Raw genomic sequence first — 144,179 nt, forward strand, 5'->3', positions numbered from 1 at the left:
ACGATTGGAACAGTGGGAAGGCACTGGAGGACTATCAGCACTAAAGTGCTTTAGCCTGCATCCTCACTGCAGAATGGGCAGGTTCCAGCCCAAGTGAAAGCCTCACTTGGGTGTTAGCCTATACCCCTGGATGGACCAACTAGCCCTGGTTAAAAACACCACAAATTTGGCTCAGAGGTTGTATATGTGGATGGGAGGGAGGTTGGAGCAACACCCAAGTAAGAGCCAGGGTTAACTCTGCTGTGAAATTCTTCCTACTGCCTGGCATTTGTTAAAGGTGGCCTCTCCTTCCTAGAGTCCCCCACGGTTTAAATTTGTAATGTAAGATTGTGCCCATTATGCTCAGCAATCTAAAAGCAGCCAGAGACTGATTCATAATCCTTTTTTGTGGTGGGGAGCTCACATACAATACAATTGATGTCACAGCTTTGAACTACATGGCTATCATCAGCAATAGGCTGAGAGATGTCAAATGTATTGTAAAAATTGTTTTCACACACATTTGACTATTTATAAATAGTGCCAACTATTCCTCTTCCTGTGACTGTTCAAGCTACTGGGTCGAGCAAGCAGTTATTTTTGGAAATGACTTATTGACTGGACTTTCAGCTGGTCCAAACATACATATTTTTTTCCACAAAAACAATTTTAACAAACATGTAAACTCACTTTAAAAACACTTTCCTCTTAAGCCAGGCGACCTTATATCAGGCAGGATAGTCGAAGGACTGCTCACATAAATCTCTGTGCATTTGATCTGCTTGGGTTTCCAAGTGTCCTTGCTAAGATCAGCTGGGCTTGCAGGATCCTGAAGTCAATCTTGTCTCTTTTTCAGCTTACGTTCCCTTTTTAACAATGACCTAGAACAATGTCCCACCAGGCAGCATACTTTAAATGAGAAAAAAAACACATCCTTTGGCGAATACAAACTGTATGACCATTATTCTGATGATACAAAAAATTGCAGTTACTATGAAATAATATGCATTAATAAAGTGATAGCTAAATAGTAACTGTATTGAAAACACAGGTTCTTCTGTTAACTCCACCATATTTTGTCCAGATATCAGTGTGCTTGTAACACCAGTGCTTTGGGGCCAGAGCCAAAGTTCATTGAAGTCAATTGGAGCCCTTCAATTGATTTGGATGAGGCCATGTATTAAAGTTGTGATCACAGTCCTTATGTGGATCTTGGAATAATGAGGCAGACCTGAGTAGGTCTATGAGTCTCAGTTTGATCTCAAATATGGCCATATAGAATGTATAAAATAATCAGATGCATCTTTTGCAAGATGGTTGCCCGCATAGCTGAAATAGGAAACAGACCTTTTGCCTTTTGTTGCAGCTAGTCATGTCAATATGATACTTTTCTCATTTTATCAGTGAGGATGTGGATGAATATGACGTCAGTGCATTTCCTATAGGAACTTCAGCATCATCTTTCTGATAATAAGAAAAAGTAGTTTGTGGCAAACATTTTAAGGGGAGTATTAATTTTTCTTCTGAATAAATTCTTGGTTTATTAAATTAGCAGACTAAAGCAGTTTAGGCTAAATGTTAGAAGACACAATATCAATATTCTTTTCTGCTGGCATGGATGACTGAAATCAGAAATATTTATTGGGAGTACTGTGAGCATACCCAATGGATGTAACAGTGGGGAAAGACATTTCTGGTCTTTAAATGTTTTAGTGCAATTTTGCTATATTTAAATGATGATACATACATAGCATATTTATCTCAGTCATGGCATTACCTGCACTTTGTCAAAACAAGTATTTCAGAGAGAGAGGCTGATCCCAGTTACGCTTATGTAACCCCATTTAAGTCATAGACTCATAGACTCATAGACTTTAAGGTCAGAAGGGACCATTATGATCATCTGGTCTGACCCCCTGCATGCTGCAGGCCACATAACCCTTCCCTGGACTCTGCCGTTGAAGTCCCCAATCCTGTGTTTTAGTGACTTCAATCGGCAGAGACCCTCCTGCTAGTGATCCCTGCCCCATGCTGCGGAGGAAGGCGAAAAACCTCCAGAGGCTCAGCCAATTTACCCTGGAGGAAAATTCCTTCCCAACCCCAAATATGGTGATCAGTAAGACCCCGAGCATGTAGGCAAGAGTCTCTAGTCTGACCCCTGTTGGCCATTATACTATTTACGTACCATTGCTTGGTTTTCCTTGGCTACTATGTTTTACCATTAAACCATTCCCTCCATAAACTTATCTAACTTAATCTTAAAACCAGACAGGTCCGTCGCCCCCACCGTTTCCCTCGGAAGGCCGTTCCAATATTTCACCCCTCTGACGGTCAGAAACCTTCGTCTAATTTCAAGCCTGAACTTCCCCACGGCCAGTTTATATCCATTCGTTCTCGTGTCCACATTAGTACTAAGCTGGAATAGTTCCTCTCCCTCCCTTGTATTTATCCCTCTGATATATTTAAAGATAGCAATCATATCCCCCCTCAGCCTTCGCTTTGTCAGACTAAACAACCCAAGCTCCTCTAGTCTCCTTTCATACGACAGGTTTTCCATTCCTCTGATCATCCTAGTCGCCCTTCTCTGCACCCGTTCCAGTTTGAGTTCATCTTTTTTAAACATGGGAGACCAGAACTGCACACAGTACTCCAAATGAGGTCTCACCAGCGCCTTATACAACGGAAGCAGGACCTCCTTATCCCTACTAGAAATCCCTCGCCTAATGCATCCCAAGACCGCATTGGCTTTTTTTACCGCCACGTCACATTGTCGACTCATAGTCAGTGGAGTATCTCTGTATTTACACGATTGTAACCAAGAACAGAATCTGTGGTTCAGCCTAGTAATTCTTTTGCATTGAATGGTGTTAAAGAAAGAGAGAGAAAGAAAAAGAGGTGGGTTTTTTGTTCTATGTTTATGTAGCAAAAGCAGCAGTAGTGTCACATTCCAGTATTCATTTATAAAATTATATAAAAAATTATTCTGTGAAACTAATTCTAATAAGGTGAACAGTGTTCCTTAGAGAAAGGATTGTCATGTCCCACTTATCTTTGACAGTACTGTTCCTGTTGCAGAATATGGCCTTTTTGTTTATTATTTGCAACCATTCACGTTAAATTCTTAAATTTACAGGAACGGACTGGCTTTCTGGTTGGTGTGAGGTCTTTTGGTTCAGTTCTAGACAGCTGTATCTAGGGATCTCTGAAAACTGGCATTGATCTGTTATTTCAGAATGGCAGACCATTGGAGTTAGTGATGGAGTCTTCTGTCTCTGATGAAATGCCAATTCAATGAAAAGATTGTGCTCAAGGGAGAAAAAAGCTACCAGATGGTCTCAAGGGCTGGCACCTAGAGTGTGAGAAATTTAGATATTAAACAAAGTTGCAAAGTTTATTTTGGACTTCTTGAAATTGGAGTCAGTGTCGGGGGAGGGAGGATTTTGGGAGAGGAAATGTGTGGTCATCGGAAATGAAGACAAAGCTACATGTTAAGGACTTTGGAGGAACCCTGGTAACAATCATCAATACACTATCCATTTCAGTACTTCGGAATAGCATTGAGCAAATTATTTGTAATTATTAATTTACAGATGATTTTAGCCCTATATCTGTTAGCAAATTGTCCATAACTTGGATTTTTACAAATCTGTTCATTATTTGAAATTGTTTGAATACTTTGTGTGAACATATTTCAGTCCCAAATATTCACTTCTGCTATTAGAGTAGTCTCTATTTTGTTTTTCCTGATTCATGGTGTGTGATAGGTCACTTTAGTCACATGGCAACATTTCCACTCCCTGACTGGATAAATAACACTTTTTATATGAATACAATTGTCTCAAGCCTTTGTGCGAATAACGTTCCACAAACAGCTTACACTTTTGCATTCTAAAAACATTCTTACAAACACAAATCACAGGCATGAATGTTCATAAAAAATAAATCTAAAACGATGCAAAGCCTGTTGATGCCAACTTATAGTCTGTAGCCAGATCAATGTTCACAAATACTTCTTTGCAATATTTGTTCAGTTCTGTTTCTGACCTGGGTACTGGCTTTTGGTTGATTAGTCTCTATCTCCATCTATAAACTATAAGAATTCCCAGAGTTAAAGCCCTATTGATGCTGCCAAATGTCTGTTGGAGGTCAGTAGAATTCATTATAAATTCCCTCTCCTTAGTCAGTGCTCTTTTCAATGAGCACTATCAGACTTTGGATCTTACTGATGTATTTTCTTTCCACATGAAAGAGTATTACTCTCCATCTTTTAAGTCAGACATGTGGGGAATTCAGTGATTCAGAATTAAAATGGGGGAGGTGTATCCTTCAGTGTAGTATGGAGTGTTGCTCATCACCAGTTAATATAGAGCTTGTCTATGCACTAAAGAGGTAAACAAAACCACCATAAGAGAGAATTATATTGCACTGGTTTAACTAAAGTTCTGTTTGCATGTTACTGGTGTGGTCCATAGAATTACTCTGGATTTTCACCAGTGTAAATGAGAGCAACACTTGGTTCAATAGCTCTTCTCTTTCCCTCAGAGGTAATCATAGAACAGTAGGGCTGGAAGGCACCTCAAGAGGTAATCAAGTCTAGCACCCTGTGCTGAGGCAGGACCAAGTAAACTTAGATCATCTCCTGCAGGTATAGAACAATAGCAATGGCAATAGAACACAGCAGCAGCTCCCAGCCAGCTAGGGAAGAGAGAGAGCCTTCTTCACAGCGGGCCATGTCAGCAGACAGGGGTATGGGAGACAGACAGCGTGGGGTGCTGGGCAAGGTCAGACAGGTGCGCATAAGGACTAGTGGGGGAGGATAGACTGGGGTAAGGGCTGAATGGGAGTGGAGGCACAGGGCCACACGGTGGAGGGAGGTGCAGGGCCACATGGTGATGGGGGAGGGGGTGCAGAGCTACATAGGGATGGGGAGTGGGTGTCTGAGTTGGGGTGGAGGGACATGTATGCCTGACTGAATGGGAGAGGCTAGGGGTCAGCCAGGGTCTGCATGGGGAAGCTCCCTAACAGTCCCTCCCCGCCACACAAAAAATCTGTTCCATACTTTTTTCCCACCCATACCCAACAGTCCTCCAAGTTCACACCCAAGCTCCTTCCCAGCAATTATTTCCCTCTCCCTTAGCTCTTCCATTACCCCTGACTCCCCCGAGCCTTTACACTGCCTCTGGTGTGTGTGTGCGGGAAATATGGTTCTATATTGTAGTTTAAATGAATTATTACTCAGTTCTGTATTAATTCTGTATGCCTAGGAAGGAATCTATTTGTCAAAAAACATTTTCTGAATCTTTTTTGTTGTCTGTATTGTTATAGACATACTTGCTGACAGGTATTTTGAAATAAATGACTCAAGATAATTGAAACTGGTGTGATTAAATTGTGTTATTTTGACAAATAAAATATGCAGAATTTTGCAGAATTTGAAAAATATTGTGCACAGAATTTTTAATTTTTTGATGCAGGAGTAATCTTATTTATCCCATGAAACTCCTTGCTCTGAGAAACCCAAATCTGTAGTTCATCCTTATGAGAAAAGCTATACCTTTTGCTTAGCCCAACGGATGGTGAAATACAATTCAAATAAGAAATAAACACCGAATTCTATTTGAGAATAAAGGTTTGATTCACCTCTGCACTGCTCCATATTTTTTTTTTTTTGCCAGGGGGACCCCATTCCACCATCTTAAAACCAGAGTAACAGTGGTGACTCAGACCCATGTTTAAATGTTTAATTACAAGTGTCATTTAGTTTATTACTTGGGGCAACCACCTTGCTAAAAAGTAATATCCCTTCTTAGAATGACAATATAGAAACCCTGTATCAGAGCTTCTAAACTAGTTACAAATATGTTTTATTACTAGTTTAACTACAGTGAAAACTATACAAAGGGCCACCCTTATTAAGCATCATCAAATACACACCTACTTTTGTTAGAAGACCACCTCCATTAATTAACCGATTTGGTCAAGCTTTGGTCAGAGGTGCAAGATTCACTATATGGTGTAAATACCTTGTTTTAAAATTAATAATTTTGTTTCACTTACTTGCCAATACCACCATTGAATGTCACTTGCTGCTTTTTCAGTTGACTTCTGAGCTTATTTTATTCCTCCACACAAAATGTGTATCTCACTGTGATATCTATCTTGCCTCCTACTCATTCAGTGATACAAGGAAGGTGAAATCTAATGATCTTTGAAATGCACACTATAAGGCTATGATATACTATTCTCTTTTATCCTCTATTAATCTTGAGGCTCGGGTGGGATACATCCTTCTACTGTTTTTGCGTATTCTAAACACATCTTCTCAGATGATCTGAAAAAATGTAACCAGACACATGCCTTTGGAAAACAGCTCTTGGGAACTAAATCTGGGACAATATTTTTCTCTGAGATTATTCAATTTGTGGAAATTTTATATCCTCCAAGTTGCAGATTTTCCAGTTTTATTTAATTTTTTTTTTTTGAGCATCATGTGTTGATTAACTTGCAGCATTGCTGCTTTTTGTTCTGGTATTTAACTGAACCGCGGAAAACATGCTTAGATAGAGTCTGGTGCTTTATGTATTTCTGTGATGACAACTGTGTGTCTAAATGTTTGTTGATGTTGCTCAGTTTCTGAATCCTCTCCCCCCCCAACACCACCCAATGTTACCTTTTTAAAGTCACTCCTTGCTGGGGATATTTTTAAAGGACCAGATTCTGCTGCTCTTACTTACATTGGGTAGTACTTTACAACTTGAGTAGTCTTATTCAAATCAGTGAGACTATTTGCAGACGAAAATACAGCACAATACCCCCTATTCAGCACAGCACTTAAGCACAAGCTTGAGAGTTTTCCTGAATAGAGGGCATAGGGAGTAAGGGTGCCAGAATCTGGCCCTATCTGTCTAGTGGCCTAATTTTCAAAGGTGTTGAGCACTCATAACTCCTGAGGAGTTCAATGGGAGCTGCAGAGCTTAGCCCTTCTATAATCAGCATACAAATTCTTGGGCATCTTACATATCCTGTAAACAAAACTATGTTTATCTATTGTGCCCTACACATACGCAGCTTTGTTTCGATTAGGAGCTACAATAAGAAATGTGCTATAAAAGAAGTCATTGCAGAGGCAAAATTAAGTTGACCTTTTAAAGATAATATGAAACGTCTCTTGAATTTTTCACTATATATATACAATAGGGTGTGTATGCTCATAGAATAATGTGCTCACAGTAAGTTATAAAATGCGTGTAAACTGCACCCTTATCACCAATTCTTTTAATTTTTTCAGTAATGTTAGTGGTGGCAAAAGGCACTGGATTTGATTGAAAGCCATTTTTTTCCCACTGAACAGGTACAGCATGATTGTAAGCTCTTTGGGACAGGAACATCTTTTTGTTCTGTGTTTGTACAGCACCTAGCGCAATGAGTCCATGACTAGGGCTTCTAGGTGCTCCACAATACAATTAATAATAACTCAATATTGGAAAAACTACAGGTTGGCAAAGTTGCAGTATGATCATTTTTCCTTTGGCCACTGCAACTTTTTCAAAGTTGGAGCCATTTTGAAAAGTTACGGAGTGGAAAAAAGGAAAATAAAAAGTGAAAAAGCAATGGAAATTAGTCACCTAGTTACCATTTGTGCCTTTGAAAATATTTCCCTAAAAATGAATAAACCTTTTGACAGAAGGTCTGTGCTGTTGAAGTCTGTATCATATGAGCACTGGAAACACTCTCGTAGTATCTTCAATATAGTAGATTAGCCCTAAAGCCTACTCTGTTAATCTGTGCCAAGAATAAAGAATTGTACATCTTTCATACACACGCTCTGACACCACAGGGATAAGTAACTTTATAAAACAGACGGACGGATACTGGAGAAAGGGGGTAAGAGGAACATACTCTTCTTGGAGAAACCACTCATCCGCCTCAATGTGCCCACTTAGTCTTTTCATTCAAGGCTTTCTTACCTTTTGCAAAGGACCAAGTAGCAATAAAAAGAAATGGTTTTAGGAATGGAGAAGATTCTCCAATGCCTACTTGTTCTTGGGGAGAGACATATTAGAAGGAGGAGGAGATTGGTACGTGAACCAAGAGGAACTGAGGGAATTTTAAAAGTCTTGAGATCTGGGAAGAGTATCTACAGTCAGCATAAAGTATGGGGAATTTGAAATAATAGTTGTGAAAATCCAACCAAAAAATCAGACAGAGAATGTGTCATATGTTCCAGAAAGTGTACGGTGACAGCTCTTTGGACTGTGAATCCATTGCTTACAGAATACCAGGAGAGCAGGTAGACAATGCCCTAGGTCAGGGATTGTCATGCTGTCATTACTTTCGACAGGTTTAATGTATGGAACTTTCCTTTAAATTCAGTGTATTTTTAGGGCTTTATATAATCAACTGACACCCATAGGAGCTGTGTGGTAGACTTCAGGGTATTATATGGCCCTTAGTGTTTGACTGTAATAACTTCTGTCAGTCTTGCTGTCACAAACACTAAAAGGGCTATATACTGCCCTTGATTTGCTCAGGCAATTTCAGTTGATGCTAACAGGAGTTGTGTGTGTGGATAGCGGGTTGTGTATGGCCATTAGTGTTTGAGTGAGAGACTGACAGCACTTGTTAAAGTCATAATTTAGAAAGAGTTGTTATTACTCTTATTCATTTCTGCCAATGAATCCAAGTCCCTCTTGTTTTAGTGTCATCTCTCCTGTGCCGAGGCCTCACAGGGTTGGGTCCACCGTCAATGACTTTCCTAGGCTAGCCCCAGTCTGAAGTCTTGCCTGCAATTGGCTCTTTTGCTTCAAATTTCTCACAAGTGCTGCCACCAGTTCAGCTCCCCCAGTGTTAGCAACCGTGGGAGTATTGGCTTAAATAAGGCCGTGGCATCCTAATGATGTAAGCATGATGTCAGATAGACATGCTGTAAGCAGGGTTAAATCACACAGGGCATAAAATGTCAGCAGCCACCTGGAACCTTGGCTGTACTAGTGCACTCACCATTGCTACCACCTGAACTGAACTGATGGCAGTAAAACTGGGGACACAAAAGGCTAGTATAAGCATGCCCTAAAATCTGTCACTTAAAGCTGGCTTGATGCAGCAGGCGCATTGTTGAAGATTAGATTGATTAACATTTCTGACTGACTGAGAAATGGGTATTGAGTTGGAATCGGTCATTAATAATCCAGCTCCATTAAATACATTCTGCTGGTAGATATTCTTCACTCTCTGCCCTGAAGTGCTGTGTAGAATTGCTGTGTGCTGTGAGAACAGTTGCTGTGTTTCACCCCAGAGGTAGGTACATATCAGTATGGCTGAATTAATTGATCTATGTATCAATTTAAGTTTGCATAGTGCTTTGGGATCATTTGGGATGAAAGGTGCTATGTAAATTTGAAAAAAATGATGTATTAAGTCCCAGTTCCAAGTAGGGACCAGAGATGGAACATAGCCCACATGCCTAGCTATTATTAGGTTGATGATGCATCAGTTATGATCAGATAGCTGTAAATTGTAATTACAGGATTTGGTGCTTAGATTCTATGCTGATGGATGCACTGGAAATACCAATGGTCCATTAAGTCTGAATCACGCTTCTGAGAATGGCCAATACCTGATGCTTCAGGGGGAAACAAATCTTTCCTCTCCTGCCCTCCCCATCTCTGCTCCCCCATAAAACACACAGCAATTGGTGCAGTACTGTACTGGAGAGGGTAAGAATTTCTTCCCATGCAGTGATCAAATCCCATGCATCAGGACATAAGGTGGTTACCTTATTTGAGACTTCATAACTACAGAGGCTATTGCTGGTCATATAGTTAACCAGTCTTTTTAGAAATCAATTCACAATATTTATCTTTGTGTTTGTATTTATTTATTTAGAATTTCTGGTTGTGCTTATCAGAATCTCAGCCATTAAAACCACAAATTCTAAACAGCATGTCAAAACGACCATAAAAATGACAGACCTCCTAAAGAAAAGAAAAAACAAAGAAAAGAAAAAAAAAAGAAAAGAAACCTTCCCAATCCCAAATCAGGCTCAATGACCTTCTGTGGAAATTAATTCCACCCTGCAAAATGTTTCTTTTTATTTGTTCACGAGGGAGAGAAATGGCAAAGGGAAAAGATCCTTCCTCCACCCCTTTATTTTTCTATAACCTAGTTTTCTCTATTGATAAAGCCTCAAAAAAAAGTAAGGTGCCACAGTCTTGTGTACGCTTTTTGCTCTGGACTGGGGACATATATTTTAGCTGAAGTAGATTTCTTGACATGGTTCAACTCATTAGATTTTTAACAGTGATGCTAAGTGTACAAGAAAAAGATTTGATTTTTGTACCCAGTTGCTACACACATTCGGATATGCTCTTTCCGCATTACTCACAACACCTACAACTGAGTCTGTAACTTAGGCAACCTGGCAGGATATTGAGTAATGTAGTCACTGCCTTGACATTCAAAAAGATGTTTGTATCTAGCAAATGCTATTTTTATGTGGGCATTTTGGTTGCTTCAAAGATAAAGAAAAACAGGAAAACTTGCTTGTATGTCATATTTTCTCTGCAATGCCAGATTTTTGTTTGTTATTTAAATACATAATTGTAAAGCCACAGATCAGTTGCAGTTAAAGTGTATTTAATTGTATGTGAAATTTTTAGCTTGTCAGGAAACCATAACATTAAATGAAAGTTGTTTTGTTTCCTATTTCCTATGCTGATTAATAACAGTTCAAATTTTGAGCCAGACTCTAAATATATAATTAAAGCAGACTAAAGGCCAGATGTTCTCTGCTGCATGAGTGGAGCAGAGGAAAGGGGGAGGGAAGCTGCAGCTCTGTGGCATAGTTACTCACCTCCCTGGGAGATCCTTATGTGAACCTGGAGCAGTTGGGGCTTCTGCAAGAGTGTCAGCTGATGGTTAGTATAAGTATTGGGATGAGACACTCTTTAGCTCCAATTCTTTGCCCAGGAGAGAATACTGCATGCGTCCTTCCCTCTCTTCTTCCTGCCAGTGCAGGAAGCTCCTTTTTATGGTTGACTTGCAGAGGAGGAGGCGGCACGGTCGGGAGCAGTAACTGCACTGCATTCTCCCCTAGCCACACAGTAGATTTTTAGGCTGAAGTCTGTCTTTCTAGGTGCTTATAAAGGGCTCATCAATATAATAATTGTCAGATGCACATGTTTATTGTAAATCTGTAAATCTTCTGCCACAGCTCCTCCTTCACAGAGGGGACAGTGCATAGCCACAGGGCTCAGAGCTAATGGCATGAAGGCTCCTGTGACAATCGTGCTACAGGGGAGGTATGGAAGACCTGGCAGCAGAAAGGAGCAGGCATGCTGCTAGGTGTCCTGCCATATGTGCGGTTTGCCTAAGGATGCTCTGTCTTCTGGGGTTTCACAAGGACCCTGCCTTCTCTGAGGGGCAGCTCATTCAGTAGAAACTCTGGGTGGAATTTTTGTAAGCATTCAGTCATTGACCTAAAGTCAGTAGGCGGAGAGATAAGCCAACGGCTAAAGTGTTTCTACAGATCCCACTCTCTAAACCCAAGGTCCGGGGACCTGTTTCTGCGTTGCCTTGCATCTTGTGTGGTCATTTATACCAGTGCCAAGTAGATGTAATTGCTGCACGATCAGAACTAGTAACATTAACACCCACTTTGGATTTACTTTCTATGGATGTGAATAACCACACAGGACACAAGGTACTGGAGGATCAGGCTAATGGAGTTTCAGGAGAACTTTTTCTTCTACTAAAAGGTTTATTTTTCATGGTAGGAAATTAGCCCTCATTTTATTTTCTTGCTTTTAAGGGACTCTTATCCAATGTTGACAACTCATGATTTTAGCATGAGGCATGAAATATTTGATGATTTTTTTGAATCCCCAGCTCACGGAGTGATGTGATTATTTGAGTTTCTTGGCTTACTTTTAGATTTTCCTAATGAAACTTTCTAGCCTTTATGGCTGTGGAGAAGAGTTTGAAGATGTCTCAAGTGCATGCTAAAGGCCTGAAAGCCCAAAAGCAAATACATTCTTTTTAAAAAAATCTCATGATGTTTGAACGTTCAGGGCTGGCAATGCTGTTTGTCACAGAAAATGCAAAGCCACATACCTAGTGCATCTTTTGCACATGACGTTTGGCCTAGCTCCAACTCCCTATTGCAGTGTTGTTGTTTTTCTGTGCACAAAGGCCAGCCCATGCTATAAGCAGCATGCTCCGGTTTCCAACCACTCAGCCATGTGCAGGGTGCTTAGGCCTTGGCTACACTTACCGGCAAGTTCGACGGCTGGAAATCGAACTTCTGGGTTCGACTTATCGCGTCTAGTCTGGACGCGATAAGTCGAACCCGGAAGTGCTCGCCGTCGACTGCGGTACTCCAGCTCGCCGAGAGGAGTACCGCGGAGTCGACGGGGGAGCCTGCCTGCCGAGTGTGGACCAAGGTAAGTTTCAACTAATTCGAAATAAGGTACTTCGAACTTCAGCTACGTTATTCACGTAGCTGAAGTTGCGTACCTTAGTTCGAATTAGGGGGGGTAGTGTAGACCAAGCCTTAGTGTAGAAGTAGCCTCATGACGCTGTCAGCTTCATTGGCGCACCGACAGCGATAGCAATGACAACGAAACACACATTCAAAGCTAGGCTGGATCCCTCCCCCGAGCGTCTCCGTCCTGTAGCAGCTCCACAAGCGATTCTGTCAGTTGCAGCCTGGGGTACCCTGTTTGAGGGGGAAGCGGAGGGCGAGCGCACGCTTGCAGGGGAGGGGCTCTGCAGCAATCTGAGCAGTCGTAGCCCTGCAGCCCGCAGGGAAGCACAGGGGTCAAACGCTGCGCCGTCCCTCTGGCTCCCTGCACCATCTGTGGGAAGGCGCTACGAGGGTGGGGGAGGGAGGGAGGAAGGAGCGAAGCCTCGTCTGGGCTCCAGCCTGCTGAGGAGGACGCAGCAGCCGGCGATGGCTCAGGCTGCAGAGTGAGGGGCGCCCCGCGTGCGGCTGCTGGGCTCTGGCTGCAGGACGGAGAGGGGCGAGAGGCGGCTCCAGCCATGTCCGAGACGGAGGGCGGCACCGCAGGTAAGAGGAGCCGCGTTCCCTTGTGCCTGCAGCGGGGAACCGGCCGGGCACGGGCCAGCCCCTCCGCAATGCAGGAAACCTCCCCGGGAATGCGCCTGGGGTTCACCTCAGCCTCGGCAGCAAGGGGCCGGGCACGAGCGTGGCTCTGGGGCAGACGTGCCCCGCCAGGGAGTGCGCTACCACCGGCTCCCTGCCGCTGAAGGACACCGGCGGCGGGAGGCGTCACAATGGCTCTGTGCGGAGCTGGCGCTAGCCCCGACCGACCCTGTCTCCTGGAGCGCCCCGGGCCGGGCCGGGCCCGCCCCGCCTAACCAGCGCTCGGACCCCGGCTGGGTGCGCGGCGCGCGCGGGCAGCTGGAGCGAGACCTCCGCGTGGCTCAGCGCAGACGTCCCCGGGACTGTGCGGGGCAGGGCTGCGCGGGCGCGCAAGCCAGTGCCGCGCTGCTGAGTCGGGAGCGCTCCGCTCCCGGCAGGGGGAGGGGATACTGGCCTGGGGCTGGATTGATGCTCACATACAGTCGCGTCGTGCAGCCGAGCGGTTTCCCCCGGGCAGCCGGGCTCTCCTGGGCGGGGTGGCCAGGCATTTCCCGAGAGTTTCAGCCTGACGTGACCCCTGGAGGGGCCGCTGCTGCTCATCCCGCGCTGTCTCCGAGGGGAATCAGTGCAGCAGTTTGGGACTCGGAGGGGGCTGATGGTGGGAGCCAGGTGACCAAACACTGCGGAGGAACGTGATGCCCCCGCTTGTCCATCTCCTCTCTGTCCCCGGGCTGCCCCCCCGGAGCCACCGCACATAGGGCTCGGTGGGGCGCGGCTGGGCCAGCGGCGATCGGACCCCGACAAAGCTGCCAATGCAGCAGCTGTTTCCCAAAGGCTAGTACAGCACCCAGCTAGCCCAGGCCTCTGTCCCCGTGTCTCCCACTGGCCAGTCTCCTCTCCCAGGACGGGGTCAGACTCGGCAAGGGCACGCTTTGTAGTTCAAGTCAGGTGCTGCTGCGATTGAAATAAAGGAAAGCAGCATCTTAGACTAATAGAGAGGCAGGCCTGTCAGTGCATCAATCTGCCCTGGGATTTGTGATAAGAATCATCTTTTCCCCCCCTTTGGATCACATCATATCTTCAGCATCCTGGAGCAGCCAGATAGCTCCGAATCTAAGGAGTCTCAGAGATGGGATAAAACCAGAGGTAGTTTTGCACAACCTTGAACATGGGGTTTTGACTTTGTAAAATCAAAAGCAGGAGCTGTTCTGGGTCTCCTTTTATCCAGCTCAGGAGGATTCTAATAATTTAAAAAAAAAATAAAGGTCCATTTGTAATTACAGTGCATAGGAATAAAACAATGATGTTTTGGGGGGCAGGAACTACAATGTGTATGCATATGTCTGTGAAGGGTGCCAGCACAGTATGGGTATTACCAGAATGCAAATAATAATTATAGAGGAATAAAATATAACCAGTGTGATGTACTTGCTTCCTCTCCATGTGGGTGCTGCAGAGGTTTGAAAACATTGTAACTTTGAATCCCAGTCTCTGCACAAATGAAATTCTAAATGATGATGTAGAAAAAAATAAAGGGCTGGGTTTATATGGGATTAGCATGTGGTTTAGAGGAGTATATTCCTGAATAAAATAGTTCATCTGCAATGCATCTTAAACGGGAATGTCCGAGAGCATCCATTTTGAAAACTCTAGAAGAGAACATTGTTTGAAAAACTAGTTGAATCTTAAAGATATCTGCTTTGCTCTTTTGTTGCTTTGCTTGCCAAGAGTTGCTGGGAACTCCAATACTCTCCTTTCCCTCAAGTAAATTATTATTTTTTTAAATAAAGGCTCTAATGATTTGTCTCTCTGGCTTGATGAAGTTAACTATAATGCTGTTATAGCAGACAGCTGACAAAGGGAAGAGTAGAAAGCAGATTCACCCATCTGTTAGATGACAGTATATTACATATTTTTTACACATAGTTAGTTGCAAATCTGGTGTATTGCAACGTTTAAATTAAATGTTCCGAGGAAGAACCTAAGCAGGAAGGATTCCACTATAAGAAGGAATATGATGTAGCAAAGTAATGATTTGTCATACCAGGAATGCTTGCATCTTTTGCAGTCTATGGAACGCTGAAACAGTTGGAGAAAAAGGAATCTGAAAAAAAATATATTGCTAAATGAGAGTATGTGTATTGGTAATGTTGGGGCTGCAAAAATTTATAGCAGTGTAGTGTGGTGCAAAAATGACACACACCTATGTAAAATAGCAAAATGCTGTATGCGCCAGCTGTTAATCATTTTTATGGCTACAAGTACCACGGCATTGCAGTATTTGCAGTTTGGCCAGCATGAGCATGACTAATTTTATTCATAGAAACTGTTGTGTTAAAGCTTTAATAATACTATCTTAAAGAAATATAAACCATTGGCTCATATTTGAATGACACCAATTTAGCAGATAAGTTTGTTTTTTGTTTAGTTTTTTTTTAACAGTACACAGTGTGATAAGCTTTTAACCTGAATGTCTAGCACATTTTAGCCCCTGAACCAGACCCTGCCCTGTGCTAGGGCGACATTTTGCTTCTCCACTGATGCAAAGTTTCCCTAAAGCCTGTCAGGCCCCAGAGGATCTGTCCTACACTGGGTTTATGAAAAATAGGTCCTGTCAAATTAACTTAAATTTTTTATGGGGTTACACGTTTGATTAATAAAGGTAATAGTGTTGATGTTATATATTTAGACTTTTTAAAGTATTTGACTTAGTACAACATTTTGATTAAAAAACTAGAATGATACAAAATTAACAAGGCACTCATTAAATGGATTAAAAACTGGCTAGCTGATAGGTCTCAATATATAATTGTAAATGTGGAATCATCATCAAGCAGGTATTTGTTTCTAATGGGGTCCCTCAGAGATCGGTTCTTGGCCCTACCCTATTAAACATTTTTTATCAATGACCTGGAAGAGAATGTAAAATCATCAGTAATAAAGTTTGCAGATGACACAAAGATTAGAGAGAAGTAAGTAATGAAGAGGACAGGTCACTGTTACAGAGCAATCAGAATCGTTTGGTAAGTTGGGCATGAGAAAACTACATGCATTTGGATACACTAAATATAAATGTATACATCTAGGAACAAAGAAGGTAAGCCATACTTACAGGATAGGGGACTCTATCCTGGGAATCAGTGACTCTGAAAATCATTTGGGGGTTGTGGTGGATAGTCCGGTGAACATGAGCTCCCAGTGTGACACTGGCCGGAAGGGCTAATGGTATCCTTGGATGCATAAATAGGGGAATCCTAAATAGGAGTAGAGGTTATTTTACTTAAATATTTGGCACTGCGGTGACCACTGCTGGAATACTGTGTCCAGTTCTGGTGTCCACAGTTCAAGAAGAATGTTGATAAATTGGAGACGGTTTGGAGAAGAGCAACAAGAATGATGAAAGGATTTGAAAACATGCCTTATAGTGATAGACCCAAGGAGCTCAACCTATTTATCTTAAAGAGAAGGTTAAGGGGGTCACTTGATCACAGCCTATAAGTACTTTTATGGGGAACAAATATTTGATAATGGGCTCTTCATGGGCAGTTTTAAAATCAAGATTGGATTTTTTTTTCCAGATATGCTGTTGTTCAAAAGAATTTTGGTGGGGAAGTTCTATGGCCTGTTATGCAGGAGGTCAGACTAGATGATCACAATGCTCCCTTCTGGCTTTGGAATCTATAAACATAGGGGCATACTCAGGTGGCATAGAGCTGATGTAACAGCTCCTATTCCCCACACTCTGAGACAATGTAGCGACTGTGGCTAAGGTATCCCTACACTACAGCTATCACCAGGAGCTGGCGTGACCTCTTTGGGACATGGACAGTCACTGCATGTTAGAGCAACCTTTATGCTGCTCAGTTTTATGCAGGAGGACAGGACTGTCGCCTCAGGTGCATCAGATCTGGCCCCATAACTGTAAAAGGTGGCATTTGAATCCATTCAGTTCTCTCACAACGTCATTTTTATTGAAATTAGGATAATACATTTTAGAAGATTTTAACGAAATGCATTACCCCCATCGTTTTCTGTTGAATGCTTGTTTTGCATGATCACCGATTTCCTCAGTTGAGGTCCTCATGTGACTTGCTTCTCTTCATTGTTTGGGCACGTTGGTGTCAATTTTGATTCCCATTATGGGCTTCACCTCTCCTGCTGCATTAGGTTCAGGCTTCTGGTCCTTTCCTTCAAAGCTGTGCACAACTCCTTTCCTGGCCACATGCCAGATTTTGTTGTCCCCAGTTCCCTATTCCAGGGGTTCTCAACTTTTTTCTTTCTGAGGTCCCTCCCAACATGCTATAAAAACTCCACAGCCCACCTGTGCCACAACAACGCTTTCTCTGCATATCCAGTAGATTCAAAGCCAGGGCTGGTCTTAGGGGGTAGTTGCTGGGGGCCCCTGCCACAGGAGGCCCCGCAAAGCGAAGTTGCTTGGGCTTCAGTTTCAGCCCAGGGCGATGGGGCTCGGGCTTTGGCTTCATCCCTGGGCCCCAGTTAGTCTAACGCTGGCCCTGCTCTCTGGCTTATTTTGGCGGACCCACTGAAACCTGCTCGCGGCCCCCCAACGGGTGGTAGTTAGTCTACTATTATTAAGTGTTTTTGAAAATCCCTCTCTGTCTATACTAGATTGTATGCTCTGTAGAACAGGATCCATGAATATTTGTATGTTTACACTGTGCTAAGGTCACTCTTGGTCTCAATAAATAATTATGGAAAGCATGAACAGAAGAAAGCAGTTTCATGTAAGTGCACAGTTTCGAGATTAGGAGAGGAAAGATCTTAATCCATTGACCTACTGTTCTGTAAACTCTTAGCAAATTTTGTGAGGAAACTGTTGGGCTGTATTCCGTTTTTTTTTTTTTTAATGTCAATTTAATTTGACAATTGCCACAAGTTTGCAGGTAAGTACCTTACACCTCTTCGTTAAATGCTAAGTTTTAACCTATTTGTCTCTTCATAATTATTTTATTTACTTATTTATTAGGCATTTGTTTAGCATTCGTCAGCTTTCCATCTAACAGCTTCATTTAAGTGTTTGAAGCACTAGGAAAGAATCGAGGTGACTGACTGACACTCAGGTCTGTTCAGCTTGAATTCACCAACGGAAAAGAGGGTAGAGTGTCATGCAGAACTAATAGGAGAGAGTTCTAAAGCTCTTAAATATACAGGCCCCAATCCTGGAGTGCACTATGCAGCCACTTTGCACAAGCACACTGGTGCACCCTAAATAATGTGGATCTGGCCCTTGAGGGAGAGGTGTCACCATCGCATAGGGGAAATTCTTGTCATTCTTCCGCTCTGCTCTGCACTGGTTAGGCCTCAACTGGAGTATTGTGTCCAGTTCTGGGCACCACATTTCAAGAAAGATGTGGAGAAATTGGAGAGGGTCCAGAGAAGAGCAACAAGAATGATTAAAGGTCTTGAGAACATGATCTATCAAGGAAGGCTGAAAGAATTGGGTTTGTTTAGTTTGGAAAAGAGAAGACTGAGAGGGGATATGATAGCAGGTTTCAGGTATCTAAAAGGGTGTCATAAGGAGGAGGGAGAAAACTTGTTCACCTTAGCCTCTAAGGCTAGAACAAGAAGCAGTGGGCTTAAACTGCAGCAAGGGAGGTTTAGGTTGGACATTAGGAAAAAGTTCCTAACTGTCAGGGTTGTTAAAATTGCCTAGGGAGGTTGTGGAATCTCCATCTCTGGAGATATTTAAGAGTAGGTTAGATAAATGTCTATCCGGGATGGTCTAGACAGTATTTGGTCCTGCCATGAGGGCAGGGGACTGGACTCGATGACCTCTCGAGGTCCCTCCCAGTCCTAGAATCTATGAATCTGTATGAAATCTGAAGTGGTATTGGGCCTCTGTAGCATTCCTGTGGCTGGTGTCTCTATGTCCTGGTGACTATCAGCTGCCATAAGTGCTCCTGGGAGCCTTGGATCTGCTCTACACTGTGTCAGGGCAGCCTCAGGATGGGAATACAATGGGTACTTTTGAGTCTGTGCCTCAGATGTGCCGAGCACTTCTCTGCCGTAGCTGAGGATCAGACCCACAGAGTCTGACCACATTATACTCAGTCCCACTGAAGTGAGCTGGACTATTCACCTAATTAAGATTTACGCTCAAGAGCAAAATCAATGAGTAGATCAGACTCTTACTTTGGTTAATAAGGAATGATATTATGTGTCTTAATGACAAGATATGAGTGCTGATAAATATGCACATTTGCTATGGTGATGAGTGGCATAGTAATGCATATATGTAAGACAGGTAAAATACATGGAAGCTTTTCATTATACCACAAGGTATTTTTAAAACAGAGAATGCAGTGTTTTAAAAGTAGGATTGCCACAGTGAACTGGTAATGGTTGATAAATAGATATTGTAACAGGAAATTCCTCCCAAGTCAGGTTCAGAGGGTTTTTAAAATTTTTTATCACATAACAGAAAAGTAAAATGCAGTCAGTCTAAAAATAGAATGCACTAAAATACTCTTTACAAAATGAATCTAAAGGACAGGAGAGAGACCTCTCAGCACAGAGGGCCTTTGATCTTGTCTCCCGAGTAGCACTATTTAGGACTGCATAAGGTTGGGTTAAGGACATATGAGAATTGCTTTTGGAAGTTGCTGGGTCTGATTTTCCACTGCCTTGCCCCCTGTGTACCATTTGAATCTGGCAGTGTGTTACATTAGCCACTTCACACTCACTGGCCCAGATCCTTGGCTTCGTTATGGCTGATTTGCACTGCTGTGGTGTCACAGCAGCTTTAAAGCCAGTTAACTGAGATTATAACTTTGAGCCATTTTGAGGCTGTGATAAATTACACCAGGGTCTAGATTGACTCTCTGCAGCTCCAGGATCCCGTAGCCATAAAAGTCCCTCCCCTAGCTCTCACCCCTGTGCCCCCAGCATTGAGCACAACTTGGTCACTGCAGAGGACCTGACACTTTGCACAGATGAAAATGACTATATATAGCATGCAAGACAGTGAAGAATTGGGACCGAGGCCAGGAAGACAGCCGTTAGAGCCACTGGGACAGCTCAAAGGCTCTGGATTTGGGGCCAGAATCTGATTTCAAGACTATACAAAGCAGAGCTTACCCAACACTACTGGAAATTCCCTACTCACAGCTATATTTAAAAGAGAATCCTTAACAGTAACACTCCACACGTTAAGGGTCAACTCTGTTCCTTTTCTCTCTTCCATAGTTGCCCACACAAATTTTTTCCAGCAGCAATTCTCCAAAGACCCAGGAGCCAAGGCCCACAGACTCTAAAGCAGTGGCGGGTAACCTGTAGGCCGCATACAGCCCATCAAGGTAATCGGATTGCGGGCTGTGAGACATCTTGCTGACGACCATCCGCAGGCACGGCCCCCCGCAGCTCTCAGTGGCTGTGGTTTGCCGTTTCCGGCCAATGGGGGCTGCTGGAAGCGGCAGGCTGCAGGTTGCCCACCACTGCTGTAAAAGGTTGTTCTGTATATCTTGATGAACTTTTAAGTTATTTTAAAATTGCTATGAGGACCTTTAAAAGGTTTGGCATTCAGATAAGCACACAGAACCGTACATGCTTATCTGACCGTGTGGATGCCATCATCCCACCCATGAAGACCCATATTCCTCCATCCCCCAAACTCCCTCAATGAACTGTCCTACCTGCAGTTGCCTTTTTGGAAGAGGAAACCTAGAGGCCCACTATTTATTACCTTTCAGTGGAGGATCAATGTGGGCAAATCTGTATCATGCCCCATACTCCACAGCATCTTCTGAACATACATAAGAACGGCCGTACAGCGTCAGACCAAAGGTCCATCTAGCCCAGTATCCTGTCTACTGACAGTGGCCAATGCCAGGTGCTCCAGAGGGAGTGGATCAACAGGCAGTGATCAAGTGATCTCTCTCTTGCCATCCATCTCCATCCTCTGACAAACAGAGGCTAGGGACACCATTCCTTACCCATCCTGGCTAATAGCCATTAATGGACTTAACCACCATGAATTTATCCAGTTCTCTTTTAAATGCTGTTATAGTCCTAGCCTTCACAACCTCCTCAGGTAAGGAGTTCCACAAGTTGACTGTGCGCTGCGTAAAGAAGAACTTCCTTGTATTTGTTTTAAACCTGCTGCCTATTCATTTCATTTGGTGACCCCTAGTTCTTGTATTATGGGAATAAGTAATAACTTTTCCTTATCCACTTTCTCCACATCACTCATGATTTTATATACCTCTATCATATCCCCCCTTAGTCTCCTCTTTTTCAAGCTGAAGAGTCCTAGCCTCTTTAATCTCTCCTCATATGGGATCCGTTCCAAACCCCTAATCATTTTAGTTGCCCTTTTCTGAACCTTTTCTAGTGCCAGTATATCTTTTTTGAGATGAGGAGACCACATCTGTATGCAGTATTCGAGATGTGGGCATACCATCAATTTATATAAGGTCAATAATATATTCTTAGTCTTATTCTCTATCTATCCCCTTTTTAATGATCTCTAACATCCTGTTTGCTTTTTTGACCGCCTCTGCACACTGGGCGGACATCTTCAGAGAACTATCCATGATGATTCCAAGATCTTCTTGTAGCTAAATTAGCCCCCATCATATTGTATGTATAGTTGGGGTTATTTTTTCCAATATGCATTACTTTACATTTATCCATTCTGGGAGCATCGCCTGCATTCTCTCACCTTCTGTGGGTTTAGATCATCTATCCCACACTCCTACTCTCTCTGCAGGGGTTTGGATGCCACTCACCCACACCCTCTCTCCACTGGAAGATGGGGATGTGTAGAGCATGTCATTCACCTACTCTCTCTCCACTGGGAGGATCTTCAATTCCTTGTACCATCCAGTGTTCCCTATGCTGCCCTCTCCTTCATGGCCTTATGTCAGGTGACACCAGGTATTGGCATCCTTTATCTGGGGAGCGGGTGGAGAATTAGACCTATCCCTGTTCGCTGTAGGGACTGGGCTGGTTGCCTGTAACACCAAGTATGAGAGCTTAAATATCACAATTCCTTTAAAATGTTCTTGATGTCCTATACTACTGGGTTAAGTGGGAAATGCATTCCTGGTCTATCTGCTAACTGTTTGATCTGTTGGATTTCATCTTAGCTGTCTCCACTCTTAAAGATTTAAATAGCCGTGGTTGTACCAGACAGACTGGCAATTAGCCCCATTTCCCTGTGCCAAATAGATCTAACAAATCTAACACCTCTTTCTTAAGTTTCCATGGATACCTTCGAAGAGCGCACACACTGTAATCAAAACAGTAGGGAGTACAGTTTACAAAAGCTTCCAGTATTGTCCTCATGGAACTGTTACGTTCAAGAAATAGTTCTTTTTAATAGCTCTCCCACTTACTCAGCTCAGTTCCCCTTATGTTTTTAGTCTTATCAAGTCCTTTGCATCTCCCAACTGTAGAGATGTAACTTTCATCTGAGTACTTGATGTTTAGTTGATAACTTTTGCCTGATTCAAAACTTGGTGCCTAATATAGCTAAGGCACTTGGATATTACAGTGATGGCGCAATACAAGAACTACATAGGCATGTCTTGGGCCTTGTCTACACTACCATTTAAGTCGATTGTAAGCTACGTTGCTCAGGAGTATGAAAAAGCCACCCCCCTGAGCGACATAACTTACATTGACTTAATGTGGTGTCTACACTGCGCTATGTCAGCAGGAGATGCTCTCCTGCCAGCATAGCTTCCGCTGAGGTGGATTAATTACATCAACTGGAGAACTTGCTCCCGTCAACATAGCGTGTCTCAATCCAACATGCTAAATTGAGGCCACTGCATCAATCGCAGCAGTGCCAATTTAGCGTGGTAGTGAAGACAAGCCCTTGGTTTGTAATATACAACTGCTTGGAGTTGCAACAATTTCATGGAGTATTCTTCCATGTGTCTTAAGGGTCTGCTGTCTTCTGCCATTGCATCATACTTTCAAATGTAGTCCCTTTTCTTCTGGGATCTAGAGCTATTAATACCACTTGTTACCAAAAAATCCATTTGCTGAAATATTTTCATTATCATAAACAGGCAATAAAGATAATATAGGTTAGTTCTTGTTTTTGCTATGAGATGTCACTTAGATACTAACCCACTAATCCTAGTCTAAAGACTCACTGTTGGCTCTGCCAATGAATGTTGAAATTTGACAACATCCTGGTTGTTCTGCAACTGCTGACATTCTCTTATTTCCCCATCTGTGAGCAAATGTAGGACTTTTAGCCTTGTAGAATGTCAAGGGCTTTTCTGATAACACTCATTACCATGTGACCATCTGCTTATTTATTTATTGCTTTTCACGGTCAGACTTTTCCATACTAGCCTGTTCTACCTTCCTCCTATAATCTTTTTGCTTTTGTCTGGATCCAAGAGCATCTTTGGTATTCCTAAAAATTGTGAAAGGTAAAATGCTTCCCAATATAATGCACATTTAAAGAAACCAAACTCATTGGGGTCATCCTGTTTAGTGAATGACAAGAGTTTTTGTGTGAATCCAACAATCATGGTAAAAGCTGAGTAAGTGACTAATCAACCAAAGATAGTAAACAATACATCCAGAGTAGTTTCCTGTTTGTTCACATTAGATGTATTTTCTATATCTAATCTCTTGCTTAATATGTAATGCCTCAGATCAGGAAGAGCTCTGTGTAGCTCAAAAGCTTGTCTCACCGACAGAAGTTGGTCCAATAAAATATATTACCTCACTCATCTTGTGTCTCTAATATCTTTGGACCAACATGGCTACAGTAACACTGTATATATTTATCTAGCAGCCCAGATTTGCATGGCACTTTATAGATATGGAAAAAACCAAGGTATTTGTCCTGAAAAGCTTGTAATCTAAGCCATTTGGATGATATGATGAGAGATGGAATGAGGAGAATGAACATCAGGAAACTGCACTTAGGAGAGGATAGTTTTACACAGAATCTGGATTCAGTTTCTTTGTGCTTTCTATTTTCTGGGAGGAAAGAGGAGGTTGCTTGTTTTTTATGAAGATGTGGGCAAAGGTAATGCCTGATTGGAGATCATTAGTGCAGGGACACCAGAAGGAAGCAAGTTTGAGGAAGGAGTTTTCAGGAGGAAAAGGAGGTTGCTTGGTGTGCAGAAAAGGTGCCAGGCATAGGGTACAGTATGACAATAGGTGTGAGTGGGAGATGGCAAAGGAGGAGCATGATTGTTCTTTTTCATCAGCCTCCAAGGTATCACTGGGCTGAATTCTGTGTTCCTTCAAGAAGACAAGATCTCAGAGAGGGTGAAATTCACCTCTGAGCAGCGTGCCAACGCAAACCCAGTGGTCCACTTAAACTTTTATTAAGTTAGCTATCTGCACAGGGTTATCACCCATAGCAAATAATTGAGGTTGTACAAATCCAGAGTTCTTTCTGGTAATGACAATGTAAAACTGAAAAGATCTCGAGAATACTTGATGAAAGATTACAGATGTGTCTCCTGGGTTGAGTCATAAAAATGATCCGAAGCAGAGTAGTTATAATAAACCGTAAAAGGTATTGGTTCTGGTGAGACAAATTTTATTTGTAGACGTTTACTTCAACTGTACAGATATCTTTGCCTTTAACACACTATTACTGTGCTCTAAATGCTATCAGTGAGATTGCACAGCAGCATTCTGGATGATTGATTACTATGAAAAGTTAACAGAAAACCTAGATTTGGAATGGTCATTAGCTGGGGCAGTCTCCATGGAAGGGAAAGGTATTGCCCGCTTCAAGAAATAAGGTGGGAAACCTGCTGATGTTTAAAATAAAGTACCTTACCCTATTTTCATTGAAGTTAATAGCAACACTCTCGTTGATTGCACTCAGAGCAGGAAGTATTTATTTTTTATGCTGAATATGTTCTTTTCATTTATATATTGAAATGTTTTAAATGTGTTTTTAATTTTTGTATTTCTGTTTCTTTTTGATTTTCCTTTTTTCCTTTCAAAGCATTTTTGTATCTGCACTAAAACCCTCCAGGCTGTAGATTGTGCCAGGTTGTTGTGACGCTTTTGTAAGCTCTGACATTTTGCTTTCAATCTTGTATTTAAGGTGAGGTAGTATCCCAGCAATACTTTACTTCATTGTAACCAAATAATACTGTCTGCCTCAATACAGTTTTTGCCAGCTGTGTTGCTTCCCAAACAGCTCTCTGTGAGCTGAGGGGTGAAAACATTATCTACAATCCTGCATTTCCTGTTGTGCAAACATCACTGACAATGTGAAATATGCAGACCACCAAGATTTGCTTCCAGGAAAATTCTCTAGATAGTTAAAATGAGTCTAAAGAATTTTGAATTGCACTTTGTACTTACTTTACTGTGCGACCCTATGGTCTAGAGGATTGAGCACTGGACTTGGGAGTTCGGGGCGACCGAGGTTCTGTTCCTGGCAACTTCATTGACCTGCTGTGTGATCATTTGAACTCTCTGGGCTTCTGCTCCCACTTTTTAATCTATTTTGTCTTTTTATATCTGTCGTTTTTTGGAACAATTTAATTCCATCACCTGAAGCCTTTGAATAAGATAGGATGTCTTTCTAGAAATACACCTCTACCTCGATATACACTGCCCTCGGGAGCCAAAAAATCTTACCGCGTTATAGGTGAAACCGTGTTATATCGAACTTGCTTTGATCCACCGGAGTGCGCAGCCCCTCCCGCCCCCGGAGCACTGCTTTACCGTATTATATCCGAATTCGTGTTATATTGGGTCGCGTTATATCGGGGTAGAGGTGTATTCTCTAGCTCAGCCAGATATGGGTTTCATGCAGAAGCTACTGGGTCAAATTCTATGGCCTGCGTTATGAAGGAAGTCGCACAAGAGGATCATAATGATCCCTTCAGGTTTTAAAATCCACGAAATCTATTTAGATGGTAAATTTTTCAGGCCAAGGCTGGTCTCTCATTATATGTTTGTACAGAACCTCTCATAATGGGGCCTCTCAGCTCTAAGGCAATGCTAATAATAATAATTGTTTAAAAATCTTTCTGTGTTTATTCCAGATAAAACCATAGCAGGAATACAGAGGACATTGTTAAAATTCATATGGAATCAGAAAAGATCAAGAGTGAGTGCAGATACTTTGTACAAACCTATTAAACAGGTTGGACTAATTGTTCCAAATATTCTGTCAAGCCGGCCGGTTCAAAGTGGAATGGGGCTTTTTAACCCAGCCAAACACTGGGCCCTTATTGAATAAGAAAATTGGGGCAGTGTAAACATTGCTAGGCTAACATAGATTAATAAAAATCATGCCATCCAGAAATTGATATACCTCCTTTAGCAAAAGCTACTCTATGTGTTTGTGATTGAACTAGGGTTAAGTTCTTTTTCCTCACCAATGACACTCTTGCAAATAATCCAGATCTTAAACCAAATCATGACCCAGAGAGCTTCAAAGATTGAATACACATGGAATCAGGGGCGGCTCTAGGCACCAGCAAAGCAAGCAGGTGCTTGGGGCAGCCCATTTGCAGGGGCGGCAGCCAGCAGGGATCCAGCCTGGGAGCTGAGAACCAACAGGGGGCCCTGGGAGCTGTAGTTCCTTGGTTAGCTCCCTGCCTATAGAGCCAGCCCTGGAGCAGGGAAAGAACTACATTTCCCAGCATTCCCTTGGCTGCTATCAACAGGAAAGGGAGGGGGAGGGAGTATGGTAGCTGAAACCTCATGCTGCAGCTTGCTGTGAATGGAGAGCTCACTGCTAGAGTGGGTGTCACTGTGAATGGGGAACAAGTATGCCCAAGGAGTAAAAGGCTTTGCCCCAGATATCCCATTCAGAAGACATCCCCAGACTGGATTAGGGATACTGGTGTGACCTCACCTTGTAGCCCCCAAAGAAGGAATTGGGTGGACTAAATGGACAGTGCACCTCTCTATCAGAAGCCTAGCAAGGGAGGTACGTGGATCCCACTAGAATTTCAAAAGAAAAGTAAGGGAGGGGAGGCTCTGCTGGGCCTGGGCAGCTTTAGATACAGTACCAGGCACATAGGAGGATTTCCACTTTTAAGCCATGGAAGCAGAAATTGACTTTTCCTTTCCAGATATAGCTAATATTCAGAAAGGGAATCTAGCATCTGCCTTCCAGATTTGAACACCTCAAAATTCAGGAGTGCTCAAGCTCAATTTGGGCAGCTGTTACTTCATTTCTCCCAAATCAAATATACTGATCCTCTGTAACTTGTTATAGAAAAAGTAGGATAAAATTGAGCAAGAAATGCTTCCCAGTGGTTTTTAGGACTGGAATTGCTATTTTCAACAGCCATTGCCTTTTTTTTTTTTTTTTTTTTTTTTTTTTTAGTTTTATTTGTTTAAAAGGAAGACAGTGATGTTGCATTGGCAAATTCCCCATAGAAACAAAGAGTGGAACAAAAGAATAATAAAGGCACCTCAACTTTTCCTCATTTATGGAGCACAGTCTTATAATATGCATCCAGATATCCTCCAATCACACAAGCTGAAAATTGTTCCACTTTACTGCAGTTCTGTAACCATATGGGAACCAATCCTGTCGGTGTTCTGTGCACATCCAAAATTCCTGCTGAATGACCCATCCTGGGAGCAAGCTACCAGTGACCCAGGTCTGGGGTGACAGGGGGTGCAGGTGGAGGGGGCAGAGCCCAGGGCTGGGGAGGCAGGGTGTGTGTGGGTGAGGGACACTGGTGGGGGGAAAGAGGGGAGCCCAGAGCTGGGGCAGCATGGGGTGGGGGGTAGAGCCCAGGGCTGGGGTGGCAGGGGTTGCAGATGGGGGGAGGCCCAGAGCTGGGGAGGCAGGGGGTGCAGGTGGGTGGGGGAGCTCAGGGCTGGGGCAGCAGAATGATGTGTGGGGGGGAGCCCAGGGCTGGGGTGGGGGCAGCCAAATTTTTTTTTGCTTGGGGTGGCAAAAAAACCTAGAGCCGGCCCTCCATGGAATACACCTGGTTAGCTAGCTGTTCAGTGTAGGAACTTTTCTAACTGAAAACTAACTTTAACTGGCCTCCTCTCCCCTGGTACTAGTATTTCAAGTCAGGCATTATATATCTCAACTTTTTAGATAGTTTTTTGTATAAAACAAGTTAACTTTAATAGACATTATCACATCGTGTCAATTAGGAAACAAAAAATTATCACTAATGTATATGAATCTTTGCAAACAACTCTCCTAACAAAAAATATCCAAATATGACACTCTAGGTAAAGGACCAGGACAAATTGCCGCAGAGGAATGGGGTTTGAGCTGGAAAAGAGTATCAGCAACCTCAGTCTCTAGCATAGATTCATAGATTCTAGGACTGGAAGGGACCTCAAGAGGTCATTGAGTCCAGTCCCCTGCCCTCATGGCAGGACCAAATACTGTCTAGACCATCCCTGATAGACATTTATCTAACCTACTTTTAAATATCTCCAGAGATGGAGATTCCACAACCTCCCTAGGCAGTTTATTCCAATGTTTAACCACCCTGACAGTTAGGAACTTTTTCCTAATGTCTAACCTAAACCTCCCTTGCTGCAGTTTAAGCCCATTGCTTCTTGTTCTATTCTTAGAGGCTAAGGTGAACAAGTTTTCTCCCTCCTCCTTATGACACTCTTTTAGATACCTGAAAACTGCTATCATATCCCCTCTCAGTCTTCTCTTTTCCAAAATAAACAAACCCAATTTTTTCAGCCTTCCTTCATAGGTCACGTTCTCAAGACCTTTAATAATTCTTGTTGCTCTTCTGTGGACCCTCTCCAATTTCTCCACATCTTTCTTGAAATGTGGTGCCCAGAACTGGACACAATACTCCCGTTGAGGCCTAACCAGCACAGTATAGAGTGGAAGAATGACTTCTCGTGCCTTGCTCACAACACACCTGTTAATACATCCCAGAATCATGTTTGCTTTTTTTGCAACAGCATCACACTGTTGACTCATATTTAGCATAATAAAAGAAAATGTCTTTAAGATCCTGTTTTGATGGTACTTCACACCAGTCAGGTTAAAAGATATATAGCAATTGAATGGGGATAAATGTGGGAGAAATTGTGGTGAAAGAGCAGCTTTTATGCATGTATGGTGGACATGTCCAGGCATTAGAGAGTGCTGAGAGGCAGTCCATAACCAAATACCACAAATTGTTGGATATTTATCAAATGATCCTTTGGTAATCCTCTTAGGGCTCCCTAGCTGAAATGGTCACATATCAGAAAAAGAATTAATCCTTGCTAGTAGCCACTTGGCTATTGGTAGCCTCTCATTGAAAAAGAGAAAAATAGCCCAACCATAGAGGAATGGCTCAAAAAATATGGGAGGTTTTGATAATGGAAAAATTAACACGCCAATTATGTATGCAGCAAAATAGAGGACAGATAGATACTAAGGGTACGTCTTCACTACCCGCCGTATCAGCGGGTAGCAATCGATTTATCCGGGATCGATATATCGCTTCTTGTTAAGACGCAATATATCGATCCCCGAACGTGCTTACCGTCAACTCCGGAACTCCACCAGAGCGAGCGGCGGTAGCGCAGTCGACGGGGGAGCCACGGCCATCGATCCCACGCCAGGTGGACCCCAGGTAATTCGATCGAAGATACTTCGACTTCAGCTACGCTATCGCGTAGCTGAAGTTCTGTATCTTAGATCGACCCCCCCCCCTGCCCCAGTGTAGACCAGCCCTAAGATATTTGGTTACCTTTTATTTAACACTCAGACAAAGCACATTAATCTGCAACAAAACCAGCACACCTGTCCATTTTTTAAAAAATATTAACATTTGATAGACACGCATGGTCTAGTATATAGGTGAGTATATAGGGATTTTAGTCAATTTAATAAAATCTATAGAAATGACATACCATATTATAGGCGTTGTGATGCTCACTCTGTAATATGGTAAGAACCTGTTAAATAGAAAAATCTGATAGGTATATTCCTGGATAGTGTCTCTTTAAACAAAAGCTAACTGTTTTAACAATTGTTTTAATATAGTACGATAGCAGATTGTAATTCTTTGTATTGTACCCAGTGGTCTGTAATAATAGATAAATGTTAAGGAAAATACAGTAGTTTACTACATAAATACAATCCTGTATACGCTTCTTAATAATGTAACTAAAATTTTGGAAATGCAAAAATGAAATAGGGAGCAGAATTGATCGTTTTATTAATTCAGAAGTGGGTGTGAGTATGGGTAGCAGGCATTTGATATGTATGGCTGCCCCTGCAGAATCATGGTGGGTCCAGCTGACTTTGAGGTTCAAACACTGGGACCCACCACCATAGTAGGGGTTTAGATGTTAAGCAAGGTTTCATTTAGAGGGAATATGTCACAACAACCCATCCCCAGTTCTTTGTGCTACGACAGTCCTAAGGGTTCCAAATCAGTGTAAGTTCCTAGTTGTTCATCCTCCATGATGTCAGTACTAGGCTTTGCAGGCAGGGGTCCTCACAGATCAGGTTCTGGAAGAGCGTGCTGTTCCCATGCCCTAAGCTTTCTTTATGAAGCATATTTCCAAAAGGACCACAGTATGAGCATAAACAATTCCATGCTAGTGATCTGATGGAAATCTTGGGATTCTGTCAGTACCTAATAAAAATGCCATGTTTGTTTATGTTTTTAAGTTGCTTCTTTACATCTTTGTAAGCTGGTGACGTGAGGCACGTTCCATGATGCTCCTAAACCTGTTCTGATTGCAGTATATTGTGCTGGTTAGCAGCACGCCCCACCAGCTGAGCGACTGCTTCCGTTTGTCTGGTGACATTCTTATTTAGAAGCCTTTATGCACTTGCAAAAACTTCAGCTTATCTGTTGTCTAAATTTGAGGTTGTGGGGAACCTCCTGCTGAGATTGAATGCCTTGTTATGGCATGCTACTTTGCTGTTGAAATGAGTGATTTCCCTGATATGTGAAGCAGAAAATCTGCCACTGGTACCTTACGTATAAAAAAAATGAGATGAAAGGAGAAAACAAGAAGAAATTGAATCTAATAAAGGAGGAAACAATCTGTGCATTTGGTTAAAATAATTTATACCTAGCATTAGCATAATTTCTGTTACTTATGAGTGTAAAATTATCAATCATTTTTTCTTATGGCATTTACAAGCTTACTACCTTGAACTAATTATCTAGGGGGAAATTCTTAAAGACTTCAGAGATCAAGATAAATGGAATCCCATCATAGTGAAATGATAGACATCTATCTAGTGTTTCATTTATGGAACACTAGAAGATTGACAGATGGCAAAGAATGAGAATGACACAGTTATGAGTCCTCTAAAATCTATCTTTATGGAGAGTCCTATAGAATATAATGGACCATTATAGCTTTTTCTCTAGCATTTTATTTATTTATTTATGGTTTGAACCATTCTATATAGTTTAATAGAAAACTATTCTCTAGAAAACTACCATTGTCAAATTCTATAGGATGGTTAAAAAAGCCAGTAGAAAGGATATTATTTTCTATTACATTCTGTAGACTATTAGAATAGTTCCTATAGAATCCTTTTATATTTCCATAGGGCTTTTCTTAAAGGCAAGCACAATACTCAATCAGGGAGTTAAGGAGAACTCAGGTACAAGAGGATGGCTAATTCTGAACTTCTTAGCCTTTGTCGTTTCCTCTTAGAGCCACATTCTTTTTCTATGTAGCTTTCGTTGGGTGCAGTTTGAAAGACAGTGAGCAGCGATTCTGATACTGCGTATATCCTGTGGCTATACCTGTGGTGACTAGCTGTTCTGCAACCAAATACTACAAATAATGAAGCTTTTAGTAGGAAGAGTAATACTAGTAACCTCTGCTGCTTTCAGCTCCATAAGGTGCTACTGACCCATCCACATGATGCTACTGACCCATCCACATGATACAGCTGGAGTAGATGGCCCAGCACTGAAATGGCTCCGGTCAATCCTCTCCAACAGGTCCCAGAGAATGAGAGACCCTTTTCCTTTCAAAAAGTCCTCACCTTCGGAATTCTACTAGGGATCCATCCTGTCTCCATTGTCAACATCCACGTGAGACCACTTGAAGAGGTGGACAAAGGCCACAAGTTCCACTGACAGTTATATACCAATTGTACCAAGTTGTGTATTTCACTATCCACGGATGCAGTTAGTGCCATCACAAGGATATCAGAATGCCTACAAGAGATCAGAATGCCTAGAAGAACAGGTGGCTCAAACTGAGGTGATGCTGGTAAAAAGGGGACTATCTAGCTATGACCATGTCTTCGCTGTCCATCCTGCCATTTGTCAAAGAAGTCAAAGCCTCAGGGCCATGTTCAACTCACCATTGAGCCTAGATGATGAGGTATTAGTAGTGGAAAAAACCTTCTCCTGTGTGCAGCTTGCTAGGTAAATCTTCCTCTAACTCCCAGATGAAGATCTGGCTGTAGTGATCCATATGTCAGTCGCTTTCTGATCAAATTGTTGGAACTTGCTGTGTTTGGGACTGAACATGAAAACAGTGCAGGGGCTCCAACTTATGCAGAATGTGGCTGCTCATCTCAGTGGGTTTAGCTGCCATGGACACATCTCTCTTATGTACTGATCCCTCCGCTGCCTTGGCAGAGGGCTTGGTGCTGCCTGAACTCCAAAGCCATCAGTGGGTCAGGATCCAGGTACATCAGTGACCACGTCTCCCTTATTTCATCTTTATCTGGTCAGGAGATTGTGAGGGTTTCTTTCAGATGTGGACTTTGCAATTGTCATCTGTACCTTTGTTGCCTAAATATTAAACAACTGCACTGGACTGCACCTTAAGTCAAGTCTAAAACTGATGCTTGTGCAGACTGGTGCATCACTTATCCAGTGGTTTATCTCTCAGGGGACGCAAAACACTAGTGCTCTGCGATATGCATTGGCTGCGTATTGCTTTCCAGGTGGAGATTAAGGTGTTGGTTTTATTTGATAACTGACCTGCATGTCATTCTGCCACTGTTGCAGTCAGCTGAGGCTCTCAAGCTAGATACCCTTCAGGATAAAATACAAAGTAAAGAGAAGTTGCTTTTTATATGCATTATGCCTTTAAAGATATAAATATGAATATTAAAAATTTGGCTTCAGTGCATAGGCGAAATAGTCTCCTCTTGTCATGTTCACAGCATACATGCAAAGACATTAGATGAAAACATACAGTTGCCTTGCTGGAAGCTTGCAATTTAACACTACTTCATTTCTTAGAATTCAGAACACACAAAAACCAAAAACAGAGAGAACCAAAACAGGCTGCTCCCTAAAGCAGAGAAACACAACTCATCCCACTTTATTGTAAGTTGGTTCTTCTTCTGACTTCTTCACACTTCCCTATAGAGCCCCCTAGCCTGGAAGCAGGACCAGAATTTAAAGTGAGAGCTTATAATTTTTACAGTTTTCAATATACCACATGCCTGAGGAGCTGATACTCAGGCCAAAAAGTGTGCTCACCCCGATGTAGATTCTCTTTTATAAAAAAAAGTTCACATTCCATGAGCATTTGGCTTTCTGAGTTTTACCCAGATTTTGAAACAGTGCAGAACAAAATGTGGAAATTACAATAAGAAATAAACGTTCAACTGCAGTAGAGTTAATGAAGTTTGTAGATATTAAAAGCTTCATGTGAGGAACTCTGGCTTCCAAATCCCTTAACAAAATAACTTTTTGATGTTTCTGGAAACTCAGAAATTGCACTGTTATAATCAAATCCGTTTCAAAATAGATTGAGTTAAATCTGTGCAAATCACTTGTGTCGATGTTCTTAACTCATTTTGAGAGATGCTAACACTAATAAAGCTAAATTGATTTCAGCTACTCTGTAACTGAGTTAAAAATGTCCACACAAGAAGGTTGCACCAATTTAACTAAATTTATTTTTATTTTAAATGTTAATAGTTTATTTCGGGGACTTGTAGTATTCCAGATTTCTATCTCGACCTATGACCAGACTCTTGCAACTGCCTTAGGTGAACAATTTTCAAGCTATCAGTGATTAAATATTTGTTTATCATATATCATTCAGCCACTAGATGTCTGTGTGCTATGTAGTATGATAAAGGATATGGTCCCTGATAAACAAGGGAGATGAAGCTGGAACTTGAACTGGGTGAATGTCTGTTTTCTTGGGTCTATAATTTAACATTTTCTTTTATAAATATCCCATTTAAAAGGACTGTTATTCTATATCTCATGGCACTATCCAGAATAAAGATTTTTTAATGGAGAAAACACCCCTCTGCCCCCGCAAGTTCTGGCTTCATCTTTTATTGCAGCTTAACCACGTGGCCTGTAATTCTTATTAACCACCTCTTCTTCCTGCTCCCTGTTTCTTCGTAAGAACTCTCAGTCAGGGTTCTATGGCTACAAAACACATTCCCAAATACTAGAACCTTTCTAAGTTTTCACTGTCTTTTCTGCTATTGGGACCAGACTTGTAAAATTAAGCCACAATATTTCCCCCAAAAGGACAGTCTGAGGTTAACATTGTAAAAATAAAATATGCAAACCCCAATATATTTTCAAACATTTCAGTAGGGTCCTTTTGATAGATGAAATCTTGTGCTACAAAGTTCCTACACATAATTAATCATTAATGGTTAGCAAATCATTTCCGTACTTGTAATGAAAACATTTACTATTAATCCAAAAATGAATGGAGTGTGAGAGGCTAGATTCCTGCAGCCTCTTTCTATAAACACCTTTTCTAGCTCCCAGGTATCATAAACTGCATTCATTCATTCGCATGGCAACTCTCTGGTAATATCAGTGCCACTTTGTTATGCCATAACTCAGATTATTAAAGTTTTCCTCGTCATTGCAAACAGCTTTTCAGTAGCATTAGGAAATGTCATCAAATTATTTATACTGTTCGTAAATGTCATAATGAAACTGCTGTCTGCAACAAAATTAGAATGGCTCCTTATGCTGCGCTTACACAATAAATACTAAGTTTTGACTAAAAGTTCAGTTTGCTATATTAGAACTGAGTCCTGCAAGGTGGTTCCAGGCTCTGGAATTCTCTCCCTCTCTTGGTCCAGTAAAGCCCAAGGCTCATTATAAGGTTTCTCTATTTACTCGGGTATTTGCCGGCACCTGGTGCTGGTGGGATGAATCAACGTGGTCATCGTAGGGGACTTGATCTGTTTTTGTTTGTGTGTTTTTAAACATGCTCAGATGCAGTGGTGGGTTTATTTTCGCAGGTTTAAAATGACCAACGGCCTAATTTTTCAGCAGTCCTGAGCACTTGCAGTTCCCATTTCCTTTAACTGGAGTGGTGGGTGCTTGGCACATCTGTAGATGAGGTCCTTAGAAAGACATTCTGAGGCTGAGACTCATGGACAATTGATTTTAAACATTTTGGTAAATGAAAGCATATAAATCAATTTCTCTCTGTTGAAAACATTTTCTACTTTCTATTGCAGCCCCCTGTTCTCAGCTCAGCATTTTTTATTTATTAGATATTACATTTGTATCTGTGTCTATATTCCCCCATTTATAGACTTCTTGGACCAAATTATTCCTACTGTAACTACATTGACTTGAATGGAGTTACATCAAGCATGAATTTGCCCCATAGTGAGTGCATCAAAAGGTCACTTATCGATTGCTCTCTGGGAAACAAAGGAAGCTGTATACTCACACATAGGATTTTCTTTGTTTCACACAAGGCACACACAGTAAGAGTCTGTGATTGCGCATATGCACGGAATATAGATCACTAAAACAGGAATTTAGACAGGTAAGGATAAGAGGTAGCAACACAGAGAAATGTTAGAAACACATAGGCCAACAGCTGAAAAGAATACTTTGTTTCCTACAAAGTCAGCATCCTAAAGACCATTCACATCAGGGAAAGACTCGTACTGACTGACTTCAAAGGGTATTGGGTCAGTCTTGAAGTATCAAAAGACCTTAGGAGGAACATGGGTGCTAATTCCTTCCCACCTTGGCCAGAACATGCCCCTTTCAAGTCTAACACAAATACATACAAGTATGTATTGCAAGATGCACATGTTTTGGAACAAGGAGGAATTTATACAGATGAACAAAGTGGCTGATACAACCATCTAATATAGATATATTTTAAGCAGCCTGAGAGGTGCTGTCATAATCTGAGAGCAGAAATTTGGCCTTTACCCCCTTTATTCTCTACCACAAGTGGACTGACATGGTACATTTTTAGCTCTGAGAGTGAGGGTAAGAATATTTAATGATTTTTTCAAATAGTATATTTCAGTATTTATGCAAAGTACTTGATATTCTGCTTGTTAAGTAAGATTTTAAATGTTGTATGCAAAACCAAAGAATTATTTTATCATTCATTAATGGTGCTTTCCTGCCTCCCAGCTGGGAGCAATACTGCACTACTAACAGCTGTACCATGTGTTTCACTGTGGATGTATTAAAGAGAAGAAACTGAGCACTGGGAAAGTTTAAGAATAAATGCCTATGACAGTAATTGCAATTTGCTCCTACGGAATTGTCAAATTGATTTAAACTGCTCTTTTACTATTGAAATTAGTCTCTTTTGATCTCACATCTTGTGTTCATTTTCTGTGTTTGCAGGAATTCTCAAATTTTAACTGTAAGATATTAGTGGAGGTGCACATAGTACCAGCTCTTTGTGTCTGCTGAGATTTCTGAATAATGTTGCATTAAAAAATGATGCATAATATGGGAGGGCGCTCAACCAAGGAACTCAAATAATCTTTCAAAACCAAAATCACAACTTTGTAAACTGGCATCAGTGGAGATACTAGAAGCGACTGTTCAGTTTAAGGCTTGCTATACCAGATTACCTATGGGATTTGGATGAACTGTGTGGATTCATCAGAAGATTCAAATAATAAATTAGCTGTCAGTACAGCCCCCACCTGACTTGGAACACATGTCAACTAGCAGACCTTCAAAAGAACCAGCAATATTTTTAATACACCGCTACCTCGATATAATACAACCTGATATAACACGAATTCGGATATAACGCGGTAAAGCAGCGCTCCTGGGGGGCGGGGCTGTGCACTCTGGTGGATCAAAGCAAGTTCAATATAATGCAGATTTTTTGGCTCCCAAGGACAGCGTTATTTCGAGGTAGAGGTGTAGTTTATAAAACCAAAATAATATACCATAATTATTCATAGAGCCTGGTTTTATAGAATTTACCTTCTTTATGTTTGCTTTAATGGTAGGATTGTCACAACAGACAAACTGTGCACTGGTGGAGAGAGCAAACTACTCTTATACTGACCTACTTATTCTGCTGCATAGACATTTTTGTATGCTCCAGTTGCTGAAGAGTTTTCTTTTCTTTCATTTTCTTTCAGATGCAGTTTCCACACCTGCTTACTCATCCCCGGCTAAAAGTTTAGGAGACCCAGGAATAACACCATTGTCTCCAACTCATATTGCGGTAAGAAATATAGGATATATGTTGGACAGTGCATTGACATTATTTTCTCCTGCCTGTCCCACCTATAAGAACTCAGGACTCCTGACTCCTCAGTCTCCTGGTCATCAGTTACAGAACTCACGGCTTATATACAAAAAGTTAAAGGAGCTATTCCACTAGCTCAAGAAGAAGAGATAAAGTATGAAATCCTGGTCCCATTGACGTCAATGGGAGTTTTGTCATTGACTTCAAGGGGGACAGAATTCCATCCAAAATATATAAGGACAGATGTAGAGGAAAGTGACACTCATCTGCATAAGCCCATCCACTACCACTCTACAAAACAATCCCTTCTATCCCCACCTTTGTCATTCTCTTGCTGTCTGATCTTGAGCAATCACTGAAATATTCCCTGTTCTCTGAAAAGTGGCTTATATAATAATGGGATCTCAACACATATGCGTCACTCTCTCTGTTCTATCTCTCTCTCTCTCCCTCTCTCATAACAAAGAAAAATAAAACATTTACAATTGCCTGAGGGGAACACCCTAAGTGGTCAGGAAAAGTTCCATTAAGGAATGATTCTTTAACCTATCTTAACTTCCCCTCACCTCCTGCTCCACAAGCACAAATCACATTAATTTATTTGACATATTCCACCCCTTATAGCTAAGCCCCAGGGATTGCCAACACAAGTACAGTAGAACCTCAGAGTTACAAACATCTCATGAATGGAGGTTGTTCATAACTCTGAAATGTTCGCAACTCTGAACAAATTGTTATGGTTGTTCTTTCAAAAGTTTACAACTGAACATTGACTTAATACAGCTTTGAAACTTTACTATGTAGAAGAAAATGCTGCTTTTAACATCTTAATTTCAATGAAACAAGCACAGATACAGTTTCTACCTTGTCAAATCTTTTTTTAAACTTTCCCTTCATTTTTTTAGTAGTTTACGTTAAATACAGTACTGTACTGTATTTGTTTTTGTCTCTGCTGCTGCTTGATTGCGTACTTCCGATTCCTGATACGTTCGTAACTCCGGTGTTCGTAACTGTGAGGTTCTACTGTAACACAGTGCATATTCTACTGTAATGCACTACACATACTACTCACAAAACAGCGGTGCTCGGAACGTGTCACTGCCATTGTAGAATCCCTTCCCCAGCTTCGCCTGGCTTTGCATATCAAGTTCAAAGCTGCTAATACTTACCTAAAGGTTTTTCACAGCTCAGCCCCTGCTTAGATTTCTGCATTCTTTTCCACGGCTCTATAGTCCAACTCTCCCACTCTTTGCCTCTTTCTCCTATCTGTCCTGTGAATGCACTACTTCTGCAAAGCCTTTTAATGGTGTGCCAATGAAGTGTATAATTAGAGAAATCAAGGATAAGAATCCTCAAAGTTTGAGATTTGTCCTTCATCAGGTCATCCCTGGTGTGGCTCTTTTCTGTGTTCTCTGTTGTAAATAGGAAGCCCCTGGAGGCAGGGTCTTAGTTATTTACAGCACAGACTACACTGACATTGTTCTGTAAAATGTAAAGGGCTTGTGGGGGAATGTCATTTTCTAGACTAAGAAGGCATAATTTTATAGAAGGGAAGATCAGGTAGCCCATTGTGTGAACTGAGTAATACATTTTCCAGAATGCCCAAACATCATCAGCCCTATGCAGCCAGCAGTGTTTCCGAACAGCTCTCTGAAAATATCCAGATGCCTGATACTCAGTTTACCCACCAAATCTTCATGTTTCTGACCTCCAAGACCTTACTCCTAATCACCAACCTCCAACAAGTCCCGGCACCTAGGTGGTCCTTGAGGGAGTCAGTTACTAGGATCCAGGGGCTTCAATGAAAGAAGGAATGGTGGGTCTGAATATCTACTGAATATGGAGACCCTTGAATCAGAATATCTCAAAATAACAGCCTGTTTGTCCATCCCTATTTCAGGGTGGGTAAAAGCTGATTTAAATCAAATCAATCAGATTTTAATAAAAAATAAATCTAATTTAAATAAAAATATTTTTATTTAAATTAAATACAGGTGTGTTTATTTTTTACAATGAACTATTGAAAATTTTGAAATTGACAATCTAGGTTAGGGCCTGAATTTATTATAATCTGTTAAAATCATTTACATTAAATACAAATAATAATATTAAGCAGTACATGTATGCTGCCAAGTTTTAAAGAAGGTCAAAATACTGAATTGGTGGAAGTTGCTGGCTAAGCATCTGAAACCAGGGTTTGTTGAGGTGCTAACCCAGCTTTTTGACAGCAATAACCTCTTCTGCAGGCTGAGAGAGAATATTTCCTTCATCGCTGTTTATTCAGCTAGTTCAGTTCAGTGACTAGTTCATTCAAAGCTAAGAAACCAATTGGGAATTGAAAAAGCTTGTTTTTCTCTTCTAGTATATGAATAAAAACTAAGAGAGGAGGAGATCTACTATCTTGAAGGACATTGTGATCAGAAATAATCAGTTCAATTCACTAACTACAGATAATACTTCCTTTGTTTACTAAATCAGCTAGTTTTAAATGCAAAATGTGTTTTGATAAACTTTTTGTCTTATGCAGTCAGATTTTATATAATCCAAAACATAAAATTCTGTTTTTGTGCATTTTTAATTAAATTTTAATTTCCACCCAAATAGAACTCAGATCAGAAGTAAAAAATCATCATCTAGTAAATAAATAATGCATCATTCACCATGTTCTAACATAATAAAAATGTAAAAATTAAGAATTTGAATAAATGTAGGTTACGCTATCTAACTGCATTAAAAAATGTGTATGGATATAGTGTGTTCTCCTGGTTAGCACTGCATTTCACGTAAAGGTTATCTTTAGTTGCAAATCAACATGTTTTAACAGTTACCAGCCAATAGGAATCACCCTTTCTTTAGGAAAATAACTAAAAAATACAAATGCAAAACATGATTAAAAGTGATTCTTTAAATTAAGGTTTCCTGCTTGTTGATTGAAATCATAATTAAAATTGGTGATTTAAATTGCTTTGATTTAAATCAATCCACCCAGCCGTATTTAAAGCCTCATTTGATAAGAGGCCAAATGTTTCCATGTTTTGTGCATCAATGAGATGGCTAGTTCTTCATTCCATTTGGCTTTTGATGATGGGTAAGTGGCAAAGGGTGTAGAAAGTTTAAATCTGTATGTAGACTAAATCTCTTTAAGCTTGTCCCTTTGGACAATTTAGTAAAGTATCGTTTGCTGTATACATTTTGTTAATTATGCTGTAGCTTGCAACTACAGTTTACTGTGACAATTGCCTTGCTCCTTGCAGTCAGCTGTAAAGGGCTGATAAAATTGTTACTGAGAGTAGCACAGTACACAAAAAGGTGATTAGTATAAGAGTAAAAAGCGTGATTAGTATAAGAGTGTTTATGTTCTGATGTGTTTACTATGAATCTCTCAGTGGAAGTTGTGTGATATCGTTTAAGTATTTGCAATGATGGGTTTGCAAAAAAGAGAATACATGGCTGGAACTGGGACATAAGCTCAACCTAAATTTTCAGAAGTGACTAGTGATTTTGGGTGCTCAACTGGAGACACTTTTAAGAGGCCTGATTTTTCAGAGTGGGTGCTTTAGGAGTATCTGAAGTTAGGCACCAAAATGACTTGCCAGTTTTGAAAATTTAGGACAAGAACTTCTGAGAGTGGTCCTCTTCCAGGTTTTTTAAGCTGAACAATGTAATTGATTGTGTCCCTTTAAAATGTAATAAAAACATAGGCTGTGTCTATAAAGTATTTTGACACACCCCTGAAGGGAAGGCACTAATAAGTGCAAGGTGTGTATATATATTCTGGAGGCGCTGGTTGCAGTTGCATAGTTAAGGTTGAATTAAGTTTTGCATTTTGTATACAATACAATATATTTCCATATCCATGGTGGCAACATCTATGGCCAAATGGTAGAACTATGTGATAAATGGTAGAAACATACGAGTAAAATTTTATCATGTACCTCGCTTAAACTCTGCTCATGAATCTATCTCTGCCAAGATTTATTCCATCAGTCCAGCTCCCTGAGCAGCTTCAAATAGCTGCCTTTTTCTTTAAAAAAATATCAAACTGCCACAAAAATATTTCTTCCTATTTCCTACAAAACGACAGTGGCCCAGGGCCCGGAACAAGCAATATTCAGCTTCATGCCAGTAAATAGTTAAAGGCCTGATATTTCATAAGTGCAAAAAGCTAGGAATGGGGGCTGTATGCCAGAAGAAAGGGGAGAATCTTGGTTTTCCTGTGGGACTCTCCACACTTGCTTCTATGGATAGAAAAGCTGTTTAAAGATGTTTTTAGAAATGCTTTCAATTCATTAGTTAAACATTTTCTCTCCTCTGAGTCTTGTCAAACTAAACTGATGGTAACTAAGGCCCATGGATTTACAGGCAGAGGGATAGGTAGCAGGATAGTAGAATTAGTTCCAATACAATCTCTAGAATGTTTCCAGAATAGGTTTTCCATAAAAGATGCAGCAATAGGTGATGCTGTGGTGCCGTATAAAGCTTTACTAGCAGTTATTGGGTTGGCCTGCACACCTTCCTCCTGGCTTCACCATTTCTGAGCAGTCTTACCAACCCAGACTCATGCTTATATAACTTTTTAAATCTACTTTGTATTCCATGTATGGTATCACTAGAGGGTGACCAGATGTCCCAATTTTATAGGGACAGTCCCAATTTTTGGGTCTTTTTCTTATATAGGCCTCTATTACCCCTCATCCCTTATCCCGATTTTTCACACTTGCGGTCTGGTCACCCTATAGCATTCTCATGCATTCCATATATGATACACAGAGGTATAACATGTTTTTCTGAAAGTTTGGTAGCTAGCCATGTAGGTCTCAGCTATTACTGGAAGTAAACACGAAAGGATTTCTGATTCATTTGGATTTGTGTGAAAGGTACCAGAATTAACTGTTAGTTTGGATGTACATTGCATTTCCATGCCCAATAAGGGATGTAACCTACTGATATGGTTCTGGGGGACCGCACTTTTCTGCAGGAGACAAATGAATGCTTTGCTGCAGTTCAGAGCCGCTGAAAGGTAGGGCAGATTACAATTCCGTCTCTAAACAGTGACTCAAAATCTGTTCTGTTTCTGTTATTTTAACAGAAGGACTCTGATGCAAATGACGCTGTAGAGCAGTCATTCCTTGTTGTTGTGGCTATTGATTTTGGCACGACATCCAGTGGCTACGCCTACAGCTTCACCAAGGAGCCAGAATGTATTCATGTAATGAGGTAAGGGCTGCATTGCAGCACTGAGCTCCTGATGGTGACAGTGTATATTATCTGCAGTTGCTACATCTGAGGTCAGCATGGGTTTGGAGTGACTGGATTTGTATACAGCCAACAATGTGAAAACCCCCTTTCATGGTGAAAATTTCTCTTATGTCCCTATCTTATTTTAATTGCTTTAATCATAAACATGTTCTCTGAGACTTATTGTTCAGCTTTATAAAATGGTGCGAACTAAAGGAGGAATCTGCTGGCTAAGTTTACAGAAGCATTCCGGGAGCAGTTATAACTGTGGAGGTCGTGACTTTCTTATCCACATTAACATAATGAACCATGCATATTTATAAAAGTAATAATGGCATTTCCCAAAGTGCCTAATAGAGAAATCACTGCACATGGGGTGGTGCAAGGCCCTTGTCCTTTTGCCTCAAATCATACAGAATTTGGCAAGTACAAGCTGGCATGTCTGCACATCTTATTATTTAGAAACCTTGGGCAAAAATTTCCAAGGTCCCTAAGTCCCATTTTCAAAATAGACCTAGATACCTAGGAGCTTGTCACTTCTGAAAATGTGACTTAGGCCCCTAAGTCACTTAGGGCCAGATTTTCCAAGGTGTTCAGCACCCACAGTTGGAGACAGATTTTCAGAAATGTTCAGCTCCCAATTAGGCATGTAAATTAAGAGGCCAGATTTGCAAAAATGCTCAGCTGGATGCATTTGAAAATCTGGTCACGAGGCGCTTTTGAAAACTTTACCCCTCATCTTTCCACATTGCAGAATGATGTGGGGGAGAGGGGGTTAAGAGAGCTAAGAACAATGATGGTTACTGCTAAGGGTGTTCTTAAATATTTTCAAACAGAAGAGAAGCATTTAAGCTGAAATACCATTGCTTTATGATGCTCTAATTAAATTTTAAGAAATAGTGCAGTTTGCAGTTCTGAGCAGTAGGTGCACCCTAACTGAAATAAGTAGGAGAAAGTTGTGAATGTTCATTTAAAGGGGCAAAGTTTACCTCTCCTAGCATCTCAGTCGGAGGAAGTGGATAGAGAGAGAGAAGGTTCTACCAGGGAAGCAGAGTGGCTATGACTCTCCAAGGTCAGCAGCAAGGAATCAACCAGTTGCAGTGACCATTGAACACCACAACTGACTTAAAAGGGGGGGGGGAAGTCTATAAAAATAAGACACACCTTAAGATGCCCCTTCTGCTGGAGGTGCAAGGAGGCAAATGGCATAAAGCTAGCTAAGCTAGGGATTCCCCAATATCCCTGGACTCCCTTTTCCACTGTTATGGCAACTTTCCATCTGGAGCAGGGCAAAGGGGATGTGGTCTTCTCAGTCGAATGGTGCATCCGTAAGTCAAGTAATGTAGATGTCTAAGGTATGGCCACTTACCTAAATTATGCCTGCATACAGTTGTGCACACAACATTTTTTTGACTGCAGTTATTTGCACCCACAAATTGTTGGTTCAAAAACAGAGGCCAGTGTTTGAAGATTTGGGCCATTTACATTTATTACTTTTTTTTTTTTTGCCATAAACCCTGGTAATGTAATGTTAAGGTTGTTAAGCATTCAAAAGTCAGAAAATGCGAAAGTGAAGCTTAATTCTACCACTGATATGCATGTATGCATACAAAATAGCTATTAGTTATGTGATTACATATTGTTTCTCAAATAATATAATGCAATACAACTTTTCCCCCTACAAATTTGATACGTATGCATCTAATAATGTGATCACAAATATAGAATATCAGGGTTGGAAGGGACCTCAAGAGTCTATTTAGTTCAACCCCCTGCTCAAAGCAGGACCAATCCCCAGGCAGATTTTTGACCCAGATCCCTAAATTGCCCCCTCAAGGATTGAGCTCACAACCCTGGGTTTAGCAGGCCAATGCTCAAACCACTGAGCTATCCCTCCCTACAGATAAAGACTACTGTGATGGATGCAAAAAAGGAAAAGAGCACTGGAAAATGAGTTCCTTAGGAAAAGTTTTGTGTTTTCTTTTTTCATTTTCCATAACAAAATTGACTTCAGTCTTACTAAAACTATCTTTCTTTAAAGAAAAGAAAAGGTAAATTGTATCCTTGTGCAGAGACCAAATTATGGGAAATTTCAGCCCTAAAGGTAAATGGTTAGGACAGTTGAGTGTATGAAAGTATTAACTATAGCAATCACTTTTGGCATGAGGCAACTTACTATTCATCTTTCTGGAAGTCTGAAAATTGGAGTAGAAAGGGCTACAGTGCTGCTAACCAAATGTGACATGCTGTAATTCTTCTAAGCAGAGAAGCTATCTGCAGATTGTCCTGATTGTGCACTCAACGTCTGTGGACAGTTTGTAAAAAGCCTTTCTGCCCCATTCATCAATGGTCCTTCAAGAAACCCCACAATGCAATTCATGAAAAGGTACTTGGTGCTACCAGTTGGGGACAGGTAAATACCAAGCATCAGAGAGAAGTATGGGAGGCAGAATTGGACCCATATTTAGTAGTAAGTTTGCATATCCATTTCTGACAGTAAATTAGTTTTAAAATGAAAAATTAAATTCTTAATTTTAATTGTTAAAATAGGGATCTGGATGAAATATTGAGGATGAGGAAGAAACAGCATTTCTGAGATTGTACTTTAGTGATCCCAAACTGTGCTAACGACAGGGCCATTCTTACAAAGCCATAGCACAGTGGTGCCTGCAGCCCACTGCTGTTTAGCATCTTTAACTAAGTCTGTAACATACTGTGGAAATTTTAGGTAGTGACACCATCCAAACTTTTAGGCCCAAAATTTGACCTGTTGTATCTTAAGTCCTCAACCTGCATTTGGACCCGCACCCTGTACTTGTGCAGAACCCAGTTAAAAGCATAGGGCTCCATACAGCTGCAGAGGTCTGCCAGTGCAGATGTTATTGCAGGGTTAGACAATTAAAAAGTAGTTGCTGTACAATTGATGGAAAATACTCTCCAAATCCTAAATATCACTTTACCACTCACCGGCTGAGAAATTATTTTGTATAGAACCTAGAGAAATCCAGTGCCAACCAAGGGAACAACATGCTATTATGGTGACATGGATCTATGTAGACATTATGTTACATCCTAGTGCAAAACAAGGAATAAAGGAAGAAGCCATGTTTCTTTCAAGCTAGAAAGAACAAGTTTAAATGTTTACCAAATCGGAAGGACAAAATTTGAAGGAAAATAAATGTGGTTGTGGCATAACTAGTATTTTAATAACAAGAACACTTACAAAAATTACTGACTCTGTGCTTTCACCCATGAAGTTCTGATCAGAAAGTACATGAAATATGCTCTTGCCAGTAACTCATATCTATAGATTTCTACTTTCATTGTCTCTTAATTACTATAGAGAATTTGGGGGAAAGTGTTTCATGATCCCGTTCCAGCTATAACATGTTTATGAAATTATGAAGTTCAAGGAAAAAACGTAATTTTAAAAGGTTAAGAAGTTTGACAACCAGTAGTTCAGAGGGTATTAAGAAGCTCAAAATATTTACATAATTAGGGTTACAAGTAGTATAATTTACAAATATTTGAGCACAGGAAATGTCACTTCCAACTGAACCATTCTTGAGAATGTTTACATTAAAATGTAACACACCAGTGATACATTGTCCCCTCTCCTTGTTAAGAATCTTGGTTCTCTGCCTGTCTAAAATTGATCCTTTCCAGACACTTGGATTTCTGGCTACCTTCTAACAAAGCTGCTTTTCTGTAAAATGTCTCAAAGTAGTATCATTTTGACTTTCAACTAAAAATTCCTCCTTTGGTACAAGAGCAGACCACAGCGTTTCAATGATAGAGATTACTAGGTTACTGGATCTCAGCAGAATTGTGGCATGCTATATGCATGGAAAATATAATTGGCAGGCAAACCAAAATGATCATTTTGACTCCAGTTGTTATTTGTTGTAAGCTCCAATACTTGCAAACAAAGAAAAACTTTTAGGCACTGATCCAGCAAAGCACTTAAAGCATGTGCTTAATTTAAGTATGTAAGTAGTCCCATTGACTTCAGTGCTTCAAATTCAGCATGTGCTTAAGTGCTTTGCTAGATCAGTGTCTAATTTATCTTAATTGCATAATTTTAGTTTTGGTTTTACCGGTTACAATACTTCATGCCTGTAAAGTCCTATTAATTCCTCAGTGTTTCTTTCGAGATATCTGTAAGGTCCTTACTGTAGCAAGCTCCCATTATAGGCTTCCACAGAGCCAGAATTTTCCTTAGTGAGTTAATGGCAGAATCATGAGTAGAACACAGGTAACCTAACTCAGTCCCTGGGACCACAGCTTCTCTTCGCTAGAAGAGAACAGATGCCATAAGAGTCTTTTTAAAGGCCTGTATTATTATTAAAACTAAAGTCAAACTTCCCATTATATTTATTTATTGCCTCTTATATGTCTGAGCTGAGATGTAAATTGAGATTTTTAAAGCTGCCTGAGGGATTTGAAGGCCAGATTTCCATTAGAAACAATTGGGAATTGGGCATTTAAATCACCTAGGTGGCTTTGGAAATCTCAGCCATAATATGGAGTGGCATGCTGGGCTGCCAATTTAGCTGCAGCTTAAGTATATTCAATCCAGAAAGAGGCATAATGCACCCGTCGATAAAGAAAATAAACAGGACCGTCATTATCTAGCTCCTGAGTACATTTTCTATTAATGGAACTTTCCAGAAATGACTCAGAATGAATTATTGAGAATTCTCTCTCAAAATGATACCGTTCTGCTTCCCTGGACTTATATCTGGTGTGTGGGACTTTAACATTTTGGTTGAACAGTCTTTTCTATTCATTTTGTCTACATCCCAGTGTTGGATTCTTATCTCTTCTATTACCTCAGACATTGGAGTCTTTTGCCTCCTTTAACATGTGACCCAAGATTTTGAAGTTCATCACATAAGCCCCAAGTGGCAAGGCACAAAAGATAAAATGAAAAATCAGAGCAGATCTTTTGCTACTTGCCATTGCTCATTATTTTCTACTGCCAGGACTGATCAGCTGAGTGGCAGGTCAAATGTGTTGAGCAAAATCTCTCCTAAAGGATGGAGATGGACATCATTCCATTGCCCATCATAACTATTCTTCTTTCAGACCAGTGGGAGCGTCCCCTGAACTGTGCGGTAAATTTATGTACCGCGATCTTTCTCTGCTTGTCAGGGCACTGGTGTGATGAAGAAAAGTTGACTCTACCTTGTGCTCTCTTTCTCTAAACTGCTCACGGAGTGATACTTCAATAAGAACTGAGTTGTCAGTGATCCACTTTTTAAAAGGTCTTTAACTGGAAAAATGCTATAATTCGTTTTATATTTTAATTTGTTTTCCTAGGTTCAGTACTGCAACTCGTATAAAATATACAATAGGTAAAACAAAGCATGCTAAATTGAATATACTCTTAATATGCAGAGGAATTAGCTCAGCCTGTAGTTAACATAGCCCAAAACTTCTATTACAAGACCCTGTTCTCAGTTGCTTATAACTTTGCCAAATGCTAACCGTTCAGGCTGAAATTTTCCATATCATTTCTGCCTCAAACTGGATTTTTAGCCCAATTCAGCAAAAATAGTTCAGCTGTCTCGGAGGATGAGAGTGAGGGAAAATATGTTGTTTTGCCATGTTAAAAAAAATGTACAACTTTTTGGTTGAAATCTCGTGTCCCCATGCTTTGGAGCAGGGACTTGAAAATTCACAGCAGGGGAGGCCTTGATGTCAGGGATGTGACTTTTTCTGTCCCCATGAAAATTTGCCCAAATTTGGCAAATTATAAGACTGAAAAGTCTTGGTTTGCACTTGCTCAGTAGAGATGGCTTAGAATTCAGTAGCTAAATTCTCCAAAGATTCCATCTACAGTCCCCTCATAGCCCCTGTGTGTGACTGGATTGCACCTGTGCTGCTATCCCCATAGAACAGATGCACATGCTTCATCCCAGGCCTGCAGGGGCTGAACAGGACTTCCCTTTAAATTGTTCCTCTAAGTGGCTGGGGGTTGATGTAGTGCCAAGCACAGGAACTGAGAGCAAGAAAACTGTCTCACTTGTGCTCTCACTGCTCCCTAAAGCTGACCAGCCGGGTCAGACAGTCTAGTCTGGTGCTTGATGGATGAGGAGAAGAAGAAAGGCAGAGAGACAATTGTAGAAGAGAGGCTTAGTCAAAAGCGTTTGCACTCCCTGTATGCATAACATTGACACGCAGTGCTGCTGATTCTTCTGAGAGGGAGAGGCCTTCTTTACATAACCATAAAATTACACAGAAAAAAGTAACATTATGGTCACAAAGTCATGCGCTCAAAATTTAGGAAATGCCAGAAATAAGATTGCTTGAGTAACCTCAAATTGGACTCCTTGTGTGTATGCATTATGATTAGGACTGCTTGAAAATTTGCCACTTAAACTGGTTCTTGACTGAAAATTGAGTGTTTAGCTAAACTAAATCCAAAATATTTCTTCTCAAAACCAGAACTACTCAGTTTAGAATTGTCATCTCAGTGCCTCATGGGAGTTGTTTGGGTGTCTTATGCTTCCAATTTCCTCTATGGGCTGTGTTCCCCAGATAGACTATATCTCCCACAATGCACCATGTCCAGAGACTCCCATGATGCACCATGGCAACTCTGCAAGAGGGGACACTGCGGTGCATCCTGAGGGAACATAGCTTGGCCAGGGAGCCAAGGCACCTGAAAATACAACTCTTGTGAGGCCCCCCAGCTGCTTGTTTCCCCCCCACCTACCCCCAAAAAAGTCAAAATTGTCCACAGGGGAAAATACCTTATTTTTCAACCAGCTCTAATTATGATGCAGTCTTTTATTACATGTTTACCCAAAGGTTCCCTGCCTCTTTCAGTGCACAGGGTATACACTACTCATATATATAGGTAGTTATTCAATATTTCTTTTTATCCTCTTCGGACATACCTTATTTTCCACACACCATCCAAATCTGCACCGAATATAAAACTATTAATTTCCTTGTGGGTAAGGGTACGATTCTGTCATGGAGGTCACAGATTCCGTGACTTTCCGGGACCTACGTGACTTCACTGGGGCAGGGCTGGAGCAGCTCTCAGCCCTGGGGCCACCAGAGTAGCAGCTAGGATTGGATCAGCCCCCCTGAAGCTGCTGCAGCAGCTGGCTGGCAGTCAGCCCCAGGGTCACCGAAGCAGTTGGCTGGCAGTCCGATCCAGAGGCATTGGAGCAGTGGCCCCAGGGCTGAAGCACTGGCTGGGGTTGGGTCAGCCACTGCGGCAGGAGCAGCAGTGGGACTGGGGCAGCTGCTGGAGGTCAGCCCCTGGCAGTACTCCGACTGTTAGGTGTCTTCCCCGCCCAAGAGTATTTTTAGTAAAAGTCAGGGACAGGTCGTAGGCTTCCATGAATTTTTGTTTATTGTCCGCAACCTGTCACTGACTTTTACTAAAAATACTCGTGACAGAATCTTAACCTTACTCATAGGCTTTTCTGTGGTGTTTTCACCGTGATATGTGGGTGCTTTAGAAACATTAATGAATTTATATTCACAACCCCCTGGGAGGTAGGGATTTATTATTATGCTCATTTTGCAGATGAGCAACTGAGGCACAGAGAGGAAGACTAACATTGTGTACTCTCATTTTGGGTGCCCAAATTGAGATGTTGAGGGTGTTATTTTTGAGAATATTTATCATTTTTATAGCACATTTTGCTTAAAACATGGCTCCCATTAACTTCAATCGCAGCTGTGAGTGCTCAGCTCTTCTGTAAATATGCCCCCTAAGGTTTCAAACAAGGTACCCAGAAAATGAGGAACACACAATCAGTGGCCAGCTGTGAAAAGTTTGTTTTAATTGACTTGTCCAGCATCAAAAAAGAACTCTGTGGCAGAGGCAGGGATAGAATCCAATTCTCCATGGTGGCATTTGACTGGATGGGATTTCCTTGATGGGGTCTTGTGGAAATGGTAGTAAATGATCATGTATTTAAAGGCTATATTATAATGCATATTGACAAGGGGGCTGATTTAAGGTTGCCTGGGAAACAACAACTTTGGCATTTCCTAACTTCTGAGTGCTTGGCTTTGCAACCTTAGTGTTCTTTTGTAGTGGGTTTTTTTGTATATAATATATATTTCATTTGTTCATTATTTTATTGACTTTCGATGATCTTGATACTGTTGTTCCCTTGTTACTCCTGTGTAGCTCACATTATGGGAGTTATATACCCATCAAGGGAGGGATATAACTATACTGTTGAAAATTTCATGACCATGTGTGAAGACTGTTAAAAGTCTGGAACAAAGTTTTCTTGGATGTGAATAAACATTCACTTTTGGCCTAAAGAGGATTCAGATCCAAGTCTGCGCATGTGAAATTCTTGTGTGTAACCCACTGCCAGATCCAGCTTGCTTACACAATGCACTAATAAGCATATCGTTATGAATGTTAATTATCACTAGTTTGAAGCTGGTTCACCTTTTTCATAGGCGATGGGAAGGTGGAGATCCTGGTGTATCCAATCAGAAGACTCCAACTACTATCCTCTTAACGCCAGAAAGAAAGTTTCATAGCTTTGGTTATGCAGCAAGAGATTTCTACCATGACCTGGATCCCAATGAATCCAAACATTGGTTATATTTTGAAAAGTTTAAGATGAAGCTACACACCACTGGTGTAAGTAATAACTGAGCTCTGCTTCAATGGTTTTTTATACGTAACTAAACATATTTTTATATTGGCCATGCCGAATTTCTTTAGAAATTATGAGCCAGGCATGGAGCACCAGCATTCGTACTTGTACAAAAAAATTGATTTGTTTATTAAGTAAAACTTGTAACGTAATGCCTACTGCTTTATTTTGCTTCCCTCCGCCAGCAACAAACATTCTTCAACATGTTAATTAATGCCATTCTAAACCTTGGCAGTTGCCTCTCCTAGACCATCCTGTCCTGTCTTGGTTTTTTTGAGTGAAATTCACCCCTTAGCAGAGAGCCTGTCTAAGACCTATGCACTACTGAAGCCCTATTCTGAGGGTGTTAAGAGGAACTTAAGAGCTACATAGCTGTAAGGGCGACCCTCTGCACGGGAGTGAATTCACCTTTAATACTTGGTGGTATATTCCAAAAGGAAGACATGTTACTATTTGACTGCGTGCAGTTTCATGGCTGCAATTAATTGCAGGTGAAATTTATGCAAATGAGATATTTAAATATCCACATATCAAGTTCTGCCTACAACAATTTGTAGCCACAACTGATGGGTACAAAAAACCTGGCCCGTAAAAAACAGCAAAATATCACAATCCAGGAAATCCCCGTGGTTGGTTAGACCCTCTCCAAAAAAAACCTAGGAAAAAAACCAAAACAATGTACATCAGTTTTCCTAAGCAGGTGGGTCCCAGCAAGGAAGAATTCCCTTCCCTCAAGTAATAGGAAATGAATTTAACATTTACCTCTTATTTTGTTCCTTTAGAATCTCACCATGGAAACAGATCTGACAGCTGCAAACGGGAAAAAAGTCAAAGCACTTGAAATATTTGCTTACGCCCTGCAGTTCTTTAAGGAACAGGCATTAAAGGTAAGGAAAATACTCCCTTTATCCAGCTCTCTATATTTATAACTAGCACAAATGCTGGCCCAACAATTTTAACCGTGCTTCAGCTTCCAGCAGTGTTTGATGTAAACAAAGTGGGGCAGCTGTAGGAAGTCCAGGAAAGTTGGGGACTGTGAAAGGTCCTGGATAGCCGTAAGTGATTTCCTTCCTTACAGAGAGAACAAGAGGATGTATCGGTATCAGCGCAATGCAGAGACTGAATGTTCTCTCAATGGAATGATGCTTTTACACCTATTATTTTCTCATCAAGGAAAATCATCTTGTATTTGGCATTTGCCTGAACAAAATATGATTAAAAATCCGAATACAGGAAACTCAGCGCTTGGCACTATCTGTATATGTAACTCTCCAGAAGTAATACATCTGAGAGCCTCTTTTGGCTCTGTTCATTGTGATTCTCCTGCTGCTGGGGCATTCCATATTCTGTACTCATTTAAAGGCTCTCTCCTGTCTAGGAGATTGTACTCTAACCTCTTAGGGCTATAATTCCTGCTGATCTTTGTTCACACAAAACTCCAGTTGCCTGCAGTGAGTAGTCAGAAGCAAGTCAAATGAGCAGGATTTGTCCCTTAATGAAGATGAATTTCTAAAGCTTTACTAGCTTTTAGCTGTATGATTCTTAGTCAAACAGCTAAACCTCTGTGCACCCTTTGGGTGAAATTCACCCCTATACAGATGCTCAAGTCCCCTATTTTGGGGGCATATATGGTGCCTTGACTTTGGTCTGGTTCTCTACATGGGGAAGACTTCACCCAGTTGTGAACAGAAAGCAGATGTTGTTTTTTGTCCCTTATAGAGAATGTTTGTGTATAAAAAATCTCACCAGCATTAGGGAGATACAGTATAGGCAACATCTGTTATAGCTTATTCTAATGTCTTGCCTCCCCTGCATCACTTCTACTTCAAACGTAAGTGCCCACCCTTTATGTTTTTGCTTTTTCTAATAACATGGCTGATGTTTATAGATAAGAAAGATGAAAGTGGTCTGGTTTCTTTGCAATAAAGAAAACAAAATTCCTAACATGAGCCTCACCAATTAGAGAGAATGGAATTGTATTCTCCCCTAACACATACTGAAAAACTGCAACACTTCACACTTCCTGTAACTTGCTTCCTAGCTGAGGGTGAGGAGCTATACAGCATGTATTGTCCTACAAAAGACATTTCTTAGGTAAACAATTCATGCTACTGTAACCTTTTCTTGGGGTGCCCAAGACTGTGAGTTACTTTGTCACCCTCCTGACTCTGCGAGAGAGAGAGAGAGAGAGAGTTGTTTGTGCTTCACTAGGTGTCAGCTCCCTAACACCACCAGTGTGTTAACCACCCAGACAATCTCTCTCAGGCTCTGCCAGCCCTTTGCCTTATAGATAATAATCGGTGCACCCTAGCCCCTCTGAAAGCATCTTCTGTAGTATCCAGCCCATCACAGAAATGACCAGGTTTGCTGTCCCTAGGGGAACAGTATACCCACAGCTTGACTGGTACAGCTCAGGATCGTGAATTAAGAGCTGAATTCTGGACTCACATAAACCAGTGCAATCTGTAGAGGGATTGCTAGGGAAGAATTTGTCCCTAAAGCTCCATTCAGGCAAGTGTCACTTAAACAGCCTCATTGTTAGATGGTTAACCTACTTTTTTCTTTGAATGGGATTAATTTATTCTCTTTGATTGTTATCTCTCTTCTTTATGGCTGCTGTGAGAGAAGACACCAGCCTGTCCCTACATTTTCAAAGCCATATTTAGGATTCCAACTACTTTGCTTTACTTTGACTCCACATGCAAATGTTAATGAGTCACAGAGCTGAAACCATACACAGCTTGGGGAAATTCTGAGCAAATGTGCATATTCTGGGGCACCGCACACAGTGACATGTACAGTTTTGCTCCGTTGCATCCTCTGGACTTGAACTGTTGTAAATAAGCAGAGTTCTATGATATGACGTTCTGCATATATGTGTAAAATAAGGAGTATAAATGGCCATTACTTTGCGTGTATAATAATCGGATCAAACAAAGTGTCCTGGTGATATCAGATCTCTGCTTTTTTGCCGCAAATTTTGAACTGTATTGTAGCTAAGCAAACACAACACCTTGGGGAATTGCATATAGAAAAATGTTTTACATTCTAAAGGAGGTTGTTGTTTACCCTGTTTGGATGGAGATTTAAATAGGACATATAATAATGACATTTTACTTGGAACCTTTCCCAAAACATGTCACAAATATTCCCTAATCTGCAAATGGACTACAAGCTCTTTTAAAAAAAAGAAAAAAAATGCTACTATTAAATGTTTGCTAAAAAGTAAATTTTTTTCAAGCCATCAACAGTCAAATGTTTTCAGATTTTTAGTAAGAGGAAATTACATTTGACTCTGTTTTTAAAAAATGGATTGATTTAAAGATGGGCAATGTATAAAGCAGCCATTGACAAATTCAGATTGTAAAATACGAAGTTTGTCAGTACTACAGCAAATAATTTGCTGTACATTAATCAGGGTGAAAGTGTGAATTCTTTAAAGTGTCTGCAAAGACCAGACTTTTACCATAAACATACATAAATACGCTGTTATGTTCAGCAAAACCTGAACTCCTCGTTGGAAAAACTAACTCTTCCTGTTCCATGTTAAGAAACGGCACCAAACCTTTCAATGGGCCTCCTGGAGAAGGCATGCTGTAACCCCCAGTGTTGGTATTGTGAGCATTCTTGAAATGTCGGCTAGTGATTTAAACATTCTGACTTGTAATATAGACATAACATTAAAGAAATTATGAAAAGGGGAAGTTACCTTCTCCGGAGCCAGCCGAAAACAATATATACTTGTAAAACAGCTGGTGTCAATTTTACATCTGTCTCTGTGTTTTCATTTGGTTTAGGAGCTCAGTGATCAAGCTGGCTCAGAGTTTGAAAACTCTGAGGTAAGATGGGTCATAACAGTCCCTGCTATTTGGAAACAGCCTGCAAAGCAGTTTATGAGACAAGCCGCATACAAGGTAAGACTGTGAAATGAGAGAGAAGGAATAACCCCCTTAAATCTCTAGTAATTAGATTCACTCTAAAACATTTGTTCAGTATCACTAGCAAGATATATTCTGCATAAAAGCAGGCCAGAGAGTTATGAAATGGACTGGGTTAGAAACACTGGAGGGCTGAGCCGCCCAAAAGCAGTATGTATCAAGTGGTATGTTTTCACCCTAGTAGTTGCCTGAGCTATCTATCTAGATTCCTATATTGGCACCCATTATTGCAGCCTCTGATCCTTCAGTCATTCTGTGCCCAGGACTCCCACTGAACTCAGTGAGAGCTCTGCATATGGAACAGATGCAGAACTGAGGCCCAAGAACCAGACAATTTAAATACTAGTCACAGCTTTTTCTTAACTGTCAACACTGGCATCGTAACTAAAAAAATAAAGTAAGAAGAGGGAGGGCAGAAATCCTCCTCTGTGGAATTATTTCCCCTTTGCCCATATTCTCACGATAGGAATGATCTGGACAGCTTGGAGAGAAAATTAAATGCAGATACGAATTTCACTTCAGAAACAGATTATGTGCATTTAAAATACCCTGAAATCCTTTTAGAAAATTCATACAGTGTCTACCTGTCCTTTTATTTCAGACTCAGTTTGTGTCTTTGCTATGTTAGATGTACATATCCTTCTTTTCGTTAGGATACAGGGGTGTTGGAACAATTTATATAGTGGGGTGCTGAGAGTCATTGAACCAAACTGTAAACCCTGTATATGATGGAAACCGCTTCAAGCCAAGGGGAGCTGCTGCACCCGTAGTTCCAGCACCTATGTTTGGATCTTCATTTTGTATTTAATTTTTCTGGCCATTTAGAACTACATGTCCCAATGATAGCATTGCCAGTTTGTAAGAGCGCTAGGGGTACGCACGTAACCCCCCAAAGCATTACAGGGAGGCACCCAAGTTTTTTGGACTCTGTTCTTCCTATCTCTAATGTTGAGCAACATTTTTCTTAACAGTCTTTATTGTGGGATTGCTAATCATAGTGCCAGAAGCAAAACACACTTAAAGTTCTGATGGAAGGACACAGTTATAGGTAAATCCGAAACACTAGAGACCCATCTGTTATCTCTGTATGTTGTTGTCTGCCTGCTGTCTGTGTGCATGTGTCCTCATGAAATGGGAGCTATGTAAGAAGGATAGAGTAGCTCTGTTGACATTTCTCATTTGTGGCACAGTGGAATGTTGTTGAATAGTGTCTGTGTCTGTGATTGTGTTGTTTTTTTTTATCAGCAAGCTTGATACATAGTGAGGACTGATAGGGCTTTAAATGAGGATGTGTGAACAGCTGAAGAAAAATGAAAGGAAATGGAGAAATAATTGAATGTATCCTTAAAACATAAATTGACTCTTTAAACATGGAAATAGAACAACAAAAGATTCTTCTGCTTTGTAACTGTCTTGCAGTCTTATATATTCCCACTATCAGATCCACCCTGTTGCTCAAACCAATACTTGCAATGTTGTTGTTTTTTTAAATAAGCCTTTGCTACTTAATATTGAAACATGCAAGTCTTAAAAATGAGGATTTGCTGCCACAAGAGTAACATGGTGTAGAAATAAGTAGAGGAAAGTATGAAGAGGTAACAAATCATCACTTTGTAATTGGAAATACTCTGCACTTTAGTTAGTCTAATATGGTGTGATGGTGGCTCACATCAGTGAGCACTGGGGGGAATCTGTCTGAGGGAGCTGGGGCAGGTGGTATAACAGAAGAAGTCTGAATATCTTGGGCAAAGAATAACCATATTCAGTCATTACCTCATAGTATGCAGTTTTGTAAGACAAAGTATTGAAAAGGATTTTGCAGTCTGTGGTAAAGGGCTTTTCTGCCCATCTCAGATGGGTTTCCAAGCAGAAGCTAAATATCCCCTGGAACAGTGAAAAAGGAGTAGAGGATATAACTCTGCTATGCTATGTCCAATATATGTCATAGAGATCCCCCTATTTCCCTGCCTCTGTTTATTCTCTCTTACCCAAAGATTGTGCAGTATAGTGATGTGGTTATGCATTAAGGGGACTAATGGGCCCAACACTGCTGCAACTGAAATCAGCAAAAGTTTGCAACTAGCTCAAGGGGAGCAGGGCTAGGCCTGGAGCATGGGAGTAACATAAAATAGGCTTTCTCAGGACTTTGTAAATCTTATGCTATGTATGCCAGAAAGAGGTATTCCTGTTGCAGTACAGTAAAGGCCTCTCTGATGAAAAGATGAAAGCTGTCCAAACTATTTAATAGCATTTATGGTAAATTTCTAGAAGCGCGTTGTGTGTAATTAAATGAGTAATAGTGGCCAAATCTTCTAGCAGTTTGTTGCTGTAATATGTTGCTTTGAGTGGCACTTGTAACCTCTGACTGTGCCCCTTCATACAAATGAAATTCGGGTGCAGTAGCCTGTTTATCAGGAGACTTTAATATTTCTAGTCGGGTGTCTCTTTTTAGTAGAACAGGAGGACTTGTGGCACCTTAGAGACTAACAAATTTATTAGAGCATAAGCTTTCGTGGACTACAGCCCACTTCTTCGGATGCATCCGAAGAAGTGGGCTGTAGTCCACGAAAGCTTATGCTCTAATAAATTTGTTAGTCTCTAAGGTGCCACAAGTCCTCCTGTTCTTCTTTTTGCGGATACAGACTAACACGGCTGCTACTCTGAAATCTTTTTAGTAGTGGCATTCTTCCAGCTCATGTTTCACTACAACTTCTTCAGGCGCACTAAAGAAGGAGTGGGAACTGCAGACTGGAATTTCTTTAACATGCCAGTAGAAATAAGGGTTAGGGAACGGGTTGGGGTGTGACAGGAATATGTGAATGCTGAAGCTGTAAAGTAAGGAAGTAAAGCACAGTATGTGAAATATGATCAGTGCAGAGCAAACTAGCCTGCAGATTTATAAACATCAGTTAACTGAGCAGTTATTTAGTGATGTTGTAAACATTGTTTCATTGTAGGTTCTATGAATCTCAATACTGTGTATTCGAGTCTCTCAAAATAGATTTGTAGTTTGATGACAGATAACAGGGAATACAATAAATTACATGCTTAGTTCATATAAATATAGAGAGAGGAAGTCTGATCTAAAGGACTAAGCACAGAGCCAGGAATTCCAGTGGGTTAATTCTGGCTCTTTTTTGAATATCATCTCTGCCTCAGTTTCACCCTTGTGTAGAAAAGGAGTAATAATATTTACCTAACAGACTGGTTTTGAGGCTTAACTAATATTTTTTACAGGCTAGGTTGGTCAGAACCAGAGGGGACAGTCAACCAAATTAAAAGGTGAGAAATGCAAAACTGATAAAAGGCAATCCTGTTTCACATAACATCTGATGAGAGTGTGTAACTCTTGTGCAACGGGAAGTCATTGAGGCTAAGAACTTAACAAGATTTCAAAAGAGATTGGACATTTATATGGATATCAAGAATATCCATACTTGTTGTAATTAATTATAACAAATTTTGTGGAAGGGATATTAATCCTTATGCTTCTGGGCTTAAGTCAATATCTAACTATTAGGGATCAGGATGAGACCTAATGTGGGGGACAGATTACTCCATATATGCCTGTTGCAGGGTTCTTATACTTCCCTCTGAAGCATTTGGTCAGGCCATTCAGAGAGAGATTACAGGACTGGACCTTGGGGCTGATCCAACTGACAATTCCTATGCTCATATGTACATCCCTTTAAAGATGTAAAATCCTGGATAGTTTATCATCAATATTGATATACATATAAAATGTATTGGAAAAAATTGATGATCAGGTTTCCAGCATCAGTAAATGGATTTAAAAGAGCAAAGAAGAAATGGCTTTCTGATTCAATGAGACACTGACATAGAACCATTTGTAGCTATTTTACCAAGCTGAATATTTTGCAACTCTCCAGAGAGATATTCAAAATATGTTCTTTGTAATAAAATAGTGCAACATGCCATTACTTTTTGTGTGTGCTGTTGCCTCAGTTGTTTACATCTGTTCTATTGTCAAACATTTTCCATCAGAAAAGACGTCTGCTTTTTGGAAGGCAATGTTTAAAAAAAAAAAAAAAAGTCAAAGCAATTAAATACTTAATCTTTTCCCAGAATGTATTGTAGTCTGGGCTTTCCTCTAGGATAGAGAGTGAATATTATGAGAGACAGGAAACCAAAAACAATAGAAATGTAAGGACTTCCTACAGAATTTGGTTATAATTAGTGAAGATTACATCAGCAGAAAGCAAAATCATAACTGGAGAAACAGTATAGCATTAAGGATCAGTAAAAATGAAATCACCCTCAGCACATTATAGCCCACAATGGAATGAAGCTTTCCAATTTACCAAACTTACCTTCTTGTGTACGACATACACCATGTGACCTCATGACACAGTCCTGTTGACCTGCTCTACCTCAGGTCTAACTACCATTCATTTCAGTGGAAGCTATGCCTATCTAAAGATTGCAGGCTCAAGCTCCATACATGTGGGAGGAGTATAATTTATTTTCTTCAGTACTGTTAAAAAACTACAGACAGGATAACTTTTGCAAAAGCCCCAAAGTGATTTAGGAGCCTAAGTCCCACTTTCAAAAGGGCCTTTAGGCTAGATTTTCAATTGTATAAGCACCTAAACAGATCCTGTGGTTGGAGTTAGGTGCCCTCCCTGTCAAGATGCTTTGGAAAATACTACTAGGCACCTATCTGCATCTTTAGGTGCCTAAATACCTTTGAAAATCTGGCCCTTAGGAGCCTAGGTCTCATTGAAAGGCTACTGCTGCTGTTTGTATTATTTTGTATTGTATTATTATTTCATTACTTAATTCTCCCTTCATTTTCTAAGAAGCTAGAGAGACTTAGACTGAGATGCAATGCACAGTGTGGTTCATTTCTATTGAGTGCTGCCATAATAACCTTTTTTTCTTTTAAGTGTAGATCCGGTGTTTAATGCCTAAAGACAAAGATGATGTTTTGAACTTGTGAAGTCCTCATACTGCAGCCAACTGCATTGTAGCAAGCCTTTGATGTAAACTGCCTAGGAAAGGAAATGGATTTAGACATATTAGTGGCTCTAGAGAGACAGAAGACTTTTCTTTAATGGCACTTGTTAACGGAGACAGAATTGTGTTAATGAATTGATTGTCCTGATTATCAGAGGCTCGTGGGGTTATCTTGCTCTGACAATACTTTTACTTTTATGTTCGTGAATTCTTTTTAACATAAGCATTAATGTGTTTATAAAGCGAATTTTGCAACTATGAATAATTAGGGAATTATATTGGTCATGGGGTGAAGATCTGCATAGTGGGAAATGTGCTAACAAACCTCATTTTACACCTCTTAATAACTGCAAATAGGTTTACATGAAATCACCAGGCAATGGACTAGGTGAGAAATTTTATCCAGCTTTGCAAAATTCTACTCATCCACTTGCCTGGGACAAGGTTTGTTTGGTTTGACTTGTTAGAGACAAGTAAAATGTAAGGCTTTTCATTATGTTCCTGGTAAGAGAGCAGGTGGATATTATTCTGTGCTTAGGAAGTAAATTTGCACAACTTCACAGTGTGAATCTGTGTGTAGCCTCCCTGAAATGCATTTGGAATCTCTTCCGTAGTAATTGTCTCACTTCATTGAAGTCCACACTGTACCTTTATGTAGAAAGGCGAGCATCTGTACTTAGAAGTGGAAATGTTAACAGAGAGCTCCAACGTGGTATAGAAAGGCTTATGAGATAAATGAAAATAGTAGAGCTGATTGAAAAAATCAGAACGTCCGTCCTTCCTGAGGAAAGACCACAGTACCTAATGGGATACCAATCCACAGAGGCTAAAGGGGCAATCAGGCAACCAAACTATAACTTCCATGAGGCACTGCAGCAGCTCAGGTGGACACAGATTAATGTCAACCTGGCCCGGAAACATTTCACTTTGGTTCTACAAGGCAAAATGTTTCAGTTTGAACTGACCCCACCCCCAAAACGAAATATTTCATTTCAACTTTCCCAACAGAAAATCATTTTTTTTTTTTTTGGCAAAATCAAAATTTCCCACACAAAACTCTTTTCAACCAAGTTTGCATAGGTCTCTTTATAGAACGAGTTTGATCCACAAGAACCTGTGATAGAGAAGTAAGGGGAAGCCTTCTGAACACTGTAATGTCCAGAAGGTATGTGAGTAAAGAGAAGCACTTCAGTCTTGGCAGTTGGTGGGCATATACAGTGTGCAGAGAATATTCCTGCAAAAATATAACCTATGACATCGGAGAGCTCAGGAGAGTCTAATAGGCTATAAAGAGTGCTAGGCATAAAAATTCCAGCTGCCGTATGGCTGATGGCTTCCTGCACCCTGTAAAATGTAATATAATGCAGTCCACAATTACTGTAATGCCCCTGTTTGCTATGACTTCATCTACTGCATAAATGCATCCTTCAGCAACCGTCATTTTGGAACTAGCTGCAGCAAAATTACCATAGTGGAAGAATAGAATTTGTGCTAGTGCAGTCCTGTTTCTGCCTGAAGACCTGCCAGCACAGCCCTTCACCTTGGCAAGCATTTCTTCTGCAATGTACACATTAACCTTATCCAGACTGATGTTAAATTTACAGTCGTAATTTTGGAGCAAGGAAGGAGATCTGAGGCAGTTCCCACCAGCAATCTAATTCCTATGAGGATACCTTAAAGGCAGCATGAAACAGATGCTTTTGTACTTCTCCAGTGACAATCTTCATTGGCTCCCTGCCAGCAGGGATGGTAAATCATAATCTCAGCACCTGCATAAAGGAGGCAACAGAATCCCCATCTCCCCTGCATGGGGGAGGCTGGTAGCAGCGGGATCTTCACACTCCGCTGTGCCCTGTTGGTTGGCAGCAGACTCTTCACAAACACACCACCAGCAGGGAGCAGGCAGCAAGACGGTCACCCTTTCGCGCGCACACAACAATCAGTAGGCAGCCCCTCGCGTGATGATTGCACTACAATGTCGGCTTGAGGGAGCAAAAAGGGAAGTTCGTGGGGCTCAAGAGAGGGCTGTAGAATCCAGGGGTTCCTGACTTCAGTGAGCACCGCTACAAAATTACTTCATCCTGTTCATACATGGGATTTAGAATGTGCTGTCATGTATACAAGTGAATAAGAGGGAGGTGGCAGCCATCAGAAGCAAATCCCAACACAGGCAGCTGGATATTCCGAGTTCCCCTGGCTCCATCAGGTCCTGCAGTCCGACAGAGTCCACACGCTCCCCTGGAGCTAGTGGACCTTTGGGCTTCTTGCTTTCCTAAATCATCTCCTACACACCCATAAGCCATACATCGATTGCAGCTCCTGTTTTGGCTTCCTGTGAAGTCTGCATTGGCTCATTGTTCCTGCTGATATGCTAGGATCTGCAGGTGGTCTTGTGAGCTTTGGAACTAAGAGGCTTGATGGGGAGCAGGAGTCAAAGGTATGAATGAAAGCTGGGGAGAAGGGGTGAAACTGATGCACAGAGGTTAGGTAGCAAACCAGGAATCAAGCAGAGCAACTTATCTCCACAGCTTTTCCTGCACCCTGTCTTCTCAGCTCTCCTGTGGAACTCCCACTTCCTGTGGTTCTAGTACCTTGTGAGCTCCAAGGCTCTGCAGGGTATCTGGCTCTCTGCCTTCTTGGGCTCTCAGTGCATGTCATAAGCATTTCACTTTTTTGTAAATGAAGTTAGCAAAATTGAGAAAAGGGGGTTGAGAAGGGAGTGTGTGTTGATAATGGACGTGTTTCCAAGAAGCAGTGTTTAGAAACTGAGGAAGTTCAGGTTAAAATTAAAGAAACACAAACATTTGGAAGTACAGTAATGCACAGTTAAGGCACCCAGACAACCTGGACTCTTAGCTCTGTCACAATAACTGGAGGAAAAACAAACTTAGACAATCTAACAATCATAACAGAGAAATTTGTCTCAATGACAAACTAAACTTAGCCATCTAGAACAAACTGGTTCATCTAATCAGCTACCAAAGATACTTGGATTTTCTGACCCTGAAGTGGTTGTGCCACCCGCAGGCTTCTTTACAACCTCACCTAGTTGATTGTTCAAAGCTCATTCTGAAGGCAAACTGGATTCCTTGTTGAGATTCTAGGTGCCACCAATTATACACCAGGGACGAAGGTACATTTTTCGTCTTGTTTAACTGAATGCCCCAATTTCTGAACAGCCACTGGTAATAAGCCCCATTACAGGCTGTACTTTCTGCACCCATAATGGGACTTGCTTATTAACAGATTAGTAGATTGAAGTGAAATATCAAATAGATTACACTTTATTGGAAATAAATGGCTAAAGAATATAAGCAGGCACATGTATAATAAGAGCCCAGCTTGAGATGCCTTCTACCTGATCTTCAGAGGTGTCAAGCACCCACAATTCCAACTGACTTCAGTTGGTGGGCCAATGCACATCACTTCTATAAACCAGTCCCTGTGTCTCAAGATGGGTACTCAGAAACAGAGGCTTCCCAAATTACTGGACCCTCTTGCAAATTTAGGCCTGAGTGATGTGCAAAGAGATCACGGAGGAAGTTTGTAGCACAGCCAAGAATAGAGGAATCAAATCCAGATCTCCTGACTTGCAGTCTCAGGCTTTACCCACAAAACCATCTTTATTCTTTAAACAGAAAATTATTTTACTAGAAAGGGGAAATTTTCCCCAATGCGTCGTTGCAGTTAGATGAAAGTTTTTCATGCAGGTTGAATTCTTGTTTTAAACTCCGCTTGTGATGAGATGCCAGTGCAATGTTCAGATTGATGGTGTACTCAGTGAAAATACTTGGTATTTGCATCCATGTTGAATTAAATTGATATTTTCTATGTTAATTCACTTGTTAAAATGTCTGATTACTGCTAATAGTGCAAGAACATTCTAGACTTCTCAAAACTGCTACATTTTTTTACCCGCTCAGATTAAATAATCAGCTAGTGTGAGGAAAATTTCCCTTCAAAATCAGAAAGATCAAGTAGAAATGCTAACTGAAAAGATTATTGAACTCTTTAAATAGTCTTGAGCACTTGAATAACTTCAGCCTTTTCACAGTGAGTCTGATGTTGCTGTCATGGTGTCAGATGTGATTTGCTCCTTCTCACTGATACACCAAGGCAGGCTCATGACACAACAGTCACAAAGGGGAGAGATTAAGGACTTCTTGTGGATTTGGCCAGTGGGAAAAGCACTGGATAGTGACAGATTCCTTATCAGCTTTTTATAAAGTGTTTTGGTCCTTTTCCTTCACCAATAATATAGTCTGCACAGACTTAGGGTCCATTCCACAACCCTTACTTTCAGTAAATTATATTAGTCAATACTCGCAAGCATAAGTACTACCCAATATGAGTAAGGATCATCAGAGTGTACCCTAAGTAATTCCGAAGACTCCTTTGTAAATAAACCATAGTGGGAATAGTTTATACTTTGATTGCTCCTTTCATCTCAGGATCTCAAAGGTGTTAAAATTAGTTAAGTGTCAAGACAACCTTGTGAGGGCAGCTGTGTTGCTCTGTACATGTTCCAAATGGAGATGATTGAGGCATAGAGAGGCTACCTTCCTCCTCAGTGTGGCACAGTAGGGAATGAAAAGAAGTCCTAATTCCCAGATCCACACTAAACAGCAGTCAGCACTGCGTTCCAGAAGCTGTCTTGTACATCTGTCATCCTTGTATTATTATGTCATAGAGAGAGCTTTCTGGGGCAAGGAACCTGTCTTGCTATCTTTGTAAATTCTTGCAACACTAAGTGGCAAGACAAGACTCAGAACAATAGTTCAGGAAAAGGAGGGCAAAGAGACCTTATTGGAGAGGAGGAGAAGTTAGGAAATGGTCCTGTTAGAAATGGGCTTGAAGGAGAAGAGAGAGGATATTTGGAGAAGTTGGAAGTATTTGGCATTTAGGGGACAGCACATTAGAAGGGGGGAGGGATAGCTCAGTGGTTTGAGCATTGGCCTGCTAAACCCAGGGTTGTGAGTTCAATCCTTGAGGGGGCCACTTGGGGATCTGGGGCAAAAATCAGTACTTGGTCCTGCTAGTGAAGGCAGGGGGCTGGACTCAATGGCCTTTCAAGGTCCCTTCCAGTTCTAGGAGATGGGATATCTCCATTAATTATAATTTTTTTTTTTAATTATAAAAGGCACACAGCCAGGAATGGCTAGTTAATCTGCAGCAGATGGTAGCACTCCCTCCCCTCACACTCCTCTGGCATGTCCCCTACACCAGGATCAGGAGTGGAAGTGGCACTTCTACGCCAACTAAGGACCCCTCACACTGGGGGAATCCTCAGCTGGCAAGTTCCAGCCAGTTTCTGTCCCCTTTGCTCCACCAGAGCAGCACAAGGAGATGATAGAGGTCAGAGGATCTGACAGCAATAGACTGAAAGGATTGGGAGAAGCCTAGGAAGCAAGAGAGTGAAAGTAGGAAGAAGTGAAAGCAGACATGTAGGATTGTGATGGATTTGTTCCAGGGGTTTGGAGTGGAAGGGGAGGAGGGAGGTAGAGGCAAGTGATACTAAGGGAAAGTTTGTTCAAGAAGGGGCACATGCCCTATGCTTTCAAATGGTGCTGTCATGCACTATGAAAATATGGGCTACAGTATTGGCCTATTGGCTAGATAAAGGCACTAGATGTAGAATAATAACTGCCGAAATGCCATTAGTGAATGAGAGAACCCTTAGATAGATGCTTGACGTGGATTGTTAATGTTCCAAACCATACCGTCTGGACCAAATGGGATTTATCATCAGTATAAATTCATACGATTATACTGAGCATCTGGTCAGCATGGCATAAAGTCAGTACTACAAGAAAAATCAGTCCCCAATAATTTGAGCAGATGCCAAAGAGTGGGAGTTTGTGCATTCAGTTCCTGACAGTTTTAAGCAAGTTCTAACTTCTGAAATTGTATTGGTACTTCATCTGCTTCTGCTAAAGCTCAGGTCCTAGCAAACGCAATATTGTCCTTTCCCCGTCTTTCTTTTACTAATACCACCTTGATATCTAGTTGGCAGCCAGTATCAAGCAGAGTGCCCCAGAAGTCAGTCCTGGGGCCAGTTTTGTTCAACATCTTTATTAATGATCTGGATGATGGGATTAATTGCACCCTCAGCAAGTTCGCAGATGACACTAAACTGGGGGGAGAGGTAGATAGGGTCCAGAGTGACCTAGACAAATTGGAGGAAATCTGATGAGGTTCAACAAGGACAGAACTCTGCACTTAGGAAGGAAAAATCCCATGCACCGCTACAGGCTGGGGACCGACTGGCTAAGCAACAGTTGTGCAGAAAAGAACCTGGGGATTACAGTGGACGAGAAGTTGGATATGAGTCAGCAGTGTGCCCTTGTTGCCAAGAAGGCCAACGGCACATTGGGCTGTATTAGTAGGAGCATTGCCAGCAGATCAAGGGAAGTGATTATTCCCCTCTATTCAGCACTGGTGAGGCCACATCTGGAGTATTGCATCCCCCCACTACAGAAGGGATGTGGACAAATTGGAGAGAGTCCAGCAGAGGGCAATGAAAATGATAAGGGGGCTGGGGCACATGACTTACAAGGAGAAGTTGAGGGAACTGGGCTTATTTAGTCTGCAGAAGAGAAGAGTGAGGGGGGATTTGATAGCGGCCTTCAATTATCTGAAGGTGGGTTCCAAAGAGGATGGAGCTAGGCTGTTCTCAGTGGTGGCAGATGATGGAACAAGAAGCAATGGTCTCAAGTTGCAGTGGTGGAGGTCTAGGTTGGATATTAGGAAACACTATTTTACTAGGAGGGTGGAGAAGCACTGGAATGGGTTACCTAGGGAGGTGGTGGAATCTCCTTCTTTAGAGGTATTTAAGGCCCGGCTTGACAAAGCCTTGGCTGGGATGATTTAGTTGGTGTTGGTCCTGCTTTGAGCAGGGGATTGGACTAGATGACCTCCTGAGGTCTCTTCCAACCTTAATCTTCTATGATTCTATGTCTACATTACCACTCGTGTCAACAAAATTCATGTTGCTCAGGGGTGTGCCGCTGTAAGGTTTCTAGTGTAGACATAGCCTGGGTGAATTCAGTACTCCTGAAACATTAGGGATTTGTAGCATTTAACTGCACATAGCTATTAGTTTGCATAGTCTCACCCCAGTCTGTGGGAGGACCAGGGTTGTGGAATGGGCAAGGGAAGCAGTGTCAAATTCAGAGGCACAAATCCAATAGGATCCTGGCTCCCCACCCCACAGATTTCATGGCACTCTTTAGACAAACTCTCCCTCCTTCTCATTGCTGGGTATTTCCCCCTTTCTGTAGCATGGGAGCGTGGCAGGGCCAATACCCATGCTTCCAATGACTCCCTGTCTGAGCTGCAGTCCGTGATTCCAAAGCATGTGCTGCTGGAGATTATGCTGCCAAACACAGCATTAATTCTCCATTGATTTCCCCTTCAGATTAGCGACAGTTTTGGTGAGGAGCACGTGTAATGCAATTGCTTCCCCACCTGACCCTAGCCATGACCACTTTTTCCCCATATGGACCTGGGGTCATGCAGATACTTTGTGGAGGGAAAAGATGACTTCCTGGAAGATGGAAATTCTGCTTTACCATTGCCCTGTCTACTGCCCCACTTACAGTTTTCTCTTCTGATTTGCTTCCTCAACAATGTGTCTTAGTAAGTAGGTTACCATATCTTTGGCTACTGCAAAATTCCTCTGGTAGTAAGTATTTCAGATGAGATTAATGAGTAATATGCTGATCCTGGCCTCAGAACTCCATAATCATTTGTTATGTGAATATTTAAAATGCCTAATTTAATTCAACTGGAAAACATTTCTGAGAGATTATGCAAAGTGGGTGTGAAATCATTAGAATAAGATGCCCTGAAAAACCAAGGAAAACTATTGTAGGACTCTTGCATATTATCTATCCTGTTTCTATCCCATTACAGGGCTTCCACTAGCAGGGTTGTTGAACCCAGAGGGCATTTTTCTTGTGCTTTCAGTATTTAAATGATGCAGGAGGATGCAATTAATGGTTGATGTTGAATGATTAAACTTGGATATTGACCCATTGCTGCATTATTTGTTTTTGCTTTTTGTATCACTGGTTTACTAGAATTTTCAGCTCCTGTCTTTGGGACACTTGTATGTTCCGTACAGATGACTATTGAGCCACCAAGTTTGTATCTGGGTTTGAACTTCCCCAGAGTTCAGAGGTGTTCCAGGCATCCCTAGGGTCTAAGTGTTGTAGGGCAACCACATGTAAGATTATAAGTGACTGTGCAGCTGCTAGGAATGGTTTAAGAAGCTATTGGTTCAGTGGATCCCAATTCAAACCGTAGAGGTGTTTAGAGCTGAAAACTGAAATGATGGTAAAATATGTGAAGTCAAAAATATAAGAAGGCAGAGGCCACTGGGGTCTGGGAGAACCTGTAAGTGGGCACTTAATGAGATAATTGAGGAGCATAGCAACAGTTGTCTGTGCTTACCAGGAAGAGTGAGGGTCACATGCCAGACACAGAAATGTTTCCTGGAGGAAGTGGGTATCAGAAAATAAAAAGGAAGAAACCAAGTAAACTAGGGAGGGCACCAAAATGGATGACAGGGAGGAGGAATATATCAACAAAGGGTGGAGAAGGCTAGAGGACTGGACAGCCAGCACACAAGCATTTTTAAAACAATGATAAATATTGTATAAATATATAGTAGCAGTTTATACTCCATTGCTAGAAAAAGGGGAGATAAGAGGGGTCTCAAGGGAAGCTAACAGGACAGTTATAAGACTGAGGGCTGTTAATCTTGCCTGTATTACACAGGGGCTAATTCTCCCATGCTTTTCACATTACATAGCCAATTACTCCTGTGCAGTGTTTGTGTAAAACACTACCAAATCAAGACTGGGAATACAACAGAGGTCTCTTGATTCCCAGTCTAGTGCTCAGTTCGCTAGACTACATTGCCTCATAGGCAAGTCAGCTAAGCTTTCTTAGCCTCAGTTTCTCTCATCTGCAAAATGGGGCTACTGCCTTTTGCCATAAGTGAAATCCAAAAATTATACTTGATTATAACCAAATATGCGATAGGTGAGTGAGTATCCTTGTCTTGTCACTTAATTTCACAGATGGAGAAGCTGATGCTGAGATAAATGAGAATAGCGATAATTACCCACTACATTTACATTTGTAAATGCAAAATGTTACGTGCAATCAGTAGCACAGATGGTAATAGAGTTTGGGACATCCTGTCTCCCATTCCCATTCTTAATCCACTAATGTAAACATTTTTTAGAGGTAACCTTGTCTATTTCTTCATAAATTCATAAATGTGAATTTTCTTATGAAAATTGCTTTCTGACTCTTCACAAATATCCAGAGTGTTGGCTTAATTATTGTCTCTTGGGAAGCACTCAGACACTGAGGTGATGGGCGCCGCTGTAAGAAGACAGATAAAAATATTTTGGGGAGGGCAAATAATTTATTGTTTTGGCCTCAAGTAAAGGTAGCAATAGAAGCTACAGCCATGAATGTATTTTTAAAAAATAACACATTATAGGATAAGTCTTTGATCCTGCAGGGTGCTAAGTGTCTTCAATTTCTCTTGACTTAAGTGGGAGTTGAGGAGCTCAGCCCCTGGTAAGATTGAAGTCTGAAAACACTCAGAGCTTGTGTACACGATCGCTTAAGTCGATGTAACTTACGTTGCTCAGGGGTGTGAAAAAGTCTCCCACTGAGCGGCGCAAGTTACATTGACTTAAGCGGTGTCCACCCCGGCGCTATGTGGGTGGGAGACACTTTCCCGCCAACATAGCTTCTGCCTCTCACGGAGGTGGCATAATTGTGTCAACGGGAGAGAGCTCTCCTGTCGGCATAGCGCATCTTCACCAGACAATGCTGTAGTGCTGCAGTGTAGACTTGCCCTCCAGGTCAGATTTTCAAAAATGTTCCCACTGAGGCACCTATATGAAGTGTCTGGATTTTCAAAAGAATTCAGCACCCAGGAGCTCCCGTTTTTTTCTCACTTCATTCTGGTGTCTAAATGCAATCTGAACTCTTTTGAAAATCCAGCTCCAGCTGTGGGTGCCTAGCACTTTTGGGAATCTGGCCCTAAGAAGATAAGTGGACTGAGTAAACTAGGTGATCTGACCTCATTCTGTTACATTCATGTATTACTTTCTGTAATGTAAATCTCTGATTATTCTGAAAACTAAAATCATAGCATGTATGCGTGTGAGGGTGTCATGATTTTCAAATATTTTGTGAAAAGGTTTTTTACGTATCAAACCTACAGGTTTAACACCATGGCATTAAGCGTGTTGTTCAGGTAGCTTTCTGAAATGTGTTACCCCTTTGTGAGCCTCTTGGTGCTAATGCAGTGAGTCTATTCCATTGTTGCTCATCTTCTTTGCTGGCATGCTCAGCTGTGTAATTAGGTCTCAGTTGTTTATTTGTGACATCCCAGTTTGATGCCATGGGACTGGAGAAAGTGCTAGCCAGTGAGAAAAAAGGAGGATTAAAGAAGAGTTCACTGACTGACACACTAAGCGCGATGTTATCACAAATCTGTTAACACAGTGAACTGATTAGTTTAAACAGTGTAAATTTCATAAGGCACTTAATTTCCAGCTGCAGTGGCACCATCTTAGTTCAGTTACAAAATACATTTCCTACAAATGCTATGCTGTGCACAACTTGCGATCACAGCTTTCCTGTTGTTAGCAATTATAGTAAATATTCCGGTGAACCCAAAATTTGCCATTTATTCACAGCTGCTGTGTATTTGTAATAACAGTTGGGTGAATGGTACCAACCTGGTAGAACTCAGTTCCGTAATAACCCACGTCAACTTTATGCAGATATTATATAGGGCCAACTTTAAGGCTGCCCCTGCAGATTTTGCACACACCAACTAGCACTTATATGCTCAAATTAAATAGCTGCCTAATTAGCTGTGAGAGGAAGCGTGGGCTTGTAGCTAAAGCTAAGGCACTGAACTGGAACTCAGGAGTTGTGGAATTAGAATTCCTATGTCTGCCACAGACTTTCTGTGTGACCTTGGGCAAGTCATTTAATCTTTCTGTCTTATTCCCCATCTGTCAAATGGGGATAATAGTACTACAGTACTTTTCTCCCATCCTTCGTCTTGTCTAATTACACTAAGCTCTTTGGGGCAGGAACTCTCTACTATATGTGTGTACAGTGCCCGTAGTGGTGCCTCTAGTAGGGTATTACCCTAGCTGTGCCTGCAGATGCCCATTTGGAGCTGTGCCTGCAGAGGCCTGTCCAAGACCTCATTGGGGGAAAATATAACTACTACACATATAACTAATATATGTTCCATACTCTCTGTACTTTCCAGCTTGCAAAGTGGCTGCTTGTCCATGCATTCATTAAATCTCCACACATATGTTATTTATCTTTATGGCCCCAGTACAGCAAAACACTGAAGCACCTGCATTTCTATTAAGCACACAAGTAGTCCAATGCAACTATGTACATGCTTCAAGCTGTGCATCTGCCTTACGTGTGTTGCTGAATCAGGAGCTGTATGGTTAAGAGAATGACTTTCATTTAAACAAAACCAGGCTTATGCTTTCTGCAACTGAACAAAATTCTGAGGGGTATCTCTCAACCTCATGTCTCTCGCTTAGTTCTCTGAGTGGGCTACTGGCATCTCAGGTCACAGTACAAGGGGGAGATCAGCCCTGTGGAACTGCTATGCTTCCTGCAGCACATATGAGTATGGATTGGGTGATGCCTTGACTCCATTCCCCTCACCGCTCCCTGTGCTGGCCCGCACATTGGAATCTATAGGGCGTGGGAAGTATGCTGTGCCAGGTAAAAGACTGGTGGAGCTTACTTCCCTTCTGGATCAAGGGGGAACGAGGGACAAAGACTGGCCTCTCTTCTGCTTCTGGGGCAGCTCAGGTACACAGCTCCTGGAGTTACCATGACCCTTAACACTGATTTAGGGCTCAGTTCTGCAAACTGTTCTGCACATTGACCATTACACCTCACTGGGACTTTGTACAGGCATAAAGGTCTGTCTGCATGGATATGATTGTAGGAGTTGAGCCCTAGAAGGATCTGCTGGTCTATTAACTCTGCTGCCACCTCCTGTAGTTCCAAGTCATCCAAGTCCTTAGCTAATTTTCTTTTATCTAATGAGCCATTAGCTTCATCACAGCTTGTGAAAATATATTTCCCCCTGTATTTTTGCCAGAAGGGTGATACTGTTTCTACAGTATGATATTTAAATTTATGTTTTAAAATACCAAGGCATTTTTGCCTACAATTAAATAGCACTCAAGTATCAGGAGACTTCTACAACCTATTCTCTGAGGAAAGGGGAAGAAACGGCTCTTTTCTTCTCTTTTCCATTTTTTTCCTTGTGGAACTATCATTGAGGAGGAACATGCTTTGGAGCCAGTGAATTTAGATTCTCAGCTGGTGTAAATCACTGTGCCTCCGTTTAAGTTACCCAATGGGTATCTTTGTTTTACCTAATAAGTTTATAAACTTTAAAACGAAATACCAATCCAGGAAAAATCCTCCCCAATCCTACTCCCTAGTACTCTGGTATCTCCCAGAGGGAGGCTGCTTGGAGATATGATCCTGGATTGGTTCTAATACAGGAATTCCCTTTATCTTCCCCAGCCTTTGTCACATGGAGATGGGTGCCAGTCTCCTGGAATGGCTCAAGATAAGCTGCTTACACCATCTCAAAAGCAATACTCATAAGAGAGGAGGGATGGTGCAGAGGTTAGGGTGTTAGCCTGGGATTCAGAAGATGTGGGTTCAATTCCCTGCTCCACCCCAGACTTCCTGTGTGACCTTGGACACATTAATTAGGCCATGTCTACACTAGAAAGCGTATAGCTGCTGTAAGATCTCTCATGTAGCTGCTGTATGCTGATGGAAAAGAGCTCCCCCATTGACAGAATTAAACAACCCCCCATGAGCAGCAGTAGCTGTGTTGGCAGGAGAAGCTCGCCCGCTGACATAGAGCTGTGCATACCCCTGCTTACATCAATGTAACTTACCTCGCTGAGGGGTGCGGTTTTTTACACCCCTCAGTGACATAAGTTTTGCTGATGTAAGTGGTAGTGTAGACATAGCCTCTCTGTAACTCAGTTCCCATCTGTAAAAATGTGGATAATAGCACTTCCCTACTTCACAGGGGTATTGTGAGAATAATTACAATAGGGACTCAGAGACTAAGGTAACTGGGGCCATGGAAGTGCCTTTTCTAGGTAGATGATCAACACATAAATCTCAATCCTGGGCTTCAGGGTCAAAAAAATGTCTTTGCGCTGAGACAGAGTTGAAGATCTAACAAATCTGTGTACTACCTAAATTGCTGTACTAATCACAAACCTGGACCTCTCTTAGAGGCAGACTTGGAGTGGCTACAGGCATTCCATGTGTGCTATCAGCACCAAATCCTCAGCATAATGTGGTTTGACTTTGTGTGAAACGTCACAGTCTTGCAGAGATCTGGCCTTCCTTCAGTGGCTCATTATATTCAAAAGCAGTGTTGCTTGCTCTTTGGCCACGTCACCAGGGATGGACCAAAACACCCCAGCACACCCTGCTCTCAAACTGTCCATCAACATGGAGAGGAGTGCATGGACACCCTAACCCTGCCTGGTGCTGCCCTAATAGCCCCCCCGCAGATATCCGTGAATTTGCAGGATTGAGCCGGATCTGGGAACTCCACTACATGGTGTTTGGCGTGATGCCATCAACGGTGGTCACTGGCTGGGATGACAGTCCTTTGTACACTGTGCATGTTTGATGATGATGATGATGGTCACAAAGGTCTAGAGCAGGGGTTCTCAACCTTTTTCTTTCTGAGCCCCTCCCCCGCCAACATATTATAAAAACTCCATGGCCCAGCTATGCCATAACAACTGTTTTTCTGCATATAAAAGCCAGGATCGGCATTAGGGAGTAGTAAGCAGGGCAGTTGCTCAGGGCCCCACGCCACAGGGGGCATGGCGAAGCTAAGTTGCTCAGGCTTCGAGTGGTGGGCTTGGGGCTCCGGGTTGCAGTCCTGCGCAGCAGGGCTCTGGTGTTCTGCCCTGTGTCCTAGCAAGTCTAATACCAGCCATGCATGACAGACCCCCTGAAACCTGCTCACAGCCCCACTGGGGGCCCCAGACCCCTGGTTGAGAACCACTGGTCTAGAGGGTAATAAAACAACTGTATTAATTTGAAGAAAGTGTGGTGAGTTTTCACTAGTTGTTATTATTGTGGTAGCACCAAGAGGCCTTGGCCAGGTTTTGAGTAGCTAGGAATAATTCCTGCACCCGAATTTGCTATTTTCACATCCGGCTAGGTTAGGGTTGCCATCTTTATACAAGCACAAAACCAAACACCCTTGCTCCGTCCCTGCCCTGCCCCTTTTCCAGTCCCCCACCCCCCATCGCTCGCTCTCCCCACTCTCACTCATTCGGTCATTTTCACCAGGCTAGCTCAGGGGGTTGGGGTGTGGGAGCGGGACAGGGCTCCGGCTGGGGGTGCAGGCTCTGAGGTAAATAGAAAGGAGGTAAATAGTGAGGTTTACTTACCATACAATTTCTCCGTTTCACCTTTCCCAGTATGGTTTTCACCTTTCCCAGTATTTCTCTTATGGTTGTTACAAGTGAGAGGAAAAGAACTAGGGGATGAGAAGACAAATGGTGGGGGAAAAAATTATCATTGTTTTAAAAATGCTTGCTCAGGCCAGACTGCTCAGCATAACAAAAGTGATTTTTTCACCATTTGTCTTCTCATCACCTTGTTCTTTTCCTCTCATTTGTAACAACCATAAGAGACCTGTACTTCCAACAAAAGCATCACTCTCCCCACCACTACTGGGAAGGGTGAAACGGAGAAATTGTATGGTAAGTAAATTCCCACTCCATGGAGTGGGAGTAAGTTTACAAAGGTTGTTCATTGGTTTGAAAGCACACAAACCATGAAAGCTTTGTGGTCTGTGCTCAGTTCACTATGGGCCCGGTTTGGATTCCTTTACTCATGCTGGGTAGCATTTTACACCACAAGTAGTCTCACTGAATTCATGAGTTATAGAGTAAGGTACTGTCCAACATAAGTATGGGTGTCAAATCTGGCCACCTATCTTATATTACATATTAAAAAAAAAGACATTAAAAGAAAGGAATAAAAATGGATAATTCATTTAGTACTGAGCCATCAGCCGTGCTGCACTGCTGGTGCTTGTACTAGTACTGGTATTTCTTACTTTGTGAACGGCACTCCAGTAAAGAGGAGCCTCTGTGTGCTATTGCCCCTCTCCCATTCAGCTGTGCATGCTCTATCTCCAAGGGTCTCTGGATGCTCCAACACCTAGTCTCTGGACTGCAGAAGCAGCCCAAGATCCATTGTATATTGTAGCATGGACAACTAAATGGGGGCAAGGAGTTGGTTTGCTGATACAGATGAGGCCTTAGCTTGGCGAGCTGGCTTTGTTGCCTGTAGAAGCTGGGACCACTGGAGTGCATCACTCCTACAACATTACTAGTGACAGTTAGAAATAATTTCTAGTGACTAACAAACATAATACGTCATGGCAGGCTTGGAAAGCGTTAGACTGGCTCCAAATTAACAAACATTTAGGTCTGGTTTCTACCTCAATATAGCGATGCTCTGAGTAGCTCCAGAGAACTAAATAGTCCTCAGTCATTTGAAATGCAGAATTATCATCGTCACAGTGTTCTCAAGAACGACCCTTCTTCTCCCTAGACTAGTCTGCCATGTTACAGGACACAATGAAATACCGTTTTGATTTGAGGATTTTTTAAAATGCAATAAAATACAGACAGCACTATAGAGAAATATTCAGCATAATTTGAGCTTTTAAGAAAGGAATATGTACAAAGCTGAGATCCAGCCTGTGTGAATGGCTCCCATCTCCGAAAGCCTCCGTAATTAGCACCATCAACACTTTTGTATTTCACAAAGCAATGCACCATGCTATCATTCACTCCACTCTATTAGGCCTTATTTATTTCACAGTGGCCTACTCAAAATGAATGCTGTATTAGGAAATACACAGTCATTCACAAGGTTTAAATACAGTTCCTAATACTATCTGTTTGAACTACTAAAGGCCGCAGTTATGCTTCCTTTTTCAAAGGACACATTAGGCATCATTTTGCAGACAGGATCACTAAAGGCAACAGCAATAAAATCCACAGTACTAAATAATATGGCTTATCCATGAAGTACACAAGTATCTTTGGATTGCAAAACTGATGAGAAGAACTGAGAAGAGCTCAATTAGTGCAAAAAAATAAAATAAAATTTATGCTTCATCAGTTGAATTTACCATCCTGATCTATTATGAATTAGATGTTAATTGGAGTCAGTCCCCTCTATATGCACCCTCCCCTGTCTGCCTCCACAGACATATAGGTGATCAAACCTTCCTGAAACCCCCTCTCCACCCCTCCACACACACACACACACAAATGGTAGAACCTAGAATAAGACACCCACCACTGAGGTGGTATAAAACATTACCTCATCACCTTGTGCAGATCTCCCAAGAACTCTTCCCCATTTACAAGGGAAATATTTGTATACATCCAAATTCACACACAGAGAGATGGTTGTTTTGTGCCTTCGGCATGTAGAAATGGCAATCTAATGGGGAAGACACTGGATTGGACCTCAAAAAATAGGCACTTACCTATCCTGTGCCTCAGTTCTCCCTCTATAAACCTGGGATAATACTTTCCTACCTTGTAGGAGTATTGAAAGAATAAAATCTATTAACAATTCTGAGGCATCCAGATATTACAGTGATGAGCCATATAAGTACCAATCTAGATTAGGGTTTCCAGGTGTCTGGTTTTCAACCGGAACACCTGAACACCACCACTGACTGGCCCATCTAAAATCCGGTTGGCAGCGCAGCGGGTCTCAGGCAGGATCCCTGCCTGCCGAGGCTCCACGCGGCTCCTGGAAGGGAGGGGCAGCTAGGGGACTCCACGCTCTGCCCCGGCCCCAAGCGCCAGCTTTTCAGCTCCCATTGGCTGAGAACTGTGGCCAATGGGAGCTGCGGGGGTGGTGCCTGCAGACGGGGCAGCGCGTGGAGCCACCTGGCCAGCCTCCACATAGACGCCAGAGGGGGGACATGCTGTTGTTTCCGGGAGTTACTTGAGGTAAGTGCCCTCGGAGCCTGCACCCCTGACCCCCTTCCACGCCCTGACCCCCTTCCACTGAGCAGCCTGGCCTGAGCATTGGCTTATGAACAAACTTTACTTTCATTTATACTTTCTCATACAAGCAAGTTATTTCCAAGCACGTACAACCAGCAGTTGTCTTATTACTGTAGTGTGAAGTGTAACTATGTAAACTGTTTTGGGTTCCAATGCAAGTCAGCTGTTCTTCCATCTGAGCCACTTTTGTTTGTTTCTTTGTTTGTTTTTTTTTGTATTTTAAAGGCTTGTTCACATCTTAGGTAATTGTGGTGCCTTTTTTTGGAAAGCTGTCATGCAGTGACAGTGTATGTGCATGAATCAAAGCACCCAAAAGTTTCCTGGGAGACTGACAATGAAAACAAATAAACCAAAAAACCATTCTCCTCTTTACCAACATGCTTTAGCACTAAGGAACACAGTTTACCAATAAACAACATTAGCAGGAAAACCTCAATTTGAGTTGGAACTGTAGGAGCTTGGAAATGTCAGTGTTGCCTGTCCTAAGAGAAAATCAGAATCTAGGGCAGAGGTGGGCAAATTATGGCCGCGGGCCACATCCTGCCCACGGGACCGTCCTGCCCAGCCCTTGAGTTCCCGACCAGGGAGTCTAGTCCCCGGCCCTTCCCCTGCTGTCCCCCCTCACCTGCAGTTACACTGCTATGTGGGCAGCGTAGCTGGCTCCGGCCGGGCAGTGTGGCTTCCAGTCCTGCCACTCTGAGCGGCATGGTAAGGGGGCAGGGAGCTGGGGGGTTGAATAAGGGGCAGGGGAACCCGGGGGGCAGTCAGGGGACAGGGACAGGGAGCGGTGGGCGGTTGGATGGGGCGGAGGTTCTGAGGGGGGCAGTCAGGGGGTGGGAAGTGGAAGGGGGCAGGGGGCCAGGCTGTTTGGGGAGGCACAGCCTTCCCTACATGGCCCTCCATACAGTTGTGCAACCACAATGTGGCCCTTGGGCCAAAAAGTTTGCCCACCCCTGATCTAGGGGGAAACACCGGAGCTTGTAGGAGAAAAGAAAAGTAGGACAAGAGCACACTTGCCAACTTTTGTGATATTTGGAATTTTTCTTAAAGCCCCAACTCTTGGAGTCATGTGATTATATGAGAATCGTAGGTTTCATGGGGAGGGGAAGAAGTAAGTTTGTAGCCCTTACAGTTGTAGAGAAAACCTTAAAAACATGACCCCTAAAGGCTCACAAACAAATAAAAAGGCCCAGAAAGCAAATAAAAAGAACTGTAAAGGTTGTTTTTAAAAATGTCTTGATTCTTAAGCCAGTCTCATGATGTTTTGCAGGCCTGACATGATTTTGAATGCATGGGTTGGCAATGCTGAGTCTACATCTTAAAACTATTGCAGAATATGGGTGTGTGTAAAAGTGATGGGAAAGGAAAACTCAGCTCAAAGTGAAAAGATGGATATCTGGCAAAGGGCATCGTACAGATCAGTGACTTCAGGGGACTCCTTGCTGGCTTTCTGCAAGAGCTACTTGTGGAAATTTCTTCAGCCCCACCACACACGTGAACAAAATTTGCTGGGCTGATAGAATAGCCACTGTATTAGCCACTTGTTCTGTGTAGTGATAGACTATAAAACCAGAGTGATGCGTTAATGTTATTGTTACGGGGAAAGGAGGGCAAAAGTATTTCTCCGTTTCTTGGCAGAAGGTTGGGACTCTTGAGAAGTTTAGATTCTGCTGGTTAACAAGGAGCGCAGATTGTAGACAGTTTACTGGATTTCAGCATGTCTTCTCTAGCTCTCTTTCTCTGCCTATCATATGCACTCACCTCATTAACTAGATACTAAGCATGGTAAGTGCATGCACCTTCCCCAGTGACCACCTGCAAAGTTGTGAAAACTGAAGACATAATTTTTTCCAGGCCAAGATCCTTAGCCAATGGCTCAGCAGCTTTTTAGTGGCATTTAACTTAGGAAAAAATGCAGAGCTGGTTTAAATGTTCATTGTTCACCTACCAAACCATCTTCTGAGATGAAGACTATCTGGTTACATTTTTTCCCACCCCACTTCTCTGAATGATTCTGTCTCACAGGCAGGAATGGCAACTCCTGAAAACCCCGAGCAGCTGATAATTGCCCTGGAACCCGAGGCTGCTTCCATCTACTGCAGAAAGCTCCGCCTTCACCAGATGATAGACCTGAGCAGCAAAGCACCTGTCAATGGTTATAACGCTAGTGACACCGTAGGAGCTGGATTTACACAGGGTACCTCTTCTACTAACCGACTTGAGATCTAGTGCCTTTCGCCTACATTAGATTTGGTCATTAGGGTAGTGTTCTTACCATTTTCTGTAGGTTATCATTGCCTTTTTGTGTTAGTGGAACATTACAGGCTAGTATAGAAAAATTTCTCTATTTACTTTAATTTAACTATTTTGGGCACTGATCCTGCAAACGCTTGTGCTGAATGCTTAACTTTAAGCATGCAAGTAGCACGATTGACTTTATTGGGACACGAGGGACTACTCACAGGTTTGAAGTTAAGCAAAGGCATAGTGTTTGCAGGGACCTTACTGATCCATTTTAATGTAATTGCTAATTGTTTCCTAGTGCAGATTTAAGTTTACTTTTGTGAGGCAGCCACGATGTGTTAAACTAGCTATATTAATTTAACAAGGGATTACACTTGAATTTGCCATCAGACCTTTAATGTTTCTGGAATTTTTGTCAAAAGTTGGGCACTTGGTGATTTTTGGTTCATAATTACATCGGTCACCATAAAATAGTCAGCATTCACCAGTAGTTAGCAAAACTGCTACGTGATATGACACAGCATTTTCTCTGAACTGTGACCAGAAACTAAGCATTGTGCTTCAGATATCATGGTGTGTTATCTGTTGTTACTGTGAATGTTGGTAATTTTCGCTCCATGTATCTGAAGAAGTGAGGTTTTTTCCCACGAAAGCTTATGCCCAAATAAATCTGTTAGTCTTTAAGATGCCACCGGACTCCTCGTTGTTTTTGTGAATGTTGAGTTTTTACTAGCTCCGGTGGTAGGTTTGATGCAGACACATTTACGCAGAGAGGCAGACTATGGAGTGTAATTTAACTGGTTTGCAGATGGATCATCTTTCACTGCAGAAGTTTTTGAAAACTGTCATTCTGACTGAGTCTGAAGTTAGGCAGTAAAGATGGGATGGGTCAAGTTTTGATTGTAACATAAAGATCCAAATTATCTGCTAGTGTAAATTGGTGCACTCCATTGAGAGCTGTGGAGCTGTGCCAGTTTACCCCCGCAGAGAATCTGGCAAAAGATCTTATACTTGGTCATGTTTTCCAGCTCAAAACAGCAAAAGCAAATGGAAGATTCAGCTAATAAACCCATTCAAGACATTTTATTTCTCCCTCTCCCTTAATGGAAGCCATTTTTTTAGTTCTCAGGATGTGATGACCCAATTTGCCCCCAGAAATTTCATAATTAGTAAAACTGATCGAGTCCTTTTAATAAAATAACACGTCTTATTTAGCTAGATGAAATAATATTTAGCCACCACAATTTTAGCCCTGTCCATGCCACAAAGACCCTGATGCGGGTTTATTCAGTAATACCACAGGTAAAATCCTCACCGCTGCACAAAGCCTGTGTCAAGAGGCTTTGCTCAGGGGTGTCTTTTAATGGGCAGGAGGACAGAAGCATCCCTTCTCTGCCTAGACCACAGAATTTCTTCACAGCTGGAGCCGGAGCTTGAGCAACTGTGCACCCCTAAGCAAGCGATTTTTGGCTGGTGCAACCATGTATTTGTCGCTGCATTGGTCATGCCTCTGCACCTGCCCTCTGGCTCCAGGGCATTTATCCCTATGCAAATGAAAGCATTTTCTTGTTTGGTTAAAGGGAGCCCAGGACTGGGCTGTTGAGCAAAATCTGTTCACAAAGTCATGGGATTCTGTCAGAAGTCTTTTTACAGTTATCTTTCTTGACTTAATAAGGTAAAAGTTGGTATAGACGAAAAGGATTTAATTCAATTAGAATTAATAGAAACAAGGCTTTGAGTGAATTAATTTGGGTTTAATCTAAAATTCAATAAAAGCATGGCAGGGACCCAAGCAAAGCTGAGAAGAGATCAAGAAGGAAAACCCTTTAAACATAAACAGAGAAGAGCTTTTCAAGGACTATTTTAGTGCTGTGCAGACAAAACAAAAGTTGTACTCTTCAGAATCCTGAGCATAAATTTGCATTAGGAAAGGAAGCATAATCTAATGGTTAAAGGAATGTATCTCAGGTCTGATTCAATGCCTGTTAAAGTCAATGGAAAGACTCCCATTGACTTCAGTGGGTATTGGATCAGGCCTTTCCTTGGATTCTGTCCGTTGCTCTGTCATTGACTCCGGTGTCACTTAACCTTTCTGTGTCTGCTTCTCAATTTGTAAAATGAGGATAATATTTGCTTCCATCACAGGAGAATTGAGGTTTTATTTATTGGCTTTTGATATCCTCAAATGTAAGACACTATAGAAATGTGAAGTAATATTATCATTAGCTAGCAAAATATAATTGTCCTCTTCTATACAATAAATGTACCTTTTTTCTATTTTAGATAGAATTTTTTCAGATGAAACAATATTTTGCTATACCATGGAATGTGTCTACGTTTTTCTGTAGTATCATATAGATGACCTTTAAAGATGAGTGAAAGTTACATTGGAAATGATTTAGTAGTCATTTAGTTGCACAAGCTGGGTTTAGAAATACATTAGTAGAGACACTTAGCAAATCACATTACATATTTTAAATGTCTATGTGGAGATTAATTTTCATAAAATGCATTATTTCTATAACTATGTGTTACTAGATTATACTTAATTTTTAAATCATATGTACACCTCTACCCCGATATAACGCTGTCCTCGGGAGCCAAAAAAATCTTACTACGTTATAGGTGAAACCGCGTTATATCGAACTTGCTTTGATCCGCCGGAGCGTGCAGCTCCGCACCCCGGAGCGCTGCTTTACCGCGTTATATCCGAATTCATGTTATATCAGGTCACGTTATATCAGGGTTGAGGTGTATTTAAATTGACTTATGCTGGTATGTGCATATATGTAATGGGCCAAATCCTACAGGTCCTCCATCAAGCAAAACTCTAATTGGAATCCAGTGGGAGGTATGCCTGAGTAAAATGAGCAGGATTTGCTCCTACAACCAAGGTCCATAGCACAAAACTGACAAAGGCCAAGATTTTCAGAAGTAACTAATGACTAGGGGTGCTCAAATGGAGATAGTTTGAGGGGTCCTAATTTTTAGACGGTACTGAGCACCTACCCTCTGAAAACTGGGCTCACTTGCGGCATCTCATCTGGAGCAACCAAAAATGGGGGCACCCAAAATCAGTAATCACTTTTGAAAATCTTGGCCAAATTGTCTTCAATTCCTAGACAATTTTTAAGTCAATTCTTGATTATTTTATTATGCATCAAGTATGCCACCTACTGGCAAAAATGCATCTTGGCATTTCTACAACCAAAAAATGTGTCTGCATATAAATACTTCATTTTGTTTATTAAAAATATAATAAATATGTACTATTAAGAAAGCTTTTAAAGAAATCTTAGAGCATTATTTGAAATCCAGTTATTGTAAGTAAAGAATAGAATAACTGATTTTTTTTTCTTTCCAGAACTCAATTTGTAAATTCCTAATTCTAATACAGCAATTTTTGTTCATCTGTTTTGTTAGAACCTTACCAAATAATACATAGAAAGTTCTCATTCTGCTTGTGTTTGCTTCCTGCGCTGTTTGTTATCAGCTTGTTCCTGCTTTCTTATACTTAGTAATTTTCTCTCTGTCAATGATTAGCTAAGGAATACATACGTCGTAATCGGCAGAGCCGCACCTTTTTGGTGGAAAATGTCATAGGAGAGATCTGGTCTGAGTTGGAGGAAGGTAGCGTCCTTTTGTGAATTATCTTTGCTCTTGCTGGTTTTATATTGCTGGCAAAAACCCCACAAACCTTTCCCACAAATTTATTATGTGCTTTTGGTATTCTCAAAATGACTAATTTAAAGGAAAATACAAGTGCATGCACTGCTCTTAGTCTACAAGACTGAGCTAGAATTTTGCATGCTCTAGAAAAGCACATATTATTAAGTTGATGGGTTATAAAAGGGACAAACCCAGATTTTAAAATGCAAGCCAGAGCATAATGTCCTCAGAATACACCTTATAAGTAAGCTGGCACTGTAATATGTCTACAGAACTGTTAACACAATGGAACGTACACAGATGGCATGCACAATTCCACTTATCAAAGAGATACATTCTCCCCACATGGGTGCTTAAGTCTGTAGCATACAGCATACAAGTTTCACTTCCATTATAAATCACTGCAAATTATTCCACTAGGAACTGCTAATTTTCAAGCCAGTTGTCCCCAGTACAGATGTTCATGGCTTTCTGCTTGGGATGATGATAACATTGCCCGCAGAATTCGTATTCATATTGCTTAAGTATTAGTAGACTGTTGTGTTGACGCCGATGAAAATGATGTTGCTTGTTCCTGTTGCTTCATAGGTGACCGGTACATAGTTGTTGACAGTGGAGGAGGTACAGTGGATCTCACTGTCCATCAGATCAGGCTACCTGAAGGACACCTGAAGGAACTGTACAAGGCAACTGGTAAAGTTACATTAATCACTACTCGTTTCACTTGTGTAGTACTTTGAGTTTGATCTTACACCCTTACTGCCAATAAGGATGCTGTGATGTTTTACTATTTGCTTAATTTAGTTCATAGTTCATCCTATATTAAAGTCAACATTCAAAAGGTCTTGCTAATTTCATGTGATTTCTGAACTGCTAGTCAATAGAGAGTGTTAAATAACATCCTGTATATGTTTACTTTGAGAAAAGTAAAACTTTCTTTGAGAAGATAAGAGACAGTGTCAAACTGTTCCTCATTTTGGCTCAGCACCAGTCTTGGTCTGACTTTCATCACTCGCATACTCTATATCTCCCCTCTCATTTCATCTCTCATAGGTCATCTCTAAACTATGGTGACCTACATGGGCATTTAGAGAATCACTATATGGCCGGCTGATAGAACAAAAGATTGTTGGAAAGTCCCACCAGGCTATTAACTGAGTGATTGGTTAGCAGAACAGTATTCTCCCGCAGATTCATGTAGAAGCTACATGTGCATTGACTTCCAAAGGTAGAGTAGTGAGATGGGTCCATCACCCTGATGGGAAAGGTGTGTCCCTGTCTGAAATCAGATGACATAGTGATTGCTCCATGGCCAGGAAGTAAAATTCAACTCCCCAAAGTACAGTCCCACCTCTAACTCCAGATCCAGTTGAGCTTTGCCTTGTGAGCTTTGCCATTAGCCGCCTGAGACAATCCCTTAATTGTCACAGCACCCATGAAATCCTGGGTTGGTCCTCTTCTGTATGATTCCTGAACTATCAGCCTTGGTGACTCCAGTGCCACCACAGAGGAACCCAACATATGTCTTTCTCTATGCAGCAAGGCAACCTATTCATAAGCACAAGCTCCGTCTTGATCTCCTCATATACAAGATGGAACCATCAGTAATTTTAGTCTTTTCCCTGACAGTGAAAATACACTTATCATGCTCTGGGTCATTGCATTTTATCATCCACTTAGCTATGTCGTATGATCTGGATTTGTATATGATGGGCTCAAGTTCTAGTGAGCAATACACTATGTTAACAATATGTTTTGTTTCTAACACAGGTGGGCCATATGGTTCTGTAGGCGTGGACTATGAGTTTGAAAAACTCCTGTGTAAAATATTTGGAGAGGATTTTATTGAACAATTTAAAATCAAGCGTCCTGCTGCTTGGGTGGATCTGATGATAGCGTTTGAGTCCCGTAAAAGGGCAGCGGCCCCAGACAGAACCAATCCACTGAATATCACTCTGCCTTTCTCCTTCATTGACTATTATAAGAAGTTTCGAGGTCACAGCGTGGAACACGCCTTAAGGAAAAGCAAGTAAGTAGGCGATTGAACCTGGATAGATTCATAATTAACTACTCACTGCTGGAAAGAATAATAAAATATCCTAATTGCAAGTAGCGTAATAGATTGTAGTGAGAAAATGTAATCTAATGATGGGAAAATCATACTGCCTCAGATACAATTACCAGAAAAGAAAGTTATATTCTAGCTTTTCTTAAGAGTTTTCTCCATAACACTTGCATCCTACTGTAGACTTCTTTCTGCAAGTTCCACTAGACCATTTTTATTTATATAGCACCATTTCCTAAGGTTCCACACTGAGACAGTCTCCTGTATTTCTGGCTATGTGTGTAGGGCTAGATTCTTAGCTGTGCTGAGTTTATATTCAGTGCCGCTAAGAGTCACCTTCCCACTTATCTGATTCTAGGTTGACCAGAAGCCACAAGAGCTTCTGGTGTAATTGAAAGCAGCCTACACCAACTGTAGCAGGTCCACAGAGAGTTCCACCCTTGACATGCCCTTCATACAGTGGGTTGCAGGAGCCAGTGGCACACAGCCGGCTGTTGGAGGAATTCTGGACAGCAGTGCAAAGTAGATGGAGTTGAGTCCAAGAATCTGTCGCATTCTGTACATGGACACACCCGCACTCTTACTTCCTTTCGCACAACCCCATCCATATTCATAACATTCCCATGCAACTCTCTGCCTTCCAAGAAGCATTGTGCATTAATTTTTTCAAAATCAATTAAAAAAAAAACCAAACAATTCTATTTGTCAATTATTTATTTAAACTTGGGTCCCCATTTTGCCGATAGAGATGGAGAAAATGAGGTTCAGAGAGGTTAAGTGACTTGCCAAAGGTCACAGAGGGAGTATGTGGCTGACTGGAACCCCCATGCCTCCTTTTTCCTAGTCTTTTGAGTAAAATTTTCAAAACCACCTAAATTATTTAGGAGCCTAAATCCTATTATAATTCCATCCTAAACCAAAATCAGTTTAGAAAATGGGGCTTAGACACTTAAAGAAATGTATCCTTCTGCTTACTACAAACCCTTCTTCCCTCCCATGAATCATTCATAGTGGTGCCTTTTGGAAGTAATGTAAATGCCAAAGAAATGGAGAGGGCAACAAGAGGGGATGAAAATTGCTTATAAAGGTAACAAGGAGTCTGGTGGCACCTTAAAGACTAACAGATTTATTTGGGCATAAGCTTTCGTGAGTTAAAACCTCACTTCTTCGGATGTGACACCTTAAATATATGTGAATGAAAAGGAGAAAATGACCCAGCTGTAACCAGTTTATGTAAGTGAGTCAGCAGTGGAATAACCTACTCCTGTATTCAAACATTTCCTTGCCATCTTGCCTGCGCTTCACAATGCACTGCTCAGAATGGAATTGCCTCCCATGCATGTGTGGTACTCTTTTTTATGTCCCTAGAGCTCCCAAGCCTGTTAATCTTCTTTGCGTGATTGCAGTGGCCTTGAGATCTACTGCTACTTTAACTGAAAGGATCATTTCCTTCTGGGGGATGCATTAGCTTTGTTTCAGATGAGCTGACATTGGAGGGAACATAAAATGTTTCAGTAGAGCTCTGAACATTAGTGATGCTGCTGGGAGGCAGTCAGGCCAGGAAAACCACAATTAAACAAAAGGCATTATTGCTGGTGGGAGGCACACTCAAGTATGCTGGTGGACAGGGACTGGCCATTTTACCTACTGCAAATGACATGCTTAACGTAGAGGCTGTAAATCTGTGAATTTCTTATCAGCCATGTCCTACAGCTCAAGTACCGGCTTACTCTTTTTAAAATTAGAACTCATTTTAACAGCCTCCTTTGCTCTTTTGTTGCAGTGTGGATTTTGTCAAGTGGTCCTCCCAAGGGATGCTAAGGATGAGTCCAGATGCAATGAATGCCCTTTTCAAACCTACAATTGACCAGATCATTCAACATCTTAGTATGTATCAAGGTGTAATGAGTTTCTGACTGGATGTAAACTGAAGTATGATTTATCCAAATACTCATCTATCACAGCCCCAAAACTGGGAATTATGTTTAATGGGGTAATTTGACCCCATGAATGGTGTAAAATGTAATACCCCCAAATCACCCAAAAAATGACTATCAGGGTTGCTCCAAGTCACCTAGTATCTTAATAGATATTTCTGGCTATTCTGTAGCTGTTGACCAGGCAATCAGTACTAAAGCTGCATAAACTTTATTTCCTCTTGCGCTTTCAGGAATACAAGTCATTAGAAGATTGAAACCTAATTAATAGTCAATATCCTCTTTCTTTCTTTCACATTAATTTGGAGCTTGTCTGAAGAAAGAAAGAAAGAAAGAAAGAAAGAAAGAAAGAAAGAAAGAAAGAAAGAAAGAAAGAAAGACATATTAAGACATTTAGTTCATTTCTGTGCCAATGCAGGACTATCTCCCACAACATATTCTTCATTGTTTTGTCCAGTTCAATTTTACCACTGACAATACACAAATAATAAGTAATGCATCTGGGTAAAAATAATTCCAAGCCTTGGTTTAAACATAATTGGATGTGTTAATATAATAGTGGAAGATGGGGCCAGATTGAGAAACCCCGTGTCTAAATTCTCAGTTCAACATAAGACTATTAGGCTTGTATCAAGTGGAATATTATTATGTATAATAAGCACGAGAATATTATTTTAACACTGTACACAATACTGGATTGATTATATCTGGAATATAGAGTTCAATTTTGGGCATCCTATATGAAAAATTGTATAATTATATTAGAGCACAGCATAATAAGGCAACTAATATAATGGCAACAAAATAGTTATATATGAATAGAAAATGAGAGAACTAGGATTATTTTGTTATGACAGATAATTGAGGCAGCATGATTGAAGCATTTAAAGTAGGTACAGGTAACTATAACATTAAACTTAATCAATATGAGTTTTTTGGATAGACCAGAACTAGAGAACATGGGTTTAAGTAAAGAGAGGACATGTGCAAGAAGAATTTAAGGAGATATTATTTTGCAGGTGGAATACATTTTGGTTGAGATGGTGGAATCAGAAGTATTAATATATTTTAAAATTGGGTGATTATATGTAATGTAATAAAGTCAGCATTAATCAGTTTTGCCTGGAAATACCTGGCTGCTGTCTTGGATGTCAGAAGCTCGTGGGGGATATTCATCTAGCCGGCTTCCCTCTCTGCCCCCAGACTGGCTGTTGGATTGGTTTGCACAGAAATGTGCCCGCTTTCATCTAGCAAAAATAAATAAATAAAAATCTGGCTTAAGATGAAAATAAGTTTTAAAATGTGTATCTAGACTCTATTACTTCAAAATTTTCTTCTGTTTTGAGGGCTATGCCCCCTCAGGCACATCCTCCATGTAAAATATAGGATATTTCTCTATCCAAACAATAGACTCTCAGAACAAAAGACACTTTGGAAGTGTCACAGAGTTCAGGGAGCCATTCCAGACCTGTGCCTTCTTTCTGGTCCTATGCGTGGATATTTGTGATGGGGTGCCCAGCATGTCTCTTGCGAGATTATTCCACAGTCTAATGGGTTTTGCCATTAGGAAGTTTTCCTAGCTGAGCAGGCTTTGTCTCTCTGTTTAGGTGATCTGTTTGAAAAGCCAGAAGTAACCAATGTCAAGTTTCTGTTCCTGGTGGGTGGATTTGCTGAAGCTCCTTTACTCCAACAAGCTGTCCAGAATGCTTTCGGTTCAAAATGTCGAATCATCATTCCTCAGGATGTGGGCCTCACTATCCTCAAAGGCGCCGTCCTTTTTGGCTTAGACCCTGCTGTCATCAAAGTGCGACGTTCCCCTCTGACCTATGGGGTGGGGGTCCTGAATCGGTTCGTGGAAGGAAAGCACCCGCCGGAGAAGCTGCTGGTTAAAGACGGCACACGATGGTGCACTGATGTCTTTGACAAATTTATCTCAGCCGACCAATCTGTAGCTCTTGGAGAAACAGTGTCGCGCAGTTACACGCCTGCCAAGCCTTCCCAGTTAGTAATAGTGATCAATATCTACAGCTCGGAGCAAGATAACGTCAGTTTCATCACTGAGCCTGGAGTGAAAAAGTGTGGCACTCTTCGTCTGGATCTCACAGGAACTGATACTTTGGTGCCAACTCGGAGGGAGATCAAAACGCTAATGCAGTTTGGGGACACTGAGATTAAAGCCATGGCCATTGATGTTGCCACTTCTAAGAGTGTCAAAGCTGGTATTGATTTCTTAAATTACTAAAAGTCCCCTCCTACCATGGTCCATCTGCAAAACTATTATTTCAATGTTCCATTTTCTGACTTTCATATATGACACAATCCACTTGAATTTCAGCAGGCTAGATGAGAACAGCCAATAGGTATAGATATATCAAGGTTTATTTTCCTCTTAAATGATCTAGTGAGATTTTCAAAAGTCCTAAGAGATTTAGGAGCACAAGTCCCATTGAAAGTCAATGTTCCTAAATCACTTAGATACATTTGAAAATCCCACCTCTATTAAATAGTACAAACTGTTGTCAGGTGCTAAAGATTAAGCTGAAGATTCCCAAATGGTTGCAAACATTTACCTACAGGATTGTTGTGGGGATTAGTTATTTGATCAGCACTGTCTTCTGACTGTGAGAACACATCACTTTTTGGCAGTGTTCATTTGTTTTAGATATTTTGGCCAAATTTTCCAAATCTGGATGCCTAAAGTTAGTCTCCTAAATCTGTATTTAGGCACACAAAAATTAGAGATCTGATTTTCAAAGGCCTTGGCTACACTTACCCGCTAGTTCGGCGGCTGGCAATCGAATTTCTGGGTTCGACTTATCGCGTCTAGTCTGGACGCGATAAGTCGAACCCGGAAGTGCTCGCCGTCGACTGCGGTACTCCAGCTCGGCGAGAGGAGTACCGCGGAGTCGACGGGGGAGCCTGCCTGCCGAGTGTGGACCAAGGTAAGTTCGAACTAAGGTACTTCGAACTTCAGCTACGTTATTCACGTAGCTGAAGTTGCGTACCTTAGTTCGAATTAGGGGGGTAGTGTAGACCTGGCCAAAGATGCTGACCACCCACATCTCCCACTGACTTCACTAGGAATGGACAATACTCACCAGTTGGGAAAAATCAGGACTCTTCTGTGTTAGGTGCCTGCCTATGGATTTAGGAGCCTAACATTAAGTCCTCAGGTTTGAAAATGTCTGCCTTTATTTCTAAAGCTCTTATTTATATCAAAGTTAACAGCTGTTACCCTGGTTTAGATTTGAAAATTCTCTGATAACAAAGAAACTTTCCATTTTAGGGTTTTTTTTTATCAGTATTAAGCTGAAATCTATGATTGCATTTTTTGACAAGTTAATCCACTGTTTTATCATTTTGGAAGACTGAGGACTTCCCCAGAAGTGTATACAAGTGAAAAAGGGAAAGTTTTCTGGATCAATAATATTAAAGTAAACATTTTAGTTGAACAAATATATTTTGGAGGTGTGCTGCACAGGCAGTAAGTAACATGGGAGACAGAGAACAAAAGCCCCAGTTCAGCAATGAGCGCCAGCCAGATACCAGAGTACAGTGTATGATCGGGGTCTGTTTGTAATGCAGGCACTGTACTGCCTATGGTGTCACCATGCTTTCCAAGTGGTACTGCTTTACCAAGATGTCTTCTAACACTCACACATCTGGAGCACCGCAGCTCCAGACAGGGCAGCTTTCATTTTATAAAAATTTATAAATGAGCCACTCCTGGAACCCTGCATCACCCATGAACTGGGAATCTCAGATTCAAATCCAAACCCCCATCCAATCTTGAGGGCTTTGACAAAACTGTAGCATTGGCTGAAAAACACTGATATTTTTAATACTTTTAGCATTTTTATTTTAAACAAGGCTGCCCCTTCACCTGCTGCAATGTATTACACTTCCAAGACATTGAAAGGTTAATTGTTTAGCAGAACCCTTTTCCTTTAGTTAAGCATAGGTTACCACCATAGAAGCCATTACTGACGGTTTTTGAAAAAGGAAGCTGTATCAATCACTTTAGTAATTTATGCCCCGATTCTGCACTACTTACTTGAAGATACTGCTTAATTGGGATTTTGCCTAAGAAAAGAGTGCAGGATTGGGCCCTTATGTTCTGCCCTTGAATTCTTTGTCTCTCTCTTGCAGAATTCCCTAGTAGAATGTGAAAAAAATGTACTGAATTAAATAAAAAAGGGACTGGAAAATGCTAGCCACATTATCTGGCTAGGTATTTCTTATAGAGTTACAAACTGCTTGCTAGCATTGTTTCCTGCTGCTTGCTCTGCTTAAAATGTTAAATATAAGATTTCTGTTGGTTGCCTTTCCTGGTTTACAAATAAGAGAACCTTTAAGATGAGTTATGAACAATATAATTTTATGTATATACAATATTTAAATACTGTACAGACTCTTTCTTTCTACAGTGCTATTTTCTTGTATAAAAATGCTCTTTGCCTCTGATTGCATTCAGCTGTTAATTTGAAATAACACAGTTTCTCACTCAGCTTTTGTAATTATAGGCTTTTAAAGATGGTAAGATATGGAATGTGCAAGGATGATCTTATAATAATGGGAGAGCAGTGTTGGTGTGTCAGAGAACACAACAGTCTTCCTGCAATGCGAGTCAGACCAGTTGAGCGTACTATAGAGACATGCTAGTCAGTTGCTGGGGTTTTTGTTTCTTGTTTCAAATGGTCACCATTTCATTTTCAAGGATGCATCATAATAATGAATGAATTCTCCTGTAAAATATGTGAAAATATAGAACTTATGCCCTGAGACTTCAGATCTCCTATGATAGGTACTTACCCAACTACCTAGGGAAGGCTATGTATCATTACAGGTCCAGGCTATGCCAGCCTACACGAGTTGTGGATCTGGCCCAATACTTTGTCTAATAGTGCCAAAATATGACTTGCATAAAGAAAAGCGGGTTTAAGATCCTTACATCCAATGTTAAATTATGTGGGTCCAATTCTGCATAGACTTGTACCCCATAGAACTCCATTGATATTAAAGTATTTACCTGGTCTTAAGTCAGTGCAGAATTAAGGCTAATAATGCCCTGTTACAGGTTGAATGGAGATCCATCTGGGATTAATTTGTCCTTTTATTTATGAGTGATGCTTTCAGCATGTCGGCAGTGAGTGAAGGGAGCTCTGCAGCTCCTCAGAAATGTAACCCCTGAACAGCAGTGATTCTCTGCGCATTTGATATTCACCTTTTAAAAGATTCAATCTTGATCCAAGCTTTTTGTTGTTTAAAAGATTTTGCTGTTGTGAAATGAGAAGAGTTTGCACACTTTTGCACCCCACCTTCCTCTTTCAATCTAGTGGGAGCACCGTAAAACTTATTTTCCCAGAACTGAGGATTCCTGAGCAAACGACTGCTCAGTCCCCAATTCATTCCCCTGACCCTCCCACCCCAAAATAGAAAGTGTAGCCTTTTAGAATTAGATGTAGAATATTACACTGCAACCACATGATGTAGTTTGTAGTCCTTTTAAACAACTTCAAAATATAAGTGGCATATGGAAACCCATTTTAACATCAATTGAACCATCGGTTAGGCTTGTAAAACTGGTAGGAACTTCAGTAGGACAAAAGTTTCTAATTGAGTTGTTTATGGAATAGACATTCACGTGTATTCTGCAGCAAATTCCCTGCAGAATAAGGCATTTCAGACTACATTGTGCTATTTTAAGCAAACAAACCCTCCAGTCCTTAGGCAAAACTCCCAGTGACCTCAAAGGAAGTTCTGCTTGGATGACGACTTGAGAGTTTGACCTAAAGTTGCTTAGCTCTAGTTTGGAAATTAGCAGCTTGCTGTGGTTGAGTCTGATGAATGTACAGTGATGGTATAGGCAGCATGTATCAGTATTCTTACACTGATTTTTATATACAGGAGATTGAATGCATTATTATGAGAAGGCCTAATTACATATTGCAGAGATTTAATAGCTGAGATAAGCTGCATATTTATACTACAAAGTGGCTTAAATGGATGAATGGCATAAAAGTTGTTGGGCATAACATTACAATACTCACCTGCTTGGAGTATTCTTAGACTATATTATAAAATATCAGTCATTGTGGTCTTGTTCACCTCTCTGTGCAAGATTAATTCAGATTTCACCGACCTTTGGAGCAGTTCACAACTTGTTAGGATTGTACCTGAGTACTCTTGTGTCTTCAAAAGTGTCAAATAAAATACAATAAAGCTCTGGATTTTGTGTGGTAGAGTGTTTTATTACCCTTCGTCTTTGATTTTAATGTAAAAATTGTTATAAAAAGTATTGCAAATGTTTTTAGAAAGTAGCAGGTTTTAGCATAGATTTAAATATATTTCTCCTGCATTTGCTTACTTTTTAACATGCGTAACAGAGCAAAGATGGCATAGTTTACATACGTTGTCGATTATTAGGAGACTCCTGCCAGCTGATCCAGCTCTCTCTATATTGTTAGATATAGCTAAGGCATAAATGGCTTTGTAATGCCAAAAAGCATATTATGCACTCTTGTATACTGCAAAGATATTATGAACAATGAGAAAGAGCTGGGAAATGGTTCGCAGCACAATTAGAGAAGCAATGTTGCCACCGCTTATGTATCTTAAGGTACATTAATTGCACAACCTCAAGATATTAATTTGAGGTGGCCTCAAGCCTCAGAATTCAGATCAGGATTATAAATATCCCCCAAGTTCAGTGGCTATCTGTATCTATTTGTATTTGTACACAAATTCAGTGGCTACAGTTTTGATTTGGACTATTCTAAAGATGGGGTCCAGTTGCAAAATTGTGATTTGGTTCTTGATTTGGAGTCTTAGTATTCTGAAGTTCAGGCCTGCTGGTTTGGTTCAGGCTTATGAACTCAGAACATACTTTGAATATTAAGTTTCTTTGTACCAATCTGATTTTTTTTTGCTGTATTTTCAAAACAAGTTTGAAATCTTGCTATTTATACAAGGCGACAAAAATGAGTTAGCGCTCCCATAACAGAAGATTCAGCCTTCGATTCTCTATTAGGGCTGAGTTGTGCTCGGACATAGTGGAGAATGGCAGCTGCAGGTACCTGTTTGTAGCTCCCTTCCCCTTGGTCATCCAACACCACTGGAAGTTAGAGCAGCAGGGAGCTATTCTAACTTCTGCCACTGGGATAAACTCCATTATGGAGCTCACACCAACAGAGGAACAGGCACAGCGGTTGGGGCTCCACCATATCTCCTTCTGCCTCTGATCCCCTCAGCTTGCCCCAGGCTTACTTACTCCTCCTTATGCTGAGGTATGGTGATGGGGATGCAGCTGACCTAGGAGCTCTTGGGAGATGTAGTCCAGCCTGGCAGCTCAGTCCATAGAGGTCAGTGCGGATGGACATGAGGCACAACAACAGGTGAGGCAAAGGCCTGGTCCACACTAACCCCCCCACTTCGGACTAAGGTACGCAAATTCAGCTACGTTAATAACGTAGCTGAATTCGAAGTACCTTAGTCCGAACTTACCGCGGGTCCAGACGTGGCAGGCAGGCTCCCCCGTCGATGCCGCGTACTCCTCTCGCCGAGCTGGAGTACCAGCGTCGACGGCGAGCACTTCCGGGATCGATCCAGGATCGATTTATCGCGTCTAGACAAGACGCGATAAATTGATCCCAGAAGATCGATTGCCTGCCGCCGAACCAGGAAGTAAGTGTAGACCTACCCAAACACAGATTAACGTCAAACTGACCCAAAATTAAATGTTTGTTTGGTTCCACAAACTGAAACGTTTCAGATCAAAACGAGGGTAAAAATATATTTTGAGGCACATCAGAGTTTTCTCACAGGAAATTTAACTGTTGCGAAAATTGCGTTTTCCATTGAAAAAACATTCTGATAGAAAATTCCCAACCAGCACTAGTAAGCAGTATACATAATTCAGCTTCAGCTTCCCACTGTCTCAAAGGAATATGACAGGGTTGTCCTTTCCCACCATTATTTTAGTATTAGCTCTAGAGCCCCTCACTGACATAGCTAGAAAACACACAAATGTTGTAAAAGGGGTAAATCCCAAAGCATTGTATCTACTAATGTTAAATGATTCTATAGAATCACTGTCACCTGCTTTGGTGATGGGGTCCATGTAAGAATTTACGGGGATTAGATAGATCATGGACATTTTAGATCTTTGCACTTGGTCTAGTTATAAAATTAACTGGGTCAAAACGGAAATGTTGACATTCAAGCTTTTGTGAATGGAGAACTTCAAAGCATTTGTTCTACACCTTGCTTGTGGAACTCTTTAAACTCAGATCATTTTATAGGATATATTGAATAAATGTATTGGACTCTCAACACTTTAGGCTGCTCTTCGCGTAGATGAACTATGTCTGTGCAATATTTATGCTATAATTCATTTCTGTGTTGCTACTGGGGGACTGTACCTTTGAAACAGTGGATAACACAGAAAGAGACCATAACTCATTTCACTCAATTTTGTCTTCAAGTAGAATGATAATCACCAGCTGTATTAAAATACACTAAAGGTATTTGAAAAAGAATCCATTAGTTAACAAAATTCACCCATAATGACCATTTCTGTCCTACTTTGAAACAGCATTTGGAAAATAATATTTCACAAGCTAGCAATCTGGTCAACAATCAAGAGGCATATTGCAGATCGGAGATGTATCAAAATGACAATGTAATGACCTCCCCACAGTTGAAGGATATATTTTGTTTCCTGGTTACCACCAAGGAAAGTGTAATTATTTGTGTGTGTAAGCACAGACTCTGGGTGTGTTAATGAGTGTAGTAATGGCTGCAGGTGTGTGTAGCATAGGCTGTGTGCTTGTTAGAGGGTGTAGCACAGGTTGTGTGTAAGTGGAGTGTGCAGTGCAGCCCGGATTGGTTGTTGGCTAGGGTGTAGCACAGATTATGCGATTGGTTGAGCAGTGGAGGAGGGGGTGATGGTGTGTCACAGGCAGAGAACAGATGCTCTTTGGGGTTACAGTCAGTCCCAGGCACAAATGCTACCTAGTTCTGCTGCTGCCCCGCTCTCTGCGGCTCGGGGCCAGGCCCTGCTGGGTTATCTCCCCAGCACAGCTGCACTCCCAGCCCCCACTGTCCCACCCTGGCTGGCTGAGGTCACAATGCCCTGGCTAAGTGCAGGGGCTGCAGGTAGCAGCTGTCTCGGCTGAGCTCGTCCAACTGTGGAGCCCAGCCAGCGGTAGGAGGCACCTGGTGCATTCGGACCTGGGGAGAACTCTGGGTAAGGGGCCCTGGGCTCTAGTGCTGATGTCCAGCCCAGTGCCTGTCCCGAGTCCAACCCTGCCTGCTGCCCCCTGTAGTGCGGGGCCCATGCCTGCTCCCACTAGGTCACTGGAAGCTTTGCAGGGACTTTAGCGGCAGCAGGAAGCCTTGATACCTCCAGTGCAGGCTGGGTGAATGCGTGCTGCCAGGGGAATCAACAACAAAGCCCCACTCTGCCTTCAGTGCGGGGTGGCTTCCCACATGGGACGTTGCGCCAAGCAGTGAATGTTTGGTTCCAGCTGGTGCTTTTTATCGGGCCCCTTAGTGGTGACTTGTTATCTGTGGCCCACTTGAATTTCTCTGAGCTTTTTTATGCCCACAGCATAATCAGCACTACACTAGCTAATATTGACTTCCAGAGACCACTAGCCACAGCGTACTAGATGTCGTTAAAAATAAATAACTAAAAGCCGGGTGGTGTTATACTTCAACACCTCCTCAAAGTAGATTTGCCCCCCTAAGTATAATGCCATTTTTACCTGCACCCTAGTGGCGTGTGAATGAAAGTCCCAGACAAGGTATGTTAATTACAGAGAAAAATCCTAAATTAAAAATTGTAGGCTGGGCTAAGACCCTGGGTCCTGCAAACAGTTCCTCACATAGATCTCCGATTGATAACTCTTTGAGGCAAGGACTCTCATTTACTGGATGTGTGTACAATACTTAGCACGATGGGGCCCATGTCTAGCCAAGACTCCTAGGCATTACCACAAGGCTACTACTGATAATGATAATGTGTGTCTGCAGGATCAGGCCCTAAAGCTGCAGGCTTTCTAGATGACATATACAGGCTCTCTTAAGTATTATTATAAACTTTTATTTCCATAAATTACTCCTGTAGTTTATCTCATATGAGTTTTTGTACTTTGACATTTTTCATCTAAGGTGCACAAACTGATTTTCATAGACTATGACACATTACAACAAGCTATAACCAACTAACCCTCCTTTGTCCGATCACCCCAGAGGTGTTAATTGCCCATTTCACTTGAATGGTTTCTTGCAACATGTTAAATCCTTATGCTAAACAATCTGTTCCACCTTGCATTTAGTAGTGACATGCTGACTACCTTTCCCAGACCTGAGAAAGAGCTCTGTGTTGCTCAAAAGCTTGTCTCTCTCACCAACAGAAATTGGTCCAATACAAGATATTACCTCACCTACCTTGTCTCTCTAATATCCTGGATCAACATGGCTATAACACCACTGGAAATTTAATACAATATCTAATTCAGTTTCATGTTAGGTATAGGGGTCACTACAATGGAACACAGGTGCCGACTCCGTGAATGCTCCAGGGCTGGAGCAGCCACACAGGTTAAAAATGGTGGGTACTGAGCACCCACTGTTAGCCCCCAATCAGCTCCTCCCCCCCCAGCACCTCCCATCCACCGGCGGGCTCCCCCTGCCTTCCGCCCATCGCAATCAGCTGTTTCGCGGCATGCAGGAGGCTGGGGGGGGAAGGAGCGAGGATGCAGCACGCTCAGAGGAGGGGGTGGAACTGGGCGGGAAGAGGTGGGGTGGGAAGAGGTGGTGCGGGGGTGGGAAGGTGCAGGGTGGGGCCTTGGGGAAAGGGGTGGAGTGGTGGCGGGGCCTCAGGCAGTCTCAAGCACCCCCCAGCACTTTGGAATGTCGGCGCCTATGGCGGAACACAGTCGCTGTTTACTGCCAATGTTGAACATTTCACAGCAGCAGCATACCACACTTAAGGCCCGGAAGAGATGAAGACTATATTGTCCAATAGAAAGAACAAGGGCAATATTTTGATATATTAGAATTTAACCCTCGACTCTTACAGAAACTGCCGAGGGATCTTTTCACCTTTTCTTCCTCAAGGGTTGGGTTGTGTGGCTGTGCCGCACCAGAGCTGCACCTCAGAGTTGGACAGAACAGCAGTGACTGCAGTATGCATAATCTATAAAGTACCCCTGGGCTTACAAGAGCTATAAACAAATAAGATCTTACTTACAATGTGAGTGTCAGTGTATTTCCTTTGATTTTAGTAAAGTTACACCAGTCACAAGTAGACCTGTCTGTCTTTATAATGTGTATGCACTGATGTCTATGCAATACATTATGTGCTCATACAGCTCTATGCTCAGGACAGCACTGTTCCAGAACAGGTACTTGTCACTGGTAGGTAAGGGAATTACTCTGGTGGCGGTGGGGTTATATCCCCACTTTTCACTTCAACGTCCATCCTTATTTGTGGCATAAGGTACTATTGAGCATATATAAGGATGGCAGCAACTGGCCTTTATTGAATAACTGCAGGGCTGGTGTTTTCTAGTCTATACCTGACCCCAGAACTCTTACTGCTAAGTAGTTATTCCTAATATGTAGCTGACACTTTAATTTCCTTACCTTGAGGTTGTTACTCTTTTTCTACTAGCTTCTCAGGCGGAAGTTCCTTTCCTTCATTTGTTATTGCCTTAACGGTACTTTTAACATTGTGATCATATCCTTTCCCCTGACTGGATATTGTCTTTTCAAGGCTGTAACATGTTAGTTTCTTCCATCCCCTCCCATTTTAATCGCCAATCTTTGTGTCATCTTTATTGCTCTTTTTGTATTTTCTTTTGTTTCGCGATGTTAATTTTACAGACACACTGTTAGAATGTAAGAATGGCCATACTGGCTGAGACCACTGGTCCATCTAGCCCAGTATGCTGTCTTCTGACAGTGGCCAGAGCCAGATTCTTCGGAAGGAATGAACAGAACCGCGCAATTATCGAGTGATCCATCCCTTGTTGTCCAGTCAGTCAGTCAGCGATTTAGGGACATCCAGAGCATGGGGTTGTGATTCTGAACATCTTGGCTAATAGCCATCGATGGATCTATCCTCCATGAACTTAACTAATTCTTTTTTTAATCCAGTTTTACTTTTGTCCTGGCAACGAGTTCCACTGGTTGACTATGCATTGTGTGAAGAAATATTTCTTTGTGTTTGTTTTAAACCTGCTGCCTATTCATTTAATTGTGTGATCTCTGTTTCTTGTGTTATTTGAAGGGGTAAATAACACTTTCCTATTCACTTTCTCTACACCATTCATGATTTTATAGACCTTTATCATATTCCCCCCTCAGTTGTCTTTTTTCTAAACTAAACAATCCCAGTCTTTTTAATCCCCCTCATATGGAAGCTGTTCCATACACCTGATCATTTTTGTTATCCTTCTCTGTACCTTTTCCAATTCTAATATAGCCTTTGGGACATGGGGAGATTAGAAGTGCATGCAGTAGTCAAGGTATGGGTGTACCATGGATTTATATAGTGGCATGATATTGTCTGTGTTATTATCTATCTTTTTCCTAGTGGTTCTGTTATCTTTTTGACTGCCGCTACGCATTGAACAGGTGCTTTGAGAGAACTATCACTGGTGACTCCGAGATCTCTCCCTTGAGTGGTAACAGCTAATTTAGAACCCATCATTTTATATGTAGAGTAGGGATTATGTTTTCCAATGGGCATTACTTTGCACCTACAACATTGAATTTAATCTGTCATTATGTTGCCCAGTAGCGCCATTTTGTGGGATCTCTTTGTAACTCTTCACAGTTAACTATTTTGAGTAATTTAGTATCAGCTGCAAACTTTGCCACCTCACTGTTTACCCCCTTTTCCAGATCATTTATAAATATGTTAAACAGGACCGGTCCCAGTACAGATCCTATATTCAGGGCTGGCTCTGGCTTTTTTGCCGCCCCAGGCAAAAAAGCCTCCGGCCGCCCCCCGCCCCCACCAGCGCGGCAGGGGAGGGCAGCCGGAACCCTGGGAGGAGGGCGGAGTGCCCGGCCGGGGCTCCGCTCTCCCCGGCGGCCAGGGGGAGGGCGCCGGGGGGGGAGGGCAGCCGGAGCCCTGGGAGGAGGGCGGAGTGCCCAGCCGGGGCTCCGCTCTCCCCAGCGGCGAGCCCTGGCCGGGGCTCTGCTCTCCCCGGCGGCCAGAGTGCCGGGGGGAGGGCGGCGAGCCCTGGCCGGTGCTCCGCTCTTCCCGGCGGCCAGAGCGCCCGGCCGGGGCTCCGCTCTCCCTGGCGGCCAGAGCCGGAGCACCGCACCGCGCCGCCCTCCCTCCAGGTGCCGCCCCAAGCACAAGCTTGGTGGGCTGGTGCCTGGAGCCAGCCCTGCCTATATTGCAGGTATAATTCCACCTATCCCAAGAGGTATGACTTTTCCCTGGTGTATCGTTTCTTCTGGCACATCATTGCAGTTTGTTGGTCCAATTTCTTCAGGTTATTTTATACTCTGGAATTTGATCATGGTGGAGATGTCACTGTCATCTAGGTTTTCATTAAGAAAACTAGTGGAGGCACGGTGATCACCTTTAAAACCTTGCTGATTTTGGCTTATATAAATAGAGATAGTTCCCTCAGTGCAATATTTGAGCTATACTTGTAGGAAATACTTGAAATACTGCAAATACAGAAGTAATATTAACTTAGGCATGATCTAAAGCCTAAATATAATTTAGCTAAGGCATTTTCTCAAACAGCAGGCTAGGGCATAAGAGGGCCTATGTACGTACTTCAGTAGTGTAAAAATAATGTATGCATATCTGGCTAGTATTTTCCTTGGTGATGACATCAATACATCCTATATACCTTAATGTTCCTTTCCAGGTATCTTAATATAACTGCACAAAAAGCCTCATGATTTAGCTATATCTTTTTAAAAATTCTATGGCATGACATTGCTTAGTAGAAAAAGTGAATATTTAAAAAGAAGTATAGTATATTCTGTTCTTGATTACATTTGAGGAATATTATTGAGTTCAGATGGCTGCAGTGAAATTACTCTGAGTTTACACCAATGTAATAATTTGGCCCATTAGCTGAGTTTTAAGATTGACTAATATTTATTCTTAGTAATATAACAGATATGTCATGAACTGGCTTAACTGATATTAGGATATAAGTTCACGTATAAATGTACATTTTCTTTCAAACAGGTACAGAGAGAGCATGAAACCAAATCAAAAACCCTTGGAAGCGTGCAATCGTCTGATACCTGGATACACAGGTAAATAATGTGTTTGGGCCACATCCTGACCTCCTTTCTCAGCTTGAAACCCAACTTAACTAGCCAGTGGAGGATTCCCCTGCATCATGGAAAATCCTCTGTTCACAAAGAGCTGCAATAGCAGCTACCGTACCATGATCCTCTGCTCTATTTTACCATGCCAAAGCCTGGCAGCCCTGGGGTTGATGGAATGTAAACATGCCTTAAAATCACCCCCTCCCTAGACTTTCAACATGCACAGCTCAGCTGATCTGGAGAATTTGGGCCAGAATAGTAGCTTTGCATTTGAATTTACTTTCTTGGATTAGTTCACATAAGAGCTGGACCTGATCCACAACGTTTGGATCCAGAACGAAACCACCCCAATGTTCAGAGATAGTTCAGAACCAGTATTTTGGCTCAGTGCAAAGTTCAGACTGACAAAATTCAGAGACAGTTGGAAGTGGGATTTTCGTTCAGACCCATCCGATTTAAATCAGATTCTTATCTCTATTTCTTTAGCATTTAACATAGTCATAGTAGATTCAGGTTCAATGTTAAAGGAATATGTACTTGTGCTATATGCATCTATTCTTTATAATGAAAATTATTATATGGTGAAAGTCTGCTTTGTGGTCCCACACAAAAGACCTACATCTATTTCTTATAATTCAGGAGTTCATTTTAATACAATCACAATTTCCAACCAAAATGAATGATCTGAAATTGCATTTTCAAAGCATCCAAAAAAAAAAAAGGCATTTCAAACTACCCTTCAGACTGATGTTTTGGTACAGTAAAGAGAATTGCTATTAGCAGATTGATCTGTCATAAGGGGATTGTACTTTCATAGCCCTTGTCAAAATGTGGCTTGTTTCTAAGGTCATAGGAGATCACTGTAGTTGTAACCGTCTATATAATTGCAGTGTGCATGTGTAATTTGAAGAACTAAGAGTGGCAGATAATGTTCTATGTTTGTTTGATAATTTCACTCTGTCTGTAAATGCTTGCAATATGTTCCATTAGATCTTGTGAGCTTTTAACATTTATCCTGCTTACTCTTTTAGGCTATGTCCCCCAAAGATTCTATAGAATTGGCACTACTTATGGAGATGATTCAATGGCATGTATGACCTCATTCCACAATGCTACTCAAAGGAGCAGAGACGCACAGAATGAGCTGAGATACATAGCAGCCACTACACCCAAACTTCCATCTATTTGCTCCAATGAAGATGTTTTACAAGCACTTTATGACTATAATTATAAACACCATCCTTATGTGCTAGGTACTGTATTTAAGTTGTAATGAACTTGATTTCAGCCAAACATTCAATTAATGTTACTAGTACAATGTGAATTATAATTACAGTCTTCAGGGACATAGTAAGAACCGATTTTTACCTTCAGTCGCTAGCACATTGCTCTGGTTTCTGTGGGAGTTACACACACGTGCATTCAGTGACAGAATTTGGCCCCTATATCTTTCATTTCTATTCTAAATCTCAAGGTTTTCTCAAATAGGTGTGTATATTTAAGGACAGAGTCTCATCTTGATATGAAATATTTTACATAGATCTTGCATCAATTGTAATTGTTGTCCAGAAATCCTTCCATAAATGGGGTTCTGAATAGACTCATGCAATAGCATGCTCTCAAATTGTACTATTATCTAAAAATCTGAAGCCAATATTTTCAAATCTGGCTGCCTAAACCTAGAGTAAAACCAACCTGCTGTTCTGAGGGGCTAAGCACTTGCTGCCCAGACTGACCACAGTAGGAACTACAAATGGCCACCATCCCTGAAAATCTGTAATCTTATCTGGGTATCTAATTTTAGGCACTCACATTTGAAAATTTTGTCCTGCCTTTCTGGGGCTTGATTCTGCCACCTTTACTCATGCTGATGGCTACCTTACTCTGCAAGTACTCTCATTCTTTCAGTGGTACTGTTTGCAGAGTAAAGTGCTACTGAGTGTGAGTCAGGCTGGCAGAATCTGGCCTTTAGTGTTTTCTTTATTAAAAAGAAAGAAAGAGAGAGAGAGAACTCTTAAAATAGTCTTGGAGAAAAGCAAAACATTTTCATTTGATCTTGTGACTGATGTGGATCTCAGGATGTCTCATGTATCCTGGTTTTCCCTTCAGCAATAGCTTCTTTCCAAATCTTTCCTCGGGCTCCTCACTCTGGGTAAGTGAGCCCTTTTTGTGGTTCTCCATGATTCATAGACTGTGAGTAACCATGAACGCCAAACACCAAGGCCCAAACATGACTCCAAGTGTTTTGACCCAAACTGAGCTCAACCCCAATTGCCCGTCATGGATTCCTAACTACCCGCTGCGGCAAGCTAGCATTTCTCATCTGATCAGAAGCGTTCCAGGATCAGGACCACCCTGTAAAAGATGTTCAGAACTTCCTCCTGCAGTTACCTTAGAAACCCCAATGTCATCAGATAGAATGTTCCTGAGTGACAATTCTTAAGTCTGTAACTAGTGCCTTTCTTCCTACATAACTTAATGCACCATTGAATAACAGCCAGCTCTGTCTGAACGTGGCAATGCACAACAAGACAACATTGCAGTTTAGAATAGAACGCTCAACTGTGTCCTGTTGAAACTGCAAGGCATCTTTCAGCAGGTAGAATGTAATTTCCTGTGTTGGAATTTTGACAGGCCATGGGTACTAACATATATTTATATGCGTGAGCCTATTCCCTACTTAGGCACTGACGCAAAACCCATTACGTTCAATGGAAAGACTCTTACTGGCTTCAGTGGGCTTTGGATCAGGCCTTTAATGACCATTGGCCAAATTCTAAAGACCTTTCCTAGCCTGAGGAAGGACTGATTCAAAAGTGAGGAAGGACTTCAGGATCTGGCCCCATAAAAGAGAAAAAGTTATCTAGGCACCACTAAGGGGCATATCAAAAGTGGTGAGACCCACTCTTGGTGATATAAAGTGACTAATGAACATTCTATGAAGCATGTCAATTAACTGAGAACATTTGTTAGAAGGAAGGAACCTTTTTATCCTCTATGGTAAATATAAGCAGATATTTTCTTGGGCAGTTAGGTGTAATTTTGAGGTGGCATTTATTTGGTCATTTTGCAGGTACTGTAATAACTAAGAGAAGTTTACTAGAGCCCCCTATTCCTGGTTGGACTGGGTTTGTGCCTAGAGCAAGGGTCACTGAACTGGGATACGGTGTTCGTTACCATGAAATGACAAAAAATTGCTATCAGGATTTTAAGAACTTAAGAGATCGGGTCTGCTACGATCCCACCAGCAATTTACACAGGTAATTTTATACGAAAATATATCGATTGAAAAGTACGATATAAGATGGTGATGATGATGATGTTTAATTGTATGGTAGAGCAGTAAATAAATATAACCTCGCCAACCATTAAAGCAATTAAAGGGAGTAGGACAGATAATAGGTTTACATAGACTTTAGGGGCTCTCCTGGGGCATGTCAGGAATCTATGTAGTACAGCATTTGTAATATAAAGCATACTTTTTTTTGAAAAGACTGCACTATACTGTGTATTTTTCATAATTGTATTTTAAAAGCTTCCTTATCTACAGGAAGTACTGAACATAGACAGCACACAAGAACTATTGTACACAGAAGCATGTTGTTATATTTTGGTTATGCTGATCTTCAGACCTTTTCTGTTCACCACTTGAACCACAAACATTTAAAAAAAAAACTCATTGTATGAAGCCCTGATGGTAATCCTTTTTTCAAGTATTTCTAGTACATCCTGCTGCATGGTGGATCTAAGGCCTCGGCTACAATAATCTCAGGTACTGGTGTAGCTTAACTGGTACAAACATCTAGTGGATTTTCACCAGAGCATCATTATTTGCCCCCGTGAGGCATATACCAGTAGCTGAAAGGTCAGTGTAGAAAAGATCTACATTCTGCAGCCTAAGTAGGACTGAAAATTCAGTGTTGATAGGAGGAAAAGCTCTTGGGAACCTCACTTTTTAATCCAGAAAAGCACATCAAGTGACTGCTTATTTCAGTATTTCATTTAATAGAAAAGCTCTGATTCTTTTTCTGCTTATCTGACATTTGCATTGTGAACGAAATTTCAGTTTGCCTCAGTATTTAGTGTTGACAAAGCCTTAGCAGCTGTCAGCAAGAGGCAATGATGGGTTGGGAGCGGGAAGACAAGTGAGTCTGGGCTTTTGTCCTTGGAAGGACAGGAGAGTTGGTCTGTACCACTATACGCAGAATGGGCAGGCCTCTTACTATCTAGGAAAGGATTTGGCAGTGGAGCAGGGGGAAGAGTGTGGCTGTGAAGACTTGGGAGTTTGAATTGCCATAGAGGGGTGATCAAAGCATTGGAAACAGGACTCTCCCTTCCCAAACTTGGCGAGAGGGAGTATTTCCCTTCTTCCCTCCTCCCACTGAGTGATAGATGCTGCACCTCTGCAGGCAACTTCCTTCTGCCTCCTGCTGATAAGGAAACACACTGGCCTCAGCACATCCATTTTCCTTCCAGTACAGTGCACAAGCCTAATTATGAGTTGTTTTTTCCTAACACACACACACACACACACACACACACACACACACACACACACACACACACACAGAGCACCCTACAGATATGTCATCACTGAGCATGTGCTAGCACTTGCTGAGGCTGTAATTGAGGTTTTGCACTATACAGTGAGGAAGTCTAATATGTTGTGTGCTGAGTGCTTATTCATCTGTTGGAAAGCATAAGGGACCTATGTTCACAGCTCCCCCCTACACAGCCATACCCAGGAGCGCCGCAAGCTTTTCTGCCGCCCTAAGCAGCGGAAGGTCCCACCCCGAAATGCTGCCCCCCACAGATGCGGCGGATGGTCCCGCCGCCGCCCCCCAAATTGTAGCGCCCTAGGTCGCCTAATGGGTTGCGCCGGCCCTGGCCTCACCCATGTACCCCATTTTCCTCACAGGTATACCTATGCACCCAGTGAAGTTGATGGACTTGCATGAGTTTAGCTGAGAGCAGAACTGGGTCCAATAGATGAAATCCTGACCCCACTGAAGTCTAAAGGAGTTTTACCATTGACTTCAGTGGAGTCAGGATTTCAGCCAATTATTCCAAGTAAGATTCTTGTATTTGAGTGTCTGGTTGCAGTGGCAATGCTATAACAGTCTCTCTGTTGATGTCAGTTGGATCCCATATTCCATGCACACGCAAAACTCCCTGGAAAGGCAATGGGTGTTTGGGGTGTGCAAGGAATACATGAGTGTTGTGGGCATGTGGGGAAAGACTCGTGAGCAGAACACATACAGTTGGAAGACAATTAAGGCCATGAGAGTTAAAAATGATGTCTGATAGTTATGTAAAACATGGGGACATGTAAGCAAATTCTGAAATGATGGAAGTTAGAGGATACTGAACTGCGATTTTGTTTTAATTTAGAGGCAAAATGCTTGAAGTTAAAGTTAGCAAAGTTCCCAACACATACCAAAGATTCTACAGGCCTGAAGGGATGCTGCCAAAATACAGCGGTCATATTCCACGTAAGAATTTAGAATTTCTGTCCTTTAAAAACATATGGTTTGCTATTGACACATTGCTCTCCAGCACTGATTATTTATTTATTGATTTGGAATGTTATTACTGTAGCCAATATGAGTGAAGTTCAATGCTCTGGGAGCCCATGACAATCCTTTAAAAGCCCATCTAAATAAACCTATCATGTCAAGATAAAATAACCCCGCAGCAACATAAATATAACAAAAATGAGTTAACCACCTCATGAAGTCCAACACTGTCCCTAGCGTGCCTCACCCGTTCATCCATTTCCTTACAAGCCAGGTAGAAAAGATAAGCCTTGCAGCAACTTCTGAAGACTAGCAAACTTGATCGGTTGCGGACAAAATGGAGCAGTGAGTTCCAAAGGTTCAGGACTGTAATGGAGAACAGCTTGCAGGCCCCCCGCTCCTTTCTCTTGTACCAATGAGGCACAGGCAACCTCCACTGACTGCAACTACAGCAGTATTTCATGGGACTTCAGGGATTAAACAGTGGGCATTTGTTTTTTGCAGATGAACATCTTGTCATTGGGAAAACCTTTGGAAACCTGTGCAGAAGCTGCTCGGTATGCTCGCACTCGGAGGAGTCCTATGGTGCACATCTCACTAAGAAACGTAATGCCACGTTGAAGCTCCCAAAGAACTTGAAATGTAACATGAAAAGTTGAAACATGCGGTGATTTGGACTTTGGCAATTGATTAAAAACTACTAAATACTATCTGAGATGCGCATGTCATTAGGCTTGATCTTGACACTTAATGCTATGTTATCTGAGACGTGCAGTGTTTTGGATAAATTTCACGTGTGAGGTAAATATGAAAGTATGGTTATAAACCACAGTGTGATTCAGTAGTTATGGACTCAGCTAGATCAGTATTGCTAAAGCATTTCCCCTAATACTCTCTAGCATAATTGCTGGCAGCACTTGAATATAATTCAGTTCTTCGGTTTTACTGAAATAAGGGTATTGAATTTTTGGGCTGAAGTGAAAAGCACTGGAAAGAAAAATGCCAAAGAGCGAAAGGAATCAGTAACTTCCAGAGTGACCCACTGGAAAGGGCAGGGTACACTTGGCTACACAAACAGGATTTAAAATGTAGTTTGAAACAGCATATCCCAAACTTTTGGAAGCCGAGTCCCACTTCACGAAAATGAAAGCAATCACATCCTTTAACCAACCCCACATATCTTCATTTATATACCTTCCACGCTCCTCCCCACCATGGCACATTCTTCCTGCTGCTTTACCCTTTTGGGAAACACAACCTTAGAAAAAGAAGGGGGGGGGAATATACTGTCAGATTGGGTTAGAGCCAATCATTTAACCCTTATTGTATTCAGAGTTGATGGGTGTGGGGGGGAATCATATGCTTTCTTGTCAAAAACTCTAAGCATCCCCATTTCTCCCCAACTCCAGGCCTCAAAGGGTCACTATTTTTCTGCTTAAGCTCTAATCAGCATATTCTTTAAAATGGTGTCAACAGCTGGTGGCCTATCTACACTAGTGTTTCCAGCGTTGCCAACACCCGGGTGGAGTGGAACCATTGTTAGCAACAGTGACACATTTTTGATGAGTTTCCCTAGTGTAATCAGTGGGCTGGATCCTCATACCTGTCCCACATGCAGGGCCAGCTCCAGGGTTTTGGCTGCCCCAAGCAGCTAAAAAAAAAAGCCGCGATTGCGATCTGCGGCAGCAATTCGGCGGGAGGTCCTTCGCTCCGAGCAGGAGTGAGGGACCGTCCGCTGAATTGCCGCCGAACAGCTGGACGTGCCGCCCCTCTCCAAAGTGGCCGCCCCAAGCACCTGCTTGGTAAGCTGGTGCCTGGAGCCAGCCCTGCCCATATGCTTTGCACTGATCCCCAGAAATCATTTTTGCCCCACTGGTCCTATCGATGGTCCTGTATGCAAGAGCTCTTACATGGCCAGAGAAGATGATAGTAGTAATATCAGAATTTCAAAAGACCTTCAAAATCCTGACATGCATAAAGGGCCTGGGAAAGACCAAGAAGATTAGAACATAACAATGCATGTGCTGCAAATATCTGTTGGTATATTTCCTGTTCAGAACCATGTTGGCCAAATGAGCTGTTGTAGAAACATGATCAAAGAAGGGGCAAAAGCAACGGGTAAAATTCCCCAGCTTTATTCGACTCCATTGCCCTTTGCGAGGCTTTGGTATCCCCATTTGGTAAGGGAGGCATATCTGTATTACAGATAATTAGCTTGCACATTATGTATTGAACCTTGACAATTTGTTCTGTCAAACGTGTCAAAATCTGTGACTCAATGGGGTTATACGGGAAAGGTTTGGATTTAGATTTGCTAATCAATTCTATAATATCTAATTCTTTACAACGGCATAATTTAATAGCTCCAATTTCTGCTTTCAGGTCTTTGATTTCCTTGTTAAGCATTTAAGTTTCAATTCTTTTTTTTAATCTTTTAACCTTTATCCCTTTGATTTTTTTCTCAGCCTATAATTTATTATAGTCTCCTGTCAGAGGGGGAGGTAGACTAGGTGACTTTTACTGTATTGCAAATTATAATTATTAGCGTTATTTGCATTAGTAATGGATTCATTCTTACCACTGAAAACAATTCCATTATCTGATCAGACAGTTATCTTCACACACAGTTCAGATTGTCCGTGATCATATATTTTTATTAGGCACCTCTTCCTCAGTGGGTCAAAAAGAGAATTATTCTTCAGTATAGTAAGTGGTCTTTCTCCTCCTAATGCTTCCTTGAGTAAAGATGCTAACCCTACAGGGAAGTAGAACAAGACCTGCTCTTTTGCCTCCATTGTTTCATCATATGTGGCAAGTATAGTGAGATGTGCTTTCATGACACCTCGATCCAAAGCCCAGTATTGTCAATGGAAGGACCCCCATTGTTATCAGTATATGTTGGATCAGGCTCATTATTCCAGTTCAGTGGGAGGCACTGTGAGGATGATTCTTGCTTGACCTTTCAACTCCTTTTATTTTTTAATTGAAAAACAAAGGTGAGAGAGGCACTGTTGGCTTGACCAACTGGGGCAGGATGAGTTGGCAATGGGAATGGATACTTCTTCATCTCTTGTCCTTTAAAATGGAGTGTGCCCTCACAGGGATACAAAGTTTTCACATGAGATCACATGAGATCACTGTCCAAATTAACCAGGAGGTGTGTGGGAGACAGGTAAGGGAAGGATGGTGAAGGGCTACAGACCAGCCAAGCACCTCTCTGCCTTCTCCACTGCCCCCTTCCCAAGGCATCGAGTGATGGCCAGCATGGGACCAGTGGTGTAAAGGTATCAAGAGAAAGCTCATAAGTCCAAAAACTTCTGACATAAGAATGGTCATACTGGGTCAGACCAAAGGTCCATCTAGCCCAGTATCCTGTCTTCTGACAGTGGCCAGTGCCATGTGCCCCAGAGGGAATGAACAGAACAGGTAATCATCAAGTGATCCATCATCAAGTGTCAGCCATCTTGGGATTCTCTTCATAGCATTACATGCTGTGTTTTAGTAAATACAGCTTGTAAATAAAGAAACTGTGAATAAAGAGACACAGGTCCTATTCTCAACTCTGCCACTCCCTTGTTGGGTCATTTTGGACAAGTGTATTGGATTTTTGTGTGTTTCATCTGCCTCAGATGTAAAATGATGATATTAATACATACATGTCTGGAACACTTTTAGACCTGTGATTGAAAGAGACTATGTAAGTGGCAAATATTGGTAAATTTCAGCTATAATTATGTTGTAAGAATGTTATCCATTTGAGCCAAGATTGTCAGAAGTTACTGGTGATTTTTGGGTGTCCAACCTGTGTGACCTTTGAAGTAGGGGTAATCAGTACTTTCTGAAAGTCAACCCCTCCCCAACTTTTAAAGCCTCTCAAATATTGACCTCAAAATGAGCCACCCCAAATCTGTAGTAACTGCTGAACATTCTGGGCTTTGTTCTTAATAAACTCATGTGTAATTTTAATTCAAGACTGTCTGTGTGAGATCATTAGATCATGAAACAATGTGGTTTATTTGCAGGATTGGCTCCTTCCTTTTTCTTCAGTTCCTTAACTGGTTTGATGTCAATAGTTATTCCCTTCATCAACAGAATTAAAGGTAAAAGGATCTTGCAATACTATATATACATAGCAATAACTGCACAGCTCCTAACAGAGTAGAGACTTGTATGACTGTTTGGGATACAGATTTTAAATAAGCTTGTCTCTGCAATATCCACTCATTTATACTGTATTATTGCATAGATACAGATGTAAGCAGAGTCAGGATGAGCTCTACCCTGACATCTGGTGGTGAATTGTGGCGAGTTGCGGAAAAGAACTTCAGGAGCTGATCTTGTTTGCATAGGCACACCCACCCCGCCTAGCATGAGCCCACAGCAGCCCAAATGGTCATGTTGGCTGCTGTGGGATCCCCAGTTTCTCTGTTATTGGGGCAGGAAGAATAAAGTGTTGTTACCCTGATTATGTGAATCAAGGGCAGTGGAACTGTTTTATGACAGAGGGACTCGCCATCAACTAAGTAGCACTCACTAGACAAGGGACATGGGTTCCAAAACCCAATGAATTGAGAGAGAGGCTAGAGACAGGTATGTGTACTTAATGGTATGGGCCCCCTTTGAGGGCCTGAAACACTAATTGCACTGCCTTCTCTCTCCACTGTGGAAAATCAGAGCTAATTTTGATTCCATTAGGATTCTAGTTACAGGCTGCTGAGCTGAATTCAATTTGGGCCAATGGTGCACCAGCACTGGGGCTCTCCTACTACAAGCTGAAATCACTAAAGAGCTAAAATTACTAAGAGCTGAAATCACTGAGTGCTTGGGGGGGCCCCTGAAGATATATTGCTGAGTGGCTGGCGGAGCAGAGCATGTTCGCGGGACGGCTGGAGCGGCTCACGGGACAGCTGGTGGAGTGGAGTGGAACAGAGCAGCTGGCAGAGTGGCTCGCGGTAAAGACTGCAGCAGAACCCCACGGAGAGGCGGGACAGTCGGCCTGGGACCACGTAAGGTGCCCCTTAACACCCCTGGACCCCTCTCCCCCATTTCCACCCAGGCTGGGAGGTAAAACTCTGCAGATAAACTTTTGAACTCTGGGGCTGCACTGACCAGGGACTTTTGGATTGTTGGACTTTTGGATGATTTTTTGGGTTGCTGGACTTAAGACCCTGAGGGGAAAAGGACACTGCCAAACTTACTTGGGGGTGGGTCTTTTGCTCATGGTTTGTGTTATGAATCCTGTTTGTGGTGTTTCCCCAACATAATGCCACATTGTTTCCCTCCTTTATTAAAAGGATTTTGCTACACTCAGACTCCGTGCTTGCGAGCGGGGAAGTATTGCCTCTTAGAGACGCCCGGGGGGTGGTATGTAATTGTCCCAGTCACTGGGTGGGGGCTCAAGCCGGTTTTGCATTGTGTTATTGAAATTGAATCCCTAGATTCTGAACCTGGCCCTTGTTGCTGCCAACTCAGACGGGCAGAAGGGTTACACATATATAATAATTTCCAATATATTTTAGTTTTTTCTGGTTGGTTTTTATGTATAGGGATGAGACGGGACTAACTTGTATTTAGGCCGTAGTTAGGATTTTTCACATGAAGCTGGTCAGAAAATAACATTTCCTTCAGATTTTGGAGAGTTTTTATCAAAAAACAAAACCCCACAAACTGAAAAAAATCCATTTGGGGGTTTTCAATGAAAACCTAAAATTCTTGATAAAAATGGACTTTTTTTTAGAAAATACCCATTCCCCCCCGCAAAAAAAAGCTATTTTCAGTTAAAGAAAATGTTGATGGAAAATTTTTGACCAGCTTTATTTTCAAGACCTGCTTTACCTACAGTTTAAATGCAAATTTCTAAGGTGTGGCTTTCTAATTTAAGTGCCAAGCAATAGCTAAATAGCAAATGACTTGTGCATTTTTGGTTTCTAAAACTAGATTAGTTTTAAATTCAATTTCATAATAAAATACATGTTGAGTAAATTTTATGCAAGCGCTATTAATTACATTTTAGGGGGTATCCAGTAAGACTTGGAAAGAAGTATAATATATAAAATACTAGCAATAGCAGGGACAAATGTTTGTCAATATTTTGGTTGGCTAAAGAAAGATCTAGTATAACAAAGTGATTAAAAAAAAACCTTTAAAAGGTTCAAGAAGTAAATTAATCACTGCCAAATTAAGATCCACTCAAGAAATAGTTCTAGAAAGGTGGGACTTGATTAGCGCATTGATTTATGAAGCAAATCAGAAGAGACATGTTCTATAGACAACACTGAGTATCACTGTACATCAAGAATAATTAGAGTCAAATAAGATCTTCAATGTCGCTTAGCTGTTTTCTGATTAATTAGAATATATGATGAAAGTACATTTGCAATCTATGGAAGAAGCCTCTTTGATTCTTGAAAAAGTGGTTTGGCAAGTTAAGTGACTTATATGAGTGACTGCCTGTAGCATGTGAAGAGGAGGATATCAGATATCAGAGGTTTCCCCAAATAACATATATATCATATTTCTGGTTTAAAAATGGCCCCTTACTGGTTACTGAAAACCAAAAAGATTGTTTGCAAGAAAACCACCGGTGGAATTCACTGTTTGCATAACCAGGGGGCCAACAGAGATTTGAGACAACTTATGCCAGCAAGGAAGCTGGCCCCAAATGCCAATTGTTTTACATGTATTAGAAGAGCCTTGCTTTTTAATTCTGTGTCAATACGGCTACCTTGTGCTTCTGTCAGTGGAGGGGACTGGGCTCCACATGGCTCAGGGAATGATTCCCCCTTCATTCTCCCTACTGGGATCATTCCCTGATCCTTGGCGCCTGCAGAGGCCTTTGCACAGGTGTACCATGGGATTCAGGCTTTGTGGGGTGACAGGACAGGAGACACATGTTTCTGCATCATCATCCCTGTTCCTCTATTAACCTCACAGGGCGTTAGCAAAAATGTCAGCACTTAAAATTGCCTTTTCTCCTCCCCTCTCTGTTCCTGTCCCATGTGTAGGAATGGAATCGCGCAGGATGTGATCCACCGTTTTCTAATTACAAAGCCCCTACTTCGCGAATCACTTACACATGTGTTTAACTTTAAGCAGGTGCTTACGTTTAATTAACTTCAATGGAAATTAAGCACATGCGTAGGTGTTTTGCTGAATCGCGGCCTCTGCGTTCATATTCCCATGGTGATGGAGATGGTTTGAAAACCTGCATGGATTGATTTAGAGGTTATTCTTTCCTCTGCTCCCTTCTAAAAGGGAGCCAATTACAGCATAAAGGAAAGGAAAGGACGGGGTTAATGAATGCCAGGAAACCATTGCACTAAAATTTTGCCTTAACACTGCTACTGCTTCCCAAAGGACTAGCCCCTCATTAGTATTACAGACAAGAAGATACGTTGCTTAGTTTACAGCATCTGGTATATACCACCAGGCTTACTCAAGTCCAAGATACAAAAAAAACCTGACAGCTGAAAATACAGTACTATTGCATATGAGAGAGAGAATGCACAGCCCAGGACAAGGACAATCTAAAATGTAATGAAAGTACCTAAGCCATTTTGTCTCTAACATTTGAAATTCTAATAGTAACACTGCACACCAACAAAATAATAGTAATTTCTAGCAGGGATTATAAAAACTAAACTACAGTGTAAGGTATTGGTCATCAAATAACTCATTCCACAACAAAGTTCTCCCACATTTGTTTTCTAATGTTGATAATAAAAGAGACATTTTGAGATCTGAGTTGTATTTCTCTTCCTTTGATGAACAAAGTCAGTTTTTAAAATGCAGTAAAATACATATCTGAAATGATGCAGGTAAAACCAAAACATTTCTGCATTTAAAGATTCAATCAAAGATTTGCTGCGAATGGTGAGATACTAACGTAAAAAAAAAAATCAATCCGGTATGTATTTTGAACATGATTTGTCACAAAGAGCATTTCTAATAGATAAGAGTGATTATATGGTAAAGAGCGTAATTTATATATCCCAAGCACTATGCTTTTGTCACTGACATCGTTAAGGAATTTGACACGTTTGCAAGAGAACAATATATGTCAACTGAAATATATACCAATTAGCTATAAATGGGACATTGAAATGAATGATGCATGCACATGCTATACTTAGAAGTAATAACATGTGGTTTAAAGTCACTTGCGTTTTCAAACAAGAATTCTTTTTATGTTGTCATTTAAAAAATCTAATATTTCAAAAGGTCAGGAATAAATAGCACCATTAGCATTAAAAGCTAGCAAAAGGGAAAGTAATTTGTTGTTCATTTAACAATGCATTTTATGTAACAGCTTTGTAAAGTGTTCATTTTTATTCTGCTAAAACAAGGTGGAAGCTGTTCCAGTTCATTATTAAAGAAGGATTTTTTTATTATACCATTGTCAATTTTAATGTCCTGATTCTGTTAGGTATTTGTTAAAATTATATGGTCTGCTGGAGTGGCTATGGCAGAGGATAATGCTGAGAATATCATGACTGTCAAAACAAGAGTGTGGGCAAGTATCTCCTTATACCAAGCTATGAGGAATGAAAAACAAAGGCGAAAATCTCTCTCAACGTTAGGAAGTTAATATCCCTGTAGAAGGTGCCCTAGGAGGAGTCACTGAAATTTGTGAGCTAGATTCTGTAGGACAGCCCCACTGTGATAAAAAGGAGCAGGTGCTGCAATGTCAAGAGGTTGCAAGATGCAATGAGCCCTGACATCATGTTGCAGGGTACAGTGTCCATGCAACCAGGCTGTGTCTGGCTACTGCTGATTATAGATGGAGTAGCAGCCACTCTGCTGCTGTATGTGCTATGAATGTACCCAGTAGACATGTCCCTCACACATGTTCATCTCTTGTTCTGTTTTCTTGTGGAGACCGGCTGTGGAGGTCACATGCTCAGTGGGCAAGTGGATGCAGATTCCCCTGGATGGGTCCTCTGTTTTTTTGACTCACCAGTATGACCACAATGGAACACGCTCACTACTTAAGGGGCTATTGTGCCTGTCTGCACAAGCCAGCTTAGTATTGGATCCTGTGTGACTATGAGTGCCCGTATGGAGCAAGATTGTAAGAGTTATTAAAAATTATGCTTTCACAAACACCCTTTCTCCTTCGCGTCTTCATCCACAGCTAGTCCGTGCTCACTTGCCTCCATGTGACCTCTCTGGACGCTCAGACTCTGTCTGTTTTTAGGCATTGGGCAATGTGAGACTTCTATCCGTTTGTGGAAATATTAGCTGGGCTAAACTCTGCACTCAGTTGTACCTGTGCAGCTCTAGAGACTTCAGTGGGGTCACATGGAAGTAACTTAGATCAGGATTTATGTCAGTATGTCTTCTGATTTGAGACAAACAATTCACCTCCTTAACAGATGACAACCTCCCTGATCACTATGCTTATGTATTGTATCCTTGTTCCCTATGTTTGCATCTTTGAACATTGTAAGTCCCTCCACATAGGGAGTGTGTCTTCTTGTATATTTGCATAGCGGCCAGCACCTTTGGGGTTCTACCACAATACAAATAATGATGATAAAACAAGTGGGATAGTTATGCATTATCAACTTTTATTAATATTAACAGACAGCGCTGACATTTTTGTATGTTGTTAGCAAGATGTAAGAGTTTGCAGAACGTTCTCTCGCACAGTTTCACTGCCACAGAAATTAAACCTGAGGAGAAAAAATACGTAAAGTGCTTTTAATGTGTCTAGATTTATTTATTTTTTGTAATTGTACCAGTGTTTTTTTAATAGAGTAAGCCACCCTAATTTGCTTTTGACAAAGTTATGATAGAATATTGTTACATTGGCACAAAAGAACAAGCAAATGCTTTGGGTGCTAAATGTGAAATATTATTTCCTGCTAACCCACCAAGGGACTCTAATCATCCTGATTGGTTGGCCTCTCTTTTTTGGCTTCATTCCTTTGGTTTTCTACCTTTCCTGTTGAATTTGCATGCCACCAGCATTAGAGAGATGATGATTGCTCGGTGTATGCCAAGTCATGAATAAATAGAATAGCTGATGGGGACGTTTATGGAAATAGTATCCCTCAGCATGTTGATCGGTGGAATGCAAAAACCAGAAGTAGACTTGTACGCTCTGCTGTACCGTAGTTCGCTGGGCTATGAACATTTTGGTTTGCTTGAGATTCCCCCAGCACATCTCTGTTTCAAGTGAATGGACTTTAGCTGTGTGATTTTTTTAATTATAACCATGACCAATTGAATGTACCTCCCACTTCATTGTGTCTCCATTCAGAAGGGCAGAAAAGGTAACACAACACCATTGGTGGGTAACTGATTGAAACATGCTGTTTTAAAAGAATTAACTTAATGAGCACCTTCCAATCAGTAACTGCCATGCAGTACACTGCTTCTACAGTCTACAGTCTTAAGGCCTGATCCAAAATCAATTAAGTCAATGGGAGTCTTTCAGTGGAGTTCAGTGGGCTTTGGATCAGGCCTTTTAATCACAATTCATAAGTACTAGCTCTGTCTGTGGGAACTGAAGACATATGACCATTACCTCTTACTCTTCCAGAGCCTGATCCAACACTCATTAAAATCAGTGGAAAGACTCCTATTGACTTCAATGGACAGTGGATCAGACCCCCTGATGTCAGTTTTAAACACTGATGGCCATTTCTAGTATAAAACTTGTAGTACCCAATAGCCTGATGTCTGGAAAGAGCTGTGCTGATTACCTAAGCCACAGTTAAGTTAATCTTTCCTACCCAAAGCACAGAGGCTTATACAAAAACTTTGCTCTTGTTGAAACCAAATCCAGATGTTTTTATAATTTTTCCTTGACGATATCTGACAGAAATATTTAATGTACCAGTAAGCTACATCGGTATCTTGTGGGGAAGGAAATTTAAACTTTTCCTCTTTTTTTTATTTTAATACTCTAAATAGCTGTTCTTGTGCAAGCACTGCTACCCTCATATGTCATGCTGTCCTTGTAGTTCCTAAAGAATTTGAGATTTTCATAATAAATATACATACACATTTCCATCTTCTCCAGCTTGTACTGTGACCGCTGCTGCTCCCAGTGTGGGTAGGGTTGGGTTTAGGACATGGTTGTTCCAAAGAAATTTAACTTTAGTAATTGTCCCAACATTAAGTTCAACATCAATGAAGTTGGCATATGTTTCGCCCGGTTTGATGGTCCCCCTTCAAGAACAAAAGTATATAATGTCCAGTGAGGTTTAATATTAATTACCAATACAGTGTAGCTGTTTGAGTAGCTATAGTAGCATATTGATAATAAACATGGCCTTCAGCTTGTCAAAGAGTAAGGATCATAGAAGATTAGGGTTGGAAGAGACCTCGGGAGGTCATCTAGTCCAACCCCCTGCTGAAAGCAGGACCAACCCCAACGAAATCATCCCAGCCAGGGCTTTGTCAAGCCAGGCCTTAAAAACCTCTAAGGATGGAGATTCCATCACCTCCCTAGGTAACTCATTCTATTGTCTCAGTTACCTCAGTATCATGTAAACGTTCATGTTATATAAAAATTTGTAAATGAAATTTTCCTGTCCTCATATGAAATCAGTGTTCATCAGAATGCATTACCTACTGACCAAAGGGATGTTTGCCTGGCATGCCCATGTTCTTCAGTACCTCACCTATATTAAAATATGGTGTTCCAGGGGATCCAGTTACAACGCAGTGCCCTGAGGCTTGGCTGGGTCTTGGCTGTGTTTTGCACATATGTTAGACTTGTTTTATCTTCAGTTCACTTGCAAAACACAGGCCTGGTGCCATATGTGCTACAAAATGTAGGTGTGTAGACTCAGCCAGGAGACACCCATGTTTTCACCGAGTCTCTGACATGGTTGGATTGGTCATGCAGGGAGAGCCTGAGGGAAAGGGGAGGCTCTAGCAAGAATCAAACAAAAAAAACGACTTCTTGAAGGCTAAGAAACTCCATGCCGGGCTGGAAAATGTCAGGCGGAGAAGTCAATCCTGGGGTAGTCTTTTCAGTGCAGCTCTTCTCTGACTGCTCTTAGCACACCAGGCCTTTTCTTGCATTAGAGACAAGGGGCCAAATTCTGCTCTCATCTACAGTGGCATAAATCCAGAGTAGCTCCATTTACTTGCACAAAGAACTCATTAATGAAGTGGGCGTTGAAAAGCGATTTAAAGGAGAAGAGGGAGGTGACAAGGCGAATGGGGTTAGGAAGGCAGTTCCAGGCACAGAGAATGCATGGGAATGGGTGTGGGGTAGGGTGACCAGATGTCCTGATTTTATAGGGACAGTCCCGATTTTTGGGTCTTTTTCTTATATAGGTTCCTATTACCCCCCACCCCCGTCCCGATTTTTCACATTTGCTGTCTGGTCACCCTAGCATCGGGAAAGGATACAAAGAGAGACACAAATTGGCAAAGTATATGTGTGGGTTGCCCATCAAGCAGAATTTATTTGGTAAGTACTTTGTGTCAGAGCTGTGCCTTCTGTTAGCATCCCTTGAGAATCTAAATCGAATCTAGCTGAACATAATTTATAATGAAAATCACTTAAAATATCTTCCCATTAGATCTACTACCCTTCCAAATTTCCATGGCAGCATAATATATTACTAACCATGCCAGCTAAATAGTAATCCAGCACTAACATATTTGTACTGCTAGCACAAAAAATGAACAAGATTGTTAACTCAGGAAATCAAAATAAACTCTCATTGCAGCAGAAAATTGCAATGCTTTGCGATGCATAGCTTTATTCAATGTGCATCACGGCTGAGATTTTCAAAAGAGCCTATGGGAGCAAAGCACCTTAGTCCCACTGAATTTCAAGGGCATTTGGGCATCTACAACTTCAACTTCAAAGGGAGTTTAGGCTCTTTTAAAAAGTCCAGTTTGCTCACGCTAAACTCTTTGGCAGCACACATTTAAGTTTATATATAATTACACCCCCAAAAAGTTCAAGAGCATTGTTAATGTTCCAAAGTCAAGCACTAGGAAATACCAGATTTAAGGCTGTTCACGCAACTTTAATTTGGCATTTTTGGGTGTATGTATTATGATACAGTCTCAGATTACACAGTTGCATATTGACAGGTTTCAGAGTAGCAGCCGTGTTAGTCTGTATCCGCAAAAAAAACAGGAGTACTTGTGGCACCTTAGAGACTAACAAATTTATTTGAGCATAAGCTTTCATGGGCTACAGCCCACTTCTTCGGATGCATAGAATGGAACAGATAGTAAGGAGATATATATACACATACAGAGAGCATGAAAAGGTGATGGCTGCCCTACCAACTCTAAGAGGCTAATTAATTAAGAGGAGCGATTATCAGCAGGAGAAAAAAAACTTTTGTAGTGGTAATCAAGATGGCCCATTTCAGACAGTTTGACAAGAAGGCGTGAGGATACTTAACATGGGGAAATAGATTCAATCCTAAATTGATGCCCCTCTGCCATGTACATTGGCCAAACCGGACAGTCTCTACGCAAAAGAATAAATGGACAGAAATCTGACATCAGGAATCATAACATTCAAAAATCAGTAGGAGAACACTTCAACCTCTCTGGTCACTCAGTAACAGATTTAAAGGTGACAATTTTGCAACAGAAAAGCTTCAAAAACAGACTCCGAGAAACTGCTGAACTTGAATTAATATGCAAACTAGATACCATCAATTTAAGCTTGAATAGAGACTGGGAATGGCTGAGCCATTACACACATTGAATCTATTTCCCCATGTTAAATATCCTCACACCTTCTTGTCAAACTGTCTGAAATGGGCCATCTTGATTATCACTACAAAAGTTTTTTTTCTCCTGCTGATAATCGCTCATCTTAATGAATTAGCATCTTAGTGTTGGTAGGGCAACCCCCACCTTTTCATGTTCTCTGTATGTGTATATATATCTCCTTACTATCTGTTCCATTCTATGTATCCGATGAAGTGGGCTGTAGCCCACGAAAGCTTATGCTCAAATAAATTTGTTAGTCGCTAAGGTGTCACAAGTACTCCTGTTCTTTTTACAGTTGCATATTATCTCTTTTAAATCACTTGATCACATGCTATCCATCTTCCTCTGTCCCTGCCCTGCCACATCAAACCTCCACCCCCTTAGCTCCTGCTCCCTCCCTCTTTGCTTCCCTGCCCCTTACCCCCATCCATCCCCTGCACTTTGGCTCCAGCACCCCCCTCTCCCCTGTTCTTTCCCAGTTTCTTGCACCTCCTCACATCTCTGCATTCCAATTAGGCTGTTTCCTTCTCCTCCTTGCTGCCAGCCGTAAGGGAGCATTGAGGGTACAACAGACACAGTGTCCCTACTCCCAGTTCCTGTGCCTGGTACCACAGTGGCCCCTGGCTGCCTAGAGCAACATCTGCAGGGAAAGTCTTGTTCAGCCCCTGCAGCCATGGGATAGAGCATACTCACTAGCTTTGTTGGGATGATGCATGCACAATATGGTCGCAGATAGCAGCTGTGAGGGGCTGGAGTATACTCAGTGCAGATGGATTCTTTGGAGAATTTAACGTCAAACTCTAACAGGTCTTTACTAAGCATGTGCAAACTGAGATTTTTCAGAAATGTGGATGAATTTTCATGGAGATGGCAAAAGTCACATTCCTGACACCAGGATGACCCCACTGGTAAAGTTAAAGTTTCTGCTCTAAAGCATGAAGGCCTTAGAACTTCTCAGCGAAATGGTTCTAAGGATTTTTAACATGGGCAATACACTGTATTTTTCCCTAATCTCTTTTTCAGAAACACCTGAACCATTCTAGTTGAAATTTAATATCTGCCTGTGTTTCTGTCCAAGGCAGACACCTGACACCTGAGCACACAAAAAACCCTATTTTTGTGTGCTCGTTACTTTGCCAAACTTTAACAGCAGAAATGGTTAAAGTTTGGCAAAGTAATGAGCACACAAAAATAGGGTTTTGTAAAAGATAGTGTCAGGCAATCCTGATTATAGGCCGAGCTGGTAGCACTGCCTATGATAGCACCATAAACTGATACAACATTTTACAAACATGAAAAGATAAGGGATCAGAATTATACTAGTGTAAATCCATAGTATTATTTTAGAATTCAGTTAAGTTACATGGTGCAAGTGAGATCAGGATCTAGCCCCAGGTTCTTGTATCCTTATAGTTATCAGAGAAGTAGGGCTAAATTCTAACTCTTCTTCTGATATAAATCCAGAGTAAATACAGTTAATATGGATTTACACCACTGTATGTGAGAGCAGCATTTGGCCTATAGATTAAGAAGAAACATTAATTAAAAATAGATGAATTAAATATTCTAATAGCAGAGAAGCTCATTTATCATTATAATACTGAACTTACTGAACAATTTCATATTGCCTTGTGTTTCCTCCAGCTCCGTACAGGGCAATATTTACATACCCACTCACTTTACTCTTTCCAGCAATTGCCACAGATACTTTATACCTCCAACCTACACAGCAGAAATAAAATGAATTAGATTGTACCCACATAGAAACAAACACAACATGCCTACTTTTCATTTTCTATCAGTACTTTATGTTTCGAGACAAAACAGAGGAAAAACATGACCGTTGCTTCACTTTGAGCTCAATATTAAATCCTGGCCTGATTGGAATGACGAGAATACAATAGAATAGAATGTTTTTATAGGAGAATACTAGGAGCCTGCTTTTCCATGCTTTGCACACTCTGCCGTCATTTACAGCCATGCAAAATGAGTGTAAAACCCTAGCAAATCACAATTCTCCACTCACACTGGTAGTAGCATTTTATTCCCAGTTTGCACAGTGTGAATGACTACACAAAGAGCCAAGGCAGAGGAAATTCATGGACCTTGTGTTTATTTGTGAAAAATAATCCATAATGTGATAGAAGGAACATATCACATGTCATATTGACCAGGAAAGTATCTATTCACAACTTGGGGGTGTTGTAAGGAACAACACTGAAGAGTGAGGACTGGATTTTCTGGCCCATAAGCAGGGCAAAGAGGACTTAAAGCAGCCGACGGCCAGAGGAGTATTCTGTCTAGGGGAACTTTCCGTTGACTTACAGCTGAGAAAGCTGGCTATGCTACCCCCTACTCCAGCTGTGTCCCTACCCCCAGCATAAAGGGAAAGAGTTATGCATGGGCATAGTTTGGGGGGGGTGAGGGGGCATTTCACCCCCAAACTGTAAGCCTTGGGCTGGCATGGAATTTGCTCCCCCCCACACACATGCATAGCTCCATTGGCCAGACTGGAGCTGTCCCCCAAAATATAGAAGTTAAACTACACCTATGGAGTTATGTTGGGGGCTTTCTGGGACTGGTGTTGTCAAGACAGAGAGGGGAGAGGGCATGATGGTATGGAGCTCTGCTCCTCCACCATGGTAAGGACCTTCGTCCAGTAAAACTAATTTAAAGCGAGAGGGAAATAGTTTAAATTACGTTGGTGCTCACGTGTAAGTAAAAGCAAGTAAAAAAGTAGGAACTTACGAGCAAAATCCTTGGCCTCTCCAGTGTTCAGATAAAGTTTCTGGATCCCAGAAGTAACTCTGTCCTTAAACTTATCCGCATAGTGACCCATTTGGGGGCATCCACCTTTGGGGCATGGGAAGCAGTTTTCCTAATCGAAATACATGTGCCAATTAATGAGGATCTATCCCAAGGAGACAGGAAAAAATTATTTGGCCACAGAAAAATGCTGCTAAGCCATGTCTATGGGCTAACTCTAACTCAGCTTGAAATAAGCCGCCCTAGAAAGGGCAGGAGGAGGAAGGGCTGTGTCTGGCACCTCATGGATTTGGAGGCATGGATGTCTCCTTTGTACTTCATCACAGTTTGGTGTTCGCTAGGAGGAGACATCTCCATTTCTCTAAGTTCCCCCTCTTAAACTCAGTGCTTTAGAATGAGGGTTGCAGATGGGGATCACGCTCTCCCTGGCTCATCTAATGAGTGGCTGTAAAGTGCTTTGACGATGCAAAGGTTTATGTAAGTGCTAGGTATTATTGTTATTTACCCCTTGCGCGTGGAGCTTTGTTCCCCTCTAGTGGTAGGTGGGCCACATAGCTAGGTTGATGAGCCTGCTACAGTGTTAGCTAACAGAGCTGGGTCATAGATGGAGCTATGGACAAAGGAGAAGGCAGTGGCTTTAGGCCACATCCCGTCTGTATTTATTCCTTCAGGTCATCGGGGAGTCACTGAGCATGCACTGAACCTTAAGGTAAATTATTTTATTTCAAAATTATTTGCAAGGCAAAATGCTAAAATATGGGGGCTGTGCTCACTTCTCCTTGGATATGCATAATAAATAATTACTGGGGCAGATTCTTCAGCCTGCCTAAGCCCCTCTTTGACACAGCGGGGTGAGAGGTTGCAGGAGCAGCTCTAACGTATGCCACTGGCATGAGGTCTCTCAGGCACCTCAGGTCACTGTAGAGCCAGGCATAACTCTGCTCCACCATGCCCCTTCTGTGCCTCATCCCCATCCCCCAATGTCCCTGCACACCCCTTCCTTCCCCTTATGCCTGCACTCATGCAGTGCAAAGTGGCCTGAGCCAAATAAACTCTGGTTCTACAGCATGCAGATGCACAGACAAGAGACACTCGTTCCCTGGGATGCGAGAATGACTTACTGTCTGAAAAATGTCATATGAAGCACAGGTGTATCCTAGAAAGCCATCGGGAGAGATGATGCTGTCAGAATAATACTTGTAGCTTCGTAAATGATTACAAGCAATAAAGTCACGAGTTCCTGTGGAAAGAAGCTCTTATTACATATCGTACTGCAAGGTTATTGGTTGTTATTCAGATTGGAATCGTGGTATTGAACTGATCATGTCATTTGAATTATTTGTAAATCCCCACATTACATTGTCACAATTCTGGGCAGCACCTGAGTCGCAGTTTGAGACCTATTTCTTCAGTGACTGTATTTACCCTTTGTGAAATGCCCACAGTACAGAACGTGTAAAATGCAGATGTGTAACAAACATAGGGTCCAATTGTGCAATCCTTGATCATGTTGGTGAATACTTACTCACATGAGTAGCCCCCCATTGTGTGATTAATTGCATTAATGCCCACAAATATGAATAAAGGGCCGTTGTAGGAAACAGTTCACCTTATCATTATATAAAAGAACACACTGCATTTTGTTTTAAGTATTATGTCCTCCTTAACACTGAATTTCCTGGAGCAATGTTGATTTATGCAGACTGAGGATCTGACCACCTGATTATTTGAGGAGCGGGGGAAGGGCGTGTTGTTATTTTAAATATGTTATTTGTACTGAAATTCCTTAAATGTTCTGGGTTTAGGTTAAAAAAAGAAGTAATTAAGTGCAAGGGAGTTTTGTGCATCATTATTAATAGAGAGCTTGATCCTGCGGTGCTTACACAGGCAAGAATTTGTGAGTAAAGACTGCAGAAATAGGCCAGTAATTGCAAAGAAGAGATTCATAGAATCATAATTTTTAAGGTGCTCATAATAATGTAGGAAAGAGCTAGGAAAGAAATCCCTGGAAAATTGTCAGGTTTTATGAGAGAGAAAAAATAAATGTCTGCTATAGCTGGGGTGTTGTCTTTACTGTATGTTTTGATTTAGCAATGTGATTTCCCAAAGGTGTAAAGGTTCATGCTTGCAGATCCTTTGGCAGTTTTGGGATCTTAGACTGCAAGTTTTTTGGGGGGCAGGGTATGTGTTTTATTTATGTTCTGTCAGGTACAGTGTAAATTTATGGCACTATCTACAGGATTCTTAACAATAATAATAACAAAAGGATTTGGAATATACAAAATAAGGAACAAATCTGAATGTGCATGATCTATCATACACCAAACTCTTTCCAACTGCCTAATAATAGACATAAAAATTACATTGTTCCAGTGCAACCCAAATTGCTAACAGGTAACTACAGAATAGAAACACATTTGAATTTAGCTGCCAAAGCTCACAAAACAATTGAAGCCCGAGATCCCATAGCAGAAATAGACATGAATGTTATTGTTCCCACTCCCACCCAGTGCCGCTGCCAGGTGACTACATAATAGAAACAAAGTTGAATGTTGTTGTTCCAGAGCTAAACTTCTGGCACAGTTTGAGTAGGGTTTGCTTCTCTGAGTAGATAACTGGAACCAGTTTTGGATGAGATAGACCAATTAATGAATATTTGTTTCTATTGTGGAGTTACCTGGAAACAGTACAAGGGGCACTGGAACAATCACACTGAAGTTTGTTCCTGTTACCCTGTTTCCCCGAAAATAAGACAGTGTCTTATATTAATTTTTGCTCCCAAAGATGCGCTAGGTCTTATTTTCAGGGGATGTCTTATTTTTCAGAAATGAAAAATGCCTTATTATCGGTGGATGCCTTATTATCGGGGAGGTCTTATTATCGGGGGGATGCCTTATATTACAACGAGAGGCAAAACTGTAAGTAGGCCTTATTTTCGGAGGATGTCTTATTTTCGGGGAAACAGGGTATTTGGCAGCATGATGGACTATTTACAATAAACTCCAGTTAAGCTTGCTCCATTAGATCCAAAGCTGGATAGTTTGAAGAGTGGGTCAGGCAAGGTCCTTGAAGGAACATGGCTGGTGGGATCTGGGTCTTTGCAGACCCATGGAGCCCAAACACACATGGAAGGGGAGCAGGAACTGTTGTTATTGTTCCTCACCCCCAACCTTGTACGGATACCCACTACTTGACAATGCAGACACTCTGGATGGTTGGAGGTAAAGACGCCAATCCTCAACCCCATCATGTTTTTCCCAAAGCAAAACCTTCATGCTACTCATTCTTTGATCCCTCTACCAGAACGTGTCCCCCAGAGTACATTTGGACCATACTATCAGTTTCACTGTTTTTGGCTGTAATTGTTGGCATTCGTAAAGAAAATAATCAAAAATAGAAGAATAGAATAGAAATAAGAAGATTGCTGCTATGTTAGCTCAATACATTTTGATGTTGACCCTCAACAGAAGTCATCATCTGCTTAACATATTTACCTTCCCAGATTCCATCAATGTCAACAATCTGTGAAACAGGATTCTTCTTGCATCCTGGCATTTGTATTCCTCCGTTTGGATAAAAATCAAGATGTCCGATAGCCTGGCTCATTCCAAAACCTGCAATGTTTGTAACAGGGGTAAGCAAATTTTAATTTAAATACTGTCATGTATTTCCTGGTAGCAGCTCTACATAACGCTATAGGGCTATAGTTTGTAAGCTATTTGAGGCAAGAACTGATGGTTTTTTTGTTTCTGTGTGTTTATTTTTTGTTTTTTCTTGTATTTGTACAGCACCTACTGCAATGGGGTCATATTCTGTGATTGGGTCTCCTAGGTGCTACCACAGGACAAATCAATAATAATAATAATACAATGCAGCTGGAAACTTACCCAAATATGGAATTGTGGGAGCTGAATCAGTATGAATAATATCAACAAAGGCTGCATCAGTCTTATCCAGTCTGACTTCAATTGGAGTACCTTCAAAATAAGGCTGAGCAGGGTCCAGTCCTTAAAGAAATATATCCACAATTAAATGTGCGTGCACATAAATATAGCTAGCTAGCTATACTACTGTATATAGTTGAAGATGGGTCTATGGAGGCTACATAGTTTTATTCACTTCAGAATTGGAGTCGCTAACAAATATTTAATATGATCGATCTCTCAGTGGTAAATGCCATGGCCGTAACCATAGCAGAGTGAGCAGGGTAACAGCCCAGGAAGCAAAGCTGTGGGGTGGTGGTAAAATGGGGTGAAAAAATGGTAGGGGTGCAAATATGCGTGCTCGCCCGGGCGCTAAAATGCCTAGTTACGGCACTGGTAAACACCGTGGGACAGATCTCCAGCTGGTGTAGATTGGTAGTTCCATTGAAGTCAACGGAATTATACCGATTCATGCCAGCTGAGGATCTGGCCTTGTAAATGTTTATTCTTGAATTCCAACAACTGCAACATAGATTGTTCTTTTAGGTTAAGATTTTTTTTTTTAAAGAGTGCCTAAAAGTGAAGCTCCTAAACCCATATCCTGAATGGCCTGTTTCTCAGAAGTGCTTGAAGTCAGTGGGAGCTGTTGGGTACTCAGCATGCTTGAAAATCACGATGCTTATTTAGGTGCCTAGATACAGATTATGGAGCCTAAGCCCATGTCTACATTACACAGCTTTTAGCGAGACGGCCGTGTTGCTAAAAGTCAGGCAGGGTGAACACTGTGTGTCGGCACTTTTGCCATTGTCGACAGGAATGTGCTCCTGCCGACAACGCGGGTGATCACACAGGCACTTGCCGCGGCAAAACTTTTTTCTTTCAGGGGATGGGGGGCTTAAGTAGCTGTGAACGACAGAAGTTTTGTCCTTCAATTGCAAGTGTTGACATAGCCTAACTTGAGACACCTAGTTTTGATATTAGCATAAAACTGAGACTCATTTTCTTTCTCATTCACTGCATCTGTCTCAGGTGCTTGTAAAATCCTGTAAATTACAAAGTGCTTATTATCTTGTGCTGGTATCTGATGCTTTCCCTGGGCAGCAACTTTAGTTTTGTTTTTAAGTTGAATTTTGCAGACTACTAGTCCAGGGGTTGGCAGGCCCAGACTCTTTGGAAGATGCTAAAATGGAAAAAAGTTGAGTTAATAACATCTGAAATTGGCTTCTGTGTATGAGGGGCAGTTTTTCTGCCTAATGCACATCCCCCTTGGTCTGGCCTGTGTGCTGAACAAGGAATCCAAACAAAGAACTTGTCCAGGTGAGTGCTGAATATGTCTGTAAAACAGCCTGACACTGAAGTCCGGGGGATACATTAGCTGTATTTTCAGAAATAGGTAAGTAAATGTGTATTACGTGATAGATCGGTTTGCTATGCAGGAGCTCTCTTGGCATAATGAATAACTACTAAACATAGTCAAGTTGCAGCTTGTCTGGACTGTATTCATAAAACATGAACGCCACAGCCCTGGAATAAAGGAGCTTTGTGTGAGTCACCTATGTGACTGCTGAAAGGAGGGAATCCTCCGCCCATCCATCCAACCCAGAGCCAGGGCACTGAACACTCTGTCTGCAGCTGTTACTCTGGCCCATGAGCTGTAGTAGTGGCCACAGACGGTTGTGCTCTCTCTCTCTTTTAATTCAAAGAAGGTTTTGCAGCCAGTGACTCTGTGCAGTTGGCAGACTCAATGGCCACGCTGGTGTCACTCTCCCCGCCCACTTATGAACCCCTTGCACAATCCCCCGGAGATAGCCACTGTGGAGCATTGCACTGGGGTTATGCAGGTGACTGTGGAATCCTTTTGCACATTCTGTGATGCTGTTTGTTCTCCTCTGCACAACGGAACAGTGGCATTTCTACTGCAGTTCAAGCCTGCTGCATCCAAGGAGCTTAAGGGAGAGGGGGTTAGGATTTGCCCTAATACCTTAATAGGTCATAGAACCTGATCCTGCAAGATGCTGAGCGCTCTGTCCATGCTCCAGCAAAGCTCTTTAGCATGTGCGTAACCTTAAGCATTGGAGTAGTTCCACTGAGACCAATAGGACAACTCACATCCTTTAAATTAAACACATGCTTAAATGGTTGGCTGGATTGGGGCCAGAGTGCTCAGCATCTTGCAAGATCAAGCCCTAAAACAGTTGCTATGGTCAGTTTCACTGCACATTTTTGTTTTCCTGTTGTTTTTAAAAACCTAAGAAATTAAACTAAAAAAAAAATCTGCTGGAAAAATAACAAATTAAAATTAATGTGTGTAAATGCATTGCCCAGATGTGAAGGCTTTGATGTAAACCTAGCAAAGCAGGGAGATTAAGGGGTTACATTTGAAGGTTCAACCTTCTGTCTTTGCTACGTCAATTTCAATTAATCCTTTTCTGGGAATAGATATTGGACAGCAAAACCATGGCACCAAACAATTAACTCCACTCACTACTGTGCTGCCTACAGCACGCTTTGCCGGGCCTCCAAACAGTGGGTGATCTTAAATACGGGACATACTGCTGCACCTGCACAACAAGCTGGCTTAATGAGAGCAGGAAATGATAGGAGAAAATCTGCCAGGAGAAGGAAAGTGGGAATCGCCATGTCAAGCCTGCATTGTCATAACAGGGTTGGGCGAATGGTTTGGGAAAAATCAGACTCATTAACACTGGTTCAGGTAAATTAAAATCTGTCAAATGAACCTAGATTGTTGTGCGTTTGCACTGAGCAGCCTTAGTGGCACGCAGAATGTCACAGTGTTAAGTCATTATGTACCGAGCCAGAATAGCCCATGCTCCCTGGGACCATCCTTAGAGCACAGCTGACAAAGAGGACCTGCCGTACAGAGCAGAGGCCAGACATATCCTAGGGATGGGATGCTGGTGCAGATCACTACCCCATGCAGCTAACCATCTCCTGCCCACTGCACTTCATGCAGGGATTCAGCCCTGATGTAAGAAGATCTCAGGGACATTCTTCAGGGGGCATATACCTCCTCCCCCAAAGATTAAAGTTAGGGCAAGAACACCATGAAGAGATCCTTATGGAGATTCCCACCTGGGTAATACCTTCCTGAGGGTGTTGTTATTGAGGAAGGGCACAATTTTGGCTGTTAGCAATATGAGGTTATGATCCAGTTGTGCAGTTTTGATTCCATCCTGTGGGGGGCAGTGGCAAACACACCCACATGTGCATGCATGCATACACACCCACACCAGTTCATTACACTGCAGGGTTTTCCTTCAGTCAGATACTGTAGTTGTTTTAGTAAAAAAACGCGAGGTAATGTTAAGGTCTAACAATGCTCTCTTCAAATTCTTCATTGGTATAGACTGAGCTATAATTCATTAACTTACCAGTTATTCTTCCAAGGCCTGGCCTCCTTCTCCCTGTCTCCCCTGCAGCATGTGCTCCAAGGCTATGGGCAATGAAGTGGACTTTGGAAGGAGAGTATCCATATTGTTCCTGAGGAAAACATCAATTGTAGCAAAAGGGAATCTATATTTTCACTAATATGAGGCCTAGAGAGAAGCTCTGGCTTACACAACTAAAGCCAGAAATGGGCTGCACAGAGCAGAGGTCCATGGAATTGGAAGGAGGACAGAGTCCAGGGTGTAGAGCAGTAACAGAGCCATTCAGTGGCTGCTACTACAGCCTGAAGGCATTATTAACCTCTGCAACTTCTGCCTACATGTGAGATTTTTGGCAGTGGATAATCATGGATCCACCAGCCCCACAGTGAAAGGAAGTGTATTTGGCGTCCTGTGGACATTGTTTTAGCCAACTCATGAATGTCAAGGGGAAAAAATTCATGGCTGCTCTTATGTAGGACACCCACACTCTGCTAAGGCCTGATTCTCCACTGCTTTGCACCTTGTGTTGGAGTGAGCACCAGTGCAATGTGAGTGCTAAACACCACCATTCCGATTTGTAATTTGCCTTGCAGCCTGTGTTGTCAATTACATCTGTGCAATGGAGAGCCAGCCCCCTAGTATTTACACTAGCCAGAGGCAAACTAGTTCAGAAAATATTAGGAACCATCCCTCTCCTCATAGCTTCACTCAGGCCTAGTTGCAAGCACTTTTAAGTCATCAGATTTAGGGACGGAGGGAGAGATTTTCAAAGGCAAAAATGGCAGTTAGGTGCCTAATTCCTACTGACTTTCAACTGGAATTAGGCCCCTAATGGCCCTTTGTGCCTTTGAAAATGCCTCCCAGAGCCTCATTTGGTGTAAAATGGTGAGTTACATTGACATCAGTAGATCTATGTGATTTGCACAAGCTAAACATCTGGCCCTTAGTTTGATTACAGACCCACACCCCATCTCCCTACCCTGGGCAGGGCCGGCTCTGGCTTTTTTGCTGCCCCAGGCCCCGCCCCCAGTGCGGCAGGGGAGGGCGCCGAGCCTGGCCACGGGCCGCTCTCCCCAATCGGGGCTCTGCTCTCCCCGGCGGCCAGCCCGCTGCGGCTCCGCTCTCCCCGGCGGCCGGAGCCAGAGCACCGCGCCGCCCCCCTCCAGGTGCCGTCCCAAGCACAAGCTTGGTGGGCTGGTGCCTGGAGCCGGCCCTGGCCCTGGGGCATCTGGGAAGATCCCACCTGTCCCCAAACACCCATACCTAGGTGACACTTCTTCATGGGTTGGGGAGAGGATCCTGCTCTCTCCTCCTGGGAGGTGGCTGTTGCTATCCAATGGCCAATTATTGTAGGCTTTTATATGGGTATCCCTTAAGAAGGTCCTATAGCTTTCGTGGTTGAGAAAGGATAATTTGCTGTGTTTATTACTTCTCTATCTTTAAAACTACCCAACCCTTCACATCCACAAGAGTACATAAAAGTAATCGCAGCATGAAAATATTCAAACTCTGTGTATTATGGGGGAGTTGATAGGACTTTAAAATCTATCAGGAGGAGAACCGTCTTTTGCTGGGAGGAGTCTTTTGGTGGCTATATGACAATTCATTGTGATTGTCTATTTAGATTAGAATACATTTCAGCAGCTCTATGACTATAATCCTATTGTGGAACGAGAAGAAGATCCCTTACCATAAGCACATTTATAAAATAAGCCACTTCAGCACCCACGACACGGATATTGTTTGATGCCTGGGTATATTGGCACCTTGACCCACTACTCCAGTCTATGCAGATACAGTTCACGTCTTCCACTTGAAACATCCTCTGGTGCAAATATAGATTTAAAAAGAACAGAAGCAAATATTATCAACACCGGTTCAGATCACTGATTACTTAACACAGTCAGAGACTTATAAATGTCATATGAATTCCCTGTACATTTTTTCAAGTACAGCCCCTATATTACACCAGGGCTCTGTTCATATATTGATTCTTTACGTAAATGATGTGGAGACACAGCTTGTAAATGATAAGTTCAGTTAGAAGTGTATATTTTTCCATAATAATTTTAAAAGGTGGGATAATTAAAAACATATATATGATCTGTATTTGTTAAACACATGAATTTATATTTTCAAGAGTGTACATAAGTTTCTGCTGTCAGTTTACTTTGGTTTCAAGTTTATGGTTTTGTTTTAGTAACCAAACAGTAAAGTATCCACTCATCTATCTGTCACATAATATTAGGTTTTGCTTTTCTTGCTCTGACCTGTGGAATGGTTTGCTAAAGACACCCTGTTTTAGCAGCTGTGATATAGTTTGTATATTATTCTATGTTCTGGATTAAGTGGCAGTAATGCCAATGAAAGCAAGTAAAGTACTTCTTGTTGTGAATAAGGATGGCAGAACCTGGCTGTATGTCAGTGGTTGTCAAACAGTGATCAATGGACCGCCAGCCTCTTTGGTGATCTGGAGATTGAGGTAATTTAGAACCAAGCAATGGGAAATTTGAAGGAGGGGATGAAAGCTGGAGAGAGGAGGAGGATTCGGCACAGGGAGAAGGTTAGCGAAGCCCTGTGTTTGCTACTGACTTGAGACAAAGGACTAAACTGCACAGCTTTGCCCTGCCAGCTCACCCATTCTGATTGCAAATACTCACTTGCAGAAAAACATTTTGTATGAATGTGAAAAGAGGAGATGGTTCTGAAGATGAGTAAAAATGCATCAAAGGGGCAGATGATTGGAACAGGAATGTTAGGAGCCATGCCATCTCCCCAGCTATCACGGTCCAGTCCAGTGTCCTGGGCCATCCCACCTCTCCTCTGTGGACCTTCCACCCTCAGAGCCTTCCTGTACCCTGGCAGCTTAATCCAGCTCGTTAGCAGCAGAACTGGGAAGCAACAAGCTTGATCTCTCCCCATTTAACAAACCCTGGAATCTCCTTAATTTCTAAGCAGCATTTTACTGCATTTTTTTTTGTATACCAGAGAAAAAACATTAATTGGACCAAACTCTGTTATCTTTTATGTCTGTACAAACCCTTTGACTTCAACACAGAGTAGAATTCGGCCCATTTTGTTTAAGATTTTTCCTGGAAGTGGAGCTAGAACTGAATAGATTTCAGATGAACAACATTTTATGTCCTAATTTTGTAAAGATAGATGTGGACAGCTTTCCTCTTCTTATCAGCCCAGATGGCACGATATGCATTGGTTAGACATAGATAAAATGAATAATTTACAGCAATACCTTCATAAATGTGAACTAAGTGATTTGAGAATGACAAAATATCGAGATAGTACCATACCCTGCACATGTCTGACAGCCAGTTTTCTTCTCCTTGGTCTACAAATCCATGGGTAATAAAACGTGTTATTTTGCTTGGATCGAAATTTGAGGAGCGAATCGTTGATGGATTTGTTGCAGTGATCTCCTGTTGAAGATATTAAAATAGTAAATGTTTTAGCTATTTCCTATAAAAAACCTTATCAAAACAGCAATGTGAATAGAAAACAACACTGTTGTTATGTAAGCCCACATCCTGCAAGCATTTACACATGCACTTAACTTTACATATGTTACATTAAGTCCGTGTATGTTTGCGGGACAGGGGCTGAGGAGTTTCGCCATTGATTTCAGTGGAGCCAGGATTTCACCGTTAGTGTGTCCTTTCCATTTCTCACCAAACAACTTCCAGTGCTACAGATTTTCCTAACATTTCTCAATAGACACAGGAAAAATGCGAAGTGTGGCTAGGGGTGACTTTTGCGCTCCTTTCTGGGGAGGGAGCCTTCAGTCTGTCGTTTGCATAGGGTTGGAAAAGTCTTTATTGGTTCTATTCAAAGAATCACCTGTTGCCTCCACCACTAAGAATTCTGTCCCTTGAGACTTAGTGAAACTTGTGGTAGGGTGGACAGGAAATTTTGGAGGGGCTAGAAAATGCTGCCTCCTGACTACATTGGAGACTTGGCCATTTCTCTGACTGGCCTTGGGAATGCCAAGAGCACTAAAAGGTGATGTTTCTGTGCTCTGTGTGTACATGTCACTTGCAATATTTAAACAGCAAGAGGTCTTACTTGAAAGTTATTAGGATTCTTTTTTGTGTAAAGAAGGAAGCGAGTGTTTATCTTTTCTGGAGTCCACGGTAACTTTGCCACTGGTCTTTCTATAGTTCCAGCCCATGGTATATTGTCTGTGAAGCACCCGAGCCTTTCAAAGCAAACTTCCTTTCCTGTAGTACACAGATCAAATTATTAGGATGTGAATGAGAAAAGATGTGGTAGGTTCTAATTGTCACACTCTGTCCCGACAGCACTTTTCCCCCAGTGGTGTCTCGATGCTTTCTGAACGCAGCAACCTGCATTCAGGTCAGCTACAACTTAAATTTTTAAATAAATAATTTTTTTTTTAATTAATGGAGATATCCTATCAACTGGAAGGGACCTTGAAAGGTCATCGAGTCCAGCCCCCACCTTCACTAGCAGGACTAAGTGCTGATTTTGCCCCAGATCCCTAGGTGGCCCCCTCAAGGATTGAACTCACAACCCTGGGTTTAGCACGCCAATGCTCAAACCACTGAGCTATCCCTCCTCCCTAGGTAGAGCATAGCAACTGCTCCCCCCAGGCCACAATCCACCCCAATGGTGCAAAGGCCTTCTGCACAAGCCCACAGAATAGGGACAGCATGCAGTGGGGTGTATGTATTTCCCCCTGACATGGTTTGATCTACTCTCTGGGGAACATTCCCACCCTGGCTCTGCACTGTCCCTTGTCATGGGCAATTTGCGCAATGTGAACCTAATTGATTGCCAGCCAGATTGTGCCCATGTTAATCTGGATGCACAAGGGAGGAAGCAGGGACAAAGATCCTTTCACTTTATCTAGTGGCCCTGTAGAGAAGACCAGGATAACAGCATTTTGGGGGCAAATAAATCTCCCCATACTTCCTGTTTTGTAAACCTGCTTGTTAACCTGAGGCTGGGACTTCCTGAGGGAATGGCAAACCATACCGCTCACCCTCATTTACAAATGAGCTGCAAACTCAGATAGTCATTACACATAGAACCTTCATCACATAGAGCAAAGTCCTGGGAAAGGAAAACTATTGTGATCAGAATAGAAATGCTGTATTGAAATCGACATCAATCCTATGCCTCACCTCTGGCTGTACCAAGCAGAAAAAGTGCAAGAATCCAAATTCCAAGCATCTAGAACAAGTCAAAAGGGAAAAGCTTAGACTGGCTAATCCATGTGATAGGCAAAGCTTTGTATTGATTGCTTTTTCTCATTATAAATCTGTAACTGTGCCACACAATGACAGTGTCTCAGCAGCAGCTTTCACTAAATAAGATAAAAAGTGACTTACTGTTCAATGCTCTACCTGGAGTCCCCAGGAATTGCTAAACAAACTTTGTGTGTGCTTTTATAACCTGACTTATCCTTGAGGCTTTTCTTCAAAAGGAAACTCCCAGAAAGATAGAAAATGGCATGTGTGTACTTCAGATGTAGATTATCATAAACACACAAAGCAGCGCTAGCATATGTATCAGGTAACTAGTTTTTATCATGTTAAATTTCTGGAGCAGAAGAAGGTGTTTTGACAGAAAAAGTGGTTGTTAAATGTGCATTTTAGAAGTGCATGTGTCAATACATAATGCTTTCAGAGTACTTAAAGAAATAAAAATAAATCTTCTGAACTTGATTCTGCTGCCTTTACTCACATTGCTCTGCAGTAGTCCTACTGAAGAAAAGGGGATTATGCATAGCTGTATAGATTTTAAATCCATATAGGACCATTGTCATCATCTAATCTGACCTCTTGCATAACACAGGCCAGAAATTTCACCCAGTGACAGTGCAGAGTACGGTACATAGTATGAATAAAGGTCATAGACCCTTAACATAAAAGATCGATATACTAAACCAGTGGTTCTCAACCTTTCCAGACTACTGTACCCCTTTCAGGAGTCTGATTTGTCTTGCGTACCCCAAGTTTCACCTCACTTAAACTACTTGCTTACAAAATCAGACATAAAAATACAAAAGAGTCATAGCACACTATTACTGAAACATTGCTTACATTCTCATTTTTACCATATAAAATAAATCAGTTGTAATATAGATATTGTACTTACATTTCAGTGCGATACTTGAGCTTGTTTTTCACTTGTGAGCCTTGTCATTCTGGGAGGCAGTGAAGCGACAGCAACAATTAGGTTTTTCCCCACATTGAGTCTCTTTCTGCTCTTTGTCTTGATGCCAGGCATAGAAAAAAATGAGACTTCACAAAGAAATGTTGACCCAAAAGAGAACAAACATCCAAAGCATGGTTCCCAAGGTCAGTGTATGCTTTCTGTACTAAACACCAGAGCTGCGTTAGTGTGGAGTCATTAAACTTCATTTGCAGACCACGGTCTGAGGACAGCTCAAGATTTTCTTGCTAAGTGGCAGAGAGATTATTGCTGCTAACATCTGACAAAATGAATGGGTTTCATACCCAGTCGAGTTGAGCTGAGTTGTGTTGAGTGTTGGGGAAATATGACTTGAACTCAGATGTCAAGTGGGCCAAATGATCTACATATCAAGCTTCAGGTGCTTTTGTAGAAGTAGTTGAAGCTGTTTTCATTTTAAGCTGGGAAGTCTGGAACTCGGAAAGCTTTCTTTGAAAAAACTTCTACTGGCTTACCCACATGCACAGGGTGTTTTTGTCTTCAAATGTTGTTGCAAATGTGCCGGCTTCATAGTGTTATTTGATAGAGTTTCTCTGAAAAGGAAACACAACATTTGAGTTGGATCACTATTTGTAGATGTGAATCCAAAGCAATATATTTCTCTCAGAACTGACAATGTTTTTTTTTCCCAGTCATTTTCAATTTCTTACAATGTTCACTGTTGTCATTACCGTTGCTTCCTGCTCCTCATTTTAAAAATCTATCCATTTTTACCATCACAACTACATACAGACCATGACAACTTCAACGTCATTAATGTGCTTGCACACATCAGTAAATGACATCGAACTTGTGTGTAGTACAGTGAATTACATTATCATTTAATATATAGAGCAGTAAAACAAGTCATTGTCTGTATGAAATTTTAGTTTGTACTGAGTTCGCTAGTGCTTTTTATGTAGCCTGTTGTAAAATTAGGCAAATATCTAGATGAGTTGACGTACCCCTGGAAGACCTCTGCGTGCCCCCAGAGGTACGTACAAACCAGGTTAAGAACCGCTGCGCTAAACTATTAGTATATGTCATTTCTTTTGGTTGTGAACTTTAAAATAAAAAAAATACAGATCTGAATGTGTCAGAAATAGTTTTCATGTTTGACACATTTTGTAATTCAAAGGATGCAAATAATTTTAGATATATTTACTTACCTATAAATTTCCTGATCCTATTTATGCTATACACCCAAAACACCTATTGAAGGGACTTTAGAATGGATTACCAGATCAGGCCTATAATGTGATTTGGTTCATTAATGGAGAAAACTTACGCACCTGGTCAATGAATGCTGTAACACCCTGAGGTTTTTAGACAATGTCTGCGTCACCCATTCACCCACCTCAACATTTCCCATCTCACCCTTATCGCACCTCCAGCTGCTGCTGTAGAAGTAGTCATTGAAGTTATGGAAATACAGAAGAATTGTGTGACCTGTCTCTAAAACAGACACGAGGACTCTGATCTGTGCAGGATCCATGTTTCTGACAGTGAGGTGGTAGAGAGAAAAAGTGTTGTGAGGAACCTGTGAATTTTAAAAAATGTCACAAAATTTATGGGATGGCAAAAACATACGGGATATTGGAAAGGAAATTGTGGGAATATGACCCCAAGCTCATTCCTGGCATCCTACAATGCAATGGGGAAAAGATCCACAAGGCACTGAGCACCAGATGGTGTGCAGGAACTGTAAACTGAAAAAAGTTCTGTTTGCCAAACGTTCTAGTGTAGATATGCCCTTAGAATGCTGGTATTTTACATACTAGCAGCGTTATGGTAATAATATTAATAATAATACCACATAAGCCTATGCCTGCTTCATTCTTGAATGTAAATTAAAACTTTAACTCCATCTGTCTTTGCTTGCTCATCTCTAGTGCTCTGGTTGCATACACCAGAATTGAGATTTAGCTCTGGTTAAATCATTTGTTGCAAATAATACTCTGCTAGGTTGGTATATAGCATTGATAAATAGCACATCACACATTTAACTGTACATTTTGCTGTCATTGTTATTAAAAATAAACCCCTCCCCTCGCATTGCCTTGTGGCTGTTGCAATCTGGAGGGGTTTGTATCATTGCTGCGGAATTCTATAGTTCTGTCTGTAAAGGACATAAGTTTCAGGAAGTGACATTCACACTTGTGCAAAGGCCCAGCACCAGGCTTCTGCACCACCTGAGTCTCACTCACATCCTATAGTATTGCTCAGATGTTCCTATCTTTAAATATCCTAGGCTGGTAGCAGTTTGACTGCCTGCGGTTACCTGTTATCATTTCTGGTCATTCAGTTCAATGTCTGGTTGGGAACCCTGATCCACAATACTCACACTCCATGCTCCACTGACTGAGCTAGCTGGGCATGCTAAGGATCAGAGACCCCCACAGCCTCATGCTAATTACATAAGCTAATGCCTTACAGGGTGTAGGCCAGCAGGTTTCTTGCATTTAGGGTGACCAGATATCCCGATTTTATAGGGACAGTCCCGATTTTTGGGTCTTTTTCTTGTATAGGCTCCTATTACCCCCCACCCCCTGTCCCGATTTTTCACATTTGCTGTCTGGTCTCCCTACTTGCATTCCTGATAAATAAAATATCGTTAAACTAGCTCTCTGGGTTACAATAGGAGGGGCTGAAGTGGACTCAAGAAGTGCATAGCTCTTGTGCTAGTCCTCTGGAGCAGGCTGAATTGAGCAAGAAGGGTTTGCCGGCCTCTTTATGCCCATGAGGTGTATTCTTAGAACTATATGTCCTTCCGGAGCTGATATCCCCCAATCTCTACCTGTGAGAAGGAATGAAAGGACACAGCTGTGCACATACGTATCAAGCTGACAACAACCACAGAAGCGAGAGGTGTTTTTTTTAATGACATTTGGACTTCATTCAGGGCTTGATTCTGCCAGTTTTACTCTGAATAATACCACACCTTGGAAGTAGGCCCATATGGGTGGTAAGGGAGAGGTTTCTGATGAGGAGAGCTGTTGGGACTTGTGCAAGTCCCTATGAAATGGTCACATGAATGATAAGCGGGAGCAATAGCCCCTCCCATCCATTTTATGAATCAGTGAGAGAACATGCGGCTTGATTCTTATTTTAACTGATCTGATTCTCCCATTCTGAATAATCATAAACAATACTCATTAGCAAATGGAGTTATTGGCCTAATCTACTTGGCCCAAGTTCAGGCAGGTTCAAGCTGCTCATCCACCCTCCATGCAGGAGGTGTTTTGGGGGCTGGAATGCAATGGAATCTGGATGAGCCTTGGTTGGAGGAGTTGTCCCTATGAGACCACTCTAGCTGGCTCAAATTAAAGCAGCTCTGAGGTGGCTCTACGTTACATTGGGAACTGTTTCGGTTCTTGAGACAGGGTAAAGGTAGCGTTAGAATCTTCTTACCTTGCCTCCCTTCCCCCAAACTGTTTTGAATATAAGTGTGGCTTGGCTGAGGATTTGGGTTACTGTGTTTAGCTGCGGCAGTCCTTTAAAGTCTCAGTACATTCTCATCAAGACACTATGGGTCACTACAAGTTTATGTTAATGTTCTGTTTGTAGAATAATCTTGGGGAGAACTTAGTGCTCACAAAAATAACAATGAGAAAATAATAATTTTATTTACATAGCTTGTAAACATCTGCCCAGACACTTGGGGTGGTCTGCAACCTCAAAGAACAAGTTAAACTCTGGTGTTACTCCTAACCAGGAGCTTGAGAAGCCCACTCTGGGCTCTGAGCCACGCTAAGTTTTTTCTTACCTCATCATCAGTAATATAGATTCTTCAGGCCAAATTCTGCCTTTCGTTTTTACTTGTATGACCACATTTTGTTTTTAAATTTCGCTCTTAATGCCTGAGCAATCTCATTGCCTTCAGATTCTGCCCTCAGTGACTCCTTTTCAACCCCCCATCTTGAAACTTATTCTGAGCTGCAAAGACTTATATATGCTTACATTTAAGTGTGTGGGCAGTTCCCTTGATCTCACTAGGACTATTCCTGTGTGTAAAGTTAAGAGGTGTGATTGTCTAAGGCCAGGTCTACACTCCAGCGTTTTCTATGTCTGTGAGGGTTGTGAAGATCCTAGTGAGCCTAGTGTAGACACAGTTATCCCCTCAATACAGTACTTTTGTCATTATAGCTTATTTTTCTTGGTAGGGCAGTTTTATTGGAACAAATCGTGTCCATACTAGGGATGCATTTCTAGTACAGTACACCACTATAGCTATACTGGCAAAGCACTCTTAGTGTAGAAAGTCTTAGCTAACCAGTCTGCTACTGATGCATGAGCCAGAACAGACTCCAGCTCACACTCCCATCACCTTGCAGTTCTGCAGAGCTAACAGGAATAAAAAAGTTGTAAAAGTATATTTTTGTCATTATTGTTAGCAGATCTGATTTTTCATACACTCAGGGAGTAGAAGGAGCTGTGGTGACAGAGTGGATTTCGAGTAGAACGACACTTTCAAGAAACATTAAAAAAAAAAAAGACCATCCTCTAAAAAAAGTCAGAGAAATCAAATCAATGTCGGGGTGACCTAAAAAATAGCAGTAGGGAACTGTGGGAAATTGTTGAGGAGGACGGGACCAAATGCAGGACCAGTCATAATCAGAATTTTAAAAGGAAGAAAAGTTCTAAAGATGTTGTTCAAAAGTGGGAGAGATTGTGAGGGTGGAGGGCCACGATGGACTGAAATGGATGTGAGAGGGTTCCATGCTCTAGCACCCACCGCAGGAACTACGTCGGCATTGTTATGCTTTCCTTTGCACTCCTGTTAAACTCTGATTTGTAGCACTCTTGAACACGGGCCTCCTTAAGCTAAGACTAAGGGTTGGTCTAACGGTGTGGTAATTTTGTATGGCCTTTGTTAATGGACTTTAGTTTAGGGTACTGGCTTTATTTTATTTTTTAAACCATTTTACTTACATTTTTATTCCCATCAATCCCAAAAGGTTTGAAATGTATCATTTCCATTGCTATCTAATAGAAGTTAGCTATAAATAACTAAATGCCTGCAGGTCATTTACCAGGTGTAAGAAAATGATGGGAGCAGGTAAAAGATTAATATGTTTGGGATTTATACTGTGTACTTTAGCAGTTTATTTACTTTGCTTAAAAAAGTTCCACTGCCTTGAACTCTAACAGCTACAACCTGATCACTCATAACAAACTGTGCAGATCTTAAAGAAACCGTGTTAATTTAAAATGTGTAAAACCACGTTTTTAAAAGCCTATGCCCAATAGTAATTTGTCCACGTTTGTTTGTTTTTAAAATACTAGTTAAAGCCATTATACATATTTTTCCAAGGCTGGATGCCTTTCTGAAAGATATAAGTTTTTGGACTCAGTACAGAAGTAACTGGGTGAAAATATAAGGTCTGTGTTATACAGGAGTTCAATCTAGATGATCGAATGTACCCCAGGCACCTAGGAAATAAACATTCCCATGAAGTGTCAAAACCCCTGATGTTGCAGTACTGAGACCATGGTCCTGCAAACCCTTATGCACACAACTTTACGTATGGGAGCTCAGATGTTATACAGTGATGTGGTCCATAGAAATACCTGGATGGCTTGATAGTTCAGTCATTAGAGAGACAGGACTAGTCACATTGATTTTAATGGGAGAACTGATGTGTGTAAAGTTAAGCACATGAGCAAGTGTTTGAAGGACTGGGAACTAAGAAACAGTCTTAAATAAGTGGGGTGCACTGCAAGGCCCAGAGCTGTAGGGTTGCCAGGTGTCTGGTTTTCAACCGGAACACCCGGTCGAAAAGGGACCCTCCCCAGCCCGGTGAAAATGAGCAACTGAGTGAAGGTGGGGGAGAGCGAGCGACGGAGGGAGGGGGCATGGAGTGAGCGGGGTGGGGCCTCAGAGAAGGGGCAGGGCAAGGGTGTTCGGTTTTGTGTGATTAGAACGTTGGAATGTTGTGGAGTTTTTTTATGTCACATTGGGCTACAGAGAAGTATTGCCAACCCGAAGCGTCAACAAATCAGGCCCATCAGACTGGCTTAAATATCAAGATGTAGAAAATCTGAAAATTAAATAATAAAAATTTAAAATTAATCTTGGGTTTTTTATTTGCTTTCTGGTATTGGAATGTTTAGACTTTATATTTTCAAACTTTTCTCTGCAAACATGATGTCTAGAAATTTACTTTTAAAGAAAAAATGTGAGGTGAGATTCTCAAGTAATAACCGGATTTCAGCAGCTGAGCTCTAAGAAAGTCACCAAATATTATAAAATCACAAGCATTGGCAATACTGAGAGAGGGCCATCTATATAGGTCAGTGTTTCTGCGCTTCCTGGAAAATATGAGTGGTCACAACTTTGACCTCAGCTTAACCAGATGTTTTTCCTGGCAATTTCTTTGAATTTTAAAATAAATTTTGCAGGAACACCTGTGACACTTATTGCTGATTCTGGGTTTCTAAAACGGTGTTTGTGCTCAGCTGGATATCTTTGCCTTACTGATATGGTCTGAACAAAATAAATAACAGTCTAGTAATCAAGCACAACACAGCAGTGGATTCAAACAGAGAAATTTGCAATCTTGTTGCCTATGGCGGTGTATATTCTAAGGCAGGCCTGCACAACTTGTAAAGCGGCGAGGGCCTTATTACTCCAAAGAAAATAGCTGAGGGCCGAAACCCTCCTGGCCCCACTGACCCCGCCGCAGTGCCACCCAGCTCCCCGAAACATAACCCCCCCCAGCACCGCCCGCCCTGCAAAAATACTCCCCCCCCCCCAGTGCCGCCCAGCCCTCCCGAAATAACCCCTTCCCAAGCGCCACCCGCCCTGCGGAAACAAACCCTCCTTCCCCAGCACCGCCGCACTGAAACAGTGGTACTGAACCTTGGTAATATGTTATAGCCTGCCCCTAAGGTAGTATAATTAAGGTAAAAGAAAAATGTCTTTTTGCTAGAAGTAGAAAAAGATCTTTCCCCCACTTTGTAATCAGTTGCCCTGTTGAATGAATGAGGA

The 144,179-nt window shown here is 41.6% G+C and overlaps 3 protein-coding genes across 4 annotated transcripts; 2 read left to right on the forward strand and 1 right to left on the reverse strand.

The window, feature by feature from the left end:
• Window positions 1–12,565: 12,565 nt before the first annotated feature.
• On the forward strand, window positions 12,566–93,588 carry HSPA12A (heat shock protein family A (Hsp70) member 12A). Of its 2 annotated transcripts, none has more exons than XM_065552392.1 (13): window positions 12,566–13,045; window positions 37,344–37,429; window positions 42,543–42,670; window positions 51,137–51,323; window positions 52,122–52,226; window positions 55,137–55,253; window positions 79,469–79,640; window positions 83,231–83,317; window positions 83,945–84,049; window positions 85,127–85,385; window positions 87,205–87,308; window positions 88,966–90,114; window positions 90,404–93,588. In XM_065552392.1, exons 1-12 carry the CDS (start codon window positions 13,018–13,020, stop codon window positions 89,598–89,600), a joined length of 2,013 nt encoding a protein of 670 aa, XP_065408464.1. In that variant the 5' UTR covers window positions 12,566–13,017; the 3' UTR covers window positions 89,601–90,114; window positions 90,404–93,588. The 2 variants fall into 2 exon arrangements, with proteins under 2 accessions (XP_065408464.1, XP_065408465.1); XM_065552393.1 differs by lacking the exon at window positions 12,566–13,045 and adding an exon at window positions 26,097–26,156.
• A 7,749-nt stretch (window positions 93,589–101,337) lies between these two features.
• On the forward strand, window positions 101,338–111,364 carry SPMIP5 (sperm microtubule inner protein 5). The gene is made up of 6 exons (XM_065553631.1): window positions 101,338–101,662; window positions 102,709–102,946; window positions 103,787–103,829; window positions 104,651–104,937; window positions 107,069–107,169; window positions 107,698–111,364. The coding sequence occupies exons 1-6, from the start codon at window positions 101,605–101,607 to the stop codon at window positions 107,850–107,852; spliced, it is 882 nt and encodes a 293-aa protein (XP_065409703.1). The 5' UTR covers window positions 101,338–101,604; the 3' UTR covers window positions 107,853–111,364.
• A 5,385-nt stretch (window positions 111,365–116,749) lies between these two features.
• LOC101934095 (inactive pancreatic lipase-related protein 1) lies at window positions 116,750–139,024 on the reverse strand. Its single transcript, XM_008166316.3, has 13 exons — window positions 137,114–139,024; window positions 136,138–136,186; window positions 135,056–135,210; window positions 134,287–134,412; window positions 132,669–132,803; window positions 130,982–131,090; window positions 127,554–127,673; window positions 127,161–127,280; window positions 124,788–124,906; window positions 123,649–123,778; window positions 122,511–122,622; window positions 118,204–118,371; window positions 116,750–116,867 (listed from the first exon to the last, which is right to left on the reverse strand). The coding sequence occupies exons 2-13, from the start codon at window positions 136,184–136,186 to the stop codon at window positions 116,804–116,806; spliced, it is 1,407 nt and encodes a 468-aa protein (XP_008164538.2). The 5' UTR covers window positions 137,114–139,024; the 3' UTR covers window positions 116,750–116,803.
• Between the last annotated feature and the right edge of the window lie 5,155 nt (window positions 139,025–144,179).

The sequence above is a fragment of the Chrysemys picta genome, chromosome 7, assembly GCF_011386835.1.
Source record: "Chrysemys picta bellii isolate R12L10 chromosome 7, ASM1138683v2, whole genome shotgun sequence".
NCBI lineage: Eukaryota > Metazoa > Chordata > Testudines > Emydidae > Chrysemys > Chrysemys picta.

Excerpts from the sequence above, each read along its gene's own strand:
- HSPA12A (XM_065552392.1), top strand. The coding sequence starts at position 13,018 with ATGTCCGAGACGGAGGGCGGCACCGCAG. Across the intron at positions 84,050-85,126 it reads GGAACTGTACAAGGCAACTG|GTGGGCCATATGGTTCTGTA; the intron begins GTAAAGTTACAT and ends TTTCTAACACAG. Across the intron at positions 85,386-87,204 it reads CACGCCTTAAGGAAAAGCAA|TGTGGATTTTGTCAAGTGGT; the intron begins GTAAGTAGGCGA and ends CTTTTGTTGCAG.
- SPMIP5 (XM_065553631.1), top strand. The coding sequence starts at position 101,605 with ATGAAACCAAATCAAAAACCCTTGGAAGCGTGCAATCGTCTGATACCT. Across the intron at positions 102,947-103,786 it reads CTAGGTACTGTATTTAAGTT|CAATAGCTTCTTTCCAAATC; the intron begins GTAATGAACTTG and ends TTTTCCCTTCAG. Across the intron at positions 104,938-107,068 it reads CCCACCAGCAATTTACACAG|AGGCAAAATGCTTGAAGTTA; the intron begins GTAATTTTATAC and ends GTTTTAATTTAG.
- LOC101934095 (XM_008166316.3), bottom strand. The coding sequence starts at position 136,186 with ATGCTTGGAATTTGGATTCTTGCACTTTTTCTGCTTGGTACAGCCAGA. Across the intron at positions 132,804-134,286 it reads GGCTGTCAGACATGTGCAGG|AGGATGTTTCAAGTGGAAGA; the intron begins GTATGGTACTAT and ends TATTTGCACCAG. Across the intron at positions 123,779-124,787 it reads CATATGACATTTTTCAGACA|GAAAACTGCTTCCCATGCCC; the intron begins GTAAGTCATTCT and ends TATTTCGATTAG.